Source organism: Euprymna scolopes, chromosome 37 (genome assembly GCF_053919585.1).
Source record: "Euprymna scolopes isolate OS-2025 chromosome 37, ASM5391958v1, whole genome shotgun sequence".
NCBI lineage: Eukaryota > Metazoa > Mollusca > Cephalopoda > Sepiida > Sepiolidae > Euprymna > Euprymna scolopes.
Genome location: NC_136518.1, coordinates 84,355,843 through 84,500,021, shown reverse-complemented (window position 1 = coordinate 84,500,021; position 144,179 = coordinate 84,355,843). Strand labels below are relative to the sequence as shown.

Below are 144,179 nucleotides of genomic sequence, written 5' to 3'. Positions count from 1 at the left end.
ATCAGAGAATTATCGTTAGTTATTTAGACGAGACATACACATTTAAATCATGATTTTCTCTAGTCCAGATGAGTGCAGTAAATAAACTTTTAACTCGAAATGACCCCTAATGTACTAATGTATAACGTAAGACAAGACACAGAAAAGAAACATTTATAATGCGTACACAACACAGCTTTATTTTCTCATAGAAAACCACCGACCGCTTTCAATGGATTTTACCCAAAACAAATATCAACATAAACTGTAACTTTATTAAAAAAAAAAAAAAGAAAAAAAGAAGGGGGCTTCTACACTATCGGGACGAAATTTCAGAAATCGTAAAACTGAATTTCACATGAAAACCATGATATCTACGTATTCCTCGTATTTTTAAGATGATTATATCCAAAATTACGAAAATCGATAAAGGTAGAAGATTATTTATTAAAGTAGAATTTGATGAAAACGATCGTAAGACACAGGAAAGCTCAAAGGGGAGGTAATTTTCTGTTTTGATTTAAATAAGATGGCGGCAATCTTTTACCTGTTAACACGATTAAAGTTATTTTATTATTATTATTATTTTTTTAATAATTCACTAATTCAGTAATATTCAGGTAATTTCGATTGCATAATTTGGAAGCTACCATTGCATCTTATTAAAATTGACAAAAAAAAAAAAATATCGGTTGAAACCATTGATTTTATTTTTTTAAATCTGAAACTCAATTTATCGACTACAAAATCTCATCCCAATAGTGTAGAAGCGCCCCTAAAAAAACTTTGTATCACAACGCAAACAAAAATTGAAAAACTTATTTGATAGAAATTGTAGTCAAAGGGGGGATAAGCAGGATTGGCCGTACCACACAAAAAAATCCAAACCTATAGTTTATTATTAGTTAAAAACTTTCATTTACGAGATTTTATAGATATTTAAGATTCGTGGTGAAGATAAAAACAAGAACAATATGCTTCTTTTAATTACGTCCTCTTAATCTGCGCTTTTAATGATGAAAAATTAAAAGTAACAAATCGATGCGCCTATGCTAGCAACATTCTGTTACAAAAGGGAGATAACTGTAGATCAATTTAAACAATGTTCCAATTTATTTGCCTTTACACGAGAATATCACGGTTGTTGCTGCAGCAGCAGCAGCAACAATCTCCTTTTTTAAAGAATGGTATCAGTGTAGCATCAATCCTGTCTTGGGACAGTATCTCAGTCTCCGAGACTCGGTTGATAATGTGTTGCATGGCAGGCATTGTGTTTGAAGCTTTATCTCACTGCTGATGCAATTCTCTATCTATATAAAAGCCAAATACGTCCAAGGATGGAATACTGTTGCCATATCTGGGCAGGAGCTGCTAAAAACAGCCTATCCTGCATTGACAGAGTACAAAATAGACTTCGTGGTTTAGTGGGGGATGCCCTTTTCTCTACCCTGCAACCTCTCTCCCACAGAAGAGATGTTTCGAGCCTGTCCTTGTTTTATTGTTATTTCCATAGCAGATGCTCGTCTGAACTCCAATCTCTGGTCCCCCCTCGCCAATCTTTCACGAAAAACACCCGTCTAGCTGAATCCACTGTGAAAAATTTCCCCCACTCTATATCTGTGCCTAAATCAAAACGCGGATTCCATGAACAAAGCTTCTTTCTTAGAACTGCACACCTGTGGAACTCTGTTCCGTCAGCTTGCTTCCCTCCGGACTACAACTTAGATGTCTTCAAGTCCAATGTTAACAAATTCCTAATGAACCGCCCCCTTAAGTAAACACTTCAGCAAATCTCCACACTAACGTAATGTACTTGCAATAACCCTTATCCCTGAGTGGCTTCCGGGCCTTGATAAGTGGTGATCACTGTGTAAAAAAAAAAAAAAAAATCTTCACCTGCAACCTAATAATAATTTTGTTAGTCTAGAAATAGTAACAATTGAAAATGTTTTTTGTGATCCTTGTTTTAAAATGAAAACACACAACGTTTTCCGACTTCCATGATATTTTGTGTTGTCAATTTGAAAATGATAAAACTAGTTTTATGATCTTGAAAAAAATCAAAATTAAAATGCATACTTATAAAAAACAATGGTCTGGTGGGCCGTGTTGTGGTCCGCAGGCCGCCTGTTGCACACCCCTGTTCTAGACTTTTGATAACAGAAACAACCTCTTCAAATGTGGGAGGAGTTGTTTGGCAGTCAGAAGGAGTTGGATCAGAGCTATTTATAGGAGCAGTAGACAGAGGTCGTTCGTCATGGTTTAGCAGATTGGCAAAGTGATCTCTCCAGCCGATGAGGTGTTCATTAATGTTGGTGATTAGTTTCCCACTCTGGTTAAAGATGATTCCTTTACTATTCCAGCCTGCCTTTATACTCACATGTACTTGTTTTAGCATTGACCCTGGAGTGATTGGGCCGATCCCAAACAAATGCTGACCACAGTTCACGGCAAAAGCAGATACAAACATGTAGCAATCAAAAATGATATTTTTTCTCTTGTGTTTCAACGTCACGCTCTCCGCTGAGTGATTCGGCCACACATTGATTCATGTGTCCCCTAAGGAACTTCTTTAGCCCTTTTTGTTAATAACGAAGACAACAAAAAGGAAGCCTTGTTTTAACATTTAATAAACAACTTTTTTTGTCATCTTCGTTAGTAACGTTAGTAGAAGAGAGAAACGGGTTAGTAGGTGAAAGTGTTCTTGTGTAAAGATGGAATTAATATCATGCCGGCTGTTTTTTTTTTTTTTTTTTTTACAAAGGAGTCACCACTTATCAAGGCACAGAGGCCACTCGAGGATAAGGGTTAATAAGCATTAAAAAAATGTCCACAGAGAAATATGGGACTTGTGTTGCCAGGATACGTGTTAGAAGCATGTGCAATGTGCTGGGATGCACATATTTGGCTCACATCACATAGAATTAATGTATATATATATATATTAATATATATACTTAAGTTAGACTGGAGAACAGTCCGAGTTAGTCCAGTAGAGAGTTAGCCGAAACTCCTTAGGAATCGGAAGAGTCATGGCGCCAAAATGTAGCAACTTAGCCAGGCATGAAGTTCCAATCATCAGCTGAAAAAATAAATGTCTTATATTTAATTAACTGCCCAGGTGTTTGGAGGTGTATGTTGAGCAAAACCAAAAAAGTGGTAGTAGGCAGGCAGGCCCGAACCCACACCGCAAAAGAAGGAACTTTGAATAAGAGAATAGTTCAGTTTTTTTTTGTTTTTTTTTACACAGTGATCACCACTTATCAAGGCCCGGAAGCCACTCAGGGATAAGGGTTATTGCAAGTACATTACGTTAGTGTGGAGATTTGATGAAGTGTTTACTTAAGGGGGCGGTTCATTAGGAATTTGTTAACATTGGACTTGAAGACATCCAAGTTGTAGTCCGGAGGGAAGCAGGCAGACGGAACAGAGTTCCACAGGTGTGCAGTTCTAAGAAGGAAGCTTTGTTCATGGAATCCGCGTTTTGATTTAGGCACAGATATAGAGTGGGGGAAATTTTTCACAGTGGATTCAGCTAGACGGGTGTTTTTCGTGAAAGATTGGCGAGGGGGAACCAGAGATTGGAGTTCAGATGAGCACCTGCCATGGAAATAACGATAAAACAAGGATAGGCTCGCAACGTCTCTTCTGTGGGAGAGAGGTTGCAGGGTAGAAAAAAGGGCATCCCCCACTAAGCCACGAAGTCTATTTTGTACTCTGTCAAGGCAGGATAGGCTGTTTTTAGCAGCTGGCAACAGTATTCCATCCTTGTTCCGTTTGCAGCTGGCAACAGTATTCCATCCTTGTTCCGTTTGCAGCTGGCAACAGTATTCCATCCTTGTTCCGTTTACACGTGTTTATAGGTAGTAACCGTCGGTACAAAGGAAGCCGGTTAAAAGAGAAAAAAAAGCAAAGACTTCAGTGTTTACATATGTAGGAGTGTGCGTCCGATAGTAGAGACAGGCAAAGGGTTAGTGTCTCGTGGCAAGAAAGAGTAGGTGTGTGTGTGTGTTCTTTAGCATGAGAAATAATCTTCATTTGGGTACTGCATGTGGAAATAAAATGGAAGACAGAAGAGAGCCATTGTTAGCTTGTACTCACGCTTGGCCGGGGGTGGGGGGGGGCAAAGCTCCTGGTGATGTGCGCTGCTGGGTAATGCATCGAGAAAGAGAATTAATGGTGTCAGATTTCGCCTTTTATATACTCTGTCATGTGATTTAGAGCTGGCTTGTAATTGGACAAGCCAGAGAGAAAATGGATTTCAAATCTCGAGTCATGAGAAGTAGCTCCTGCCTGTGTTTGTAGTGAGTGTTGGCTGCTACATAGTCGGCAAGCAAAAAGCACCCGATTAGCAGCAAAGGAAGACATCTTTATTTCTCTCGCATCCCTGTCTACTGGACATTCCAGCATCAACAGTTTCATTGAAAATAACTGCTGCCAACCTGGGACTACACAAAGAACCGACAAATCCAAAAGAACCTTCTATTCCTTCTTTCTCAATTCCAGCGGCAAACTCCATAAAGATGAAGACCCACAATCAGCTCGGCATCCTGATTCCCTGTCCTGAGCTACATCTTCAGCTGGTCTCTGCATCATTTTTTTTTTTTAATGCTCTGATAGAGGAAGCTATAAAGTTTGTGAGAGTTTCCTTCAGTTAAGGTCCATTCCATGTGTTCTGATATCGTGGTGAGTTTAATAGTGGGATGTCTGTTCACATTATATTTAAACTTCTGCAGATTAGTACGAGTCAGGGAAGCAGTAAACAGGAAACTGGGAGGAATTCCAAAGTCTAGCAATCCGAGGGAAGAAACTGATTAAAAGGCTTTCTGGCATCTACAACAATGACAACAGTGAAGAGGTGGGATTTTGCTGCTTTTCAGGTTGTGTACATCGAGGAGGTACAAGTGCTGTGAGTTTATCAGAGCACATTCCATTAAAGTACTTGTAAAACGGACACATGGATTCAGCATTGCAGTGATGAGACAAGGGCTGGAGCTTGACTCATAGTGCACGAGCGTCGGGTTAGGTTTGAGACTATTTTTAACTGTGTCTAAGAGTTTTCTTGACTCGTGGCAGATGCATCATCCCAGATGTAACAACAATACTTTATGCGAATTGTGGTTTTGTAAAGATATAAGATACTCTCTGGTGTGAGTAATTTTCTAGCATGTTAAAGGGAGCCCACCTTCTTTGCAGCAGCCTAGCCAATGTCCTCAATGTATTTGTTCCAATTCATGTTGCCTGTGAATGTTGGGCCAAAGAGTTTGAAAGATCTGCTCTCAGATAGAGTTTTATTTGTTGTGGTAATCATTGGCTGAGAAGGTTTTTTACAATTTCCTAATAAATTCATGTTGATCGGCGCAAGCAAAACAGAAAACTTCATAGCGTAGTTGTTTGAAGGTTTTGGATTTGTTGCAATGAGCTTTTCAGCAATTTCAATTATTTGGCCTAAAATCCAATTTTTGTCTTTTTGCTTGGTTGACCCGAACATCTCAGACATCATGAATTGTTGCATTTAACAGTTTGTCAAAACTCATCTTGTTTTAAAAAAATTTTTTATTCAAATTTTCACCCCAAACAAGGCACAGTGCCACATTGAAGTAGGGGGCTACTATCGGGGACATAAGTTGCAGGGAAATTATGAAGGGAGATGAGTAGAAAGATGTTTGTTCACATTGCACTTGAACTTCTGCATGTCAGTACAGTTGGGAAAGCAGAATCCCGGAAGGGAATTCCAAAGTCTAGCTGTTCTGGGGAAGAAACTATTTGAGTAGAAGGTTTTCTTACACCTAGGGATCTCTACTGTGAAGGGGTGGGATTTAGCTGCTTGTTGAGTTTGTCAAGAGGTAGTCACGTCGAGGAGGTGCAAGTGCTTGTAGTTCGTCAGAGCATTTACCATTAAAGTACTTGTAGAACAGGCAGAGGGATGCAACATTTCATCGATGGGACAGAAGTTGAAGCCTAGATGACAGTTCAGGACCTATCAGGTTGGTGATTCTCTTTTGAACCCTGTCCAGGAGGGAGAGACAAATAGCAGATGCACCAGCCCAAATGTGACAACAGTGCTCCATACATGGGCGAATGGTGGCATTATAGAGGTAGAGGATACGAGGTAATATCTTCAAATTGGTGTACTTCAAGATTGTTAAACCGTATCATTGGTTTGTTTCAGTTTCGAAATGTTGTACCTGAGAAGGTTAGCATGCGATTTAACACCTTTGAGATGAAGATGTAGTTTCGCGTGTGTCAAGACATGATCAATAACAAATTCGTTACCGATTTCTGCACCTTCGACAATCTTCACTTGATGGCCAGCAACGTTTAAGAAGAAAATGATCGATTTGGTTAACTACAGCAAAACTGGATTTTACCAAATACTTTATTCACTATGCTATGGGTCCTTGTGCAAAATTTCAATAGGAATTTTAGGAGCATTAAACATAGTGATATATAATGATAAAAAAATTGTACATCTAGAAAGCAAAGATAGGTTTTAGACGCTTAAAATTCAGACTAGAATTTTCTGCAAAGACCCGTGGCATAGTGGATAATGTATTTGGTAACATTTACTTGTGAAGTTACACTCGTCTAGAGGTTGTAGGTTCAATCCTCAGTGCTGTTGGCTCTCAAAATACAACTGTAAATTACTTATGACTTCTAACCAGTAATGGCTGACAGAACAAGAGCATGCTACCCCCGTGAATTAAATAAAAGGTTCTGTTTAAAATTCTGTGCAGATTCCTGAGTTCAATATAAGACGATAAAGACAATGTTGGGATTGGTGATGTTGCTGTAACATGTGTTCTCGCATCCTTACCGAAATGCTTCTCTAGAATTGGTCTCAGGATATATACAACAGCAGTCGTATTTTGCCAGGCATGAAACCAAACTGCATTTTATGCTAATCTGACTTTTTATTTGCTGCCGAATTATTCTCTCAATCTAATCCAACAATTTTAAGACTGTGATTACTACTCTATAATTATTTATTATTATAGAGCCAATTTTCTTTTGATTATTATATTGTACCCAATATGTAGCAGTGATTAGTGTGCTATAGAGAAGTGCGTGAACCTGGAACCTTTCCAATGTTAAAATAATACAAATAGGCAAATTTAGCTGCCGTTTGGAGTCCGAGGTGGCAGTATAAGAAGACGTGTTTCATTTGAGACAAGTCTTTTATTTTTGGACGTTTCCTCATTCGCGTATGGGTTTATCGGCAGTGGGGAGAGAAAAAAAAAAAAAAGAAAAGGACTGCTGCTGTTGTTGTTGCTTTGGTGAATAAATGAACATTTCGTCATGAAAGAAAAAAAGACAAAATAATCCACCTCGAAGGTGCGTTTTGTTTCTCAACTTGAAAGAATTTATGTAACTGAAATAGTGATTCCCTAAAAATATCGTTCCATCACAAAAAAAAAAAAAGATAAAACGGTGGTTTATGATTAATTTAATCTCGATAAAAAAAAAAAAAACAAAAAAAACCCAACCCAACTTTACCCATAAAAAAAAAAAAAAAAATGAATTGTTTCAAATTCATTTTATTCTGGTGATTAAAACGATACATATTTAAGTAAATATATTATCCATCAATTTCGACGAATGAGCGTCTCAAGAAAACTAATTGCAGTTTCAGTATTTTTGTTTCCCCTGGGACTTGAGCCCCGCCAGTGACTAGCAGATGTAACCACAAGCCATGCACGAAAATGTTTTTTAATGAGGTGTCATTTGGCAGCCAATTCTTTTCTATTTTCTCTTGATTCTCTGAGTTGTTATACCCTTCCTTATTCAAAAACCTTTAAGGCATTGTAACATGTCAGTCTCCATTGTTTCCTGTCAGAAGCAGTTTGTTCAAAAGTTGTCTGTGAGATGTTAGTTGTTGTCAGATTGTGCTTGAACTGATCTTTGTACCTCAACATGCCTTTTACTTGTCTGAAGCTGACTGTACAAAAGTTCCTTAGGCATTCTATCATCACTCATTCTGACTAATATATATATATATATATATATATATATATATATATATATATATATATATATATATATATACTAGCATTTCAGCCCGGCGTTGCCTGGGTGTTTGGATGTGTATGTTGTTGAGCAGAAAAAAAAAAAAGTGGTAGTAGGAAGGCAGGCTCGAACCCATACCGCGTAAGAGGAAAAGAATGTGAAAAAACCCTGACGTCTTTGCTGTTACGACTAATGCCGAACCGGAAGTGACATAGGTTTAAATTAAGGCTAAACAATAGAAAAGAGAGGATGACTTTCAAAAATATTAACGAAAAAAGCGACCCCCCCTTGTAGAAAAGTGCCCAGTTGAAGGTGAAGATATTACTGTTTATAGCCAATTTTTCGATATTTGTCATCTGAAAGGTCGAACTTCAAAACGATACCGATCTTATTAAAATCCGTCGCCTCTGTCGAAAATTTTAGGCAGACATGCAAACAAACATACATACATACATTTATATATTGGTAACTAAAAATTTTCGACCCAAACCGATTAAAAAGCTTGCCCTATCTCTGAATACCCTTTATGTCAAATTTCAAATGTTTAGACCAGAAATTGTCTGACTAATTTGGTAGAGACCGCAGAGGTCAATTTTTTTAAAAACTTTGACCCTTATTATGACCCCTGAACATTTATTGTTTTGGGCTCAAATCAAGTTATTAAGTTAGATCCATGTCCAAGGTACCTATATCTAAAATTTCAATTGCTATACCCAAAATTGGCGGAGGAGTTTCGTAGAGTGCTCAAAAGTCAAATTGTTGAACTTTGGCCCCTTAACAGCCAAATTTCTGGCCGAAAACCGATTACAAAGATTTTTCCCAAATTTCAATACCCTGTATATCAAATTTTGAGTTTGTAGACTGAAAATTGACAGAGTTATTGCGTAGGGAAATGTACAAAGACGCACAGACACATTCACTTTTATATATATATATATATATATATATATATATATATATATATATATATATATATATAAAGCTGAATGTGTGTGTGTGTGTCTGGTCACGAATAGGCTCCTATATGGTTGACTATTTTAAAAAACTGATTACATATAGTGATAGAAGATGTATCGAGACACAGGAATGGGTATGTTTGATCTTGCAGAACGGTGGTTCATTAAAATTGTGGGGTCTGCGTTCGTGCCTGGTCCACAAAGTATGGAAATAAAAAATTTAAAACTAAAAAAAAAACGTTTACAAGTGTTTTTGATATAGATGTACATAAGAATACTTTGATAAGTATGTTTTAACTTAAATAGGGATGGTATAATAAAATTGTGGAGTCTGCGTTCGCCCCTGACCTCCATGGAATGGAAATAGACACAAACTTTAATAAAGACTTTTCATATCTATCTGCGTATGTATATTTTGATAATTATATTTCAGTTTGAAGAAATATGGTATAATAAAATTATGGGGTGTTCGTTCGCACCTGACCTATATAGAATGGAAATATGTCACAAAGTTTAACAAGGTTTTTTAATATAGATCCACAGAATATTGTGATAAGTATTTCAGTGTGAACAGGTATGGTATAATAAATTATGGGGGTTATCTATTTTATTTTTACTTTCATCATATTTTGCTTTGGTTTTGATACCCCCAAATTCGAAGCTATCTCATTACAACCCTTCCTTTTCATAACCTATCATACTTTCATAAATCAGAGTCCATTTTGTGTAGACTGTTTTTGAACCCAGTCAACGACGGGTACTTTTACTAGTATATATATATATATATATATATATATATATATATATATATATATATATATATATTAGCATGGAGACCTGATGTTGTCCGGTATTGAATTGCGATCATGAATGTTCCGCACTTCCAATACATTTATTGTCACCAAAATCAGTGAAATTGCCCATTTTTCAATCAAATCGCTTGATTGCCTGCTCTAGTTGAGAATCCACTACAATGAACTGCGAGGAAGCTTCACATGCCTCCTGGAAGTGACATAGTTCTCAAAAAAAAAAAAATAAAATAACCAAACATATCAAAATTTAAAACTAATTAGTCTTTTCATAAAAATCTGCGTATTTAAATGTACTTTCACCGATGATTGGCGGCGGACACGGATAGAATAACAAATCAAGCAATGATGATCTGCCTTTTCTGATGTTCTTCACATCGTTTGTTGCAAAGAACATCATGAGACAAAAGTCCTTACATTGCCTCCCCACAAGAACAGGGTAAGGCACAAGGTCGATCTTTAATGTGAGGATAATATAGCTTCTAAAAAGGGTCACTTCAGATTGGGATAAAAATAGAAATTTCTTAAATAGTAGAACAGATAATACATCTTGATCCGAGCCAAAAGTCAAAGGTGAAATGGTCAGAAACCCAATATGGCCATCCTGGGTTGTGTTTAGTGGTTACACCCCAATTTGGAATCTTTGGGGAGTCACCTCTTAGTTATCACTAGGGTTAGGACAACAGCATATTCTTTTTATTGTTTTGACTCTCGAGTGTGTATCCATTGATATCTTATATGCTTTTATATAGAGTGATGTGGTTCTCGGTTGATTAACTGTGTCTAACTGTGTCAGATGTATACTCATGAGTGAAAAGGGTGATGAGAATATTCTGTTGTCCCAGCCCTAGCTATCACTCTGCTCTCATGTCCACTCTCAGCCGAAGAAGTGGTAGTACCTGTCAGGTTTCCAATCTGTTGGTTAACTAGAAATTATCATTCATAGAGTTTTTGTTTATACATGATATATGCATTTACAAAACAAATTGATATACGGACCAATCGTATTTAAACAACAACAACGATGACGGCGACGGCGGCGGCAGCAGCAGCACCTCCCCACCCCCACTATCATCATCCTCTTTGTTATTCGTTATATATGCTGGCATGTGTTGGATGGCTTTCAGAAATTGACTTCCAAACTAACCTATCACTGGCCAAGTATCAACAAATATGTGATGATAAGAACCTAAAGGAAAAAAATTTCTTACCAAAATTTAAAATAATTTCCAAAAATGTTGATATAAATAAATAATGAGAAAAATTGAAATTAAATAATTCCCAAAAAATTTGATATAAAAAATAATTCCAAAATAAATTTGATATAAAAAATAATTCAAAAAATATTGATATAAAAAATAATTCCAAAAAAATTTGATATAAAAAATAATTCCAAAAAAATTTGATATAAAAAATAATTAAAAAAAAAATTGATATAAAAAATAATTCCAAAAAAATTGATATAAAAAATAATTCCAAAAAAATTGATATAAAAAATAATTCCAAAAGATGTTGATTTAAAAATAATTCCAAAAAAATTGATATAAAAAATAATTCCAAAAAATTTGATATAAAAAATAATTCCAAAAAAATTGATATATAAAAAATAATTCCCAAAAAGTTGATATAAAAAATAATTACAAAAAAAATTGATATAAAAAATAATTCCAAAAAAATTCGATATAAAAATAATTACAAAAAAAGTTGATATAAAAAATAATTCCAAAAAAGTTTATATAAAAAATAATTCCAAAAAAGTTGATATAAAAAAAATAATTACAAAAAAAAATTGATATAAAAAATAATTCCCAAAAAATTTGATATAAAAAATAATTCCAAAAAAAGTTGATATAAAAATAATTCCAAAAAAAAGTTGATATAAAAATAATTCCAAAAAAAGTTGATATAAAAAATAATTCCAAAAAAATTGATATAAAAAATAATTCCAAAAAAAGTTGATATAAAAAATAATTCCAAAAAAAGTTGATATAAAAAAATAATTCCAAAAAATTGATATAAAAAATAATTCCAAAAAAAGTTGATATAAAAAATAATTCCAAAAAAAGTTGATATAAAAAAATAATTCCAAAAAATTGATATAAAAAATAATTCCCAAAAAAGTTGATATAAAAAATAATTCCAAAAAAATTTGATATAAAAATAATTCCAAAAAAAGTTGATATAAAAATAATTCCAAAAAATTGATATAAAAAATAATTCCAAAAAAAGTTGATATAAAAAATAATTCCAAAAAATTTGATATAAAAATAATTCCAAAAAAAGTTGATATAAAAAATAATTCCAAAAAAATTGATATAAAAAATAATTCCAAAAAAAGTTGATATAAAAAATAATTCCAAAAAAATTGATATAAAAAATAAATCCAAAAAAAGTTGATATAAAAAATAATTCCAAAAACAGTTGATATAAAAAATAATTCCAAAAAAAGTTGATATAAAAAATAATTCCAAAAAAAGTTGATATAAAAAATAATTCCAAAAAAAGTTGATATAAAAATAATTCCCAAAAAATTGATATAAAAAATAATTCCAAAGAAATTGATATAAAAAATAATTCCAAAAAAAGTTGATATAAAAATAATTCCAAAAAAATTGATATAAAAAATAATTCCAAAAAAAGTTGATATAAAAAATAATTCCAAAAAATTTGATATAAAAATAATTCCAAAAAAATTGATATAAAAAATAATTCCAAAAAAAGTTGATATAAAAAATAATTCCAAAAAAAGTTGATATAAAAAATAATTCCAAAAAAAGTTGATATAAAAAATAATTCCAAAAAAAGTTGATATAAAAAATAATTCCAAAAAAAGTTGATATAAAAAATAATTCCAAAAAAATTGATATAAAAAATAATTCCAAAAAAAGTTGATATAAAAATAATTCCAAAAAAATTGATATAAAAAATAATTCCAAAAAAAGTTGATATAAAAAATAATTCCAAAAAATTTGATATAAAAATAATTCAAAAAAAAGTTGATATAAAAAATAATTCCAAAAAAAGTTGATATAAAAAATAATTCCAAAAAAAGTTGATATAAAAAATAATTCCAAAAAAAATTGATATAAAAAGTAATTCCAAAAAAAGTTGATATAAAAAATAATTCCAAAAAAAATTGATATAAAAAATAATTCCAAAAAAAGTTGATATAAAAAATAATTCCCCAAAAAGTTGATATAAAAAATAATTCCAAAAAAATTGATATAAAAAATAATTCCAAAAAAAGTTGATATAAAAAATAATTCCCCAAAAAGTTGATATAAAAAATAATTCCAAAAAATTGATATAAAAAAAATAATTCTAAAAAAGTTGATACAAAAAAATCAAAAAAGTTAATATAAAAAATCCAAAAAAGTTAATATAAAATAATCCCCAAAAATTTGATTCATATAAAAAATAATTTCAATAAATGATATAAAAAACAAACAAACAAACAAAAGAAAAACAGCACATTAAAATTAAGGATTAATGTCACAATACATAATGAGTTTTTACATAAAAAAAGTGAAAGGGTTGATTATTCTATTTGGATTCTTCGGTCCGCAAGATTAAATAAAAGGTTCCGTTCAAAATTCCGTGCGGATTTCTTAATTTGATAGAAAAATTCCCAAGTTTAACACAAAAATTCCTGAGTTAGTCAAGATTTATCTGAAGAAGGTATCGGGCGAAACGTTGTGAAAATAACACTCGAGATGAGAATAGTAGTCCGAAGAATCCAAATAATACACATAACCAATCATCATCTCAAAAATTCAGAAAACCAATAGTTTTTTTTTTGTTATGTTATCCGAAGGAAAAAGATTTTTTGTTGTAAATGAATATTGAAAGACGTACAAGTTTGTAATGAATATAAGGAATATTCTGGCTGCATTTGTACTCCTTACAGCTAGCACCATCATCATTACTATAACACTTAAGAAAGGACGTATCAGTACTTTTTTTCTATAACAAGAAGCTATACCGGCTTCCTGCAAAGGAGGAAGCTTACAGGGAATATCAAATTCACAAGCGATCCCCCACCCCCAGTCGCATGTATATCCCGGTCACGGGAAGATGACATGCAGTGCCTAGAATTCCCAAATGGTCACTCATCTGGTACTTGCCAGACTACATGTTGCTTAACTTGTGTTATCTAACGAGAACTGGTATTTTAATACGATTATGGCATACCAAGTGGCACCCACTAGCAATTAAACTACCTATCTTACGCTTCCTGAAATGCATTTTTGGTGCTTGTTAAGATAAAATCGACTGATCGATTTTTTTTAAAAATGTGGTTTTAAGCAAAAAGCAACGGTACTTACTTAACTGACATGTCGAAAATAGTAATATATCCAAAAATTACGAAAATTCATCGAGTAGAATGTTATAGTTAAAAGTAACTTTTACAGAAAATTGGGGGAAATTGTATTATCCCTAGATATGAACACCTTGAAGATTGCGAATATAGCGAACATACTTACCTCCCTTTTCACTACTATAATGGCTGATGTAGTGTTTCATACCGTAGCGATAGACATTTTTTTTTTAAATTAAAATTGTCATGAGTAAGCTGCTGGAATCCATATTAAATAGAGAAGTAGTCAACCACCTCAGCAGAAATAACCTTCTTGGTGACATACAATATGGTTTCCGTTCTGCCAGATCTACTGCAGATGTGCTAACGGTTATATCTCATAGGATTAGCGAATCTCTTGACAAAGGCTTCCTCTCTAGGACAATTGCTCTTGACATATCAAAGGCCTTTGATAAGGTACGGCATAAGAGCCTACTTCACAAGATTTCCAGCTACGGTATAACTAGAAATGTTTCCTCAGTCATTAAATCATTTCTCTTCAATAGGCTCATAAGAGTAGTGGTTGATGGGCAGAAATCAGAGGCGCTCAATATTAATGCTGGAGTCCCTCAGGGGTCCATTCTAGGCCCAACTCTCTTCCTGATCTACATCAATGATCTCCAAAACACATACTTAAATCATTCGTTGACATCTATGCTGATGACACGACCATACATCAAAGGCCGTAAATGACAAAGTTCTCTCTAATTCTCTCTCCTCTGATCTTGAGCGCGTGGTACAGTGGAGAAAGAGGTGGCTGGTTACCTTTAATGCATCTAAAACCAAGATCCTATCTTTACATCATCAACGCTCTGATCCCCATCTGGCATCAATTGATATGGGTGGCACTCGTCTAGGGGAACCTCCGTGTTTTGACAAGCTTCTTGGCTTGATCTTTACTCCTGACCTGAAATGGAACACATACATAAAGTCAGTTGCCAAGGTCGCTGGAAAAATGGTAGGATCCTTCTACGGCTCCAAAAGATATCTCACCCCTGATGCAATCTTCTATCTGTATAAAAGCCAAGTACATCCAAGGATGGAGTACTGCTGCCACATCTAGGCAGGAGCTGCTAAAAACAGCCTATCCTGCCTTGACAGAGTACAAAACAGACTTTGTGGCCTAGTGGGTAATGCCCTTTTCTCTTCTCTGCAACCTCTCTCCCATAGGAGAGACGTTGCGAGTATGTCTTTATTTTATCGTTACTACCATGGCAGGGGCTCGTCTGAACTCCAATCTCTGGTCCCCCCTTGCCAATCTTTCACGATAAACACCCGTCTAGCTGAAACCACTGTCAAAAATTTTCCCCACTCCTTATTTTTGCCAAAATCAAAACGTAGATTCCATGAACAAAGCTTCTTTCTTAGAAATGCACGCCTGTGGAACTCTGTTCCGGTTGCCTGTTTCCCACCTGACTACAACCTGGATGTCTTCAAGTCCAACGTAAACAAAGTGCTGATTATGATGGTCATGATGATGATGATGGTGGTGGTGGTGGCGGCGGTGGTGGTGGTGGTGATGCTGATGATGGTAATGAAGATGATGCTGATGATGATGATGATGATGATGATAGTGGTAGGCATGCTTTTTAAGAAAAAAAAATTAAAAGCAAAAAAGAAGGAAATAACATTTTTATAAATATTATTTTTTGTAAATGTAAGCATGATATTCCTGAAGCCCCTACGGACCGCACTTGATCTGTTGGTTACAATTGGCTCATGATTAAGAGGATTATGACATTCATCGGTTATCTATGTTGCGCTACCGAGCACCATCGTCCCGTTAAATGTTATCATTGATTTACATTTGAGAACAACAATATTATGATTGATTTTCTTTTTTTCCTTTGCTGATCAATAATTTCCCACCTACTATGGCGCTCGAATTAAGGTCAGTTGTTGATGACCTTGCAGGAAAAAAGCAACAAAAGACAAGGAAATTTGGATCGAATTCAATTGCATACGGAGCCAAAAGATGATAGAAATTTCTTTTTTTAAAACTTTTTGTTTACTCTGTAAACGAGGCATATTGCCACTTGACCGAAACAGGAGCTACTATTTGTCTACATTAGCATTATATATTATATATTATATAATATATATTATATAATATATATTATATAATATATTATATAATATATATTATATAATATATAATATATAATATATTATATATTATATAATATATATTATATAATATATATTATATAATATATAATATATAATATATATTATATATTATATAATATATATTATATAATATATTATATAATATATATTATATAATATATAATATATATTATATATTATATACTATATATTATATATTATATATTATATAATATATATTATATATTATATAATATATATTATATATTATATAATATATAATATATGTTATATATTATATAATATATATAGGAAGGTGATCAATGAGGTATATGTTAATATCGCATTTAAATTTCTCCATGTTAGTAGAGTGAGGGAAGCAGGAAACAGTGAGGGAATTCCAAATCTAGCAGGAAACAGGGGAGAAACTATTAGAGTAGAAAGCTTTCCGGCATCTAGAGATCTCAAAATTAAATGAAAAATTAGGCAATGAAAAATTAGGCAATGAAAAATAGGCAATGAGAAAATTAGGCAATGAAAAATTAGGCAATGAGAAAATTAGGGAATGAGAAAATTAGGGAATGAAAAATTAGGGAATGAAAATTTAGGCAATGAAAATTAGGCAATGGAAAAATTAGGCAATGAGAAAATTAGGCAATGAGAAAATTAGGGAATGAAAAATTAGGCAATGAAAAATTGGGCAATTAAAAATCAGGCAATAAAAAATTAGGCAATTAAAAATTAGGCAATGAAAAATTAGGCAATGAAAAATTGAGCAATGAAAAATTAGGCAATGATAAAATTAGGCAATGAAAAATTAGGCAATGGAAAATCAGGCAATGAAAAGTAGGAATTATCAATTGAAAACAGATTTTAGGACGAGTCTTGATAGTTTTTAAAAGTTTGATTCATTGATTTAATTGCTGGTGCTCATGATGCCTAAAAATATATTTAACTGAAACTTGTTTCGATTACTTTTTTCTTTCATATTAATCAATGCATCATTTTATCTTGTAAACCGAAATGAATTATGATGGATATAATCTTGTGATAAGATTTCAATTTACTACTTTTTTTAGCTAAGATATTAATTTGAAAAAAAAAAGCATACACGAATTCTTAGAACACAATTTAGAAACATCGACTTGATTTGGTTTAAAACAATAGTAAATACATTTAAATATATTATTTTAATACTTTAAAATAGATTATTTTAATACTTTTAAAAATATTATTTTAATACTTTTAAAAATATTATTTTAATACTTTTAAAAATATTATTTTAATACTTTTAAATATATTATTTTAATACTTTTAAATATATTATTTTAATACTTTTCAATATATTATTTTAATACTTTTAAATATATTATTTTAATACTTTTAAATATATTATTTTAATGCTTTTAAAAATATTATTTTAATACTTTTAAAAATATTATTTTAATACTTTTAAAATATTATTTTAATACTTTTAAAATATTATTTTAATACTTTTAAATATATTATTTTAATACTTTTAAAATATTATTTTAATACTTTTAAATATATTATTTTAATACTTTTAAAATATTATTTTAATACTTTTAAATATATTATTTTAATACTTTTAAAAATATTATTTTAATATTTTAAATATATTATTTTAATACTTTTAAAAATATTATTTTAATACTTTAAAAATATTATTTTAATACTTTTAAAAATATTATTTTAATGCTTTTAAAAATATTATTTTAATACTTTTAAAAGTATTATTTTAATACTTTTTAAAATATTATTTTAATACTTTTAAATATATTATTTTAATACTTTATAAATATTATTTTAATACCTTTAAAAATATTATTTTAATACTTTTAAATATATTATTTTAATACTTTTAAGTATATTATTTTAATACTTTTAAATATATTATTTTAATACTTTATAAATATTATTTTAATACTTTTAAAAATATTATTTTAATACTTTTAAATATATTATTTTAATACTTTTAAATATATTATTTTAATACCTTTAAAAATATTATTTTAATACTTTTAAATATATTATTTTAATACTTTTAAAAATATTATTTTAATACTTTTAAAAATATTATTTTAATACCCTGTAAAAAATCTGGTTTGGAATCCCGATATTATTTAATATTATTTAATATTATTTAATATTATTTAATATTATTTTAATATTATTTAATATTATTTTAATATTATTTAATATTATTTAATATTATTTTAATATTATTTAATATTATTTAATATTATTTTAATATTATTTAATATTATTTAATATTATTTTAATACTCTGTCAAAAATCCCGATAGGCAGATGGTGAAGCACTGCAATATCTTTTCACCAACTCCTGCAGCTGCATTGGCTCTTATCATATTTTCATTTGATTTTCTCTGCAACGCCGAGAGAATGGCCCTGGTAACTGGGCAAACTTAGGTCTCCTTCCCAAGCCTGCATCCGGAGAGCCAATTCTAGCTTTGAACTTTATAACCACAGCAGATGCTGCAGTGCACTAGACTAGATGCAAAATGCCATTGTCTTATTAGACAGAAGATTGCAATCATATATATTTTAATATAAACTTTTTGGAGGTAGGTGTTTTAGACTCTTTCAAGAACTCGATAGTTGCCTAATTTTCCAGCCAGCAGAATGTTGACTCTTTCAGTAAATGAGTTAAGTTTGGGGTTGAAGTTACAGAAACAAGAACAAAACAAAAAAAAAAGCATGGTAAAAAATAAAAAAATAAAAAAATAAATGAATAAAAAAATAAAAAAATAAATAAATAAAAAAATAAATAAATAAAAAATACACCGAAAGAAAGCAAAGAAAGATGAACTTTTTATTTATTTTTTATTTGCACTTTTTTTTTTTAAAGCTATTTTTTTTCAACATGATTCTTTTCAGGTTTCTACTTATGAGATGAAAGGGAATTTAGGATCTGGACTGCCACCCCAGACTTAGGGTTATTATTGAGTTTAATGAAAGGAATATTTTCATCTTCATCATCGTCAATTAATTTTCTGAGAATGGTCAATAGGTAAAAATTGAAAAGTGGTAAAAGATATCAAAACATCTAAATAATGGAGGGAAAGGATCTGAGAAGGATACGCTAGATATTAAAAATGCGAGTCTTAAATATGATGACCTCCGAAGAAAATAAATTTGGACAGTATAAGCATATGCATGCCGAACAGGAGACTTTGTTGGTTTGGTCACATTGAAAGAATAGATGCAACTACCTGAATTAGCACATGTAGGACAGTTAACAAGGTAACAAGGCCCATAAAAACCCTTTACTATCTCATTGATTACTGTACACGCAATAACCCTTATCCCTGAGTGGCCTTCAGGCCTTGATAAGTGTTGACCCCCCATGTAAAAAAAAACAAAAACATGAACGGAAATGATAAGGATAGATTTAAGAGAAAGAGGAATAAACACGGTTCATACAGATTTTCAATGTCCATTTTCAAGGACTTGTCAGAATTTTTGAAGGCCTTCTCACGACAAAATTCAAAATTTCATATATAAACAATCATATAATAAACTAAAAAAAAAAACTTAATAATTGACAGCAGGAAAATCATTTTCATTTATCTCTTTATTTCATGAAGTAGCTTTAAAGGTCACAGTTATTTACATGAAGTTGTCTAACGGGTAACAAAACTGGGCAACTATTTACAGCTTTTGTTTGCTTTGTGTTTAGTGCCAGCCATCTTCAATTTCAAGCCACTTTCACCCATTTTTCTCAAAGCAAATGTATTTTTGCATACACAATAATATGCCTGTCAACAATCATATTTACATTCTCTGACCCACTTATATTTGGCCAACCAACCACAATTGAATGTTATTTCCCCCATTATAAATTAGTCTATGCTGTGTTCGTTTTACTTAAAAATTTTTAATCTCCAGTATTGTGGATACAAGAGGATGTTATTATATGGAAAACATCAGGTAGTTTTATGATAAAGGGATGTAACTCTTGTATCCACAATAATACGATGCAATTTCAGGACAATGTATTTCGATTTTATTTGCAATGTTTAACAAATATTTTAATGGTATTTTTTATTAATACTTAAAACATAATTTAATATTATTTATTTCGATTTTATTTTTGATATTGTAGAGTTGAATGTAATAATTAAAGAAGAAAGCACCCGCTTGTGTGTGTGTATTATGCGGTTATACAACTTACCTTCGGATGGGATCTGAGAGAAAGAGAAATTAAAGATGGAAGCCATGGATTTATAAGGTGTAGTCTCGTGGAATCTCATCTTCCACTGCACACGTATGCAAATGGAATGGGGGTCAGTTTTCTAATAAAATGCCTGTTGGCAGAGGTGGTGGGGAGAACAGTGCTGGAAGTTGAGAGAGAGTAGTCGTCAACCTAATAGGTCCTGAACTGTCATCTAAACTTCAGCCTCTGTCCCATCGACATAATGTAGCATTCCTCTGCCTGTTCTACAAGTATTTCAATGGTGAATGCTCTGACGAACTGCTAACACTTGTGCCCCCTTGACGTAAGTACCCCCGACAAACCCGACAAGCAGCTAAATCCCACCCCTTTACAGTTGAGATCCCTAGATGTAAGAGAACCTTCTACTCCAGTAGTTTCTTCCCCAGAACCGCTGAACTTTGGAATTCCCTTCAGAGTTCCTGCTTCCCCAACTGTACTGACATGCAGAAGTTCAAGTGTAACACGAACCGAAATCTTGCTGCCCAACTCCCCACATAGTACCCCTGTAGCTTATGTCCCTGATAGTAGCCCCCTACAGCAAAGTGGCAATGTGCCTTGTTTGGGGTGTAATTGCAATAAAAAAAAAAAAAGAAAAAAAAAAGAAAGTTGACAGTGATGAATTCTAGCTGAACTTTTGCTGACTGTATTTATTTTATTTTGTTTTGCTGTTTACCAGCCCATTTAACTGCAAATATTTCAACACAAATTTTTACTGGATAAAGAATACAATTTTCTGAATAAATAAAGATCCGGCTAGAGATATATCAGATGACTGATTGATTTGAAAGTCCAGGAACATACGTGATCATGATATCTCAATTTAATGAAATATTACCTGCATTTGAAACGTTGCAATTGAAAATAAGAATTACGTATATAAATAAATATGTTTGGAAATCATACTGTTATCAAGACCCATGGACTAACAATCTCACTTGCAGAATTATACCATGCGGACCAGGAAAAAGAAGAAAAAACCAGACTTTTCATTGACAAGGATGTATAGCATCGAAATATATTTGATTCAAACAAATAAATTTGTTTTCATCAACAAAAAAGAAGAAAATACGCATTGTTTTTTAGCTTTCCAAATCTATTCATTTATAGACGTAATTCTTAACTTCTCAACTGTTTTTTTCACATTTTTTCTGCATCCTTTCACCATTCCTCCTAGACATAGATTTTTTATGCATATGATCTATTTGTGCATAAAGTTATTTTCTTAAATTTGTATCAAGTTGATTTTTATACAAGAAAATGGCCAATGTTTGAAGTAATTCAGATAGATATTCTGTTTCAGAGAAAAATCTCTCATTATTTAGAATTCGATGTAATTAAAACCACAAGTACAGAAAATACAAACAACAAAAGCCAGTCATGACCGAGATCTTTCTGATTCTCTCTCTCCTGATCTTGAGAACGTGGTGCAATGGGGAAAAAGGTGTCTGGTTAATTTTAATGCATCGAAAACCAAGCTTCTCTCCTTTCATCATAATCACTCTGACCCCATCTCGCCCCAACCGAAATGAATGGCGCTCGTTTTGGAGGAAGCTCTATGCATGTCTTGACAAGCTTCTGGGACTGACGTTCACTCCTGAGCTGAAATGGAAACATACATCAAATTTGTTGCCAATATTGTTGGAAAAATGATTGAATCACTCTACTGCTCCAGTAAGGACCTCACTGCCGGTGCAGTCTTTTATCTGTATAAGGTACGGCCTAAAATGGAGCACTGTTGCGATATCTGGGCAGGAGCTGCTCAGCACATTCTATTCAACCTTTATAGAGTTCAAAATAGGCTTTGAAATCTAGTAGTTGATGCACTTTTTTCTTCCCTGCAACCTCTTTCCCACAAAAGAGACATTGCGAGCCTGCCTCTGCTCTATTGTTATTTTTATGGCAAGTGCTCATCTGGGTTCCAATCTATCGTTTCCCCTTGCCAAACTTTCACAAAAAACACTTGACTAGCTAGCTACAGCAAGAACAATATGCATCACTTCTAGATCTGTTTCTGACCACAGTTCCCGATGACTGTGTAACGAATGCCCACAGCCCTCTTGAGAACGCCGATCATGCAGTGGTAATGGTTGAAATCGCCCTAAACTCTAGAGCCGAAACTGAAGAGCCATTACTCAAAACAACGAGATATTATAAAAAGGCTGACTGGGAAGCCATCAGGCCTTATCAGGGATGCTCCATGGCAAAATGTCTTTTCACTTCCTGCTGAACATTGCGCAAATGAGACCACTGAATGATCAAAGTGGCAATTGAAGCACATGTTCCCACGTGCAAATTCTATAGCAAACTGCACTCTCCTCAATGGTTCACTTCAACTTGTGCAGCTGCCAGAGTGCAAATGCAGCATGCGTACTGCAAATTTAACCGACATAAGTCCAATTCAAACAGACAGAAGTACATAGAAGCCAGAAATAACTGTAAAAAAGAAATAACGACAGCTCAGAGAGAATTTACTGAAACTACCCAAAAACGCATCGAAGCACAGAAATTAGGAACCCGAGACTTCTGGAAAATCTACAACAGTGTAGTAAATAATAGGCAATCAACAATTCCCCACTATCCAACAATCATGAGGTTGTTTGCTCAGCAACTGAGAAGGCTAACATGCTTGCCAGACGGTTTGCCTCCAACTCCACACTAGACTCTGCTAACCACCCCCTCCCTGACTTCTGTTTGCAGACAGACCCCACACTAGATGATCTGAAAATCAGGCCTGCTCAGGTGCATGCTATCATAAGAAATCTTGACACTGCAAAAGCATGTGGACCTGATCTCATCCCGGCTGTGCTATTAAAAAAGTGCACCGCCGAAGTAGCTCCAGTTCTCTCCAAACTTTACAACAAATGCCTTAATGAATCTTGCTTTCCTGCCTGCTGGAAAACTGCTTCTGTAGAGCCAGTTTTTAAGAATTCTGGCGAAAGAACTGACCCAGTAAATTATCGCCCCATTAGCCTCCTCCCACTTTTTGCCAAAATATTTGAGACCATAATTAACCAAGCTCTAGTCCATCACCTTACAGATGCTAAACTTCTGACTGACCAACAATATAGATTTAGGCAAGCCCATTCCACAGCAGACATCCTAACTGTAATCTCAGAATGTATATACCAGTCACTGGACAAAGCGGGGGAGGGTAGAGCGGTAGCTCTAGATATATCTAAGGCTTTTGACAGGGTATGGCATGAGGGTCTTCTCAAGAAAATCAGATCATACAGCATCACTGGAAGAATACATAACATAATTAGATCCTTCTTAGATAAGAGAAAAATCCAGGTTGTCCTTGATGGTCGTACATCTAAACAATATGATATAAATGCGGGAGTGCCTCAGGGGTCTATCCTTGGACCTCTGTTATTCCTAATATTTATAAATGACCTCCCTGACAAAATTTTCTGTGAGATGGGTATGTGATGCTGACGACACCACACTCTATAACAGACATGACAGGAAAACAAATGAACACATATCTAAAGAAATGGCAGAAACACTGGAGGAAGACCTCCGATCCATAGTGGAATGGGGACAAAAATGGATGGTCACCTTCAATGCTGCCAAGACTAAACTTGTTTCCTTCAATAATTACAAGAAACCTTCCCTATCGCCAATGAGGTGGAACAATTACATTGAAAACATTGCCAGGACCGCTGCAAAGAGGGTGGGTTCTCTCTACCATGCTAGAAAGCTATTAATGCTTGAAAGTATCCTATACCTCTATAAGGCCACCATTCGCCCACGTAGGGAGTATTATTGTCATATTTGGGCTGGTGCATCTGCCACTAGTCTCTTGCTCGTAGACAAGGTTCAAAAGAGAGTCGCCAATCTGATAGGTCCTGAACTGTCAGCTAAACTTCAGCCTCTGTCACATCGACGAAATGTTGCATCCCTCTGCCTTTTCTACAATTACTTTAACGGAGAATGCTCTGACGAACTGCAAGCACTTGTACCCCTTCAATGTAAATACCCCGACAAACTCGACAAGCAGCAAAATCCCACCCCTTCAAAGTAGAGATCCCTAGATGCAAGAGAGTCTTCTACTCCAGTAGTTTCTTCCCCAGAACAGCTAGACTTTGGAACCCCCTTCCGGGACCCTACTTCCCCGACTGTACTGACATGCAGAAGTTCAAGTGCAACGTGAGCCGACATCTTGCTGCCCAACTTCCTACACAGTACCCCTGTAGCTTATGTCCCTGATAGTAGCCCCCTACAACAAAGTGCCTTGTTTGGGGTGAAAATGTAAAAAAAAAAAATCACTATATACGATTCACCCCACTCTCTAACTGTGCCTAAAGCTAAACGCAGATTGGATGAACAAAGCTTATTTCTCAGAACTGCCCGCTTGTAGAACACTGTTCCACTAGCCTGCTTCCTAGTTAAATACAACATGATAACCTTCAAATCCAATGTAAACAAGTCCATGTTGAGCCGTCCCCATAAATAATCAAATTCTATACCAATTTACACAATTAATGATCACTACAGTACACTACCACCTTACATTCACTAAACCTTATCCTCAAGTAGCCTTCAGGCCTTGATAAGTGGTGACTCCCAAGTAAAAAAAAAAAAAAAACTATTCCAAAATATTCCAAAATTCACGCAAATTGATCAATTATTTATTTTTTTAAACTAAAAACAAATCAAATTTTATGAGGAAGTAAGACAGGAACAGAAGGGAAGGGCCGCCATATTGTTTTAGAATGTTTTAAATTCAAGGGCGACAACCCAATTCGACTCCCGAGATTTTGTTTGTATTCAAAACAATTAAAACTTTTTAATTGTTAAAAATCGTAAATTTTGATTTTCTTAGTTATAAAAACTACTTGAGTAATTCATGTGATTTTTGGAATATGACGTTTGTTATGACAGGCATGTACAGTATAAAGATTTTCTTTTTTTTTTTTATTTTTAATTAATTGGAATTCTAAAAGAGAAACAACGTCTGTTACTTAATTGCCCAACTTGGCAATTAAAATCACCACTTATAAATTATATAAACTCGCCCCCCCCCCCTGCGGGGCTGGCCACAAAAGTTCAAGCAAAAACCATTGCTATTGTGGCAATCAATTATTGGTCAATGTAGGGGAAACCCTTCATACCAATTGTCACTATCCAGCTCCCCTACTCCCCGGGGAGCTGGTCCGCCATTTCCCCTTCACTCTCCACATTAAAAAACGGCCTTGTACCTAATTTGCTCAGTGGGGAAGGGGAAGCAAATAAATCCGACCACTTATAAATTATAGGATTGCTTTTTGAAGACTTTACCCATATTAGTTTTATTTGATCGTATATTTGGGTTTGTATTACAATCCGCAGATGTACGAAAAAAATGGATAAACAAAAAACAAAAAAACAAAAATCAAAAAAACAAATAAATATTATCAAAGGCAATATAAGTTACTCTTCTCTTCTACCTATCTGGATTTTTTAGTGGTTTTATACACTTTGAAACGTTTAATCGGTTCATACAATGTTTATCGCTTTGTGCGAACAAGGAAAATGGTGGTGACGCTGACTGACGCTGACGCTGACGCTGATCTCTAAATATTGAAGTTTGAAAATGAGTTAAAACTAAAAAAATCGTATAAAATACTGTTAGAAACCCAGCTAATATATGTTGCCGTGACATATATTGGGCGGGTTTGTAATAATATTTTGTATAATTTTTTAGTTGTAACTCATTTTCAAAACTTTGAATTTTAGGAGCCAAGTCGCGGCCATTTTCCTTGTTATCCTGTAATGCTCGACACTATATGTTTTTCAAACCGATCAAGCGTTTTAAAGTGAGTAAAACTACGAAGATCTTTTCCAGATAGGTAGAAGAGTAACTTATCTTGCCTTTGATAACGTTTATTTGTTATATATTTGTTTTTTGACAACTTTTTCGTATCTCTGTGGATTGTAAAACAAACCCATATATTCCCATAACTTCTACGATAAGATGTTTAATCATTGTAGAAATATTAGTTTTGTGTTTATTTATTTGACGTCCATATTCGTCAATTACTGCCTGCGATGCGATTTCGTTTCCTCTTCTATTTTTTTACAAGGGAGATAATCGATGTTTTTTTCTTTCTGTTATATTACTGTACATGAGTGACTTCCCTTGACGTGAAGGTGAGTCTTCTCACTGAAGGGCGAGTGACGTCAGAGACAAAAGATGGAGCGCTACTGCTCCTTCTCCTCCGCCATGTGGACAGGTGCTTGTCGCTGACACAGAGGTCATCTTCACCTTTTTAAATCCACCCAACTGGAAATAGGGACGGAAATGTAACTAGGAGAATTCTCAGTATTTTCATTTCGGAGTTTATAATCCTTCAACTCCGTGAGGACATTTTTATCAATTCAGCACCGCGTTAAAAAAAAAAAAAAAAAAGCTAAGTTTCCGTTTTCTTTTTACACATAAAAAGAAAGTAAATATTTAAAATGAAATTATTAAGATTACCGAAGTAGTAAGTACAAACAAAACAAACCGATATTATTTCGCATAAAAGTTTGTTTATTTTTTTCTCCCTAAAAACGGAAACACTCCAAGTTAGCCCAAACAGTCAAAACAAAGGAAAACAATTATATGACGTAAAAAAACAAAACAACAAAAACAAACAAACAACATAAAGGAGTTTACTTTTTTTTTTTTTTTTTAAATGTCTCAAATTTGTTTTTATATTTTAACTTCACCCGACCAATAAACTCTTTATCGACACAAACAAACATATCTATATATATATATTGACTATGATGCAGTCCGTTACGTTATATGGACGGCTTTTAGCCAGAGCGATCGTGACGGGTTTCCACAACGAATTTCAAATAAAACCCAGAGAAAAACCAAAAGAATTGCATCTAGTGACTGGAACCTCCGGTTTCTCGAAATCTGCGATGCCAAAATCAGAATTATTACGAAAATGGACTTTTGGCGACGATGCTTATTTTATAGCCAGGAACAGTTTAGCAGATGTCATAGGTAAGTATTAAATGCTTCATAAACATATTCCCCACCCCCACTTATCAATTTCGTCACTTATTAGTTAATTTGTACCTTGTACAATCTCTTGGACTTGTGTCAGATTGGTCCAGTTTGGTCATCTCCCAAGGAATTATTTCATCCGTCATAAAAGTAGATTAGTTTATTGACGATCGTCCGCACAATCCGGTCCTGGATATGACCTTAAACTATATCCAGTGGTGAAGCCCCAGCTTGCGAGCTTTGGGGAGTGTGGAGCCACCCTTTAATTACCATTGCTCCGAGGTCCACTCTGACCCGAGTGGTGGTACCTGTTAGGGTCCCAACTATGGGTTAAATAGAAACCGAATTGAAAACAACAAATATATTCTATTAAAAAATCTTTCTTCAGAATCTTTGGATTCGGCACTAAATAACCCGAAAAGGGTTGATATGCCGTAAAACAAAAACAACCAACCAACCAACCAACCATCCGCACAATCCTTACTGGAAAATGCCGACGAGTTTGATCGCAGTAAATTTTGGACCCATCCAGAGTGTCCCTTCTTTTTGGGTAGGAGCTAGATTTCCTCGCTATAAACTGACCTTTTGTGTCTAACTTTGCTATAATAGGAGACATTTTTTTTTTTTTTTTAAATTTTAATATATTTTCACATCACAAATAATCGATCACCATTTCGGAAGTAAAGAAGGAATTTTGGTACTTATGCACTTTTGTTACCGTGCTAAAATAATAACGTTATTATTCAGAAAGCCATTCTTAACATGGGAAGGGTGTTTTCTAACTATTTCCTACTTTCATTTAACAATTTAATATAAAAAAGATATCGTAAAACTTGAATTTAACTTGAAAATACTATTTAAAAAAAAAAAGAAAATTGCGCGGTAACAAAAGTGCATACGCACCGAAATTGTAACGGTGCTCATGCAAAGAAGGTACCGTGTTGGAATAACGTTATTATTTAGAAACCCATTCTTAACACGGGGATGGGAGGGTGCTACTATTCTAAACCTTACAATTTAATAAGCAAAAGTTACCGTAAAATTTAATTTGAAAGTACTATATAAAAATAGCATGGTATCTTCTCTGCATAAGTGCCATTTTAACTGTTACGTGGGGGTGGCAAGGGGGCTATACCACGATGAGACGAATCAAAGAGCGGTAGTATGTTATTTAATAAGTATAGTGTGAATGTGGTATTATGGCGATTGAAAAATGAATGTGATTTTAGTTGTTGCAAAGGAATAGTTAAGCATAGGAATATTTTTTTTTACAAAGGAATCCTCACTTATCAAGGCCCGAAGGCCACTCGAGGATCAGGATTAATGATTGTACAGTAGTTTGTGGGACAATATCGTAGTAATCGTTAGTAGCAGAAATTTGGGTGCTTATGTACTTTCTGAACCGTGCTGAAATAATAACGTTATTATTTAGAAAACCATTCTTAACATGAGGAAAGTGTTTTGAACCTGTTTAATAAAAAAGATATTGTAAAACTTTAATTTAACTTGAAAATACTATTTAAAAATAGCGCGGTCAAAAAGTGCACAAGCACCAAAATTTGATTACTTAAGGGAACGGCTCAACAAGAACTCGTTTATGTTGGACTCAAAGACTGCCATGTTGTAGTCAACTGGAAAACAGACCAGAGGAACAGAGTCCCACAAGCGGGGAGTTCTAGGAAAAAAAGCTTTTTTCAAGGAATCTGTATTCAGATTTAGGCACAGACAGAGTAGAGGAAATTATTGATAGTCATTTCAGCTAGAGAAGTTTTTTTTTTTTGTGAAAGTTTGGCAAGAGGGTGGGGTACCATAGCTTGGAGCTCAGATGAGCACTTGCTATGAAAATAACGATAGAGCAGAGACAGGCTCGCAACGTCTCTTCTGTTGGAAAGACCTTGCAGATAAGAGAAAAGAGCATCTCCTACAAGGTTACGGATTCGGTTTTGGACTCTTCCAAGGCAGGATAGAGTACTTTAAGCAACTCCTCGCTAGATGTGACAACAGTACTCCATCCTAGGACGTTGCTAGCTCTCATTCAGATAGCAGATTGCATTGGCAGTGGAGATATCTACTAGAGCAGTAGAATGATCCAACTATTTTCCCACTAATCTTGGCAATGGATTTGATGTATGTGCTCCATTTCAGCTCAGGGGTGAAGGTCAGACCCAGAAGCTTGTCAAAACATGAAGCGTCCCCAAGTCAAGAGCCATTCATTTCAATTGGGGACATTAACCATGAGAGTCGGGAGGAGGGGGGGATCTGTTAGTATTTCACTGATTTATATTCTTAATTCGATCCATTTCCGACACATGTTATTGACATTACCAACATGTTCGATTATCCACCGTATTCATACTTGTAAGCACCAAAATACCACATTTACTCTGCGGCTATCCTACTTAAAACGTACCTCAGCTTTGAATCGTTTATTGACTTATAACTAGCAGAAAAACCTGACATTACCCGGGATTAAATTAGGATCAACGAATGTTCGACACTTCCAATACTTCTATTCTCATCAAAATAAGTGAAATTGCCCAGTTTTCAATCAAATTGATTGATTGCCTGCTCTAATCCGGGACCCACAAGCGATACATGGGAAGGAAGTTCACATGCCTCTCTGCAGTACTTAGTCCACAATACATTGCACTGTAGAGAACCTGTGGTTGATTTTATAAAATTATTTTTGAATTAAAGTTTAAAATGCAGTTCAATTGTACTCTAACCAGAAACATTCATTTCGAATGTGTCCCTGTCTTATAAAAGAGCCTACTGTTGATTTTGTATGCTGGGCCCTTCTGTTTATGTGATGATAAAACTTCTAAAATGTACTCGTGATGTTAAGCTGTAATCAGTGTTAACTTTAGTCAAAATCTGTGCCTTTTCTAATCAGTGTTAACTTTAGTCAAAATCTGTGCCTTTTCTAATCAGTGTTAACTTTAGTCAAAATCTGTGCCTTTTCTAATCAGTGTTAACTTTAGTCAAAATCTGTGCCTTTTCTAATCAGTGTTAACTTTAGTCAAAATCTGTGCCTTTTCTAATCAGTGTTAACTTTAGTCAAAATCTGTGCCTTTTCTAATCAGTGTTAACTTTAGTCAAAATCTGTGCCTTTTCTAATTAGACTGCTTTTGGACCATCTTGCATGAATCGAGCATCAGTTCTTGAGTTGTATAAGAGATTCAAAGAATGCAGGGAGTCTGTGAGGGATGATGAGAGGTGTGGGAGGAGTAAGGAAGTAAAAAAACCCAGAGTTGATTGGCCAAATAAAGAGTTTCATGGATAAGGACTGTCGTGTAGATAATGATAGATAGAAACAAGTGCAGAGTTTGGGGAACTGTGCACACAATTATTCACGAGAAACTGAAGATGCAGAAGATATGTACGAGGGTATTCAGAGAATATCAGAAAGATGTTGTCATGACAACAAGATGGGCATCAACACAGTTCCTCACTATAATCTGGATCTTGCTTCCTGTGACTTTTGGTTATTCCCTAAGCTCAAAAAAAAAAAAAAAAAGAATCTTAAGAGGCTGTCGTTATGAGACAATTAAGGAGATGAAAGCGGCTGTGACGAGGGTCATTGACATGTTTACACTAGAGGACTTCCATGGGAGCCTTCCAGAAGTTGTTGGAACAATACAAGTGCATTGCAGCTGGAGGGGATAACTTTGAAAGGGGACTAGAGTTTCATGTGTGTGCTATCAGTAAAAGTGTCTATGTGAAAAAAGTCTGGAAACTTATTGAATGCACCGTGGAAGTAGAGATTTCACTGGAGTGTTATAAATGTATGGATGATGGTAGAAAATGCTGAATGCCTTCAATGCATTTTGTCTGGTTTAAGAATGAAAAAGTCAGTGAAAGACTAGCAGAACTCGCCACTCCCTCAAATTTTGTGGCATTGTACCTTATTGTAATTTTTTTTTTGCAATAAATACCTCCAATGATAAAGCAACCAGATAACCGATAAATTTATCATACATTTGAAATTCTATGTTTTAGGTGATTACATGTGAACACCCTAAAAAATCTGTCTGAAAGAAGAAAAAAATAAAACAACAAAATTAGCGATTAATAAGAAATCGGTAGCATTACAAGGTTGATCTCGCAAGTTTGAATTATCTAGACTTAACTGCCCTTTTATTTTTTCAAGATGACGACACGAGACACTAATTGATCACTTTACGTGATTTTGGAATTTGACGTCTTCGTTTTGTCATGGGTTCGTACACCATCTGTATTTAAAAAATTTTTTTAATTAGGTTGACTTCTAAATAAGAAGCTTAAATTTACTTTTATATATATTTTTTTTTTATCAAAATTTCTTCTCTTGCACTTATTAATCTGCAGTGTCTGCTGCAAAAGTTCATTTGCTTGATTTGAAAGTGGTGTGCCTAGCAATGGCATAGAAAATGACGCCTCCATATCAATCACTACTCCTTTATTTGTAGTGATGCCTCAGACACAGGGGTGCTTATTCAGAATTGCACTTCCACTTAATTAAACACATTTGTAGCAACCCCCCCCTAATGAACTATACTCTCTGGCGGATCAATGCTTCCCTGTAAGTTCTTCGGCCATAGACTGGCCAATCGACAGGCAGGGCGCATTGATCCTACTGTCCCCAAAAAGAGTGCAGGGGACATCCAACAGTCAGCACAGAGCCGCGAGCGGAGACACACCTTCCTCTCCTCCTCGCCCAGCACCGACAGTCCGACTTGGACCTGACTCAAGAACTTCGAGCTCCACCACTATTATCCCGTTGAATAAAGACTTGCAAATGTTTAATGTTAAAAGGAGTTTGTCGTTTTTATCGAGGGTTCTAAAAGATAAATAATTAGCTGGGGTACAACTAAAAGATAAATAATTAGCTGGGGTACAACTACCCCACTAAAAATTTACCTAATTTCCATTACTAAAGATTACTATACTGTCCAATCGACTACTGTACGCTCTTTAACCCTTATCCTCGAGTGGCCTCCCGGCCTTGATCAGTGGTGATGCCTATGTAAAAAAAAAAAAAAAAAGATTTAAAAAAAACTTATGGTGGAGATTAAAAGTAAAAAAAATAAAGAAAAGTTATTAACGTCAGTAATGGAACCAAGAAAAAATATTCCAAAAATCAAGTAATTTGATCAGGTAGTTGTTTTTTTAAAAAAATTTTTTATTTAAGAAAATCAAATTTTATTCGGTTTCGATGAGAGAAAAATTAGCGGCCATAGGAGAATGAAAGCAAAGCTAGACAAGGGCAGACAACCAACAAGGGTGGACAATTCTACTCTTTCATTTTTTTTGTCACGTTTAAGTAGTTAGAGGGGATTGAGGGACGTTATGCAGGTTGGTTTTCCTTTGATGTTAGGATACCCGGGGTGTTTACAATGAAAAAAGATTCATCTAGATTACTTCTTAGTCAACAGAGTTGTTGTTATTAATATTATCATTATTATAATAATCTACATATCTATAAAAGTGAGAATGCGTGCGTGTTTGTGTGTGTGAGGATATTTCTCAACCTATATACTCAACGAATTTTTGATCTACAGATTTGAAATTTGGTATATAAGTATTCAAACGTGTGGAAAACTTTTTAATCGTTTATTATCTGAAAAAAAAAAGGGGGCTGCTAAGGGGTAAAAATTGAAAACTTGGTACGTGAGGATCATCCGATTTTTATCTATTTGTCAGCTATTTTGCGACTACGCATGTGCGGTTGTGAAACGTGACAACTTATGTTAAGTATAAGTAGGTTTGAAAACACTGTCAAGCTAGTCTAATGGTTATCGTACTTGAAACATTTTCTTTAGGTTTGGATTTCGATCTCGGCTTGAGTATTTTTTTTTTTTTTTTTACTTACAAATGAACTGTTTACAAAAAGACATACTTGCATGGACATGGCTCAGTAAATTTCCATTTTTTTTTTTAACTTTAAGAAATTTAATGTAACATTTAATACCTTCGGTATTTCTGTTGATAATAAATAAAAATTCTGCATTAATTAAAATATAATATTTATGCGTATTTTATGACCGGGCAATGCCAGGCAGCATGCTAGTAAATAAATAAATAAAAAGAAGTACGAAAGCATAGAAAGTAATAATACTAATGGTTTGTAGTTAAGATTATTTTCTGCTTTTTTTTACTATCCATTTGGTTGGATAATTAGATATATATATATATATATATATATATATATATATATATATATATATATATATATATATCTTTTTTTTTTTTTTTTTTACTAAATATTAATAATTTTTTAATACAGTAGACAGACACAAGTGTTTCATGTTTACGTATTCCTCAGTGCAGGTTGCGGGACTCGAACCCAGTTAACAAAGTCAACCATGATTTTACAGTCTAGCTCTCTTTTTCTCTGCTGTCAGGAATGAACCCTTAAATGGAAGTGAATTAAGATGATTATGCTTGGTGCAAGTTCAGCCAGATATCTATCTATCTATATATCTATAAAAGTGAACGTGTCTGTGTGTGTGTGTACATTTCCCTACACAATAACTCTGTCAATTTTAAGTCTACAGACTCGAAATTTTATATACAAAGTACTAAGATTTGGGAAAATCGATGTGATCAGTTTTCAGCCAGAAATTTGTCTGTTAAGGGGTCAAAGTTCAACGATTTGACCATTGAGAATTCTACCAAATTCCTCCGACAATTTTGGGTCCAAACACTTGAAATTTTAGATATAGGTTCCTTGGACATGGATCTAACTTAATAACTTGATTTGAACCCAAAACAATAAATGTTAAGGGGTCATAATAGGGATCAAAGTTTAAAAAATTGACCGTTTTTTTTTTTTTTTTGCTCAGTATACACCTCCAAACACCCGGGCAACGCCGGACCGAAATGCTAGTATATCTATAAAAGTGAAATTGTCTGAATGTGTGTCTGTGTGTGTATATTTTCCTACCAAACTACTCTGTCAATTTTCAGTTTATAGGCTCGAGATCTGACATAAGGAGTATTGAGATTTGAAAAAATCTTTTTAATCGGTTTTTGGACAGAAATTTGCTTGTCAATGGGTCAAAGTTCAACGATTTGACCATTGAAAACTCTATCAAACTCCTCTACCAATTTTGGGTTTAAATACTTGAAATTTTAGATATAGGTTACTTGGACATGGATCAAACTTTTTAATTCGATTTGAGCCCAAAACAATAAATGTAAAGGAGTCAAAATTGGGGTCAAGGTTAAAAAAAATTTGACCTCTGCGGTCTCTACGAAATTACTTAGCCAATTTTTGGTCTAAACATTTGAAATTTTACATAAAATGTATTCAGACATAGGGCAAGCTTTTGTAATCGATTTTTGGCCGAAAACTTGGCTGCTAATGGGTCAAAGTCCAAAAGATTTTACCTTTGCAGTCTCTAGCAAACTATTCAGCCAATTTTGGGTCTCAACATTTTAGATTTTACATAAAGGGTATTCAGACATGCAGCAAGCTTTTTAATCAGTTTTGGGGCGAGAATTTGGCTGTTAAGAGGTCAAAGTTGAAAGAGTTGACCTTTGCAGACTCTATCAAACTCCTCCGCCAATTTTGGGTCTAAACACTTGGAATTTTAGATATACGTTACCTGGATATGTGTCAAACTTTTTAATATATATACATATGCACATAAAGTTATGAACAGTACATAGGGCCCGAGCAAAGCCGGGCTAAACTGCTAGTATATATATATATATGTATATAAGGGCAAATAGTTAATAAAACAATTTAAAAAACACTTTGAAAAAGAGTTAAAAACATATTTAATTTGAAAAGGAAACACTTAATAAGTGGAGAGTCCTTAATCCGCGGAGTTTCAAAGAAATACTTTCCTTCTCATCAGAGGGGAGGAATTAGCAAGATGTGGGATCGGATTTTGCATGCAAAAGTATTTGATGAAACTGCAAGTAAGTCAAAGATCTTACTTGATACCAAAAAGTGAAGCATAGGGAATAGGGTGAAGAAAAAGGTGATTTTATTTTATTTTATTTTATTTTATATTATATATATATATATATATATATATATATATATATATATATAACAAAAACACATTTGAAATAATCCACCCTTCCGGGCTTTTCGTCTGCACATTTTTCGGTAAGTTGTTCTCACGTGATCAGATCATTAAGTTCAACTTAATCTATTATCTAAAGAGAAATAAATAAAAAATGAAAAAGCAAGGGGAGATACAGACTTATTTATTAAAAAATGGATGTCCGAATAACACTAAAAGTCATTCACTTTTTTTTTTATGATAAAAGAACATTTTATGCATTTATTTTTTTAAAACTCAATTAGCGGAGCTGTGTTGTGTTGTGGTATTAATTAAATTGTCTACCATTAACGTAATTTACTGCAGCATTTTATATCTTTATAATAATCAAAATGTTGTTCCTGTTGGGCTTCCGTAGTTTCTCGTGTTTTGTTTACGATGTTTTTTTTTTGTTTTTTTGTTTTACTGATTATTGCGTAAAAAAATATATTGAAAGAAAAATGGTCAGTGTCAAGATGCTTTCCAACTCCAAAAGATCTTTTACAATGACGACTTTTAAAAGTTTTTGGGGTGTACTGGAAACAAATATAACAATTACAAGTGGCGATATGAAGAAATTACTTTTTTCCAAAAATTGGGATCACTTTTCTACATAAATTTAACATAAAATGAGCACCCATTTTCTGGCCACCTAGTGATATTTTTTTTTTGGGGGGGGGGGCTGCTTGAAAAGCTTTTTTTTTTTGTAAATTTTTTTTTTCTTATTTTCCACCTTAACAATCACCTTTAAAATGACGAGTTTTAAAGGTTTTCGGGTATGCTGAAAACGAATATCGCATTTAAATTTGGCGCAAACAATTAGTTTTCTGCATCAAAAATATGTGCTCGCTTGTGCGTACTGAAATGGTCACCAGTACCACTGATAACATAAGGAATTACATTGCTTAATTACTGGAACACTACTTGTTTGCGGTAAATTGCGATATTCATCTTCCTTTTCAAATTACCATAAGAACCCCATATATTATTTGCATATATTTTTGCAACCATAGACTAAACACTTTTGGAGTGATCGATAAATTATAATTTTATAGGCAGTTTAAAATCAATAGATATTTAACATTTAATTTGTTGTACCAACAATGGAAAATCAATTTTTAAACAAAATAAAACCAAAAAAATAAACAATAAAATAATCGTTTTTGGCATCGAAAGAAATAGGCACTAATTTATCTCATTCTGATATCCTAAAATATTCCGATTTTTTTTTTCCCGGTTACTGATTCCGATTAATTGTCTCAACAGTAATATATAGATATTGGTGTCATTTGGGATAAATCACGCATCTACATATTTAATAATCATGGGCAGTTTATCTATGGGCATAAAAAAAAAACACGAGGGATGTTGGATATGGGGGGACATTAATTTTTCTAAGACATGTTTATGAAAATTAAAATCAAGGTATAATGCTGCTAAACTTTGTCTAGATTTTTTATTCTAATTTTAATCAAAATTCATTACTTGATTTTAATTTTAGAAAATGTTGGAAGTTTCGAGCTTTTCTTAATGACCTTTTAAGAAGAAATTGAAATTCAAGAAATCTTATTTAATTCGTATCTAATGATTATCGATCAGATTTGATGCCAATTTGAAGCATTTAAATTTTCAAATGGGAGTCTGTGCCTCTATTATGCTCTGTGATTAAAAATTAGTACAAACCTGATTTCATACAGCATGCAGTGTTCACGTGAGACAAGAAGAATAAATAAAGAAAAAAAAATGGCTGCTGCGTTTACTGAAAGGCAGACGATTTCAATAAAAAAACCTGTTGCTCAGAGAAGGGCATTCCTTTGGCAGAAGTGAGTTTTGTCAAATGTTTATTGAATTTTTTTAAGGAGAAGAATTAACTGTGTCTTGAAATTTTTATTCCAAGAATTGTAAAGGAAGAGAAGAATAGTTAACATAAATTGTTGGGAGTGCAGCATATTTTACAGCATGCTCTTCTAAAAACCTTTAAAATACTGCAAAGAAATTAAAACTTGGGGAATATTTATAAATTGGAATTAAATGAAAATTATTGCCATACGCTGGAGTTATCTGCATTTTCATGAAGGACTTTTACCTCTTTTTTTTCTTTTTTTTTTTCTTTTTTTTTAAGACCCCTTTTTCACATAGAACTTAGAACTGCACACCTGTGGAACTCTCTTCTGTTTCCCTGCTTTCCAGCTGACTACAATATAGTTGCCTTCAAATCCAACGCGAACAAGTTCTTGATGAGTTGTCCCCTTAAGTAATCCAATTTACCAAATTTTCATTATTAACGATTACCATGATATTGTCTCATTAACTACCGTACACTCATTAACCCTTATACTCGAGTGGGCTCTGGGCCTTAATAAGTGGTGACTCCTTTGTAAAATATATAAATAAATAAATTAAATATAACCCTCTACATATCTATTATGTTTAGCAGCTGTGTTCTAAAATTAATGATTTGTTAATTAGTTTAGGAGTGAATCCAGTACATCGAAATATATAAACATATACACATTATGTTAGGGTTTGTGTTCCTTGATAGAAGCGCTGGTTGAGTTTGAATAAAATAAAATATGCATCAGATACGTTTGAAACCAAAACAACACATTATTACAAAATAAACAGATAGCCTATTTATTTTGTTTGAAATTCATAAATATATTTCGAAGTTAAACTTCATCTTCAGTATGTCTTTCTTTCTTTCTTTTTTTTTTTTTCGTCATGTTGTTGTTGGAGCAGAGAATCAGTAGAAATCCATTTGGCGTTTCTGCAGTAGTCTTCTCAAATGTCAGAACGGTGCGTTGGTCACGCGGAATACATGTTAGGGTTTGTGTTCCTTGAATAGAAGCGCTGGTTGAGTTTGTTTTGCTTCAAACGTATCTAATGCGTATTTATTTTATTCAAACTGAACCAGCGCTTCTATTCAAGAAACACAAACCCTAACATAAATTCCACGTGACCAACGCACCGTTCTGACATTTGAAAAGACTACCATAAAAACAACAAACGGACTTCTACTGCTTCTATGCTCCAACGACAACATGACAAAAAAAAAACATACTGATGATGGAGTATATCTTCGAAATATACTTATAAATTTCAATATAAATTTCAAACAAAATAAATATCTGTTTATTTTGTAATAATGGTTGTTTTGGCTTCAATGATGTGTATTTATACATTACTTTGTGTGGATAGATTTGCAAACAAATTAATGGTAGTATTATGACGTCATCGATCTCTTTCTGACATCATCCAATGTGCATGGAGACTAGAAACATGCAATCAAAATTCACAAGAAAAAAATATATTTGGAGAGCTCTGATGCAGTCCATTACTTTATATGAACGGATTCTAGCCAGATTCCTTGATGAATTTCAAATAAAATCTAGGCAGAATCGCAAAGAATTACACTTTGTAATCGGAACTGCCGGTTTCTCGAAGTCTACGATGCCAAAATCAGAATTATTGCAAAACCGGACTTTTGGTGATGATGCCTATTTTATAGCCTGGAACAGTTTAGCAGATGTTATAGGTAAGCATATTTACCTGCTTCCCCATTGCAGTAAACACAATCAAATTGGTCTTTCATGTCTTTGGTTATGTTGAGTTCAAAACAAAAAATAGGCACCGATTTTGGCTTTAGCAATTTTATTAAAACTAGCTGGCTAACCGGCGTTGCCCGGGTGTGCAATACACTCAAACATGATATTTTAATTTATGCAGATTGCATATGTATTATTATAGAATCAGTTCTCTATTGATCATTGATATTATGAGGGATAATTTGCCTGGTGGACTAATTTACAAAAGGTATAAAATAATGATAATTTTGTTCATCAAATTCTGTCTGTATTTGTTTTACGTCAGCTGATATTTGGGCTTGAGGATGAATACTCTGGAAAAGTCACTGCTGATTAATGCTTAGTTTTAAAATATGCAAAGAAACGATTTGCCGCAATTTTAAATGATATTTTTTCTTTTATTGTAAATTGAACTCATTAATTAGAAAGAATTAAAATAAAATGGCGAGGTATACCCTGGCTTGAACAGAGGTCATTCAATCTGTAGTCGAATGCTCTACCACTGAGCTATATCTCTAGATGACAATAAATCTGTTTTTTTTCTTTTTTATTCTTTTTTTTTATTTAAGAATAAATTATTAGCTGAGATTTTATTATTTCCCTTGGCTGGTATAATGTAAAATATGTCCTTGTAAACATTCTTCGTTTTTATCTGTAAGAGAGAAAAGACTATTTTTAAGATCAGATTTTTTTGATGTTCGATATTCATCGAATAAATTTCTGTACAAAACATATCTAAGAACACTGTCAGACATATAAATCAGCTTTGTGTAAAATTTGCAAAAGATAGGCTCGACCGTTACGGAACCTATAAGGAAAGAACTCTCTCTCTCTCTCTCTCTCTCACTCACTCACTCACTCACTCACTCACTCACTCACTCACTCACTCACTCACACACACACACACACACACACACACACACAAAGGGACTTTTATATGTAAGAGTGTAGATGTAGATTACATGATTATCGGCCGATGAGTGTGAAGCATATTCAGGGTCACATCTCCAAATTAATTTCCCTGAATGGAACAGTTTTAGACTTTCATGTTTTCTTGCAAAGATTAAAATGAAGTATAGTGTCTAGAATCCTTTTTCTAATTTTCATCAAAATCCATTACATGATTTTAATTCTTCCAAAATTTCTCAAATTCAACATTTAAACTGAAGCTTCTTAAACTAGAATTCATGAAATATTGTTTAATTGGTGTCGAGGAACACAGAACAAATTTAATGCAAATCTGGGTACTTCTGCATTTACCGACCCCACGGTTTCCTCAAAGTTTCTCTGGTGTGTTTGGCCACTGACGGGAATGGCTGCAAGCAGCCGATCATAAAATGCTAAACTGCTACAAGAAAATTGTAATAATATACGCGAAAAATATGAAAATACAGTTAAAAAAAAAAAAAAAGATTACAAACATGTATCTAACCCAACCCTAACCCAAACTTGTACTATTAAAATTAATTTTTTATTTCTTCCAATTTATAAAAAGAAATTTACATAGGTAAGGGCCTAAAACTACACCGTTTGCTCATTTTCACCAGGATTTGACGTCCTCTGGGGGCTTTTGGGGCTAAATGGGGGAGGGGGGCAAATGCTGAACTTAGTCATTTTTTTTATGCCTCGTTCACTGTGCGCTTACGGGGGACCATGCATGCTTCACTTGTTTTTTTTTCGATGTTACCAGACGGTGTGGGTGTTCGAGAGAGGTTTGAACTATAACGAACACGGTCCGAGCTTAATGTCCACGTTACTAGGGGACTGATTTTTTGCACTTTACCACTTTTTGGTGAACACCTTCTTATTTCAAAGTGGAGATTCTCAGGTGTTATACCACATTTTCTTTGATAAACGCGTAGACTAAATTGTCGCATAAGACTATCCGTTCTCGTTTTGCAATGTCTATATTTAAACTGGATTCATTCCCTTTCTTGTTTGAACGTGTTACTTATAAATTGACCCGTTTCGTTTCTGTCGTCCCAGCGGTCAAGAATGATATTTCACATCTCTCTGTCCTTGTAACAATGCTTTCGTATCATATGTTGACCAAAGCAGTTTGTTTCTTTAGACACATTCAAACTAAAATAACCCCACAATTCTATAAAGTTCAAAGAATGTGTTGTTAATTACTCCGGATTAAATTTTAATTTAGAACCAAGTCAAATATTCCAATTCAAAAAACAAAATATTTAATAATATCGCCCTTTCATCTTTTCATATATAAATATATCTAATATATAAAGTCAAAAGAGAGTCGCCAACCTGATAGGTCCTGAACTGTCATCTAAGCTTCAGCCTCTGTCCCATCGATGAAATGTTGCATCCCTCTGTCTGTTCTACAAGTACTTTATTGGTGAATGCTCTGACGAACTACAAGCACTTGTACCCCCTCGACGTGAATACCCCTGAAAACCCGACAAGCAACTAAATCCCACCCCTTCACAATAGAGATCTCTAGGTGTAAGAAAGCATTCTACTTCAATAGTTTCTTCCCCAGAACTGATAGACTTTGGAACTCCCTTCTAGGATTCTGCTTTCCCAACTGTACTGATATGCAGAAGTTCAAGAGTAATGTAAACAGGCATCTTGCTACTCGTCTCCCCTCATAATACCCCTGCAACTTACATCCCCGATAGTAGCCCCCTACTTCAAAGTGGCACTGTGCCTTGTTTGGGGTGAAAATTAAATTAAATTAAAAAAAAAAAAGAAAAAAAGAAGTAAAATCAATCTTATAAATTTTTTTTATTGAAATGATTAATTTGTAGATGTATTTATTTATTTGCGGACTGTTATTCTCATTTTCATAATTGTTGTTTCACCACGTTTTGGCCAATTATCCCTCCGGCCTTCTTCAGATGGTTAACTGTGACGGGATAGGAATGCTGAGTCTCTAAACTTTGTGGCGCAGTTGATAGAGGCATTGAAGCTAAGCTCTACAGTTCCAGGTAAGCATTGTCTGAAGATAGCGGTTTCAATCCTACCCAAAGCAGGCCAGAGAATTAGTTGGTGAAAACATAATTAGACAACAACTATGGAAGGCAGTAATTACTGAGGATACAGTTAAGAGACTCTGCATTCCTGTCCATTTTTATTTCCGCACACAATTGGATTTAATTGTGACAGGATAAAGATTTTGGAGAATAGAAAATGAAGCTTGGACTTGCATTTGGCAGTGTTGTAACTCTCGCTTCTCTTATTCTCTCCTTTAGTCCTTACATTCCATGGACGATGTTTCTGACAAAGGGGGAAGAAAAGTATTTTCTGTGTTGTAATCTATCCATTTAACGCTTATTGATTAAATTTATGTCTTGAAGTAGTACTTTTTTTTTTTTTTTTAGCTGTTTACACTATAAAAAAAAACAAAAAAAAACATGGGAATTCGTTTTTAATTTTATGCACTAAACATTAATCCCCTACATAATATAATGCCTTTGGCTTTTCCTCTGCTTCTTTAATAAGAAAATAACCGAACAGAAATCCAAAACAAATGTTTCACAATCATCCCTTACAGCACTTTCTAAAGTTTCGATAAACAATGCGTACATTTCATCCCCTGTTTAAAAGGAAGCTGCTTCTCTCAAATACGTAGTACCACAAAAAAAAAAAAGGAAGCAAGAGTTCCACTCTCTATCAATTAAGTCCTCTCACTTCTCTCATATCACTGTGTTACTTCCTTAATATGAGGGTTATTCTAAAAGTAAGGCCTCCTATACTTTAACTCAAAAACTAAAATGTCGAAGAGCTTTGAAAACGAGAGTGATAACATTAAAATGAGTGACCTTTTGTGCCTCAGAATTTATTTTTCTCCAAAGTCACCACTATTCTCAATGCACCTTTGCGAGTAATGAACAATGCCTTGATCGTAAAAGTATGGAGCATGCTTTATCACTCACATCTCTGTCGCCATTTTGAAATCGATGGACTCATCTCCTAACTATACTGGTCTTGGATATGACCTTAAACTATATCCGATGGTGAGGTCTCAGCTTGTGGGCTTTGGGGAGTGTGGAGCCACCCTTTAATTGCCATTGCTCCCAGGTCCACTCTGACCCGGAGTGGTAATACCTGTTAGGGTCCCAACTATGGGTTGAATAGAAACCGACTTGAAGAAAAAAACAAATATATTCTATTAAAAAAAATTTTCTTCAAGATCACAGTATTTGGCATTAAATAACCTGAAAAGGGTTGATATGCCATAAAACAAAAACAACCAACCTAACTATACTAACATGAACTGCATCGACTTTGTAAACGTTCAACAAGTACCGTTGAATTTTGATTGGTTCAATATTTTCTGCATGGACGAATTCAGTGACACATATCTGTTTCTGACATACATCCATGACAGGAGTTGGTTTCTTAGAGTTTCACAAACTCAATATTTGCAAGAGAGAGATAAAACGTTTCAGGTCATGAATGCATAAGTTTAGTCATAATAAACAGTGCAATTTGCAATCACCTCGTATCCATTCGGGCGGAATAAAAAAGAATAGGAGTCATTATTTTTGGAACGTCCCTCGTAAGTATGCATATTTTTACACCACTGTTTATTATTTCATACTAATTCCGACTTTAAAAATTAATAAACCCTCCCTCACACTTTCACTAAAATCTATTCAAAGAATAAGTGAATACTGGAATGCTTGGTTTTCAGGACCGCTCTTTGCCTACTAATAATACTTTTAGGCATTCCTTAGAATGCTTGAATAAATTAGTGAACACTTCAGATCATATTCAAAATGGCGTCTTCGCCTGACTGCTATGATCAGCATAAGTAACTTTCTTAAACATTTCGTATGTTTTGCATTTTTAGTTGCTATGTATCGATTTATTTAAAATAAATTAAATGTAGCTCACATTACGACCACTTACACCATGTAGCCGTGTTAAAAAAATTGTCATCATTAGTTAATCAGTTTAGGCATGAACTCTGTACATCTTTCTCTTCTAAAAGGCAAAATGTATGTGTGTTTGTGTGTCTCGCAAAAACTTTTGACACGCGCGACGGATCCTCACGAGATCGGTATCGTTTTGAAGCTCGATGTCTTGGACAGCAAATATAAAAAAAATTGACCGACTGATTGACTGAGCAGTTTTGTACAAGGAGGGGTCACTTTTTCACCAACATTTTTGCAAAGTCATCATACGCACTTGCAATGATTTGCAATGACTTGAACCGCAGCAAGGTCGTATATCATGGTGGTCGTGGGAGGGGGAGTTAAACGGTTTACTTTTTTTTTCACCTTCTTTTCCTCCTCTTTTTTACAGGTTCGAGCCTGCCTGCTCCTTTTTTTTTTTCTTATATCAAGGCTTATGTAATGGGATTTTTTTTCGCTTAAACTTTTTTTTTATACCTCTCTCCACCCAGTCAGCACCTTTTTTGTTTTTCATACCTCTCTCTATCCAGTCAGCATCTATTTTTTTTTTTTTTTTTTCTGGTTGTATTAACTCCTAACTACTCCACCTCTCCACATCTGGGCAACAGCTGGTACCCCCGCTAGTAATAAATAAAATTGATAAAGATACAATCTTTCAGCAAATAAACCTAACAAGATGTTGTGCATTTTGTTCTAGTTCTTATCAAACTGTGCATTATCTGTGTGTTATCTAACTGGTTATCTAACGGACTATTGTCCTCAGATTCCTTAATGTCTATTTACTTAACGGCTATGACTCGTCTAGTGGTCGTGGGTGCATGTGTGTGTAAAACATAATGCGCATACACATGACAACATACCTATCTGCTGCTGGTCGCTTCTGTCTTTTGGCCGCTACCTTGGGATTCACCAATGTCTTTGGGAGCTGGGTTCTGCTGTAACAAGCATGCATGCAAGACGCACAAGACGATATATGTTAATAGATATATTGGTTCATTTCACTCCCAGACATCTCCTCTTCTGCAGCATCGAGTGAAATCGATGATCTTGGACTTGTGGCGTTTCTCGCCATCCATTTGGAGACCGTCGTTTCCTTATGGGGAGACGTGCTTAACCCATCTTGCTTCCTCCGCTTCTCTAACTCAACTCATTAAACTTACTCAAATTGGAAAACCTGACATGTCACGTCCGGTCCCCGCTCACATAGTTCTGGTGCGACTTAACCGGTCAACCAAGTTTGATACATGTCACAACGTGCTCCTTTGACCCTTTCTGCACCTGCATGCTCACTCAACTTATTGTTTCACACGTTTCAATCTGTTGTTTACTCTGCTAGACAGCAAGACAAGCAGATAACTAAATAAATGCTTTCTACACTGCATTGCCCGGCTAATACCTTACAAAGATAGAAGAAGCTCTATGCAGTTAAGTGGAGCGATTAATATAAGAAGTAAGATACAAGAGTTTTGAGTTGAATAAACAAAGTATAAGCATTCACCGAGATAAAAATGATTATATTAGTGACTTGTTAATTTCAAGATGGCGGCTTGAGAATCTGTTCACATTGTGTTGGATTTGTTTTTTTTTTTTTGGGTGGGGTGAGGGGGGGATTGTTACTGATTATCATATTTACAGTTAGTTTTTTGTATTTTTGGCTTGTAGTTCTTAGTTTTCCGGTTCAGCTTTCTTCCTCTTATTTTGAGATGCTGTGCTTGTTATTTATTAATAAATGATTATCCCTGAAAAGCAGTCTATTAAACCAACGACTATATTTTTTTTGCCACAGATTGCGAAACGTGCGTAAAACTGAAAGAAAAAGTGTAATCATTCACTGAAATAAAGATTACGCTTGTGAACAGATTTTTTTTTTTTTTTTGTTCTGGTAGAACTTATAGATAAACTTATAAGTAATAAATAAAACTAATAAAGATACAAATAATCTTTTAGCAAATAAACCTATCAAGATAAAAGAAGCTCTACACGGACAAGTGGAGCAATTAATATAAGTGAGAGATGAGAGTTCAAAGTTGAATAAAAAAAACTTTCAACTCATCAGATCAATGAGGAACACAAAAAAGAAAGCTTTTTAGGATATGTCATTTCGAAGCTAAGTTATTTTTTATACTTTAACGGCAACTAAGCATTCACAGTTAAATTGATAACTTTTATAGGTTTTCAAGTATGCTGAAAACGAATATCTCTTCAGAAGAGAAGAGGAGCCAGAATTAGAAATCTAGAAACAAACTGGCTTTATGGCATCAGCTTAGGAAGGATAACTGCATATGGCAACAAGATGTAGAAAGTGTAGGTAGAGATATAAGATGGGAGAAATGGGGAGAAATGGGGAGAATATGGGATAAATAGGGAAGGGAGAGAAGAGAAATATAAAAATGACGTATACTATAATAAGCAAAGAAAATATATACAAGTCCAAATATGAGAGGATTAGTCAAATAGTTAGTGAGAAAAATACTCCAGAGTAATAAGAGCTGATGGTGAAAAGTCCAATGCTAAGGAATCCAAATTGGAAATCGGAAATTGCTATCCATAGCAAAACATTTTGCGGATCAGTATCTGAGCGATTAAAGATGAATGCATGCGTTCACATCAGTGTGTACATATATAAATATATATACAAAGCTAACGTTATGTAAATATATATACATAAATACATTTATATAAATATATGTACATAGCTAACTTATACGAATATATACACATAACTAACTTCATATAAATATATACACATAAATAACTTTATGTAAGTATGTACACATAACTAACTCTATGTAAGTATGTATACATAGCTAACTTTATGTAAGTATGTATACATAGCTAACTTTATGTAAGTATGTATACATAGCTAACTTTATGTAAGTATGTATGCATAGCTAACTTTATGTAAATATGTATGCATAGCTAACTTTATGTAAATATATATACATAAATACATTTATATAAATTTATGTACATAGCTAACTTTCGAATATATACACATAGCTAACTTCATATAAATATATATACATAAATAACTTTATGTAAATATGTACACATAGCTAACTTTATGTAAATATGTACGCATAGGTAACTTTATGTAAATATGTACGCATAGCTAACTTTATGTAAATATGTACGCATAGCTAACTTTATGTAAATATGTACACATAGCTGACTTTATGTAAATATGTATGCATAGCTAACTTTATGTAAATATGTACGCATAGCTAACTTTATGTAAATATGTACGCATAGCTAACTTTATGTAAATATGTACGCATAGCTAACTTTATGTAAATATGTACGCATAGCTAACTTTATGTAAATATGTACGCATAGCTAACTTTATGTAAATATGTACGCATAGCTAACTTTATGTAAATATGTACGCATAGCTAACTTTATGTAAATATGTACACATAACTAACTTTATGTAAATATATATTTCTCTCAACTTCCCTTGAGCTATGTTCATGTTCCGTTCATTCTCCTCTAGGATCCTCCGACCACTCCGTCGTATCAGTTAAGATAAAAACGAAATTTAAGAAGTCCCCCAGATGTACCCCTCCACCGTACTGTATGCCGATACTCTATGGCTGACTGGGATAGCTTCCGTACATTCAAATCTGATTTACCTCTGCACTCCATGTTTAAAAAGGAAGTGTCCTCTATAGTATCAGATCTGACCGAATGGTTAATTGTAGGCATAGACCAATTCATACCATCTAAAAAATTCCAACAAAAACCTAACAACCAGCCATGGTTCTCCCCAGAATGTGCTGCTGCTATCGCGCACAGAAATCACTTTTTCCATAGCTACCAACGTAATAGATGCACTGAGACTAAAGCTGCTTTCAGGACTGCCAGCAACCACTGTAAAAGAGTAATAAAAAATGCTAGAGAGCTATATGCCCAGTCTGTTAAATCCAAGGTAGCTGATCAGCGGCTTGGTTCCCACCAGTTTTGGCAAATAACAAATAGGATCCTGAACAGAAATGTGCGTTCTATCCCAACCATTATCAATGGACCAGAGGTCATCGCGTCAGCGTCAGACAAGGCCAAACTATTTGCAAAGAACTTTGCAGCTAATTCTACCCTATGCGACGAAGGCCATCAACTCCCCATATTTCCTCCTATAACACAGAACAAGCTAGGTAACATACAAATATCCATGTATGAGGTCGCCAAGCTAATCAAGAACCTAGATTCCAGTAAAGCAACTGGCCCTGATGGCATCCCAATTATAGTGTTAAAAAAGCTTCAACCAGAACTTGCTCCCATACTTACGAAACTATTTAAGCGCTGCCTTAAGGAGAAGTGCTTTCCGACTCCCTGGAAGACCTCATCAGTTTGCCCTGTATTTAAGAATTCAGGTGATAAGTCATCTCCCTCTCAGTACAGACCAATAAGTCTCCTCTGGGTTATGAGTAAGTTGCTGGAATCCATATTAAATAGAGAAATAGTCAACCACCTCAGCAGGAACAACCTTCTTAGTGACACACAATATGGTTTCCGCTCTGCAAGATCTACCGCAGATGTGCTGACGGTTGTATCCCACAGGATTAGTGAATCTCTTGACAAAGGCTTCCTTTCTAGGGCAATTGCTCTTGACATATGAAAGGCCTTCGACAAGGTATGGCATAAGGGTCTACTTCACAAGATTTCCAGCTACGGTATAACTGGAAATGTTTTCTCAATCATTAAATCATTTCTCTCCGATAGGCTCATAAGAGTAGTGGTAAATGGACAAAAATCGGAGGCCAGCAATATAAATGCTGGAGTCCCTCAGGGGTCAATCCTGGGCCCAACTCTCTTCCTGATCTACATCAATGACCTCCCTAAACACATACTTAAATCATTCGTTGACATCTATGCTGATGACATGACCATCTACGGCAACACATCAAAGGCTGTAAATGACAAAGTTCTCTCTGATTCTCTCTCCTCTGATCTCGAGCGCGTGGTTCAGTGGGGGAAGACATGGCTGGTTACCTTTAATGCATCCAAAACCAAACTCCTATCCTTACATCAGCAACCCTCTGATCCCCATCTGGCATCAATTGTGATGGATGGCTCTCGTCTGGGTGAGGCCCCGTGTTTTGACAAGCTCCTGGGTTTGACCTTTACTCCTGATCTGAAATGGAACACGTACATCAAGTCTATTGCCAAGGTCGCTGGAAAGATGGTGGGATCCTTCTACCGCTCGTGAAGATATCTCACTACTGATGCAATTCTCTATCTATATAAAAGCCAAGTACGTCCAAGGATGGAATACTGTTGCCATATCTGGGCAGGAGCTGCTAAAAAACAGCCTATCCTGTCTTGACAGAGTACAAAATAGACTTCGTGGCTTAGTGGGGGATGCCCTTTTCTCTACCCTGCAACCTCTCTCCCACAGAAGAGACATTGCGAGCCTATCCTTGTTTTATCGTTATTTCCATGGCAGGTGGTCGTCTGAACTCCAATCTCTGGCCCCCCCTCGCCAATCTTTCACGAAAAACACCCGTCTAGCTGAATCCACTGTGAAAAATTTCCCCCACTCTATATCTGTGCCTAAATCAAAACGTGGATTCCATAAACAAAGCTTCTTTCTTAGAACTGCACGCCTGTGGAACTCTGTTCCGTCTGCCTGCTTCCCACCTGACTACAACTTGGATGTCTTCAAGTCCAACGTAAACAAATTCCTAATGAACCACCCCCTTAAGTAAACACTTCAAATCAAATCTCCACACTAACGTAATTTACTTGCAATAACCCTTATCCCTGAGTGGCTTCCGGGCCTTGATAAGTGGTGATCACTGTGTAAAAAAAAAAAAAATAGCTAACGTTATGTAAATATATACACATTAATAAATTTATATAAATATACACACATAAATAACTTTATGTAAATATATACACATAGCTAACTTTATGTAAATATGTACACATAGCTAACTTTATGTAAATATGTACACATAGCTAAAAAAAAAAGAAAAAAATGAAATTTGCTTCATTCGAAACCTTAACCCTGATCTAATAATTATTTTTTAAAAAACAAACATTTTCACCTGGTCAAAATGATAAGACCACTGATAATTTATCTAACAAAAGGCAATTATAAATTACTAAAAAGGGTCTCAGTATTTAGTATAGCCTCCATTATTACGAATTACTTAAAAAATTCTCTTTGGCATGCTTGCGACTAAGTTTTTTATCAGTTGCGAAGGAATTTTATCCCATTTACTGAAAACTGAATCAGAAATTTCCTTATCGAATCATACTGGGTTCCATCCTTGAACACTTCTTTTACCATCCATCCCCAAAGATTTTCAATGGGATTGAGGTCCGGAGAACATGCTGGATGATCTAACAATTCTATATTATTTGAAGAAAAGTATTCTCGGGCTTGTCGAGAAGTGTGTATCACAGCGTTGTCTTGCTGGAAAATCCAATTTCTTCCACACAGACATGGACCTTCAGTCCTGATAGAAGCATTTTCAAGCATTGAAATGTACTTCAATGATGTTTGCTGGCCTTTCACTACTTGCAGCTTTAGGGTCCCAGCTGACAAGAAAGCACCCCAGATCATTAAAGACCCTCCTCCACTATACCGAAGTGAAAAAGTCTCTTTGGCAAATTTTTATCATGCCAATAGTGTTGAAATCCATCTGGATAATCTAGATTAAACATTTTCTCATCGTAGAAAATTACAATTTCCCACTTCTCTTCATCCCAAGTCTGGTATTTGGCAGCATATTTAAGTCGGTTAGTTTTGTGCTGTTCAAGAAGACGTGGTTTCTGCAGTCGCTTTAAATGATTCAAACCCTTCATTTTCAGATGCCTTCTGATGGTTTTAGGACTACATTCTGCTGCTGTTTGGCTTTTCAATCGACTTGAGCTCATACTGGAGTTTTTCTAACTTCTTCTGATATGGCGATCCAGTGATCACGTTATTTATTTATTTTTTTTTTTTTGTCGACCTGGACTTTTTTTGTACCCATATTGATCTGGATTTCTTAAAAAATTTGTGGTGACCGTTTTGCTACGATTCACTTCGTTTGCAATGGATCTATGGGAGAGTCCACCCCTATTAAGCTCAAAGATCCTTCCTCTCTCAAACTCTGATAATGGTTCCCTTTTGCCATTTATAATTTAGTAAGATGTTTTTTATCCACTAACAAGTTGCTTTTAGTAACATAGAAAGCTTTTCGTATTCATTTTTTCAAAACTAGCCGATTTTATTAAAATGGTCTTATCATTTTGACCAGGTGAAATGTAAAAAAATGATTATTAGATCAGGGTTAAGGTTTCGAATGAAGCAGATTTCATTTTTTTTCCATCATATTTTCCCTTTTGGCAATGGTTTCAACTATTTGTTTGATTAAAAATTCGATTATATGCGTAAATGCTTACTTTCTTAAGTGGTGTTATGATTTTGACCAGGACTGTATATATATAAAGTTGGTATTTATTTTCATTAATTTATCTTGACGAACACGCAACGCATACCGTAACAAAACTAAGAGAAATGTAATATACATTTTTTATTTAAAATTTTTATATAAATATTTTCGTTCTACTTGTAAGATGAATCTGCTTATGAAAGCAGTTGAAAGATTTTCTATCATTTTAGAAATGTTATTCATCTTTTTTTTTTTTTTTTTGCCTCGAGAAAAATCTAAGTGCTCTTTTGTGTTATTTGTCAAGTATTATAAAAAGAAACATTAATTAAATGAAAAAGAAAATAATGATGCAGTATCACAGAGGAGAGAGAGAGAGTGGATGACTGCATTATCAATTTGAAACTTCACGGTGCTTCTTCGTTATAATAGCAAAAATGGAAATATTGAATTTCAAGTAACCACAATGGTATCTACTTATGTCGCAGTAATAAACATAACCAAACAGTTTTCATAGACTATTAGCGAAAATGGAGTTTTACTAAAATAAATAAACAGGAGAGTTCGAATCGTAACAAGGGAGATAATTATTTTCTAAAAATCTTAGGCCAATTTAGCAAAACTCAATTTTCGCTAATTATCTTCGAAAACTGTTTTCATTAATAATTAATTTTCTACCTTATCGTTTTTCACAATTTTTGGATATGTTCATTACTGTGACTTGACAGTTAAGTACATACTATTAGTTTTATTTTTGAAATTCAATATTTCGATTTTCGAATTTCACTCTGATAACTTCACCATATGAGCTATCATTATTTTTTTACCTGTTCTTTTTCTTTGTTATATATTAAGTAATGTTGCATTATGAGGAGTATGATCCTCATTCAATCCCGGACAACATTGGGTCTCCTTGCTAGTGGATAATATAAATGATTTTTTTTTTTTTACTCTTTGTATCAGTCTCATCTATTTTGAACATATAAAGTCGTCTTGTGAAATTTTTGAAGTTGCACATAAATAGCATTTAAGCTGGTAGGTTGGTATTTGGTTTTGACTAGTCAATCGTTGTTGTTGCACCATATCTGAGCGGTTTCTTTACAAAAATAAGTATTCTGGTGCAAAATAAATTTTCAAAGACCACATTCTTCACTAATGCCTTGAAAAGAAAAACATCATTATGTCATCAAAAGAAAAAAATGTAAAAATTCACTAATTTTGCAACCTATTTTCGTTATCAGAAAAAGAAAATAATGATACAGTGTCACATTGGAGAAAGAAAGTGGCTGACTGCATTATCGGACTTAAACTGAGTTGTAAGCTAGCATCATTTTTTAACCAATCTTTTTGTTTTCTTCCTTTTTTTTTTTGTCTGTAATCATTGATATGTTTTGAAGACGATGAACAATGCAGACGTTTTTTTTTTTTCACTATAATATTAGTTAAACTTGGCCTTTTGGTCAAGATGGCCTTCGGGCCAAGATCAAAGTGTAGTATCTGTTCTTCAGATGCTGCAAGCTATGACTAGCAAAGACCAGATGTGGGGGCAACCCCACATGCCTGACCTTTAACCAGCTCCCATTTCCCACCTCTCGGGAGCTGGCCCCCTTTTTCCCTTCCCCCTCCCTTCACTCCTCACATTAAAAATTGGCCTTGTGCCTAATTTGCTCGGTGGGGGAGCAAATAAATACCATCTGTTCCGGCAGATACTGCAAGCAAAGACCATATGTGGAGGAAACCTCACATATAAGACCTTGGTCAATGTAGGAGCAACCCTTCATACCAATGGTCACTATCCAGCACCCCTACTCCCCGGGGAGTTTGTCCCCATTTCCCCTTCACTCCTCACTTTAAAAATCGGCCTTGTGCCTAATTTGCTCAGTGGGGGAGCAAATAAATACCCTTTTGGTCAAGATCAAAGTGTAGTATCTGTTCTTCAGATGCTGCACTTCCATTTCTTGTTCTCTTTCGGTGAAGGAGCAATCCTTCACGACTGAGACAGTTTTTTTTTTTTATTTTTGTACCTTTCTCCACGTTAAAAAACGACCCTGGTGTCTAACTCTGTCCCGTGGGGAGGCATTGTAAATAGGTATAATATCAGTTTCATCTTCTAACAAATACAAGTAGCGTTTGAGATTTTAAAAAGTTAGACCTGAATAGCTTTTAAATTGATGGATCGATATTTGTCTCTGACTAGCCACTCTTTTGTTTGTGTTGTCATAGCATGTTATTTGGCATAAAAATAGTTTCTTTGTTTTAGTTATTTTTTTTTTTTTTTTTTTTTTACAAAAATAAGTATTTCAGCTTGCAAAATCATGATTTTTAACATCTTTGCCTTTCTGTTTTTTTTTTGTTTTTTTTATTCTGTATTCTATTGATGAATTTTCAAGTCTATTTGTAATAAAAATAGTATTTTTTACCTTCGCCAAGGAAGTTGGTTTCAGTTGAGTTTGTCACCATGTTTGCAGCCTAGTGTCCAAATCGCTTGACTGATCATCACCAAATTTGATCCAAATATCACTCATGGTTTGACTTAAACTGATTTCATTTTGGAAGATCTAGACCAAAGATCAATCACTTTTGATTTTAACTTTCATTCTGTTCATTGTGGAGACTCTATATTAGGCCCATATTGTTGCCAATGAAGTCCCACATTTTATATGACCTGGACCTTTGACTTTGAAAAGTTCAGCCACGGACAAAATTTTTTGGTGGAATTTCAACTTCTGTTCTTCCCAAGTTTGAAGTATGGATCTTAACAATTTTAGCGTGATTAGACAAATAGTTTTGGGTTATTAACGTTTTCGTAATTTCAGAAATACTTCATACAATATAGAAAAGACTTTGGCCTATCCTTACATTGTCAGGCAGAGGTATGCAGTCTAACAACTGACTTATGTTCTTGTTTTAAAATAGTATCATCCGCATGTATGGAAGCGGTATCCCCCCCCCTGTATTTTTTTTTTTAAATTTTCGTCTGTTTTTCAATTTTTCAGTGGATTATTATCGAATGGACATGAATCTAGCAGATTATCAAAAAAAAAAAATGTCAATATTTAAATATTCGTAGGGGGTGCTCAGTTTCTAATGTAATGTTCTAGTAAATCGATCACCCATTTTAGAACCACTCGCGTTTTTTAGGCCAAATTTCACGAATTTAGTATTTTTTTTTAAAAGTAGTTTGGCCTTCAAAAATTCTTTTTGACCTTTTTTTTTTTAGAATTTGGCTTCAAATTTGTCTCATGCGCCGGTGGGAAAGGTTACAATTCAAGTTCTTATAATGGCTACTTCATCAGAAACCCTGAGCTTGGATTTATTCAAAAAACTTTTCAAGTATACAGCTTTACAATATGCTTAATCCAAAAGATTTAATTGCGCAGAAAAAGTTGTGTTTATGTGAGCATGCCATGCCCATTCAGAAATATTCAAAAGCAAAAAATGATAAACTTTGCTGGAGATGCTGTAAATGTATATAAAAAAAAAAGACTTTTAAAAAGTTGAGTTTTAGGGGTATTCGGGTCTGTATTCCATAATATTTTCACTGGTCGCCATGTTTGTTTTCACGCACGTGCATTCAGTTTTCACATGCACGAAAACAAACATGGCGACCAGTGAAAATAATACAGAATACCCCTAAAAGTCAACTTTCTAAAAGTAAGTATTTAGTTGGTACACTAGTGCACATTCATTGCCCTTAGACTGTAAACGTCGGGTGGCACAACTTGAAGAATACGTATTTAAAAGAAAAAAAAAGTCGTCTGGGCAAAACGGTCAAATATTATAAATTAAATTTTATATAAAAGTCACTTTGTGTGTGTGTGTGTGTGTGTGTGTGTGTGTGTGTGTGTGAGTGTGAGTGAGTGTGAGTGAATGTTCCTTTCTTATAGGTTCCGAAACGGCCGAGCCTATCTTTTGCAAATTTCACACAAGGGCAATTTATATGTCTGGCAGTGTTCTTAGATATGCTTTGTACAGAAATTCATCTGATAAGTATCGAAAATCGAAAAAATCTAATCTTAAAAATAGTCTTTCTTTTATAGATAAAAAAAAGAACTTTTACAGGGGGAATATTTTGCATTACACCAGCCGGTATTACGTAAAATATTCCTCTGTAAAAATTCTTCTTTTTTTATTTATAACAGAAGAAAGACTATGTTTAAGATCGTCAAGCCCAAATATCAGCTGACATGATTTTATAAACAAACACAGACGGAATTTGATGAACGACATTATTATTATTTTTTTTTTATTTAAAATTTTTTTTTTTGCGCATTAATTATTTGGCGCGAAAATGATTCCTCGTAATATATAATAATCAATAGGAGATAGATTCTATAATAATACATACGCAAGTCATTACGTAAAAATAATTTCATAAAATTAGCAGTTGGTTCTTTGATATGATAGGGGCGCGTTCGAAATGAATGTTTCTTTTTGAAGCACAATTGAACCATGATACTCAAATTTGAAAATTTAATTCAAGCCATTATACAAAATTTTTATAAAATCAATAGTAGATTCTCTACAGTACAATGTAGACTACAATGTATTGTAGATTAAGTCACCGTGGGTAGGCATATGAAGCTTCCTCCTGGTACACTGAGGGCGTTGGGTGGGGGTCCTCAAAAATGAGTTATTTCACTGATTTCGACGAGTATGAAAGGGTGGAACATTTGTTGATCCTCCTTCAATCCCGGACAACGTTGGATATCCCTGCTAGTATATATATATATATATATGAAAGAGAAATTTAATTTTTAAGATTCATTACTAAACTAATGATCACATCACTATAAATTATGAAATTCTAGGCAATATGAGTAATAAAAACACTTTTTTTTTTATATATTAAAATTTACCATTTAGTGCCCACCCCAACCCCCAAAAAAGTTAATAAAAGCGAAATAAAAAAAATTAATGCAAAAAAAATTGTTTTGCATCAAATTTATAGTTCTATTATGATTTAAAATTTTTAACAGATCCATATACGTGAGCGTGAATAATGTATGTGTCAGGTTACTTTTCTCACGTGCCCCTGCTGTATCAAAGAACAACAAAAATCATTTTACGTTTCTAAATTTTTCAGATGAAGATTAATTATTTTGACTACTGTTTTCATCTTGAGCGTATTTTATTTCTTTGTACAACGTTTCGATCAATGTAACCTCCCATCTTCTTCAGGTGTATCTTGCCGAACTTGTGAATCTTTCTGTCGAACTCTGGGAATCTTTCTGTCGGACTCTGGGAATCTTTCTGTCGGACTCTGGGAACTTTCTGTCGTACTCTGGGAACTTTCTGTCGTACTCTGGGAACTTTCTGTCGTACTCTGGGAATTTTTCTGTCGTACTCTGGGAATCATTCTGTCAAACTCGGGAATCTTTCTGTCAAACTCGGGAATTTTTCTATCAAACTCGGGAATCCTGTCAAACTTGGGAATTTGCACGGAATTTCGAAGGAACCCTTTATTTAATCCACAGGGGTAGCATGCTCTCATTCCGTCAGCCATTAGGTAGAAGTTCTAAGTAATTAGCAATTGTATAATTGCGAATTACTTAGAACATCTACTCAGTCATGACTGAAGAAGTGCGGAGATTACATGGACTGAAACGTTGTGAAAACACTCAAAATGAGCACCGTAGTCTGAAACAGAAATCCTTCTAGACTGTGGCAATGTTAATTTTTGTCCCAGTTTAAAGGGGACGTAATAAGATTCGCTTCAGTTGAAAAAAATTAAGATGATGAAGAAGTGTAGTATTAGAACGTATACTACACTTTGCTCCTAGTCAAAAGTTTTATAGTCTATTAAAAAATATTTAAAGCAGAACAATATTTATTTAAGAAAAATCGATTTTTTTTTCAAATCGATTCGCAACACTCAGATTCCACATGCAACAATTTGAACTGTAACAGACACACAAAACAGTAATTTTCAAACGCACCCCTGTTGTATCAAAGATCCCATTGATTGATGAAGCTGTGCGTTTGATGATGATGATGATGGTAACAGTCGAGATGATGAGTGAAAACAGCATGCAGTCTCAAGACTCTCTCCTCTCCATCATTCTGCTAACACTGCTGCTAACAGTAAGTATATCACCAGGAAGCGTGTAGTGTAGGGCAATCGCGTTTTGGGGCGTGGCGAGGGTAGGGTGGAGGGTGCTGCGGGGGGGGGGAGTGAGCAAGCAGGCCATCATCTATCCCCCCCCCCCTTGTCGCCCCGTTCTATTGCCGACAGCCACTGACTTGTAATCTCTATTATTGATCTTTGTATTTAGTATCATTTGCAGCGAACTTCGCTTCGGAGGAGGAGTATGACTTATTCAGCACCACGTCTACCCTTTGTGTTAGCGTTTCTTTAAAAAGAAAGGCAGAGAGAGAAAGAGACAAAACATCCATTTTTTTTTTTTTTGGACAACAGAAAAAAAAAAAATTCCGTTCTTATTCATTCATTTATTTTCCTTTCAAAGCCAATTTTCTTTTGGACCGGTTTCAAAAACTACTTTTACTTACTGACTTGCGTTTATATAAGTAATTTCGTCGTCCTGCGATGGACTCTAAGTATTTCACCTTACGTCTGTTGTTGATATATATTTTTTCTTCTTAATTTGCACATTTTTTTCTGTGCCTAAAAGAACAACCTTTAAACTGCAGCAACAACTTTATACGATGATGGTAAATTGTACTTAAGAAAAAAAAAAAAAAAAAAAAGGTTGAACTTGAAAAAAATTTGATCTTTTGAAACTGTCAAAAAAAAAAAATTCTTCAATTATTGAATTATTTTGAAATTTTAGCATGTGATCAGCTACAGAATTTGACTTCTCTCTACAAACACCTATTGTTTTCACATCGACTATGCAAATACACTTTCTTTGTGTTCTAATGATAATATCATTTATTTACGTGTATTTTGCACAGTAAAAGTATAGTATCTGTTTTGATACTACATTTGATCTTTCGCCCTCGCCCAGTGAAGGAGAAATCCTTATAGACTGAGACAATTTAAATTGTTTGTCCCAATACAGAGTGCCCCTTTCCTTATGGAGAGCTGAATTTTTTTTCTCACATTAAGAACTGACTCTGTATCTAACTCTGCACTCGTGGGGCGGCAGTTAAATAAGAACTTTTCAGTATTTCACTTTCATCTATCTATCTATCTATCTATCTATCTATCTATCTATCTATCTATGATAACTTAAAAAAAAAAGACAAATGTCTTAATTGAACTTATATTTTGTGATATCCATGTTTAGTTTTCGACTCTTTAATATTGAACTTTTTTTTTGTTAATACCTATTTTTTTAAAAAATATTTCCAAATACACAGTTCCTGATTTAAATTATTGCATTGTTTTTATAAAAGTATTATTTTTTTAATCAGGAATAAACTCTTCAACTCTTTGACATCTATCTATAAAAACCTACTTTTTAAAACCTGCAAGTGAATATTTTGTTACCATAATTTCGATTATTACTTGACTTCATTTGAATATTCTGTTGGCGGATTGACTTTTTGCAGTATTTGATTTGCCTGCCAGCATCTACTTTTGAACATCTACCAAATACATCCTATTTCAATACCTTAAAAAAAAAGAAAGGCCGCCTTGGATCAACCGGAACTTGCCACTATGAAACTTTACACGGAAAAAAAACAAAAAGTGATCGAGTCGGGAAAAAATCAGCGCGGAAAAGGCAAACAGCATTTGGATGTGGAAAACAAGCTCCCGGATGAGCAACAGAAGCAGAAAACTCCTTCACTCCTGAGCGCCTTTTTCGATGAAGAAAATGTCTTCCAAAAATGTATTTCCAGTTGTTTTGACATCTCGACGTTCGTCCTTTTCGGTGGCGTGTGTTTCTTTGGCTGTGCCTCGTTGTTGACCTACGTTTGGCACACGTTACTGCATAGTAAGTCGGCATATTCCTTGCTGGCCCTCCATTTGGCTAGTATCCCAGAAGATAACAATACATTCGGTGCCATCGTGAGGAATACCAGTTTTTCCCTTCTTTGGGACTGAGCACAATAGAACGGAAATAAAATAGAAAAGTATGTTTGAATTGACTTGAGGTTTGTAGTACTCTGTAATTGTTATTGAATAACAATAATATATATGCGCGCGCACATACACACACACACACACACACACACTATATATATATATATATATATATATATATATATATATATATATATATATATATATATATATTTAAAGTGATGGTTGTGTAGTTCCAACGAGAGAAAAAATGTATATGGCTACACTCCTTTAAATATATATATATATATATATATATATATATATATATATATATATATATATATATATATGATTTTACAGAGGTTCAGAAAAACGTCGCTATCGTCGATTTCAAATCAAAGTTTATAGTCGAAAATATTGGATTCTCTTCAGCCTTCATTTTTTTTTTCTGAACTTCTGCAAAATTTTAAAATACATATATAAAAGTAAAAACCAAAAATGGAAGCTGAAGAGAATCCAATATTTTCGACCATAAACTGGTTCCCTTATATTAGATTTGAAACCGAATAATGTACCGATCTTTTTTTTTTCTTTCTGAACTTCTGTAAAATTTAAAAAATAAATGTTATGCTTTCATTTAAAAATAAGAATTTTTTTTTCTTTATAATCGAGCATTTTGCTGGGGTTCTTTCTCACAAGCACATTTATATATTAGGGACGTTCCAAAGTAATGCCTCTTATTAGTTTTTATTCTGTCTGAATGGATTAGAGGGGATTGCAAATTACATTGTTATAATGACTGAACTTATGCATTCATGACCACAAAGTTTCATCTCTCTATGGCAGATATTGACGGCGTGAGACTCTAAGAAAGCAACACCTGTCATGGACGTATATCAGAAGCAAAGAGTGTCATTGAATTTCTAGGAAAAGCGTATTGAGAACGGTGGTGACAATGTGGAGCACAAAATGTTGCTCGTTTTGATGGTACCACTCTCGTCTTTGTAGATCTTCAACTTTTTGAGTTAAAAATAGGAAGGCCTTACTTTTGGACCAACACACATAATATAAACATTTAAAACAGTTGACGTAAGTGTATTTATGTGGGCTGTTTTAACTATTTATATAATGTATATTTATAAAGCTCTACCCTGTATTGAGCACTTTTGAAAAAAAAATATTGGTCTTAAGTTCATTTTATGAATTCATTTGAACTTGTTGGATTAATTATTAATCGATTATAAATATTAAGTTAAAATTTATTGAACTAAACACACAATATTTTTAAAGTGCTCAATACATAAATAGAGCTGTTTTTATAAGTAAAATTATATAAACATCAGAAAAGATCATACACGGATCGATCTATCAACATAAAATATATATATATATATATATATATATATATATATATATATATATAGCAAAAATGGTAATTAGTAAAAACCCGAAGAAAGTGCTCAATACTATTGCAGAGCAAATATATATATATATATATATATATATATATATATATATATATATATATATATATATATATATATATATATTTATTACCGTTTTATCTACTAACATGTTTCGGTTACCGAATCGTATCAACTTTAACAGTTTCTGTTAAAGTCTGAAGTGACTGACTGGGTCGTTGATACGATTCGGTAACCGAAACGTGTAATCAAGCAGATAAAACAGTAATAAAAAAAAATATAGTTTAATTATTAATTGACTTACTGACAAAATAATGTTCCAATGAAAGACTTTTTTTTTTTTTTTTTTTTTTAAATAATTTTAAAGGTTTTAAAGAAACTTCCAACACATATGTAGGCGCTTCTACACTATTATGACTAAATTTCGGAAATCGTAATGCTGAATTTCACATGAAAACAATTGTATCTACGTATTCCTCATATTTTTAATATAAAAAATTACGAAAATCGATAAGGTAGGAAATTATTTATTAAAGAAAATAGAATTTGATGAAAACGATCGTAAGATACAGAAGAGTTCAAAAAGGAGGTAATTTTCCGTTTCGATTTAAACAAGATGGCCGAAAATTTTCATCTGCTAACACGATTAAAGTTGTTTTTTATTTTTTTTTTTAATAATTCAGTAATATTCAGGTAATTTCGACTGCATAATTTGGAAGCTACCATTGTAAATTATTAGAAGTGACAAAAAAATCAGTTGAAACCATTGTTTTTTATCTGAAAACTCCATTTATCGGCTACAAAATCTCGTCCCAATAGTGTACAAGCGCCTATATATATAATATGTGTGTGTGTGTGTGTTTGTGTGAAAATATATGCATGCTTTTGTATCTATTTTATATTCTTTGTATATACCGACCTTTTTAAAGTTGAAGCTCGATGATTGCTAAGATAAACAACAGAGCATATATTTTTATATTTCTGTTTGTTGCATCGCCATGTTTTTTTTTCTGATTTCTGATTGAGAACATTGTTTTTTTGATGATGTGCAGAAAGGAAAGATCCGGAATCGACATATAAATATCGGTTGTTTCCCTATGAACGAAACGGATCTGTAATTGTACTGAAGTTTTTTTTTTTTTTTTTTTTTTAAAAAGAAGAAAAAAAAAAAAACAACTGGTAAGAATTGAATAAAATCTTGAATTTCGGACTCTATCAATACTGTTTTTCATTTTTATATGTGTATGTATTTGAAACCAACGGAAGAATTTCAACCGATTTTCATATTTTGTTACTGACCAAAGCCGAAGGACAAAAGTTGTCTAAAATACATAGATCGCAAAAAAAAAAAAAAAAAAAAAAAAAATACTATTATACCTAATTCTAATTGTAGAAGAAAAAAAATGACAGATTGAAAATTTTAAAAGAAAGAGGAAAAACAGTTACAGTTTTTTTTTTTTTTCGTAGTTAATTTTATTTTTTATTTTTTATTTCTCTAAAAGCCCAATGTTTGTCTTAAAGTAAAGTGTATGTGGGATATAAAACTATATATATATATATATATATATATATATATATATAGTAGTGTAAAAATATATTATGGCAAGTAAGCTACACAAAATCATTTAGCCTGATGATTTCCTTCGGGGAATGAAAACATTTCTATGTAACTTAACATATCTTCATACTGCTAAGTTCTATTCACATACTGAACATTGTTGATGTAAATACCACACACACACACACACACACACACACACACACACACACACACACACACACACACACAGTATTTACGTCAACAGTGCTCAATATGTGAGTAATCTATATATATATATATATATATATATATATATATAATATATGCACACACACACACACACGCATAATTTGTTACCTAAGTATCTACACACACACACACACACACACACACACACACACATAATTTGTTACCTAAATATCTACACACACACACACACATATATATGGGCACTTTGACTGTTTGAGTGAGTGAGTTCCCTATGGACTCTGCAATGGCTCAGCCAGTTTTCTTTAAATTTCGCACTAATATACTTTGTGTCTGGGAGCGTCTTAGATAGGTTTTATTTAATACTATGTTTATATAATAATATCTACATGTATTTGACAAATTGAAACGATGAAAAAGAAAAGTTACCTTAAAAGTTCATCAAAAGTTCAAGCAAGGAATATTAAAAAACAACAACATGTTTTTCCTTATTGCATGGAGTTTAAAAAAATTAGACATTTCTCCTCAGAGGGAATAATTAGCAAAAGAAAAGTAAGGAATTGCTAATCTGCATAAATTTTAAAACTTTGAAAATTCTAAGTAAAAATATTTTACCATTTGTTAAAAGTAATTCATTTTTATTTTTAGTTTATTTTTTTTATTTTTATTTTTTTTTAGGAGCTTCAAAAATGTTTAGGAAAAAAATGTTTAAAAAAAATGATTTTAAAATAGCAGAGGGAAGTTTCACAATGATATACGTGAATCCAAATGTTAGCGGAATTGGCAAAATCCGTGAGCAATGAATTGATTGATTAAACTCTCGCTTCCGTTACTCTTTAATTACTATTTTTGCTTTTTAGCTCCTTTCATCTAGTAGCTTCATGTTTTGTTTGGGATTACTTCAATAAAAAATATACAGATTAGAAATACAAAGAGACGTTAAAAAAATATAAGTAATAATATAAAATAATATAAATATAAAATATAAAGATGTTAAAAAATATAGGTAATAATATAAAATATAAAATATATAGACGTTAAAAAATATAGGTAATCATATACAATAATATATATATAAAATATATAGATGTTAAAAAATATAGGTAATAATATAAAATATATATATGAAATATAAAGACGTTAAAAAGTATAGGTTATAATATAAAATAATATATATATAAAATATAAAGACGTTAAAAAAATATAAGTAATAATATAAAATAATATGAATATAAAATATAAAGACGTTAAAAATATAGGTAATCATATACAATAATATATATATAAAATATATAGATGTTAAAAATATAGGTAATCATATACAATAATATATATATAAAATATATAGATGTTAAAAAATATAGGTAATCATATACAATAATATATATATATATAAAATATAGACGTTAAAAAATATAGGTAATCATATACAATAATATATATATAAAATATATAGATGTTAAAAAATATAGGTAATCATATACAATAATATATATATAAAATATATAGATGTTAAAAAATATAGGTAATCATATACAATAATATATATATATAAATTATATAGATGTTAAAAAATATAGGTAATCATATACAATAATATATATATAAAATATATAGACGTTAAAAATATAGGTAATCATATACAATAATATAAAATATAAAATATATAGATGTTAAAAAATATAGGTAATCATATACAATAATATATATATAAAATATATAGATGTTAAAAAATATAGGTAATCATATACAATAATATAAAATATAAAATATATAGATGTTAAAAAATATAGGTAATCATATACAATAATATAAAATATAAAATATATAGATGTTAAAAAATATAGGTAATCATATACAATAATATATATATAAAATATATAGATGTTAAAAAATATAGGTAATCATATACAATAATATATATATAAAATATATAGACGTTAAAAATATAGGTAATCATATACAATAATATAAAATATAAAATATATAGATGTTAAAAAATATAGGTAATCATATACAATAATATATATATAAAATATATAGATGTTAAAAAATATAGGTAATCATATACAATAATATATATATAAAATATATAGATGTTAAAAAATATAGGTAATCATATACAATAATATATATATAAAATATATAGATGTTAAAAATATAGGTAATCATATACAATAATATATATATAAAATATATAGATGTTAAAAAATATAGGTAATCATATACAATAATATAAAATATAAAATATATAGATGTTAAAAAATATAGGTAATCATATACAATAATATATATATAAAATATATAGATGTTAAAAAATATAGGTAATCATATACAATAATATATATATAAAATATATAGATGTTAAAAATATAGGTAATCATATACAATAATATATATATAAAATATATAGATGTTAAAAATATAGGTAATCATATACAATAATATAAAATATAAAATATATAGATGTTAAAAAATATAGGTAATCATATACAATAATATATATATAAAATATATAGATGTTAAAAAATATAGGTAATCATATACAATAATATATATATAAAATATATAGATGTTAAAAAATATAGGTAATCATATACAATAATATATAGATGTTAAAAAATATAGGTAATCATATACAATAATATATATATATAAAATATATAGATGTTAAAAAATATAGGTAATCATATACAATAATATATATATATAAAATATATAGATGTTAAAAAATATAGGTAATCATATACAATAATATATATATATAAAATATATAGATGTTAAAAAATATAGGTAATCATATACAATAATATATATAAAATATATAGACGTTAAAAATATAGGTAATCATATACAATAATATAAAATATAAAATATATAGATGTTAAAAAATATAGGTAATCATATACAATAATATATATATAAAATATATAGATGTTAAAAAATATAGGTAATCATATGCAATAATATATATATAAAATATATAGATGTTAAAAATATAGGTAATCATATACAATAATATATATATATAAATTATATAGATGTTAAAAAATATAGGTAATCATATACAATAATATATATATAAAATATATAGATGTTAAAAAATATAGGTAATCATATGCAATAATATATATATAAAATATATAGATGTTAAAAAATATAGGTAATCATATACAATAATATATATATAAAATATATAGATGTTAAAAAATATAGGTAATCATATGCAATAATATATATATAAATTATATAGATGTTAAAAAATATAGGTAATCATATACAATAATATATATATAAAATATATAGATGTTAAAAAATATAGGTAATCATATGCAATAATATATATATAAAATATATAGATGTTAAAAAATATAGGTAATCATATGCAATAATATATATATATAAAATATATAGACGTTAAAAAATATAGGTAATCATATACAATAATATATATATAAAATATAAAGACGTTAAAAAATATAGGTAATAATATAAAATTATATATAAAATATGTAGACGTTAAAAAGTATAGGTAATAATATAAAATAATATAAAATATAAAGATGTTAAAAAAGTATAGGCAATAATATAAAATATAAAGACGTTAAAAAATATAGGTAATCATATACAATAATATATATATAAAATATATAGATGTTAAAAAATATAGGTAATCATATACAATAATATATATATAAAATATAAAGATGTTAAAAAAGTATAGGCAATAATATAAAATATAAAGACGTTAAATAATATAAGTAATAAGATAAAATAATATAAAATATAAAAACGTGAAAAAAGATATAGGTAATAATATAAAATGATATAAAATATAAAAGCAAATTCATATAATTGAGATCGATTTGTATAGGAATCAGATTTAAAATGTGAAAAAGCTAAAAATTAAAAATACTCGAAAGAGATTTCTGAATTTTTGAGATGAGGATTGATTTTTCATATTGGATTCCTTGATTTGCTGTTCTCATCATGAGTGTTATTTGCACAACATTTTGGTTAATTTATCCTTCAACTTTTTCCAGGTGTTATCTTGTCAAACGTGAGAATATTTCTCTCAAACTCAGGGAATCGAGCATCTGTTTTTGAGTGGCATAAGAGATTCAAAGAAAGCAGGGAAGAGGTGTGGGTTGAGTAAGGAAGTCAGAACACCAGATTTGATTGGCCAAATAAAGAATTTCATGGATAAAAACCGTCGTGTGTCTATAGAGACAATAAATACAGTTTGATATCAGTGGGGGGTGGGGACTTTAAACACAATTATTTGCGTGGTACAGAAGATGTGGAGGATTTGCATGAATGCATCAGTTCACGTCTCCATCCTTGTCACAGACTATTTGACCAAGATTGGCATCAAGACAGTTCCTCACCCTCCCTATAATCCAGACCTTGCTCCCTTTTGGTTATTCCCTAAGCTCAAGGAAAACCTTAGAGGCTGTCGTTATGAGACGAGGAGATGAAAGAGTCTGTGACGAGGGTCATTGACACGCTCACACGAGAGGACTTCTATGGGGCTTTACAGAAGTTGTTGGAACGGTACAAGTGCATTGCAGCCGGAGGAGATTACTTGGAAGCGGTCTAGAGTTTCATGTGTGTACTATCAATGAAAGTGCCCATACAAAAAAATGTCTGGAAATTTTTGAAGGCACTTTGTATCTTGTTGAACGTGTGAATATTTCAATCGAACTCTGGGGAATGTTTCTATCGAACTTGGGAATCTGCACGGAATTTCAAACGGGGCCTGTGGCATAGCGGATAGAGTACTTGATAAAATTCAGTTGTGAAAAAGTGGAGATTGAAGGTCCAATCTGTTCAGTGCGGGTGGTACTCGAAATACAATTGCGACTTACTTAGGACTTCTACCCAGTCATGGCTGACGGAACCAGAGCATGCTACCTCTATGGATTGAATAAAGGATTCCATTAGAAATTCCATGCATATTCCCTAGTTCGACGAGATACATCCGAAGAAGGTCGGAGGTTACATTAACCGAAACGTGGTGAAAATAACACTCAAGATGAGAACAGTAGTCCAAAGAATCCAAATAATATGAAAAATCAATAAAGCTTAATATAAAAAAAAATGATGGATTCGATTACCTATATTTGCTTTTAGCTTTTCTAAAAACAAAAGTTATTTTGTTGTAAAGACCTTCTCAAATCACCGAATGATATCAACTTGCTTTTAATATTTATACATGGTTGTATATTTTTAAGTTCTTAGATGTATGTTCACTTACACTCTCGTGTTTATCAAAAAGTGCTCGATGAATCAACGGAACGTGTTTATAGCATGTTTATTTATATAAATATTATTGGCTACATATGTGCATACATGTTTCTGTAATGTCTCTTTTTAGAGAGTCTACTTTATCTGACCAAACGTACTTCTCAAGATACAATTCAAGACTCTTGTTTTGAATTGGAACTTGAGAAATACGTATGACCTGATGAAGTAGTCTCTCTGTAATTATAATTTATAGTCTTTGTGGTTTTTTTTATGAGAAGCTCTATTTCCTATCTTGATTGTATTGGGCTTTTTTATTTGCTCGGGTTTACTATATAAAATATTAATATTTATATTCGCTTTAAGTTTACAGAAGCGTTTGGCTTGTAAGCTTAATTTTTACTTTTTGAATGAAATTATGGAAATAGTATACCGACGAAATATGTTCATCAATGTTTCGAGGAAGTTTCGCAATAAAGACGAAACGTTGATGAACACATAACTTGGTTTGTTCCTTTTTTTATCTCTCTCTCTCTCTCTCTCTCTCTCTCTCTCTCTCTCTCTCTATATATATATATATATATATATATATATATATATATGTATATATATAGTGCCAATATTGTTTTCTGTTTCCCTTTATATTAATACTAGGTGTTTGGGGGTGCGGCGTTGTTGAGCAAAAAAAAAAAAAAAAAGAAAGCGGTATTAGGCAGGCAGGTTCGAACCTGTACCGCGAATGAGGAAAAGAACGTGAAAAAAACAAAACAAAACAAAAAACGTGACGTCTTTGCTGTTGCCTCCATCGCCAAACCAGAAGTGACGAAGGTTTAAACAAAGACTAGTCAATTGAAAAGAGGGAATGACTTTCGAAAATATTGGTGAAAAAAGCGACCCCCCCCCTCCTTGTAGAAAAGAACCTAGATGAGGATGAAGGAATAAATGTTTTAGCCAATTTTTTGTTATCTGTCGTCCGAAGGGTCGAGCTTTAAACGATACCGATTTCGTGAAAATCCGTCGCCTCTGTCAAAAGTTTTAGACATACATACATACATGATGATTGCAACGTCTTGTCAGACGAGTGCCACTCCCTCAGACATTTAAAATCCATGAGCCCAAATGTCTGAGGGAGTATCTATACAAATATGATGTTACAGAGTCTTAGCTTTGTACGACAGCTAAGTCTCTCTCTCGGTTCAAAATGTTGAGATCCAGCAACAAGCAAGAGCAAGATAACCAGCAACAAATTAAACTGCAGACCAGCTTAATGCAGGTAATGGTCTTCCGCTTTATGGTTTTTTGAATCAGAGATTTGCTTCCCCTAGAAAGGTTGCCTTCGCCACGGCTTACGGGAGCCCTCTCCACCCCAATACACATATACACACACACACAAATATACACGGTGCTAGTTGGCCGTTGACCCAGAAAAGAGTTCATTCGCCCTTTGGAAGGTCTTGTTTTTTATTCTTCAGGGAGACTAGCCGCCCTCCTCACCAAACAAGTCTGGTGGGGGAATCAGTTTAGTCGCCGGTGACCCGACCATGAGGCAGGTAGTACTGGGTTACATGGTACCAGTAGCACATGACATGACCTGACACATACATACACACATACATACATACATACATACATTTAAACAGACAGGTGAGATTTATATATTAAATATGAACAATCTCGTTTTGATTCCAGTTTGATTTGTCAGATACTGTTATTGATTGTTTATTCACCAATGTAAATTGATTTTAATATCAAACCGCAATCTTTACACCCCCCCCCCAACCGTCTAAAAAAAAAAAAATAATTGGAATATTTTCTGGCATATATTGATTTTCTTTTTCTTTTACAAGATGAAACTTACCGCCTATTTTTGTAATGATTTCTTTTTAAATGCGTCCTCACGTCTGTCTGTCGGTCGGTCGATCTGTCACACTCAGATTTGAAATAGAATTTTAAAATGCGTCTATGCATTTCCATGCGAGGCTTTGTCTGTCAGTTCTTTTATTTTTTTTTGTCCAAATTCAGTTTGTAATGGCATTTTTATTGTTAAGCTTGATGAAGATGCCGATGTCAATCACCTAGGAGAGCATGAAAAATACAAATACGTTGGTATAGAAGAGAATGATTCAGTTTACCATGCCAAGATGAGTAAAAAAAAGAAAAGAAAGGAAATGGCAGTGAATATATACACCGTGTAAGGAAAATCTGCAAAATAAAACTCACAAACGAAAACAAGGTAACTGCCATTAACCAACTTGTCATGGCTGTGAGAACATACAACTTTGCCATTGTTGACTGACCACTAAAAAGAAAAAAAAAAATCTAGACACTAAAACAAGGAAAGTGAAGTCACTGTGCAAAATAACATACAGAAACCATATTGAATTACAATAGAAAAATGCGTTTATGAAAAGTAATATGGTTAAGCTTAAACATGGAAAAGTAAAGGACTAGTTGTTAAAACTGGAAAAGAAAAGAACAAGATATTTTAGTAAAAAATATAATAAATTTCTAACTTAAAATATTGCAACATTAAGAGTTGATTATTATTATTGATTGAATTAAAAAAAAATTCTTAATGCTGCAATATTTTAAGTTATAAAGTTATTATATTTTTTTACTATAATATCTTGTCCTTTTCTTTTCCAGTTTTAACAACTAGTCCTTTACTTTTCCATGTTTAAGCTTAACCATATTACTTTTCATGCTCACATTGTTCTATTGTAATCCATGATTTTTTCAGGCTTCCAATAAATTCATTTGTTCTTTGGTTAATTTCAATCTTATTCTTTGCCCCATAAACATAACATACACATATGTAATAACAATGTACAGCACTCATCTGCTTTAATAAAATCCCCCCAATTATCTCCCTTTCATTCTTTCATTCTCTCTGTTTCACTTGTTACTTCTCTTTTCACGACAGCAGTGAATTAGTAGCAACACTAGTCGCTGAAGCGACGTGGTTACTATGGAAACCAATAATAAAAATCGTCGCGCACGTCCTTACGTTTTTTTTTTTCGATTTTGAACACACTAAATTCATCATAGCTTTTGTTTTACTGAACGAAAACTGAAATTGTTTTTTTTCACAATATAGTTGAGAAGGTGATCTATAAACTGTAATAATTGTTTGAAATTTAGTTGAAAAATGAGTGAGCGGTGAAGCTTTAAAACAGTTCTAAATGAATAAAACTGTCAATTAACCACATGTTTAAACACTACCCTGTTTGAATGATACACACATAAGAATATTTGGCTTTCGTTAAGAGTCGCACTTCTTTGTTTACAAAGCCATTCGACGGAAGTGACGTCAGACAAATTTTAAGCTACGGATGACCAACACTGTATATAATATAGATTTTTTTAAAGCAAATATAAAAAAGTTTTATTCAGTTTTTATTTCAACTTTTATAACAAAAGTATAACCTTTATAATAAATTTTTTTTTTTTCTTTTTAAATAAAACATTAGGTTTTGGTAATTTTTTTTTCTTTTTTAAATCCAACATTAGGTGTTGGTAATTTTTTTTTTTCTTTTTTAAATCAAACATTAGGTGTTGGTAATTTTTTTTTTCTTTTTTAAATCAAACATTAGGTGTTGGTAATTTTTTTTTTTCTTTTTTAAATCAAACATTAGGTGTTAGTAATTTTTTTTTTCTTTTTTAAATCAAACATTAGGTGTTGGTAATTTTTTTTTTCTTTTTAAATCAAACATTAGGTGTTGGTAATTTTTTTTTTTTTTTAAATCAAACATTAGGTGTTGGTAATTTTTTTTTTCTTTTTAAATCAAACATTAGGTGTTGGTAATTTTTTTTTTTTTTTAAATCAAACATTAGGTGTTGGTAATTTTTTTTTTCTTTTTAAATCAAACATTAGGTGTTGGTAATTTTTTTTTTTTTTTAAATCAAACATTAGGTGTTGGTAATTTTTTTTTCTTTTTAAATCAAACATTAGGTGTTGGTAATTTTTTTTTTTTTTTAAATCAAACATTAGGTGTTGGTAATTTTTTTTTTTTTTAAATCAAACATTAGGTGTTGGTAATTTTTTTTTTTTTTAAATCAAACATTAGGTGTTGGTAATTTTTTTTTTTTTTAAATCCAACATTAGGTGTTGGTAATTTTCTTTTTCTTTTTAAATCAAACATTAGGTGTTGGTAATTTTTTTTTTTTTAAATAAAACATTAGGTGTTGGTAATTTTTTTTTTTTTTTAAATCAAACATTAGGTGTTGGTAATTTTTTTTTTTTTTTAAATCAAACATTAGGTGTTGGTAATTTTTTTTTTTTTTAAATCAAACATTAGGTGTTGGTAATTTTTTTTTTCTTTTTAAATCAAACATTAGGTGTTGGTAATTTTTTTTTTCTTTTTAAATCAAACATTAGGTGTTGGTAATTTTTTTTTTCTTTTTAAATCAAACATTAGGTGTTGGTAATTTTTTTTTTCTTTTTAAATCAAACATTAGGTGTTGGTAATTTTTTTTTTTTTTTAAATCAAACATTAGGTGTTGGTAATTTTTTTTTTCTTTTTAAATCAAACATTAGGTGTTGGTAATTTTTTTTTTCTTTTTAAATCAAACATTAGGTGTTGGTAATTTTTTTTTTCTTTTTAAATCAAACATTAGGTGTTGGTAATTTTTTTTTTTTTTTAAATCAAACATTAGGTGTTGGTAATTTTTTTTTTTTTTTAAATCAAACATTAGGTGTTGGTAATTTTTTTTTTCTTTTTAAATCAAACATTAGGTGTTGGTAATTTTTTTTTCTTTTTTAAATCCAACATTAGGTGTTGGTAATTTTTTTTTTCTTTTTTAAATCAAACATTAGGTGTTGGTAATTTTTTTTTTTTTTTTTTTAAATCCAACATTAGGTGTTGGTAATTTTTTTTTTCTTTTTTAAATCAAACATTAGGTGTTGGTAATTTTTTTTTTTTTTTAAATCAAACATTAGGTGTTGGTAATTTTTTTTTTCTTTTTTAAATCCAACATTAGGTGTTGGTAATTTTTTTTTTCTTTTTTAAATCAAACATTAGGTGTTGGTAATTTTTTTTTTCTTTTTAAATCAAACATTAGGTGTTGGTAATTTTTTTTTTCTTTTTAAATCAAACATTAGGTGTTGGTAATTTTTTTTTTCTTTTTAAATCAAACATTAGGTGTTGGTAATTTTTTTTTTCTTTTTAAATCAAACATTAGGTGTTGGTAATTTTTTTTTTCTTTTTTAAATCCAACATTAGGTGTTGGTAATTTTTTTTTTTTTTTAAATCAAACATTAGGTGTTGGTAATTTTTTTTTTTTTTTAAATCAAACATTAGGTGTTGGTAATTTTTTTTTTTCATGTCAAACATAAAAATAGAACTGTTATAAAAAAGTATTTATGAACTTTTTTTTTTTTTTAATCAAACAACAACAAAAAACAGTTCATAAATATTTTTTTAATCAAACAACAACAAAAAACAGTTCATAAATATTTTTTAAACAAAATCTCATTGGTAAAAAAAATCAATTCATAAATATTTTTATAACAGTTATATTTTTGTGTTTGATGTAAAAAAAAAAATTACCAACATCTGATGTTTGATTAAAACAAAAAATAGTTCATAACCATATTTTTATTATAAATGTTATAATTTTGTTATATGTTGTGGGGGTACAAATCACCCCTATTTGAGAACTAAGTGGAATCAACCAGTCCTATGAATACCACTGGTTTCAGAGACTAAATGGAGACATTCATACCATGTTTAACCGCATGCTACGAACACGTTCCTCTCATACCACTTTAGTGGCTCCTGTATTCTTTATGATAAATACATATTATATTTTATACACTTTACACTACTTGTGGTTTCTTTCATTTTAACTACTAGCACTGGTCTACAACAACAGCAACAACAACAACAACACCACCAACAAATAATAATAATAATAAAAATAATAATAATGATAATAAATAAATAACGATAATAATAAAAACAATAATAGTAATAACAATAATAATAACAATAATAATAAACACATAATAAATACACTTTACACTACTTGTGGTTTCTTTCATTTGTGACCCCTAGCACGGGTCTACCAACACCTTCCTCTCATACCTTTTCTTTCATTTGTGACCCCTAGCACGGGTCTACAACATTATAAAAGTTCAAATAAAAATTGTTTGAATAAAACTTGTATTTTTATATATGATTAAAAAAAAAAAATCTACATTATATACAGCGTTGGTCATCCGTACCTTAACATTTGTCTGACGTCACTTCTGCCGAATGTCTTTGTAGACAAAGAAGTGCGACTCTTAATGAAAGCTGAGTATTTATATAAACAATCAACAAATCCAAAGCTAGTGCAAACATTGATTAATATATCTAACTTGCAGTTGCAGCATATGTCCACTGCGGATCTGACTCTTTAACTTTACAGCCGCCATTATCATTATTTGATACAAAATTCAAATTGAACAGAATAGTGACACCTGACATAGGGCATGTTTTCTCGAAATATTGTGATGTATTAGCTCTCTAATTTATAGCTGCGGTGAGCAAAGTGACACTGAAAGCAAATAAAATTTATGAAATGGCAAACTCAAAGATTAAATGCATGCATCATAAGAAAAAATTAATTTCCAGTTTCTGCAGAATTTGCTCATTTTACAATAACCCCAGTATACATGCCTGAAAGTTGAACGCATGCCTGATGAAGGGATATTTTCCCGAAATATAACAATATAGATACTCATCTTAACCATCTGACACAAGTAAAAATACTGTACATGTTAAGTGTTATATATATGTGTGTGTGTGTGTGTGTATTTGAATTCGAATATCTGTATCTCGTATAGCAATCAAGTGTTAACCCCTAGGAAGGGGCTCCTTATTTTTGAGAACTTCAACTGAAGTAAAACGAAACAAGGAGAAAATAAATTGCACGAATAAAGGTAAATCAGCATCGCTTATTCCATCATTAAATTTTAATTTGTTTCAGTTTGTGTTGATCCGTTACACCATTGCATTGTATTGCCTTCTGTAAATTTATATTTCCTTTATATACGTCCAAGGATGGAGTATTGCTGTCACATCTGGGTAGGAGCTGCTAGAAATACCTTATCCTGCCTTGACAGAGTTCAGAATAGACTTCGTAGCCTAATGGAGGGATGCCCTTTTCTCTTCCTTGCAACCTCTTTCTCACAGAAGAGACGTTGCAAGCCTATCTCTGTTTTATCATTATTTTCATGGCAAGTGCTCGTCTGAGCTCCAATCTATGCCTCCCCTTGCCAAACATTCATGAGAAACACTTGTTTGGCTGTAAACATTATCAATAATTTCCCCCACTCTTTATCTGTGTCTAAACCTAAACGTAGATTCCATTGACAAAGCTTATTTCTTAGAACTGCACACCTGTGGAACTCTCTTCCGTTTACCTGCTTTCCAGCTGACTACAATACGGCCATCTTCAAGTCCAACGTAAACAAGTTCTTGATGAACCGTTCCCTTCAAGTAATCCAATTTATCAAATTTACACTTCTAACGATTACTATATTGTCCTTTTGGCCAATGTACATTCTTTAACCTTTATCCTCGAGTGGCCTCTGGGCCTTGATAAGTGGTGATTCCTTTGTAAAATATACAAATAGAAGACGTTAATGTAGTTCGCTTGAAGCATTGTTTAGAGCATGTATATATATATATATATATATATATATATATATATATATACACACACTAAACAATGCTTCAAGCGAATTACATTAACGTCTTCTATTTGTATAAACTATCAAGAAATCCAAACTGAATGGACACATTATTAATTGGCTCACACCTGCTATTTCCTATTCTGCCACTTTTCTCATCTGTCATGTTCAAATTCAGGAAGGAATTACATTCGAGGGCGGAGTAAGGCCTTCAGCTTCTTGGATCTGGTTTAATTTTAATCCGTCTCACACCTTCCATTCCTCATTCCGCCTTCTTTCCCCATCTGCGATAAAACATCCAGTATTGACTCTCTCAATCACCGATTGTACATATAGATGTGGTGATTATAATATTTTAAGTTAAAAATTGGGGATATTTATAGCATAACCAGCAGGGAGACCCTGTGTTGCCAGGGAATTAACGAGGACTAACGAATGTTTCACCTCCCCATATTTTCAATCCTCCCAGCAGTTACTTAGTTCAGAATGCATTGTAGTCTACATTGCACTGTAGAGAACCTACTGTTGATTTTATAAAATTATTCTAATATAATGGCTTGAATTAAAGTTTAAAATTCAAAAGTCAATTATCATGGTTCAGTTGTACTCTAAACAGAAACATTCATTTCGAACACGCCTCTGTCATATCAAAGAACCTACCATTGCTGGGCCTTTCTTCTTGTCCAGTAATAAAACTTCTCAAATGCACTTGTGATGTTAGGCTGTATAAGGTGTTGACTTTAGTCAAAATCGCCTGTTCCTTCTTCTATCGGATTCTTTCAATTATTGATACTTATCAGAGACATTCTGATACAAAACCTATCTAAAAACACTGCCAAGCACATAAAAGTACATTTGTGTGAAATTTAAAAAAAATCGATTCGTAGAGAACAACCCCATCCTTCCCCATACACACACAAAGTTCGTTTTATATAATAGTAGAGATAGAGATACTATTTAAGGAAAAACTGACTAAAGCATTTAAGCCCTAAGTTATATGCTGTGAGCAATTAACTCGGATAATATGTCATACTACCTGGTACTATATATGGATATATGCATATACGAATGTATACACTATTATGTTTTATACATAACAAAAAAGTATAATAAATCCAACTCCGATCTCTCATGATATATATATATATATCTATAATATAAAGCTGTGTGTGTCTGGTCACGAATAGGCTCCTATATGGTTGACTATTTTAAAAAATCTGATCACATATGATGATAGAAGATGTATCGAGACACAGGAATGGGTATGTTTGATCTGGCAGAACGGTGGTTCATTAAAATTGTGGGCTCTGCGTGCGTGCCTGGTCCACAAAGTATGGAAATAAAAAAATTTAAAAATTAAAAAAAAAAAAACGTTTACAAGTGTTTTTGATATAGATGTACATAAGAATACTTTGATAAGTATGTTTTAACTTAAATACGGATGGTATGATAAAATTGTGGGGTCTGCGTTCGCGCCTAGCCTCCATAGAATGGAAATAGGCACAAACTTTAATAAAGACTTTTCATATCTGTCTGCGTAAGTATACTTTGATAATTATGTTTCAGTTTGAAGAAATATGGTATGATAAAATTATGGAGTGTTCGTTCACGCCTGACCTCCATAGAATGGAAATATGTCACAAAGTTTAACAAGGTTTTTTTAATATAGATCCACAGAATATTGTGATAAGTGTTTCAACAGGTATGGTATAATAAATTATGGGGTTTATCTATTTTATTTTTACTTTCATCATATTTTGCTTTGGTTTTGATACCCTCAAATTCGAAGCTATCTCTTTACAATCCTTCCTTTTCATAACTTATCATACTTTCATAAATCAGAGTCCATTTTCTGTAGGCTGTTTTTGAACCCAGTCAACGACGGGTACTTTTGCTAGTATATATAATATGTATATATATAATTTAAATAGACACATAATTCCATATGCTTGTTATCAAAGCATCATAAGATAAGCTGCTGTTCTAGCTACAGCGGCCTTGACTGTGGCTTTGAAAAATAAAGAAATACTTGCCAGGTTGAAAAAAAAAACAAAAAAAACAAACATAAAAAAAGATTAAAAAAAAATGTAATAACATTTCAAAAATAGATGCGATGCGTTTCTAAGCTGCTTAGCATCAACATTATAACCATCCTTCAGTCTACAGATAAACTCGTTTTTAACTGTCAGCAACTGAGATTTTAAAATAACTTTTTCTTAACTTTAAAAAATCAATATAACACTATTCAGAACTCTTTACTTTTATTTTTGCCCCCCCTCCTAGTTTTTAAACTGTTTTTTTTTTGCTATGACGTCATCATACTTGACATCATCATATATGGCGTCATTACATATGACAATGCATATATATATATATATATATATATATACACATTAGTGATGGGACGATTTCAATATTTTTCTCGATTCCGATACAATTACCGATTCCGATTCTTTATAAATTTCTAAATATTTTACTATAAAAACGCATCTTGAATTTGCCTATATTTTCTCAAACGTAAAACACACATTTGTGAAGGCGTGATCAAGAGATTTTAGTCTTACTGGAAGTTTAAATCAATAAATATTTATTATTTTATTATTACTACAAGCAGTGGAAGGTGTTTCTTAAACCAAAATCAAATAAAAACAAAAAGATAATTTAAGGAATCAGTTTTGGCATTGGAAAGTAGGCTCAAATTTTCAGATACCGATTCCGATCCCCAAAAAATCCGATTTTTCTGTAGCAGATGATGATGATGATATGTACATCGTGTAAAGCTGTCCATCGCATTCTAAGCCCAAACCAAATCTCCACGATTCAGCTAACTTGATCACGTGACTCACACGCAATCCAATCAGTTGATCCTGACTTCCAGTCAACGTGTCTCAATATAATTTACATACCTCCCTCTCGATCCATTCTCTAACATTAGCAGGGAAACCGGACATTGCCCAGGATTGAATGATGATCACTGAATGTTTTACACTATCATATAGTGTGAAATATTTGGCTATAGGCTCAAACCCGTACCGCGAAGGAGGAAAAGAACGTGAAAAAAAAACAAAAAAAATATGTAATCTTTGCTGTTGCGGCCATTGCCAAACCAGAAGTGACAAAGGGTTAAATTAAGGCTAGTCAATCAAAAAGAGGGGATGACTTTCGAAAATATCATCGAAAAAAGCCACCCTCTTCCTGTTGAAAAGTGCCCAGTTGAGGGTGAAGGAATTAATGTTTTTAGCCAATTTTTCGATATTTGTTGTCCAAAGGGTTGAGCTTCAAAACGATACTGATCTCATGAAAATCCGGCGCCTCTGTGGAAAATTTTAGGCAGATATACAAACATACATAAAAGGCTTCCTTAAGTCTTGACAGACTATGGATACCCACTGTAAGGGTGACTGCGCGTGAAATTTTTGTGGCAAGAGTTGCGCAATATCTAACCACACCTCTCCTGAGTCGACATTGTTCAATACCAAAGGCAAGTGGAGGTTCAGGACGACTGGAAACAATGCCGAGATAAGCGGAAAGCACATACAGCACCCAGAATTCCCAAATGGTCACCCATCTGATACTAGCCAGGTTCAATTTTGCTTAACTTTGGTGATTTGGCGAGAACCGAAGTGTCAAGGTGATTATGCCGTACATAACAAACATACATACATACATTTAAACAGACAGGTGAGATTTATATTCTAGAAGATGGCTTGAATTAAAGTTAAAAATGCAAAAAGTCGAATATCATGGTTCAATTGCACTCTAAACAGAAATGTTCATTTTGAACACGCCCATGTCTTATCAAAGAACCTACTGTTGATTTTGAATGCCGGGCCCTTAGAAAGATCAAGGGCTTGTTTAAACAATGTCATACTTGTCTCGAAGTGGATGAGCAGCAAATGTGCTGTGGCATATACAAATAACAAATCAATTTGCGTGACTTCATGTAGATAAAAAGAAACAAGAGTAGTGTTTAGTTTCGACTTGATTGTTAAGTGCATAGGAACAATGGAATCTCTTTTCGTTGCATATCTAACATTTTTTTTTTTTTTTTTGGTTAATTTTGGTATTTAATACAACGGACTATGACCTTTTTCCGTTTTACACAGACTAAAATGTTTAATGTAATGCTAGCAGGAGCTGTGGAAATTCAACAGCGAACTCTTTCCTATGTAATATATTGGTGTTGGAATTCTGTGGATGTTCAGCGTAAATGGAGATGCTCTGATATTATTGTAGCACTTTTGTTAAAACTGCAAAAGTATTTATCTAAGCTAGCAGGGACACCCCGTGTAGCCCGGTTGTAAAATATGCTTAAATATGTTTTAATATATGCAGATTTCATATATATTGTTATTATAGAGCCAATTTTCTATTGTTGTTATAGAGCCAATTTTCTACTATTATTATAGAGCCAATTTTCTATTGTTGTTATAGAGCCAATTTTCTATTGTTATTATAGAGCTAATTTTCTATTGTTATTATAGAGCCAATTTTCTATTGTTATTATAGATCCAATTTTCTATTGTTGTTATAGAGCCAATTTTCTATTGTTATTATAGAGCCAATTTTCTATTGTTATTATAGAGCCAATTTTCTACTATTATTATAGAGCCAATTTTCTATTGTTATTATAGAGCCAATTTTCTATTGTTATTATAGAGCCAATTTTCTATTGTTATTATAGAGCCAATTTTCTATTGTTATTATAGATCCAATTTTCTATTGTTGTTATAGAGCCAATTTTCTATTGTTATTATAGAGCCAATTTTCTATTGTTATTATAGAGCCAATTTTCTATTGTTATTATAGATCCAATTTTCTATTGTTGTTATAGAGCCAATTTTCTACTATTATTATAGAGCCAATTTTCTATTGTTATTATAGAGCCAATTTTCTACTATTATTATAGAGCCAATTTTCTATTGTTGTTATAGAGCCAATTTTCTATTGTTGTTATAGAGCCAATTTTCTACTATTATTATAGAGCCAATTTTCTATTGTTGTTATAGAGCCAATTTTCTACTATTATTATAGAGCCAATTTTCTATTGTTGTTATAGAGCCAATTTTCTATTGTTATTATAGAGCCAATTTTCTATTGTTATTATAGAGCCAATTTTCTACTATTATTATAGAGCCAATTTTCTATTGTTATTATAGAGCCAATTTTCTATTGTTATTATAGAGCCAATTTTCTATTGTTGTTATAGAGCCAATTTTCTATTGTTATTATAGAGCCAATTTTCTATTGTTATTATAGAGCCAATTTTCTACTGTTATTATAGAGCCAATTTTCTATTGTTATTATAGAGCCAATTTTCTACTATTATTATAGAGCCAATTTTCTATTGTTGTTATAGAGCCAATTTTCTATTGTTATTATAGAGCCAATTTTCTATTGTTATTATAGAGCCAATTTTCTATTGTTATTATAGAGCCAATTTTCTATTGTTATTATAGAGCCAATTTTCTATTGTTATTATAGAGCCAATTTTCTATTGTTATTATAGAGCCAATTTTCTATTGTTATTATAGAGCCAATTTTCTATTGTTGTTATAGAGCCAATTTTCTATTGTTGTTATAGAGCCAATTTTCTATTGTTATTATAGAGCCAATTTTCTACTATTATTATAGAGCCAATTTTCTATTGTTATTATAGAGCCAATTTTTTCTACTATTATTATAGAGCCAATTTTCTACTATTATTATAGAGCCAATTTTCTATTGTTGTTATAGAGCCAATTTTCTATTGTTGTTATAGAGCCAATTTTCTACTATTATTATAGAGCCAATTTTCTATTGTTATTATAGAGCCAATTTTCTATTGTTATTATAGAGCCAATTTTCTATTGTTATTATAGAGCCAATTTTCTATTGTTGTTATAGAGCCAATTTTCTATTGTTATTATAGAGCCAATTTTCTATTGTTATTATAGAGCCAATTTTCTACTATTATTATAGAGCCAATTTTCTATTGTTATTATAGAACCAATTTTCTATTGTTATTATAGAGCCAATTTTCTATTGTTGTTATAGAGCCAATTTTCTATTGTTGTTATAGAGCCAATTTTCTATTGTTATTATAGAGCCAATTTTCTATTGTTATTATAGAGCCAATTTTCTATTGTTGTTATAGAGCCAATTTTCTATTGTTATTATAGAGCCAATTTTCTATTGTTATTATAGAGCCAATTTTCTACTATTATTATAGAGCCAATTTTCTATTGTTGTTATAGAGCCAATTTTCTACTATTATTATAGAGCCAATTTTCTATTGTTATTATAGAGCCAATTTTCTACTATTATTATAGAGCCAATTTTCTATTGTTGTTATAGAGCCAATTTTCTATTGTTATTATAGAGCCAATTTTCTATTGTTGTTATAGAGCCAATCTTCTATTGTTGTTATAGAGCCAATTTTCTACTATTATTATAGAGCCAATTTTCTATTGTTATTATAGAGCCAATTTTCTACTATTATTATAGAGCCAATTTTCTATTGTTATTATAGAGCCAATTTTCTATTGTTATTATAGAGCCAATTTTCTACTATTATTATAGAGCCAATTTTCTATTGTTATTATAGAGCCAATTTTCTATTGTTATTATAGAGCCAATTTTCTATTGTTATTATAGAGCCAATTTTCTATTGTTATTATAGATCCAATTTTCTATTGTTGTTATAGAGCCAATTTTCTATTGTTATTATAGAGCCAATTTTCTATTGTTATTATAGAGCCAATTTTCTATTGTTATTATAGAGCCAATTTTCTATTGTTATTATAGAGCCAATTTTCTATTGTTGTTATAGAGCCAATTTTCTATTGTTATTATAGAGCCAATTTTCTATTGTTGTTATAGAGCCAATTTTCTATTGTTATTATAGAGCCAATTTTCTACTATTATTATAGAGCCAATTTTCTATTGTTATTATAGAGCCAATTTTCTATTGTTATTATAGAGCCAATTTTCTATTGTTATTATAGAGCCAATTTTCTATTGTTATTATAGAGCCAATTTTCTATTGTTATTATAGAGCCAATTTTCTATTGTTATTATAGAGCCAATTTTCTATTGTTATTATAGAGCCAATTTTCTATTGTTATTATAGAGCCAATTTTCTATTGTTGTTATAGAGCCAATTTTCTATTGTTGTTATAGAGCCAATTTTCTATTGTTGTTATAGAGCCAATTTTCTATTGTTATTATAGAGCCAATTTTCTACTATTATTATAGAGCCAATTTTCTATTGTTGTTATAGAGCCAATTTTCTACTATTATTATAGAGCCAATTTTCTATTGTTATTATAGAGCCAATTTTCTATTGTTGTTATAGAGCCAATTTTCTACTATTATTATAGAGCCAATTTTCTATTGTTATTATAGAGCCAATTTTCTATTGTTATTATAGAGCCAATTTTCTACTATTATTATAGAGCCAATTTTCTATTGTTGTTATAGAGCCAATTTTCTACTATTATTATAGAGCCAATTTTCTATTGTTATTATAGAGCCAATTTTCTACTATTATTATAGAGCCAATTTTCTATTGTTGTTATAGAGCCAATTTTCTATTGTTATTATAGAGCCAATTTTCTATTGTTATTATAGAGCCAATTTTCTATTGTTATTATAGATCCAATTTTCTATTGTTGTTCTAGACCCAATTTTCTATTGTTATTATAGAGCCAATTTTCTATTGTTATTATAGAGCCAATTTTCTATTGTTATTATAGAGCCAATTTTCTATTGTTATTATAGAGCCAATTTTCTATTGTTGTTATAGAGCCAATTTTCTATTGTTATTATAGAGCCAATTTTCTATTGTTATTATAGAGCCAATTTTCTATTGTTATTATAGAGCCAATTTTCTATTGTTGTTATAGAGCCAATTTTCTACTATTATTATAGAGCCAATTTTCTATTGTTGTTATAGAGCCAATTTTCTATTGTTATTATAGAGCCAATTTTCTACTATTATTATAGAGCCAATTTTCTACTATTATTATAGAGCCAATTTTCTATTGTTGTTATAGAGCCAATTTTCTACTATTATTATAGAGCCAATTTTCTACTATTATTATAGAGCCAATTTTCTATTGTTGTTATAGAGCCAATTTTCTACTATTATTATAGAGCCAATTTTCTACTATTATTATAGAGCCAATTTTCTATTGTTATTATAGAGCCAATTTTCTATTGTTATTATAGAGCCAATTTTCTACTATTATTATAGAGCCAATTTTCTATTGTTGTTATAGAGCCAATTTTCTATTGTTGTTATAGAGCCAATTTTCTATTGTTATTATAGAGCCAATTTTCTCTTGTTATTATAGATCCAATTTTCTATTGTTGTTATAGAGCCAATTTTCTATTGTTATTATAGAGCCAATTTTCTATTGTTATTATAGAGCCAATTTTCTACTATTATTATAGAGCCAATTTTCTTTTATTGACTCTATATTTTCTATTATTATTATAGAGCCAATTTTCTATTGTTATAGAGCCAATTTTCTATTGTTATAGAGCCAATTTTTTATTGTTATTATAGAGCCAATTTTCTATTGATTCCTGTATATTAAAAAGTTGTGATTTCAAAAACGAAACAATATATCTATATGACTTGCACCAGCTTAAATCTGAACAAAAACTTATGAAGAAAAAAAAAATGTATATATAATTTGAGTTCCGGCAGCTATAATCGAAACTAAAACTTATGAAGATTTCTTGGTAAAATTATTTATTACAAGAAATCTGTCATAACAATTAAATGACAGTCACTCGGAAGAAAAAAGATGTAAGCGTGACACACAACGCACACAAAATATCGTATTAATATATAGATTAGTATTTAATACATCAGGCTATAACTTTTTCCCGTTTTACACAGGCGAAAAAGTTTAATGTATCCAGCCATATATATCTTTCAGTAAGACAAAATGTGCTTTTCTCATAGTCAGTTATGTTCCTTTGAAAACAAGGATCAGAGCATTGGTGGTGAGAAAAGTAGAAACCTGATTTTAGAGATGTTGAAAGTAACAAGCCACATTAAAAAAAAAAAAAAAGGGAACTTGTGTCTAACTATACCTAAAGTTCTGAATTTTTTAGATGAGGCCTAATTGTTTATATTACTTGTATTGATTGGACTATTGTTCTCATCTTGAGTGTTATTTATGCAAGGTTTCAGTCGGATTGGCCTTCGACTGTCCTCAGGCATGTTGGTTGTTACATGCCTGAAGATGGTCGAAGGCCAATCCGACTGAAACGTTGCCCAAATAACATTCAATTTGAGAACAATAGTCCAATCAATACAAGTAATATAAACCCTCCTAGTTAGGCAAGTAAATAGGGACCCCCCAAAATATTAGGTTTTTTTTTTTTACCAAATCATGGCCATATTCATTTTATTTACTATTTTAAGCTGTATTTATTGCAGACGATGATATCATGAGACTAAAAGACCAAAAAAAGATGAAAATTTGAAGACTTTAAAGAATTTGTGTTTTCTCACAGCAGAACTGATGAAATTTGTCTGGATCATCGTTTATTAAAATTAACTATTAATGCCTCATCATTAATCTTTTTAAATGATACAAGTCTGGTAATTTCTGCTACCTGGCAAACATACCCGGTGAACAAAGTGCAAGAGAGATTCAAACAATTGCACTTTAAGGGACGATTAGATTTTTATAATGATCTCTCTGTTGAAATGTATAAGATAGTAGGTAAATGTTTGGCATCCCCAGCTGGAACAAAATGAGGAAATTATAAATTAACAAAAAGCAACCGAACATAAATACGAATTTTAAAAACTACCTGGCAAATAATAAAAAAAAAACAACACTTATGTTACATAAGGTGATGACAACAGTAGATTTATTGATTGTATCGTGATTGTTATTAGGAGAGTCAGACTTCTGCAAAGAGCTCACAGATATCGTGCCTCAGGATCTTCTGATCTGAATAAAGTCCTCCTTGCTGGTCGTGGCTATTTGCAGGAATGCAGATCTCCAACAGCGAGAAGAGCAAAGGTCAGTGGGTTGCATGCAAATCAATCTTTCACAAAAAACACCCGTCTAGCTGAATCCACTGTGAAAAATTTCCCCCACTCTATATCTGTGCCTAAATCAAAACGCGGATTCCATGAACAAAGCTTCTTTCTTAGAACTGCACGCCTGTGGAACTCTGTTCCGTCTGCCTGCTTCCCTCCGGACTACAACTTGGATGTCTTCAAGTCCAATGTTAACAAATTCCTAATGAACCGCCCCCTTAAGTAAACACTTCAGCAAATCTCCTCACTAACTTAATGTACTTGCAATAACCCTTATCCCTGAGTGGCTTCCGGGCCTTGATAAGTGGTGATCACTGTGTAAAAAAAAAAAAAAAAAAAAAAAAAAAAAAAAAGGCTGGTTTTGCCCAGAAAACACAAAGAAAAGCGCAGAAGCAACTTTCACTCTGTTGCTTGCTATGATCAAAGGCAGAGATGACCAGAAGATGACAGATCCTGATGCTGACGCCTCCTATATTTTCAACAGAGCTTCGTTAGTTCTGACACTAACTACCATGCTGTCTCTGCATCTACCACGGTGATGAAGTGTTCGACTTTAGATGGATGTTGTTGTTGTTGAGGATGAAAATAAAACAAAACGATTACTCCAAACACCGAACAGTTTGTTTATGAATGTTTTGTAAAAAGAGACATGATTAATGTCGGCTTCTCTTAAAGGTCAACAGAGAAGTTTTCCAATGTGACCTTTAGAAGATGGGGGGGGGACAAGTTAATAATGTTAAGTTTTGCAAGTCATTTGTGGATATTTACAACTTGTTAATTTATCTTTTTTTTTCTTTGTTTTCTCCTCTTTCTCTCTTTCTTCTCTCTTCTCTCCCCCCTTATCTCTCTTCTCTCTATTTCTTCCCACTCTCTCTTCTCCCTCTTTTCTCCTCTTCTTTCTCTCTCTCTTTTTCCCTTTCATTCTCTTTCTTCTCCCATTCTCTCTCTCTTCTCTCTCTCCTCTCTCTCTTGTCCCCTTCTCCCTCTTTCTTTCTTTTCTGCCCCTCCTTCTCCTTCCCCTCTTTCTCTCTTCTCCCCTTCTTTCTCTCTCTTCTCCCCATCCCTCTTTCCTCTTTACTACTTTCTCTCTTCCCCCTCTTCCACACTGCACATACAGATCAAATGTTTTGTTAAACAGCTTCCTCAAAACTATCATTGATCCTTTTGCTGTGTGTTTTGGCAGTGGCTCAAATCATATTAAAATCATAAATTATATAAATATATGAATAAATAAGCAAATACCGAAATATTAGCTACAAAAATTGTGTGCATATGGGAGTGGGGAGGGGAGAAGGTCAGGTGATAAAATATTTATCACATTTTTTGAGAAAAATTTCAGCTATTCACCACCCCAAAATGTAAGTATCATATAACTTAGTGGAGATCGGATTTTTCACCCTTATAACTTGATCGTGTGTTTTTTTTTTTTCAACTTGACCTTTTTTTTTACAAATGTATAAACTATCACAAGGTTTTATTTGAAAAAAAAAAAAAAAAAAATTAAGCACCCACTTTATAACCACCTTTTTTTGGGGGGGATGTCTGTTATTTTTTTTAGAGGTGGTGTTTATTTGGTAATTGTGACCTGGTAGACCAACACAAAACCTACTTTAAAAAAACTTGTTTTCGATAAGTTTTCAGGTGTGCTGAAAACGAATATCGCATATAAATTTTCCGCAAATTAGTATTTTTCCACGTATTAAGCAATGTAATTCTTTATGTTATACGTGGTAGCCATTGTACACGATAGCGCATGCATATTTTTGTTTAATACCCCCCAAAATACATATTTGCTGAAAATTTAAATGCGATATTCGTTTTCAGCACACCCGAAAACCTAAAGAAAATAAGTCTTTTAAGGTAGGTTTTGTGTTGATTTACCAGGCCACAATAAACACCACCCCCAAAAGTGTGGCCATGAAGTAGGTGCTCATTTCACATTAAATTAATATAGAAAAGTGATCCTTCACTTTTTAAAATAATAATGTGCGACCTTAAGAGCAAATTTCACATAGCGCACTACACAATTCAGGTCATTAGCTTTCCAACGAGCCTTCATTTGTTAAATTCTGATCAGTAGTTGCCGAGATTTCGAACTTATAAAATTTCAAAAAAAAGGTGGTACATCTATCTATCTATCTATCTATCTATCTATCTATCTATCCGTAGCCAAATTGAATATTGAAATGTTAATATCTTGGTTTCTATGGGACAAAACTACATGAAATTTTGCAGGCTTTTTGAAGATTATAATACTATTCTATGGTTATAATTTTATGACAATTGGTAAAAAAAGAACCTATATTTTAAAACCAATAAAATATGCCCAAATTTGCCTACATTTGTATATATAGTGTCCTAGCAGGCCAGCTTTAGTTTTGCTATTTTGGGATGAAATTTGCTTAGGCTTTTTTTTTGCTTGGTTGTCTCCCCTGTGGCCTTGCCAGGCCACTAATATGGAGATATCTATACTCGTAGCCAAATTGAATAATGAAATGCTCATATCTTTGGTTGTTTGTGACGAAACTACATGAAAATTTGCAGGCCTTTTGAATTCTATGGTTAAAATTTTATGACAATTAGTAAAAAAGAATCTTTAGTTTCAAACCAATAAAATATGACCAAATTTGCCTACATTTGTATATATAGTGTCCTGGCAGACAGCTTCAGTTTTGCTGTTTGGTTGTCTCCCCTGTGGCTTTGCCAGGGTACTAATTTATCGAGAGCCATTATTATAAAGTGGGTGTTTATATATATTTAAAGAGAAAGAGACTGAAAATATTAGACTAAGACAATACAGCTGAAATAAACCTGTGGTTGATATATATACTTCCTTCACCAAAGTTGAAAGAAAAATTTATATTTTTTTTTTTCATTTTATTTTTTTTTTTTTTAAACTTTTTAATTCATTTATTTTATGCTGTTGGGCTTTTACCATTTTTTTTTTTTTTTTTTTTTTTGTTGGATTTTGTCTGCTGGCATTTGTAAATCTTATAAAAAATGGCCAGTATTTATTTACGTAAAATATGAACTTCAAAGTAAAATAATAGGAAAACTTATGGATATATTTATTTACCAGTTGAAAATGTTAGTATACACCAAAAATTATGGAAAATTATCGAGTAAAATTTTAATAAAAAATAAAATTAATTTATTATTCCATGAACATGCTTGTCGTTTTTATATTAGAAAAAGGGACATACTCCTCTGCAACAAGTTGATTTAATGCTAATATCATTTGGAGTTTGTAGAGTTCGAATAACAAATTAATCATTTTTTTAAATTAAAATTCTAATCGATAATTTCCCATAATTTTTGATGTACATGAATGCCTTCAACTGATAAATAAATGTATCCCAAAGCTAATCCAATATGAAGTATGGCAAATAAAAATAAAATAACAGGAAAACTTGGTGATATACTTACTCCTCAGTTGAAAATATTAGCATACCCCAAAAATTATGGAAAATTATCGAATAAAACTTTTATAAAAAAATAAAATTAATTTACTATTTAGAATCCACAAACTCTTAACAAGCTCGCATGTCATTTTCATATTAATAAAAGGGAGACAATCTTCTACAAGTTGGTTTAATGTGAATGTTCCTTTTTACTTGCCTCCCCACGAGGGCAGAGTTAGACACAAGGTCGTTTTTTAATGTGGGGAAAATTCAGCTCCCCAAAAGTAGGCACTCTGGATAGGAAAAAAAATAAAAATTGTCTCAGTCATAAAGGATTTCTCCTCCACTAACCGAGGACAGAAAAGGTGAAGTATATTTCACTGTGATCTACAGATACTACACTGTGATCTTGGCCTGAAGACCAAAAATGTGAATGTTGTTCAGAGACTATGGAGTCCAAATAGTAAATTTTTTTTTTTTTTTTTTTTTTTTTAAATTAAAATTTTACTGGATAATTTTCCATAATTTTTTGTATACACTATTATTTTTAATTAATAAGTAAGTATATCCACGAGTTTTGCTGTTATTTTACGATGAAATTCACATTTCACTTGAGTCTCCATGTAAATGAACACCAATTTTTTTAACGCTTTTTTTGTCGTTTTCTTAAAAGAAGAATGTCTCAATTATTCCGTTTCTAAAACTTTTTCTAGGTGTTGCCGATGGTGTAGGAGGTTGGCGAAGTTATGGTGTGGATCCTTCCACATTCCCACGCACCCTTATGGCCACATGTGAGCGCATGGTCAAGGAAAACAAATTCCGTCCACAGGCACCTGCTAGTATTATTGCAGACAGCTACTATGAGCTGCTCGAACAAAAACAGCCTTTAGTTGGTAAGTCTTCTTGCATTCAGAATTGACTGGAACAGAATGTAAATTCTGACTCCAAAGTCAGTTTAAAAACATCTGACTGATAAAAAAAAAAAAATGGTCAATTTTCCATCTTTGGAATATATTACCATGAAACTGTTTCCCTGCAGGCTACAACATGCTTGTCTTCAAATCGAATATCAACTGTCCTCATAAAATATTGTTCATGCCATTTATTAACTTTGATCCATTCTTCATCATTTCAACTGACAATCTATCCATATCTTTTGTAATTTCCTCCTTGTTGTACCAGCATTTATAATTTTAAATGTAATATGAACAAACATCTTGTTGCACAACTCTCCTGTGATAGTTTTCTGGTGATTGAAGGTTCAATCCTTAATACAGGTGATGCAAAGAAGATAAAGAGGAAGATGCTAGTAGTTGGTGCAGCTGCCCAGATGTTGCAACAATACTCTATGCATAGGCGGATGCTGGCTTTATGGAGATGTATTATACTGACGGTAGAAAAAAATTATGATCCTAAAATTTTCTAGAATCAATGTCTAGTACTTCCATAGTGTTACTCATTTTTCAGCTAAGCATTATTTCACATTTCTATTTCATTAACTTTTATTTGCAAATAGCTCTTAGCCTCGACAAATGGTGATCCCCCACCCCCAATATAGATATACAGGGTGAGTCACGGTAAACGGATCTTAAGTAGGTTTAAAGAGTACCTTCTTCACTCCCTATCCTTTACTCAAGGAGAGCAAGGAACATTCTAAAAACATCCGTTTCCTGTGACTCAGCTGCGTGTATATATACATATATATATACACACACATATATATATATATATATATATATATATATATATATATATGTATGTTTTATTTTTTTATTACCGTTTTATCTGTTTGGTTACATATGTTTCGGATGTTGGACCATGTTTACGATCCAACAGCCTTGTCAGACCTTACTGTAAGGTCTGATGAGGCTGTTGGATTGTAAACATGGTCCAACATCTGAAACATATGTAACCAAACAGATAAAACGGTAATAAAAAAAATAAAACACATATTTGCTCTGCAATAGTATTGAGCACTCTCTTCAGGTTTTTACTAATTATCAGTTTTACTAAATATATATATATATATATATATATATATATATGGCACCTTAAACATTCTCCCCTGAAACATCCCAATTATATCTTGAATAAGTGTTTTTGAACCAGATGACTTCTAACGATTTCCATTTATTTTCACCAGCTTTCATCCTCTTTAATCCAGAAAAAAATAAAAAAAAAAGAATCTCAAACGGTTTGGTTTTTCCAAAGAAAATATAAACTGTCTCTGATGAGTTGTTTGGTGTTTGTTATGGAAATGTAGGATACTGTCGCTAGACAAAATTTCGATCCTAAAATTTTTCACAAACAATGTATAGTACTTCCATAGTGTTCCTCATTTTTTAGCTGAGAATCATTTCACATTTTGTTTCATTAACTTTTATCCTCAAATGGCTCTTGGTCTTGACAACTGATGACTCATTATTAAAACAACAAAAAAACAAACTTTCTGACACTGACTTTTCATCTGCTTCCATTAGAAAATGAGATAATTTTTTGTTTTTTTTTTACGTTAGCAAACTTGATCAAAAGATTAAATGGGGTCCCCCCCCCATATCCTGAATCTTTGATTTTAAAAACAGTTAGGAGAAATTAAAAAAAAAAAAAAAAAATAGAAAGCATTGGTCATTGTTTGGTTACCAGCTCCTCCTCCTCCTATTACTACTACTACCTGGCCTCATTCTATTCTGACTTTGGTATTTAAGATACTGGGAGTGTCCTGAACTCTGGGTTGAGCATCACCAAGCAATGTCTCATGACTGCTCTATGTGCAGTTTGATCTAAAAGGTTGATATCAGTCATGCTGTGTGCAGTCAAATCACTTCTTACGCACACAAGCCAGGTCTTCCTTGGACTACCACACTCTCTTGTGCCCAGCATATTCGTTATGGTGTTGATGAAAGAAGTGGCATACTGCATATGGCCAAACCATCTCAGATGACGCAGAGTGTTTAAGCGATCCCAAATCCCGCAAAAATCCCGTTTCTGATGACGTACGATTGTAAGGATTTTTTCCCATTTGCTGCCACACATCCATCCATTGCAGATTAGTCATGCTTATAACAGCCCGGGTTATAGTCAGCTAATGTACTTCCTAAATTCCGGTGTGGCTGCTACCGGAAGTGGTGACAAAGCAAATCAGTTCCTTCGCTTTTTTCTCTCATGCCTAATTTGTTATTTTGATTTCAATAATTTCATTTTTATACTTTCATAAACATATTTATTATATAAATTCAAATAAAAAACTTTTATCTTTAAAATTAAAAAAAAAAAACAACAACTTTTATTTTTATAATTTCATAAATATATATTTCTTATAAAATCTAAAATAAAATAAAAAATTTTATTTCTTTAATTTTGTTATTAAAAGTGGAAAAAAAAATTAAATTGTATTATTTTTATCTGTATAATTTTGTTAATTTTTATTGTATACTTTTTTTTATTTTAATAAAATCATTTCACAATAGAAATACTGAAGAACAATAAAAGTGAAGGAACTGATTTGCCTTGTCACCACTTCCGGTTGCACTATGCCAGAAGTCAGGAAGTATGTTAGCTGGCTTTAGAGCCCATGTCTCACTGCCATCTCACATGACAGTGAGTCAACCTTTTGTATGATATTTTGATTTTTTTATAATATTTCTATTCCTTTAAAATTAGAATGTGAAATAGTGGTAATTAGATTGCTTCTGTAGACAAATACAACCTATAAAAGTATTCACCAAAAATATACATGAATATCTTTTTAGAATAATTTAATAATATATATTTTTAGAAGTGCAGTGAGGTTCAATATCTTCTCTGAATTATCTTATTGTACTAATGATTATTCTGAAATATCCTATTCTTTTTCTATAACTAACTTATGTTTAATAACAAGAAAACCATTGTGTACAGTGCCAGAGGTGCACTTCAACTCATTTATAGTTCATAGGATCTTAATTTTTATAAAGTAAAATTTTGAACATTTTTTTTTTAAATTTTAAAGTACAAATTTTTAATATTTTTTAAAAATAACATTTTTTAACTTAAATTTTGAACATCAAAAAATGTAAGGCCCAAATTTTGATGCTTAAAAAAATGGGTGCAGAGTCCAGAGTGCAACCTAATTAAAAAAAAACAAAATAAAGAAAGAAAATTTGATGTATGTAACAGTCATGAAACAAAGATGTGATATTCCAAAAATCACATAAATTTAGCAAGTAGTTTTTTTAACTAAAAAAATCAAATTTTATTAGTAAGTAAAAAGGGGCCATCTCCGGTTGCTAGAATTTAAACGAATTAAAAATCAAAAATATAAAAACATCTTTGATTTATGTTTCCTTTATGTAAAGAAAATGTCATATTCCAAAAATGGCATAAATAGATCAAGTATTTCTTCTAACTAAGAAAATCAAATTTTATGAGAAAGCAAGATGTTGTCTTGATCCGTCATGTTTAATAAATAAAGGGAGACAATTCAATTTGAACTACTGAGATGAAAATCAGTCTTGTAATGGCTACGATTTGCTATAAAAAATCACTAAAAATCGTAAAAAAGTTATATATATATATATATATATATAATGTAAAGAAACTACTTGCTCAATTTATATAATTTTTGGAATATAACATTTTCATTCCATGATGGATACATGCACCATACAAATTTTTTTATGTTTTTCATTTTTTTTTATTTAGGTTGAACTTTGGACTTGTACCAAAAAATGTTAAAGCTTAAATTTTGAACATTTAAAATTTTTTTTAACATATTGTTTACATAAAGTCACATATTAAAGATTTTTTAATATTAATTTTTTTTTCTGCAATATTTAAACTCCATTTAAACTTCATCCCAGCTCGTTTGAGGACTAATAACTTAAAGTTTTCTTAAAATTCCTTTTCAAAATACAGGTAGCAGTACAGCATGCATAGTAGCTCTTCACCGACAAGAACGAACCATATATACAGCAAACCTGGGAGACAGTGGCTTTTTAGTCATCCGCCATGATGAAATTGTGCACAGATCACAAGAACAGCAGCATTACTTCAATACTCCATTCCAATTATCAGTTGCACCCCCACCACAGCAGGGACATGTTATTAACGACAGGTAAGTTAATTCTGAAGCAGCTATTTGGTTGCCTTACATAAAATGGCTGCTTAGAAAGGGGGGAAAAGGAACAAGAACTGATATTAAGATGCATTCAGTCAATCCACACGTTTAGCAATAAAAATAACATTTCAAACTTAAGCATGGCTGATAGAGGATGGGGGTGACGATAGCTAAGTGGTTAACGACACGGACTGGTTGTGCCAAGTTCAAATCCAGTCTGATTCACAGAAACACATTCATCAAACTTTTATATTTTTTACTCTTATTCATTCTAAATAAGGTACTATGCCACTTGGATGTAAGGGGCTACTATTTGGGACCATATTTAAAGGGACATTACATAATGAGTAGAGCAGCGAGATGGCAACAAAAAGAAAATTAACACGTAAGCATGTTTTTCGTTTAACACACAGACACGAAGAGACGTCTGCTTTTATTTACATTCTGAGACGAAGAGAGAGAAAATACATGTAATCACAGCTTTATACAGTAACGAGAAAAAGTAAGGGAAGTAACTCTAAGTTAAAGTCATTATGTCACTGAAAAATAAGAATAAAGCTGAAGCCGTCAAAGGGAGACAACTTTTACAGTATTAAACCATGATCTCAGTTAAAATCTCTGTCAGCATTGATAATTCAAACAAGATGTCTATTCACATTACATTTAAACTTCTGCATATCAGTACAGTCAAGGAAACAGGGAACCGGGAGGGAATTCCAAAGTCTAGCAGTTTGAGGTTAGAAACTATTGGAGTAGATATTCTGGCATCTAGGGGTCTCTACAGTGTAGGGGTGGGATTTTGCTATTTATTGGATTATTTAGGGTATTTACATAAAAGGGGTACAAGGCCTTCCAATTCGTCAGAGCACATTCTGTAAAAATACTTGTAAACCAGATACAAGGATGCAACATAGCAATGATGGGACAGGGGTTGGATTTTGGTTGATCGTGTGGGACTGATTGGGTTGACGATTCTTTTCTGAATCCTCTCTGAGAGACGAGTGGCAGATGCACCAGCAATACTCCATGCGTTGGTAAATGGTGGCTTTGTAAAGATATAGGATACTCTCAAGTACGAGTAATTTTCTAGCATGGTAGAGGGAGCCCACTTTTTCATAATAACCTTGACCTTGTGTCTAACCTAGAGTGTAAATAAAATGACTGACAGATAAAAATGCCATTTCAGAGTTAACAATAAATATTTTTCACTCAAGAAGGGGAACCCCGCATGCTTGGTTTGTTATTGTTTTAATTTGGTTTTCTGAAAAAAATCCTAATTATGTATTATTTTTTTATTTTGTTTTGTCTTAACAGTCCATTCTTTTCTGCAATTAAAAAAATTTCCAATCTAACACAAAATTATCAAAAGTGTGACGTTAACCTTTTTCATAACCTTGACCTTTCCTTAAATCAGTTCTAAGTTAAGTAACGATTTGTCAAGTGATGTGGATGCTAGGCTATGCACAGACAAACTTGATAGCAAACATAACTTTTTTTGATGAAGGAAATTAAAAAAGTAAACAAATAAAAAAAAAAAATGTATATTTTATTCTATCCTTTTTTTTTTTTTTTTTTTTTAAATTTATTATAAACAGTCCTGACATGGCAGAGAGTTCTTCTTTTGGAGTCGAAGAAGGGGACATAATCCTTTTAGGAACCGATGGTTTATTCGACAACATGAATGAAGACATGCTACTAGATTATGTTTCTAAATTAAAGGTGAGATTTCTATTTAATCAACATTTTTGTCCATTAAAAATTATCAATTTTGGAACATATACTTACGGCAACCCGGCAAATAAAATGAGCACATTATTTATTTATTTTTTATTTCTAAACTTTACTATTTAAGGGGTGCAATCATCCAAACTTGCATCTGTCCTAAAAAAAAAAATAACAACAACAAAAAAAAACGCTTTAAAATAAGTTAAATACAAAGAATTTAATAATAATAATAAAAAACATTGTGTGTTAAATTTTGAATTATACTGAGTGACACATTTCATAAAAGGAATGTATGCAAGCATCAATAATGTTTGTAATTAGTACAGTATTAAACTATTGAACTTATGAATCATGGAATATTTATTTTAGGTAACAGGGTGAGTAACGTAGCGACATTATTTATTTACTTTTATAAACTTTACCATTATCATACCCATGAAAGAAAGAAGAAAACATTAAAATTAAAAACTAATAGTATTGCTTATACGGGTATTCCACTAGTGTTTATATTACAAAGAAAAAATATTAATATTTAAAATTAATATTATTACTTATACCTGTTCTCTTAGAAGTTAGTGTCCTCAATGATGCTGCGTTAAGCATGGGGTTAAAAGTCTATCTATTAGTTAGTTAGATGGAAAAGCTAAAAACAATACCAAGATTTTATGTACATGAAAAGAAATTGAAATCTTAGGAACTGAACTCATGGAAAAAAATTTCAAAAACTACCTGGAAAATATACGCAGTGAACCAAGTGCTAGAGAGATTCAGACAATGGCACTTAAAGGGACAGTCAGAATCTTAAAAAGATCTTTCGATCAAAATGTATGAGATAGCAGGCGAATGTTCTGAATAAAATCAAGATATAGTGATACTAAACTTTACGTTTCAGTTTTTATTTCAAGTTTGATCAAAATCCATTACATGATTTTGACTCTAGAAAATGCCTGCTATTTAAGGCTTAAGGGGTCTTAAGAAGTTGAAATTCAGGGAATCTTATTAAATTAGTGTCTAATGACAATCAAATTCAAAGTAAATCTGAGATTTTTGAATTTTCAAATGGAAATTCTGCTCATATTCTGCCTCCTAAAAAATAAAACTTTAAAAATACTCCAAAGAGATCGAAATTGGGTGAATATTTATTATTTGATTTCTTTAAAATTTCTAAAAAAAATTCGGAGGTATCTAAATTTTCACAATGGCCTTTGTAATCCTTTGCATAAAATCAAATTAAACTATAGTCCATATTACGATCTCCTTATTAGAAATAAAAATAAAATAAAATAAAATAATCTCAAAATATTTCTGTTTAAAGGGACATAACTCTTTTTGTACCTTGAAATTATCTGTCTTATACATTATCTGCCATTGGTAAAAAATAAGATAAGGTTATCTGCCTTTGTGAAACACAGAATGAAATTCAAGATGGATTCTACCGATCTCGGTCTTTCGGGTCAAGATCAAAGTGTAGTATCTGTTCTTCAGATGCTGCATTTCAATTTCTTGTTCTCTTCAGTGGAGGAGAAATCCTTCACGACTGAGACAATTTTTATTTTTGTTCCTTTTCCCCACGTTAAAAAACGACCCTGGTGTTTAACTCTGCCCCGTGGGGAGGCATTGTAAATACTAACAATATAACATTTCGGCGCTTCTACACTATCAGAACAAAATTTCGAAATCGTAATACTGAATTTCACATGAAAACGATAGTATCTATGTATAACTCGTATTGTTAAGATGATTATATTAAAAAATTACGAAAATCGATAAGGTAGAAAATTATTTATTAAAGAAAATAGAATTTGAAGAAAACAATCCTCATATTTGCTTATGTAAGAGACAGGAGAGTTCAAAAGGGAGATAATTTCTTCCCGATTACTCTTTGAAAACTCAGGAAAAGTTTTTTGAATGTGTATATATGTTATTTTTACATTATTTAATTTTTAGGCGAACAGTTATCTTTATATTAAACAATTATGAAAAAATCTTAAATGAAAACCAGACTCAAAAACATTGTATATATGTTTATTTTGTTATTTGTTTGCGTCACATTAAATTTAGAGTTACTTCCCTTGTTTGTTTTCGTTTCAATTTATTTTATAAAAACAAGATGGCCACAATTTGTCACCTGCTAACACAATTAAAGTTTTTTTTTTTTTTTTTAATAATTCAGGTAATTTCGACTGCATAATTTGGAAGCTAACATTGTAATTTATTAGAATTGACAAAAAAATCAGTTGAAACCATATTTTTTTTTTATCTAAAAACTTCATTTATCGACAACAAAATTTTGTTTTGATAGTGTAGAAGCGCCAACATTTCTATTACACTCAAACCGTGTTGTTAAATTTCAACCACAGTTATTTCTGTCAGCTGCCGAGCAAGCCTGAGCCAAATTTGTGGAAATCATAGGTCAATAAATGCAGAAGCACCAAATTTGAATAAACTTTTTACCCCCCCCTTTTTTTTGAAAATTAATTTATTTATTGTTTTTGCAGGACCACAAACAAGACAATGTACAAAACACAGCCAGTAAAATAGCCGAAGAAGCACATCAATTAGCCTTTGACCCAGATTATCTTTCACCATTTGCTCTTACTGCCATCGATGCCGGAATAGAACTCCGTGGTAAGTTATTGGTTTGATTTGAATTCTTATCTAACGGCTATATATCTTTTTTTTTTTTTTTTTTTTTTTTTTTTTTAAGAAGAGAAAGGGCTGTATTTATGAGCTTCTGTTTTCTTCATCTGGTACTGGTCAAGCTTAACATTGCTTAATTGTTCAATGCGCATGATAAATTATAGATTTCACAATTCTAAGAATTGGCTTTTAACCGATGCTTAGCAGTTTGTTGAATCATTTTGAAATTTTCAGACAGCTTCATAACAAATTACAAAATTGTTATTTCGGTACTTGTACAGTTTAATCAAGACATTAAAAAATGAAAATGTTGAAAAAAAGTTATATTGTACGTATCTCTTATGGAATGAAGTTCTCTGAAAAAAAAATTTCACTTAATTTGATCAAGTTTTTTTTTTTTTTTTACATTGAAAAAACAATTTGTTATGATACTGATCGAAAGGTTGCCATGTTTCGATTTTTAAAAAGAAAAACTATTATTGAAGATGGGGAGGTGGGTGTTGGCGCTTTAGATGGAGTTAACTCCACGTGGCATGTTCTAAAAATCCAAACATGGCTACTGTCAGCTTGCTGTCATAAAAACGTGTTTTTTCTCTGTGAAGAAAAAAAACAAACTACTCAATCAAACTAAGTGAATTTTTTTTCCCGGAGAACTTCAGTCCAACACGAATATGTACAATATAACTTTTTTTTCGATATTTTAATTTTTTACTACCTTGATAAACTGTACAAGTACTGTTATTTCTTATGTCCGCATGAAATCATTGTCACAAAATCCATTTACAAAAGTCACTGAACACATTCTAAGAACTCGGCGGCCATTTTCTTTCTAGGCTGCTGTGTCTGCATATTACTAAAATAAAAATCCAGCCCTGAAAATTAGTGATGGAACAATTCTAATATTTTTCCCGATTCTAATACAATTACCGATTCCATACTGAATTCCAGATTCTGATGCAATTTCTGATTCTGATTTCAATTATTTATAAATCTCTAAATATTTAACTATAGAGTTATTTTTTTTTATGATTACCATAAAAATACATGTTAAATGTGCAAATATTTTCTTAAACGTAAAAATACATGTGGAGGATAGTCTATAGATTTTAGTTTTACTGGTCGTTTAAAATCAATCAATATTTATTTTTTATTATTACCAGCAGCAGCAGAAGATGTTGTTTTAAACAGAATCACATAAAAAAGGACAATTAAAAGAATAGTTTTTGGCATCGGAAAATATGCACAAATTTTTTCTGATTCTGATACCCTAAAAGGTTCTGATTCTTCCGATTCCGATTAATCGTACTGAAAATGGTTTTGGCTAATCTTGGCCAATACCAAATTGGTGATTATTTCAGAATACTAGGTGCTGTATGTAGGAGGATGGCAGAGCCTCACATTCACATTTGGGTGCCAGGGTAAAGAGAAGGTGCCCTTTTTTCTTTTCCCTGCAACCTCTTTTCCATAGAGACGTTGTGAGCCTGTCTCTGTTCTATCGTTATTTTCATGGCAAGTGCTCGACTTGGACTCCAATCTATGGTTCCTCCTTTGCCAAACTTTCACAAAAAAAAAAACACTCGACTAGTTACAACCACTATACACGATTTCCCCCACTTTCTATCCGTGCTTAAATCTAAACGCAGATTCCATAAACAAAGCTTCTTTCCCAGAACTGCCCACCCGTGGAACACTGTTCTGCTGGTTTGCTTCCCAGTTGAATACAACATGTTAGTCTTCAAGTCCAATGTAAACAAGTTCTTGTTGAGCCGTCCTCTTAAATAATCAAATTCTACCCAATATACTCATCTCACATTACCACCTTACATTCATTAATCCTTATCCTCGAGTGCTCCTTGGGCCTTGATAAGTGGTGACTCCAAAGTAGAAAAAAAAAGTGTTTTCGAGTAATACAATCTAGTAAATTTGTTCGTTTGCTTAAAGATTACGCTTTCAGTTTATCTTTCAACGTCTCTCCCAGGCTGCTATACTCATCCGTATTCATGGTTTATACCAGCCAATCATATTCTTGTGTGGAGGAACCCGGATGTATTCGTATTCCATATATGAGAGGATTACGATAAAGTACAAAAACCTAGATGTAATAAACTCAGCTAATCATATCCTTGTGTGGAGGAACTCAATTGTATTTGTACTCATTGCATGACAAAATAATCTGAAAATGTATGCTTGTGTAAAATTTAGCTGGGAAGACAATGGAAGTGGTCCCGAATCTCTAAGTGCATTCATATGAGGGTTCTGAGGGCATAACATCCTTAAAAACTCAGATATTTTTATGAAATTTAAATCACATTTATACAATTTACTATGGAAGACAATGGAAGCAGTCACGGATCTCTAGGTGTATCCTTTAGGGATTATGAGGTCTTAAACCCAATTTTTAGTTGTAGTTGGTCATATTTTTTTTTTTTTTTTTACATAATCATCACCACTTATCAAGGCCCAAGGACCACTCGAGGATAAGAGTTAAAGAGTGTACAGTAGTCCATTGGACAATATAGTAATTGTCAGTAATGGAAATTCAGTAAATTTGGTAACTTAAGGAGAACGGCTTATCAAGAACTTGTTTACATTGGACTTGAAGACAACCCGACATTTCTCTCGGGCACCTATATCCATCTGTATTTATGGCTTAACACAACTAATCATTCTTGCATGGAGGAACCAACTTGTATTCATATTCATTATATCAACAAAAAACATTTTTTTAAAAAAAATTAAATTTGTTTATATTTTTCAGGTGGAAAGCCAGATGACATCACAGTGGTTGTCGCTCGTGTCTCAAGTCTCACAGATAACGAACAAGAAGGACTTGTATAACGTCAGTGAAAAGGGGACACGTGGTGTCTCCATAAAGGACAGCACTATATGATGTGCCCTTTTAGTAGACTGTTGTGGGGGGGGGCACTATTTTATGTGAACAGTAAACAAATGATACCACAAATAAAGAGAAAAGATAAAATACAGAATTGGATATGAATTTAGAGAAATCTAAGTTCTTACAGCGACGTGCGATAAACGTCTTGCTACGCAAAACGATCACATTTGTGTACGTATTACCCAACTTGCAGGAGAAAAGGTTTGCTTGAAGTAGTATTGAAGAGAAAAGATGACCAAATAAGTATTTAAGTTTAACTACTTTGCTAATCCATTTATTAGGTCGACAAGAAAGTTCTTGCGGTTTCTAACTTTTAGATTTAGATGAACGTATCTCGGCTCAAACAAAAATTTATTGATCGAAATAAGCACCATCAGAATCAACATATTTATGCCAGTAATGCAAAAATCTTGCGTTCTGGTGGTGATAAATTTTTGATATCGCTTAAATTTTTTTAAGCATTTCTCATGCAGAAAGTTGTTGAGATGTTTGAAATGTGGTAGTCGGTAGGTGAGAGGTCTGAAGAGTATGGTGGATGAGGCAGAGTTTTGTAGCCCAATGCATTCAACTTCTTAAGGGTTGGTTTAGCAATGTGCAGTTGGGCATTGTCGTGGAGGAGAAGTGGGCCTTTTCTGTTGACTAATGCTGGGCGTTGTTGTCGAAGTTTCTGATGCATTTCATCCATTTGTTGATTATATTTTCCTGCTGTAATTGTTTTGCCTGCATTAAAAAAAACTAATGGATGAGACCGGTTGCATACCATCAAATAGTTAGCATGAGCTTCTTTTGGTGCAACTGTGGCTTCAGGAAGTGTTGTGGAGCTTCATCGGTGTCTAACCACTGAGCTGAGTGTCGCCGGTTGTCGTAAAGAACCCACTTTTCATCGCAAGTCACAACCCAATCGAAAAATAGGTTGTTCTTGTTGTATAAAAGAAGAGATGTTTCTTTTGGTTGTCATTGAATTCATGAGGAACATATTTATCAAGTTTTCTTGTCTTTCCAATCTATCTCAAGTGGTTGGAAATTGTTGTATACATTACGTCTAATTCAGAAGCAAGTTCTCAAACAGTTGTGCGTGGATTGGTTTCAACTAAAGCTCTTAATTGATCATTGTCAACATCCGATGGCCAACCACTACACTCATCATCTTCAAACTTTCATCGCCAGCACAAAATTTCTTAAACCACCATCATACTGTGAATTCAGTAGTGGTTCCTAGGCCAAACATTTCATTGATATCGGGAGCTGTTTCAGCAGTTTTTTTGGCCTAGCTTGAATTGAAATAAGAAAATTGTGCGAATTTGCTTTTTCCCTATCTTGTATTCAACATTCTAAACAGAAGACATAATTGTTTTAAAACGATTGTAATTTAAACGATTAGATCGAGCGAAAGACACTCTTTAAAATGATATATAAAGTAAAGGTATTATAATGAAAATTCATTTAAAAATACATCATTTGAAATCAAAATTAAAATTTTACAAGAACCTTCCTGTCGACCTAATATATATATATATATATATATATATATATATATATAATCGAGATAAGACACTAATTAGAAATCAGATGAAAGATCCTGATAGATATTACTTGAAGTAATACTTTCAGGGTGATCCTAGCCAAAAAGGAGAAGCTCAATATTTAAGAATAGAGCAATATATAAGTTTAGTGGTTATATAATTATATATAACCACTAAACTTATATATATTATTTCTGAAGCTAGGGTTTAAGATGAATTTCACCACGGAATTTACAGATTACCCTTGCTCGAGAGGGAGGAGAGGAAGGGTGATGAAGAAATGGTTTCAACAGCAGCACTCTGGAGGCTTCCTTAGTTTTATTTTTTATTTATTTATTTTTATCCCTTACTTAACATGGTAACAAAAAAATAAATACCAGAAACAAAGTGTAGTATCTGTTCTGATAGTACATTTTATCTTTTCTGCCCTCAGTTAGTTGAAAATCCTTCTAGACTGAGGCAATTTCTTATATTTGTCCCGTTTTAGAGTGCTTTATTTTTTTTTGGGGGGGGGTAGATTTTTCTCCACATTAAAGACAGACATGTTGTCTAGCACTGTTCCCATGTAAATAGGGTACACTTACATTATAAAATAATGTATCACACACACACACACACACACACACACATTTTTTTCAGCATTTAATTCAACAGTGCTTGATCCATGAAAAAACTTTCATAGTAGTATGTGTGTGTATAGCAAATTAGTTACACAGAAACGTTTGTGTTTTATTCCTAAGTGAAATCATCAGGCAGTTAACCTGAGAAAAATATTTTATCTATATAAATAAAATAAATGTTATGCGTGTGTGTGTATTTTACCAATAAACTCTTGAACTACTAGTCACATAACCCTGTAATTAGCAGAAAATATTAATCATACACTAACGGTGGTTTATAATTAGTAAAACTTTGTTTGGATGGATGAATACTGCATACCTAGATTGCCAAGTTGAAATGCAAACTGCTCATTTCAACATGCCAGCATATTTTGGCTTCTTTTGTAGCCCAAATTCAATACATTTCTTCAGGTCGTTTAATATTAAATTTTTCTTACCTATCTCGTGATAGCTACATTTGTTGAAGATGTGACTGGAGCGCTAAATGATTTGGTTTTGATTGTAACTAATAGCACCAAAGTCTTTTTTTAAAAAAAACACTTTTGAAATCACTATTTATTAGGTACAATATAATAATCAATAGAAAATTGTCTGTAATAATAAATACAAAATCTGCATTAATCAAAATATATTTAAGCTTATTTTACGACCCAGTAAGCCCCCCCCCCGCCTGCCTGCCCACCAGATCTTTCAATAAATTTTGAAAGGGAATTATCTCCCTTTATTTTCGAATGACAGGATCCAATATTTAGATTGTGTTTCATTTCCTTTTGGAATAAAACACAAACGTTTCTATGTAGATGACTTGCCATAAATATGCTTGGTTTTGTTTTATATAAAAAGTATACGATTCTCCCTATATTAAAAAAAACAAAAATAAAGAACAATCTGTATGATGTACCCGCAACAAATTGAAAATATCATATTCCAAAAATTGTGCAAATTGATCAAATAGTTTCGTTTTCAAATAAGAAAACCAAATTTTATGAGCAACTAAAGAGACTGTCTTATTTACTATTTTAAGAACAATCTAAAAAAAAAACACCATCAAAGGGAGATAACACAATAATAATTCAAACTTGAGATATTTATGTTTTAATGCTTATGCATTCCAATTAATCGCTTAAAAATGATTTTCTTTATAAAAATAAAATTACTTGATTAATTTATGTGATTTTTTGGAATATGATATTTTCGTTTTGTCACAGGTATGTATATAATGCAGAGTTTTCTTTATTTTTGTTTTTTAATTTAGGGAAAATTCTGGACAAAAATCGTATATTTTTGTACTAAAAAAACAAACTGTGGTATTAAATCACAGATACAAGGACACGCGTTATGAGTGTCGAACTGATGCATGTGTTGGGCGTTTAGACAACAAAACAGTAAAGTTGTCAAAACAAATATATAACAAATAAATGTTACCAAAGGCAGGATAAGTTACTCTTCTGGACAAGTTTAACCCTTATCTTCAAGTGGCCTCCGGGTCTTGATAAATAGTGATTCCTTTTTTAAAAAAAAAAATATTTTTTTTTTTGTTTTAACTTATTTTAAAGCGTTTATTTACTTCAAAACACAAGTAGTGCTAGAAGTACTGTTAGACAAGAACAAAATGGCTGACATTAGATGATCATCGATAGTTTCGGTAATCACTCAATAATAATAAAAAAAATGAAACAAAATACTGATAGGAATCCACCTCTTGGTGTCGGATTAGCTCAACAGAATGGACTCTATTGAGATCGCGGCTATATGTGAAATTGTTGAAAGAATGAATATAAAAGCTGAACTTTTTCTCCAAAAAAATAAATAAAGGGTCTCTCTTTTGTACATTATACAGATTTTTCTTTATTTTTGTTTTTTAATATAGGGAAAATTCTGGATAAGAATTATATATTTTTGTACTAAAAAAAAACAAAAAAACTAAATAAATAGTCGCTTTTAAGAGTAAAAAAACTATTAAAAACAAAAAACAAGGCTAAACGTTATTGCTAATCTGCCTTAATCTTATCCAAACTTAAATTCTGTAAAAGTTTTACTCATTTGAAAATCACTATGACGATGCAAAATGTGAAAATTTTATTTAATAAATTGTGATTACAAAAGAATAACACTTTGGATTTACTAAGGATCACGTACCCCAAATGTACTCCAGATGTACAGCATATTCACATTGACACACCGGTTCCCATTCGATCATCAAAGTTAAGCAACGTTGAGTCTGATCAGTACTAAAATGGGTGACCATTTGGTAATACCAGGTGTTGTATGTGCTCTCCGCTTATCTCTGCAGTTTTTCTAATCATCTAGTACTTTTCCTTGCCACTGAACTCGAGCAGGAGAAGTGTGGGTGGGATTGTGTACCATTTGCCTCACAAGTAAACATGCAGCTATCCTTACAGGGGGTATCCATTGTCTCTTGAAACAATGGATACCCACTGATAGATTAGCATGATAGCAAAATTAAATAGCTGTAAAATTCCCATCTCACCTGGCACGCGTTTTTCTTTCTGCTCTACTGCATGCTGGCCGTAGACAACCATTTCTCGTCTTTGACTTTACACGTCCATCTTTTTTGACTGCATCTTTTCTCCATATGGTGTCCGTTTTTTCTTTTTTTTCTCATGCACACTTCCTAATTTGTATATGTGCTTTTCTTCGGCTACTGCTGCTAATATCTTTGCAAGCCAGCTATCTTACAGCTGCTGATATTTTTTTCCCATGTGCTCATACGCGCTCTGTTACAATTGCTTCCCTCACAAAGCTGATCCTAGTGTGAATCTTCCCTGAAACGAGGCACTTATTTATTTATTTTTTTTATTTATTTTATTTTATTTTTTTTAAACAAAAGGAATATCTGTTGGGTGGTCTGACTCTGGCCAGAGATATTTCCAGCTCTCTGCCCTCCCCTCCTCTTCTTCCTCTGCCCAACCATCCAACGACTGCGACATCAAAACGTGTTGCACAAATACATGTCTACGATTTGACTTCTAACTACAAATCATAAACTTTGTAATGATGTTTGTATTTGCCAGCTTCTTATCTCTTCGCAAAGCTTGCTGTTTAAAATACTTGAAACAAAAATTTAAAAAATAATAAACATTTCTTCCATAAATTTGTCGTAAATATGAAACAAAAACGTTCTCATTTATTTGTAAAACGTTAACATTTTTGGTAATTTTGATACATACTTATCTATCTTTTAAATAAGATTGTAAAAAAATGAAAAGAAAGAAGAAATAAATTCACCTGAGCAATTGTGTGTGTGTGTGTGTGTGTGTGTGTGTGTGTGTGTGTGTGTCACAGCTATTCTCTCTCTCTTTAATTTTGTTTTTAACTTATAATTTAGAAATGGGCGGTAACTTGTTGAAAATCAAGTCAGTCTCCTTTAAAGAAAAGTCCAGAAAGGAACATCTGAATACAATTGTGAAACGTTTGTCTACAAAACAATCATTGAATTTAAAAAAAATAAATAAAAATAAAATTAACACTGCTAATGGCAAGGAAAGGGATGGGTGCTGCCAGGTTATTCTTGCGCATGAAATAATGCAGTGCCCCCACAACCCTGGAGAGTTAAAGGACTCATCCAATGGCAAGCAAAGAGCAAAAGAGAGTGTCAGAGAGTCGATCAGTCACCTTCCCGCCCTCTCTCTATTACCGTTGTTTAATTATGTCTTTATTTCCAGCCAGGTGTTTTAGTTTTCATTTAAATTATTTCCCTTGAAAATTAATGATAAATATTTTTGATTTTGTTAATTTATCCTTTTTTCTATTAAATCACTTTAATTAATTAATGCTGAAAATTAACTCAACTATTGCAGCTATCTCTCTCTCTCTCTCTCTCTCTCTCTCTATATATATATATATATATATATATATATATATATATATATAAAATAAAACAAGAAAATTACAAATGAACAACACGAAACATTAATTTATTGTTAATTTTCATTTAAATTATCTCCCTTGAAAATTAATGAACAAATATTTTAAGGGTTTTAGTAATTTATCCTTATTTTTTAAAATTAAATTATTTGAATTAATTACTGTTAAAAAATCAATAAAACTATTCCATATATATATATATATATATATATATATATATATATATATATATATATGAAAAATAAGACGGTAACATTACAAATGAATAACACCAAACTTTAATTTATCCTGAATTGTTTAAAAATAGTAATGCAAATATGTTTGGTTGGTATAGCTGCAGTATTTCAAGACGGTGTTGTATTAATGAGTTAAGAATGAACCGTTTTTATGGTAATATATTTGTGATGAATGAAAACAATTTTCATATTCATTTCAATATATATTTGGTTCATGTGGTATGAAATGAAAGCTACAAGTACACACTTTGAGTGTGGTTCTATATCTATCCATTCATCTAATCAGGCTCCTTGCCCAGAACAATATGACTCTCTCTCTCTCTCTCTCCAGATTTCCCTGTCTTCCATCAGCTGTCTCAGATTTTCAGAATCACAGTTGGCATTATGTGCAATTTGCTGGGTGTACGTGGATCTAGGTTGTCCTACGCTCATGCGCCCGTGTCATGAAGTCCACAGCAATACATTTCTCGCCAGCTCTTGTTTGCTTCTCTAGCAGTGACCAGCAAATCATAGATGTCGTTTCCTGATGGATATGGCAAATCGGTTGCTATAAAATTGCTGCTTCATGGGATGATCTTGCCAAGATATATTTAATACTGCATTCGGGTGTATGTGCTGTCTAGCTTTTTTTTCCAATCTTTTGGTAAGTGTCCAGGTTGTAGCACCGTAAACAAGGACAGACTCCACCACTGCTCTGAAGAACTGCCTTTTCAGTTTGTCAGTTAGCCTTGAAGTCCATACTGACCGCAGTAGTGTAGTACTGATGAATGTGTATATGCGTGTGTTTGGCGTTTTGTAGTATAAACAAAAACAGTAAAGTTTTTTTTTTGTGTGATCTAACTTATTTTAAAGCATTTATTTACTTTGAAACACAAATAATGCCGAGTGTTAAGTTAAAAGAAGATTGGCTGACATTAGACGGTCATTGGTAGAGGTTCAATAATTGCTCAAAAAAAAAAAAAAAAAAATTAAACAAAATACTGGTAGAAATCCAACCCTTGGTTTCAGATTGGCTCAACAGAATGGACTCTAGTAAAGTTGCGGCTATTTGTGAAATTGTTAGAAGAATGGATATAAAAGCTGAACTTTTATCACAAAAAAGAAATAAAGGGTCTCTCTCCTGTCTCTCCTCGCCCTTGAAAGAAATCCACGGATGTAAACTTTAATTATTCAGTTTTATCTGGAGATTCTGTTAAAAGGCAGACGAAATAAATTATTACATATAACTGATTTGAGTTTATTTATTTATTTTTTTTAATGTATCATTATCATAAAGCTGAGCAAATCAATGTTTTACTAATATTTCTTTTTTCCTGTATGTGTGTATATATATATATATATTTTTTTTATTTATATAAGAGTCACCACTTATCAAGGCCCAGAGGCCAATCGAGGATAAGGGTTATTGCGTGTACAGTAATCAATGGGATACTAATGGGTAGTAATCGTTAGTAATGCAGATTTGATAAATTGGATTACTTAAGGGGGGGGGGTTATAGGAATTTATTTATGTTGGACTTGAAGATACCCAAGTTATAGTCAGGTGGGAAACAGGCAAACGGAACAGAGTTCCACTGGTGTGTACTTCTAAGAAAGAAGCTTTGTTCATGGAATCTACGTTTTGATTTAAGCACAGATAAAGAGTAGGAAAAATTATTGACAGCGGTTTCAGCTAGATGGGTGTTTTTCGTGAAAGATTGGCAAAGGGAGACCAGAGATTGGAGCTCAGACGATTACTTGCCATGGAAATAACGATAAAACAAAGACAGGCTCGCAAGTCTCTTCTGTGGGAGAGAGGTTGCAGGGAAGAGAAAAGGGCATCCCCCACTAAGCCACGAAGACTATTTTGTACTCTGTCAAGGCAGGATAAGCTGTTTTTAGCAGCTCCTGCCCAGATGTGGTAGCAGTATTCCATCCTTGGATGTACCTGGCTTTTATATAGATAGAGAATTGCATCAACAGTGAGATATCTACTCTAGCGGTAGAAGGATCCCACCATTTTTCCAGCGACCTTGGCAACAGATTTGATGCACATGTTCCATTTCAGATCAGGAGTACAGGTCAAACTCAGAAGCTTGTCAAAACATGGAGCCTCACCAAGACGAGAGCCATTCATTTCAATTGATGCCAGATGGGGATCAGAACGTTGATGATGTAAAGATAGGAGCTTGGTTTTAGATGCATAAAAATTAACCAGCCACCTCTTCCCCCACTGTACCGTGCGCTCAAGATCAGAGGAGAGAGAATAAGAGAGAACTTTGTTATTTGATGTATTGCTGTAGATGGTCGTGTCATTAGCATAGATGTCAACGAATGATTTAAGTACGTGTTTTGGGAGATCATTGATGTAGATCAGGAAGAGAATTGGGCCCAGGATAAATCCCTGACGAACTCCAGCATTAATACTGTAGGCTTCTGATTTCTGCCCATCAACTACTACTCTTATGAGCCTATCAGCGAAAAATGATTTAATAATTGAGAAAACATTTCCAGTTATACTGTAGCTAGAAATCTTGTGAAGTAGGCCTTTATGCCATACCTTATCGAAGGCCTTTGATATGTCAAGAGCAATTGCCCTAGAAAGGAAGCCTTTGCCAAGAGATTCACTAATCCTATGAGATATAACTATAAGCACATCTGCTGTAGATATAGCAGAGCGGAAACCATATTGCATGTCACTAAGAAGGTTATTTCTTTATTTAATTTTTAGCAACTTACACATGACGCACAGGATACATATTCGTCTGTACTGAGAGGGAGACGACCTATCACCTGAATTCTTAAATACAGGGCATACTGATGAGGTTTTCCAGGGTGTTGGGAAGCAATTCTCCTTAAGACAACGCTTAAACAGTTATGTAAGTATGGGAGCAAGTTCTGATTGAAGCTTTTTCAACACTATAATGTGAATGCCGTCAGGAACAGTTGCTTTACTGGAATCAAAGTTCTTGATTAGCTTGGCGACATCATGCACAGATATTTGTATGTTGCAGAGCGTGTTGTCTGTTATAGGAGGAAATACGGAAGATCCCAGAGGAGAAGAACGGAACATATACATATATATATTTTAATTCCATTTTCAACCCAAATAAGGCACAGTGCAACTTTGATGTAGGGGGCTACTATCGGGGACATAAGTTGCAGGGATACTATGTAGGGAGTCGAGCAGCAAGATGTCGGTTCACATTACACTTGAACTTTTACATATCAATACAGTTGGAAAAACAGGAACCCGGAAGGGAGTTCCAGAATCTAGCAGTTCTGAGGAAGAAACTATTAGAGTAGAAGGCCTTCTTACATCTAGGGATCTCTATTGTTTTCGGCCAGAAATTTGGCTGTTAAGGGGTCAAAGTTCAACGATTTGACCTTTGAGAACTCTACCAAACTCCTCCGACAATTTTGGGTCTAAACACTTGAAATTTTAGATATAGGTTCCTTGGACATGGATCTAACTTAATAACTTGATTTGAGCCGAAAACAATAAATGTTAAGGGGTTATAATAGGGGTCAAAGTTAAAAAAATTGATCGCTCTTTTTTTTTTTGCTCAACATACACCACCAAATACCCGGGCAACGCCGGGCACCCATGCTAGTATATTTATAAAAGTGAACATGCCTGTGTGTCTGTCTGTGTGTCTGTCTGCGTACATTTCCCTATGCAATAACTCTGTCAATTTTTAGCCTACAGACTCAAAATTTGACATACAGGTTACTGAGATTTAGGAAAATCTATGTGATCGATTTCGGCCAGAAATTTGGCTGTTAAGGGGTCAAAGTTCAACGATTTGACCTTTGAGAACTCTACCAAACTCCTCCGACAATTTTGGTCTAATAACTTGAAATTTTAGATATAGGTTCCTTGGACATGGATCTAACTTAATAACTTGATTTGAGCCGAAAACAATAAATGTTAAGGGGTCATAATAGGGGTCAAAGTTAAAAAAATTGATCGCTCTTTTTTTTTTTGCTCAACATACACCACCAAATACCCGGGCAACGCCGGGCACCCATGCTAGTATATTTATAAAAGTGAACATGCCTGTGTGTCTGTCTGTGTGTCTGTCTGCGTACATTTCCCTATGCAATAACTCTGTCAATTTTTAGCCTACAGACTCAAAATTTGACATACAGGTTACTGAGATTTAGGAAAATCTATGTGATCGATTTCGGCCAGAAATTTGGCTGTTAAGGGGTCAAAGTTCAACGATTTGACCTTTGAGAACTCTACCAAACTCCTCCGACAATTTTGGTCTAATAACTTGAAATTTTAGATATAGGTTCCTTGGACATGGATCTAACTTAATAACTTGATTTGAGCCCAAAACAATAAATGATAAGGTCATAATAGGGGTCAAAGTTAAAAAAATTGACCGCTTTATATGTGAACAGGTATTTATATATCTATCTATAATCTCCTCTTAATGTCTAATATCTATATCTATCTATCTATCTATCTATCTATCTATCTATCTATCTATCTATCTCTCTCTCTCTCTCTCTCTCTCTCTATATATATATATATATATATATATATATACACACACACTAAACTTTTATAATGTTAAAAATGGACAAAAGTTAGAGGTCATTGACTAATAATTATATTCATAGGATTATGCCAAATTTGTGATCATTTTTGCATTAAATACTAATCCCTATAAATCCCTATAAATCCTTATTAAACCCTAACTGTCATCATCAACCAGCAACAAAGCCCCTCCATCTCCACTTCTCCTGAGCCAGTGTAGTCAGTGACCTCCAAGAATGCTGCAGAGCTTTCCTCTCCCTTTCCATCGTTCTTCTCCAAGTTTCCATCTGGGGTCCAGTGCAGTGAATAGACCAACTCCAGTTCAGCTAAATGGAAAGGACTTGCACCAGGCAGACAGCTTCATCTACTTGGGTTACAAAGGTGGTATAAGGGAGGACATACAAAACAGGCTGAGCAAGGCAAAGAGCGTGTTTAGGGGAATGAGCAACATCTGGAGATCTGCGCAATACAACACCAACACCAAGCTCAAACTCTATCAGAGCTGCGTAGTATCAACACTCCTATATAGATCGGAATGCTGGAGAATGATGGAATCATTAGAAAATGGCGATGGAGGTGGATTGGGCAAGACCCACAATCAATCGCAAAAACCCTAACTATACATCAAACGAATACCAGAAGTTTCTGAGAAAACTTCTAGATTAAATATGGTCTTGTGATGACTAATCCCTATTAATCTCAAACTCTGCATTGAATAGATAATGTAATACTTAGTTTGCTGCACCTTATCATCACAAAGGTCCAGACAAAATTTCAGCCAGATTAACCCAGTGGTTTCTGAGAAAAAGTGGAACAGACAATCAAAGTGAAATATAACATTTGTTGTATAGTCAAATTCACGTGATTAAAGCTCAATGCATTTTCCACTTTTTTGATTCCAGAGCAATTATAAATTAATTCTAGTTCTCACAATGTCCCATCACCACTACTATCACTACTATATCAAGTAAAGTGGTTTATGAGGTGCCTTCAATGAGTTTCTAGATTTTTTTGTACAAGCATTTAAATTGAAAATTCAGTATGTTATTGCTATACATCTTATGAAATAGCTAATCAATTTTTATTATTTCAGGTTCAAATGAACAGCTACAGCAGGAATTGGAATACGTCCTACTTAAGTCTGATTGTCACAGCTGGTGAATTTCAGAAATGCAATCTGGACGTGAGGATACTTTTAAAAAAATAATATGCAATAAAATTCTGCTTTTAAACTGGGAAAAAATGTCGCAGAAATGTATGGAATGCTTCAGACTACTTTTGGACTATCTTGCATGAATCAAGCATCAGTTTTGGAGTGGCATAAGAGATCCAAGGAAGGCAGGGAGTGTGTGAGGGATGATGAGAGTCATTGACATGCTCACACAAGAGGACTTCCACGGGGCCTTCCAGAAGTGGTTGAAACAGTACAACAAGTGCATTGCAACCTGAGGAGATTACTTTGAAGGGGTCTAGAGTTTTATGCGTATACTATCAATAAAAGTGCCCAAACCAAAAAAAGTCTGGAAACTTATTGAAGGCACCTTGTATTTTTAATCCTATATTATATTTCTCATGAGTTTGTATGCTAGCATGTATTTTTACAAAGTAAAAACTATTCTCCAGGGATGCAAAATTTGTCGAGGATGGAGAGGGGCGGGATAAAAGTAGTATAACTACATGCATAAAACACAAATAGGTTTAAGGCTCTTAAAATTCATACTAAAATTCATGTCAGTGAAGAAAAATATTTTCAAATATAAGTAATAATCGGTTCTGGAGCTTGAAGGTTCAATCCTCAGGAGAGGTAATACAAAAGAATACAATACCAAACTTCTTTTTTTCTACCTTGTCATGGCTGACGGAACGAGAGTAAGCTACTCTCTACACAAAATTCTCGGGAAATTTCAGAGTTCAACGAGACACAACTGAAGAAGGTGAGAGGTAACATCGTCTGAAACATTATGAGATTAACGTCTGCCAATAATACAGGATTTGATTCTATTTATATTCTTACTCTTTTTCTTTGACATTCTGTTGGATTTTATTCAAACATCTATATCATATTTCTCGTAGTCTGTCAGTCCATTCTATTTTTTCTCACTTAAAGGTCATCCCCTTACCTCACACTTTTTTTTAACCAAGTAAGATCTGTGACTTACTTGTGGTTTCATTAAATACTTTTACATGCAAAATCCTATCCCGCATTTTACTAATTCCTGCCCCCTGATGAGAAGGAGAGTATTTCTTCGAAACTCCGTGGATTAAGGACTATCCACTTATCTTGTGTTTCCTTTTTAAAATTAAATATGTTTTTAACTCTTTTTCAAGATGTTTTTTAACATGTTTTATTAATCATTTGTTCATATTATAAGCTCTATTTCCTTTTCGGTTTTATTGAGCTTTTGATGTTTTATTAATCATTTGTTCATATATATATATATATGCACGTTTCATTAAATGATAGCACAGGCAACTGTTGCTTGTTTTTCTTGTAATCTTCCATTTCTATTTGTCGGACCATTTTCCAAACGTTTTTTTCGAGTGAAAAAAGAAATTTCCCATAATCGCGAACCTTTTCGACCTCCATTGGTCATCCTCAGGCGAGTAGTAAAGACTAAAAAAATAAAAATTGAAATTGAAAAATGAAAATAGCGCGATGAAACTGTCTCATATTGTGAGGTGTGCCTCCCAATCTTTGAGGCATTGTTAATCCACATTAATAAACCAACAATTAACCAGACTCAAAATGAAATGGAGGGCACGCTCAAGTGTTTTTGAGTATTTTAGTGATTTTAAGCGATTTTAATCGTCTTTTAATCGTCTTTTAATCGTCTATTCATTTCATCTCGCTACTTTCATTTTTCAATTTCATGTTTATCTTTTTATTTTTTACTGCTCACCATAGGATGACCAATGGAGGTCGAAAACGTTCGCGATTATGGGAAATTTTTTTTACACTCAAAAAAAAAAAAAACGTTCCGGAAATGGTCCGACAAAGAGAAAAGGAGGATGACAAGGAAAACAAGCAAGAGTTGTCTGTGCTATTTAATGAAACTGCATAAAAGAAAAAATGCTGCCTAAATATACTAATATATATATATATATATATAAATATATATATATATTTATATATATATATATATATAAATATATATATTTATATATATATATATATAAATATATATATATTTATATATATATATATTTATATATGTATATATAAATATATATATTTATATATATATATAAATATATATATAAATATATATATTTATATATATATATATAAATATATATAAATTTATATATATATATAAATATATATATAAATATATATATTTATATATATATATATAAATATATATAAATATATATATATATATATCTACATATATATATATATATAAATATATATATATATTTATATATATATATATTTATAAATAAATATATATATATATTTATATATATGTTGTTGTTCCTTCTTATGAAACGGATTTTTAATTTAATTAAAATTTGATTTTTAAATTTTAAATTATCAATCACATTACTTAATATTGAATTAGCTCTAGGACATTTAACTATCGAGCTTATTATATATCTAAATTACAACGAGCACTTTCTATTTCCTGTATTTTAATTAAACTAGTAATTTCACTGTTATATTAAAATACACTCAGCTCTTTAGACTGTTGTTCTAATCTCCTTTAAATTATATTTATATATATATATATATAAATATATATATATATATATATTTATATATATATATATATATATAAATATATATATATATAAATATATATATATATATATATATATATATATATATATATATATATCTGCATAACGAAAAATCTCATATGCAAGAATATTTTACGACTGGACCACGTAAGGCAACATGCTAATATATTTATATATATATATATATATATTTATATATATATATATTTATATATATATATATATATTTATATATATATATATATTTATATATATATATAAATATATATATATTTATATATATATAAATATATATATATATATATATATATATATATATAGATATAATGTAAGGCTCTAATCTTTGCTAAAAGAAATTCTGACTTAACTCATTTGGAAATTAAATTAATTCTCCTAGCCAGAAAATCCCTTATACAATTTAACAATAAGTTTTGGACTAGAAAAGATACCCCCAATAATTTTGACATCTTAATGGGTGCTTCTGACTCTGCTGAGGTTACAGATTTAGTGGGACTCCTCTTACTGAAAGAACTTAAATACCACTTTAAACATATCCAAGGGGGCCTTTATAGAGACGATGCTCTATTTACAACAACAGCCAGGCCAAGAGAGTACAATAATACAATTAAAAAAATACATAACTTTTTAAATAATTTTAGCCGTTCTATAATTATTGAACCAAATAAAAAAACTTCAGATTTTCTAGACATTACACTTAATCTTAATACTGAAACTTATAGCCCCTATCATAAACCCAACCTTACGCTTTTATACGTCCATAAATCTTCTAACCACCCCAATTCAATTATAAAATCTATTGTGCCATCCGTCTCTAGAAGAATTTCTACGCTCTCAGCCGATAAAAAACCTTTAATCAAAATGCTACTTTGTTTAATAATGCCTTAAGAAATTCAGGATACAATGAAAAGATTCAATATAACCATTATGCTCCACCTGTATGCCGTCTTAAATCTGTAATCACACACAATATGACTCGCAAGAAACTCAAATAACAAGATCTGCTGCTATCAATAGCAATGGTCCACTCCACAAACATAATCTGAACCAACATGCTAATCATAATACTTCTAACCCACCCTGTCGCACCAGGAGAAAGAAAAAGATTTGGTTTAATCCTCCATTTAGCATAAATGTTAAAACCAATATACCTAAAGAATTCTTCAATATTGTAGAAAACTCTTTCAAATACCCACACAGATATAGTTCAATTTTTAATAAAAACTCAATAAGAATTTCTTATTCTACTATGCCTAATTTAGCATAAACAATCTTAGCATCTAATAACAAAAAAATTAAATCAGCCCAAAAAATCCCTTTCCCAATCCAACCAAAAAGCAACTGCAATTATATTAACAAACATCTTTGCCCACTCAATAATGATTGCATCCATAAAGATGTAATATATTCATGCACAATTACAGAGCTCCCACGCAATTCTCCCATAATAGACAATAACATTTTGCCACCAAATTATTCTTCCTCCGACCCTCCCTCTGATATAATTATTAATCCAACAAACGAATCAACCAGCCCCTCTATTTTCAATCATACAACCAGCTATAATAATAATAATAATAATAATAATAATAATAATAATAATAATAATACTTTTCATAGCAGCCATCCTAATACTTACAACATTAATTATCCCCTCCAAACCAACCCTGCTACAATCATTGTCCTACCCTCTGTTCATCAAAATGAACAAAATTTAAATTCTCTTCCCAGTATAAATCAACAAATTAATATTAATTCTCGACCCCGAGCTATTAATAAAACATATACATATATTGGTGCTACTTCAACTTTAATAAAGAAAAGAATTTCAAACCACACTTCTTCTTTCAATAACCAAAATTCAAATAATAACCAGGGAACTTCTCTAACTACACTGGTTAAAAAGCTTAATTCTGCCAATACCCACTTTTCAATTAAATGGACCATCCTAAAAAGTTAAGTCTTATACTCCATGATCTAAGTCTTGTCACCTCTGTACATCTGAAGCTATAACTATTATCACCTCCCCTCAAAGTAGTAATATAATAAACTCTAAAAACGAACTGATCTCCTATTGCAAACATATGTCCAAATTTAAATATGGTAAATTTGAAATTACATAGCTATTAAGTTAACCCTTCAAATATATATCTTTTCCCATAATTTTTTTTTATCTTACCTTCTAAGCTTTTTATATTTTTAATTTTATTTGTTTTTCATTATTTCTTTGGCCGGTTTCCCATCTGCTGTCTCCGTTTTATGGTATAAGTATACCTACTAATTAAATATATACATCAGCCTACTCATTTTTATTCTATGTATTTGTTTACTTATATTTTACTATATGCATTTACATACACATTTATTTGCCTTATTCCGGAGTTTGTAGATACCGGCCATTCCCTCCCCTTAAATTGTATGTAAGTATATATGTATGTATGTATGTATGTATATGTTTAAGTTGTATATGTTTTTGGATATGTGTATATATTTATGCATGCGTGTGTGTGTGTTTGTATGTATATATATGTGTGTGTGTTATTGTATATGTATACATATATGTATATATATGTATATGCGTGTGTGTATGTATGTACTTGTATGTGTGCATTTGTGTGTCTGTATGTGTATGTGTATATACATATATATATATGTATGTATGTGTGTGTATATATGTATATATAGGTTTTTTTAATTTTTTTCAACTTTTTTTTTTTTTTAATATAATAGACACTCCATTTCATAAACTTAACCATTTATTTTATAATAATACTTTGATAAGTATGTTTTAACTTAAATAGGGATGGTATAATAAAATTGTGGGGTCTGCGTTTGTGCCTGGCCTCCATAGAATGGAAATAGGCACAAACTTTAATGAAGACTTTTCATATCTATCTGCGTAAGTATACTTTGATAATTATGTTTCAGTTTGAAGAAATATGGTATAATAAAATTATGGGGTGTTCATTCACGCCTGACCTCCATAGAATGGAAATACGTCACAAAGTTTAACAAGGTTTTTTAATATAGATCCACAGAATATTGTGATAAGTGTTTCAGTGTGAACAGTTATGGTATAATAAATTATGGGGTTTATCTATTTCTCTCTGATTCTCTCTCCTCTAATCTTGAGCAAGTGGTACAATGGGGAAAGAGGTGGCTTGTTACTTTTAATGCATCTAAAACCAAGCTTTTATCTTTTCATCGTCAACGCTCTGATCCCCATCTGGCATCAATTGAAATGAATGGCTTTCGTCTTGAGGAGGCCTCATGTTTTGACAAGCTTCTGGGCATGACCTTTACTCCTGATCTTAAATGGAACACATGCATTAAATCTGTTGCCAAGGCCACTGGAAAAATTGTGGGATCCTTCTATCGATCCAGTAGATATCTCACTGCTGATGCAATTCTCTATCTATATAAGAGCCAGGTACGTCCAAGGATGGAGTACTGTTGCCACATCTGGGCAGGAGCTGCTAGAAAGGACTTATCCTGTCTTGATAGAGTTCAAAATAGACTTTGTGGCTTAGTGGGGGATGTCCTTTTCTCTTCTCTGCAACATCTTTCTCACAGAAGAAATGTTGCGAGTTTATCTCTGCTTTATCGTTATAGTTGCATACATATTTCATTCATCTTCTCTTGAGCGATTCGTAACATAATGGCCACGTCAGCCATTGCACCCCCTCTGCTCCTTACGCCATGTCAGAGGGCATTTTATTTGCTCTCTGAAGTTGATTACAACTAGATCCGCTCACGCTGGACAGATTATATTCCGTTTACTGCTATGTCAGAAAAAACTTTTTTTTTTTTTCCAAAGTCGGTAAGCGCAACCTGCCTTGAAGACACATAGCTTCACGGAAAACATCGGATTTCCACACATGAAGTACTCAAACTTGCTCCATGTTGATTCTACTCGAAATCAACAGAAATCACGATAAAAAAAATAAAATTCGAATCATTTCCCGAGAATAATGAAATTAATGACTACCCATGTAATTCAACACCTCTCCAAAATTCTAACATGCTTGCCACAGAAATTAAATTCCATTCACGCCCCACTTTTTTCTTTCATTTCTTCATATAGTTTATTTAACCCTATATTTATCCTTTTTTTTCTACCTTACTTATGTGGTCAAAACGTCACTCATGTCGAATAGAACATTTATTCTACTTTTCGAAAATTAAAATTAATACTAACTGAACCTTTGACTCTTCCGAAACTTTTTATTATTATTATTATTATTATTATTATTATTATTATTATTATTATTATTATTATTATTTATTACACTGTTTAAATCTTATTTCTTTCTCTTTTTCCCAATTTTATTATTATTATTATGATTATTAATTAATTAATTAACAACACGTTCTTTCTTTTATTAATCATTCTTTCAATAGACCCCACAAGCAAAGATTCCACCTCACCATGCTGCGAAAATAAAATACATGTCAAAGAACAAGAAAATTCTGCCAATACCGTTTGACAACACATCAATTACATAAAATAAATTAAAAAATACAAAAATATCCTATAAGCAATCACAAAGTCCCATCTTAGCAATAACAAAAATCCAAACAACAAAATTTTGTCCACGTCAGCAAAAAAAAATCCTGGTCACGGCACCAAATTGAATATGTTATATATTCGTTCTTCATTGAGGTTATCCTTGAGGGGTACCAAATTGAGCTTTCGTTACATTTGAATATGTTATATAGAGTTCTTCATTTAGGGGCACATTTTACGTTTTCTATATAACATAAGAAAGATTCCGTGTGATTGTCTCTAATATAAATGGTTGTGTGTTTGATTATCATAAAGGGAATCGTGTGTGTGACATGTAATTTCTGAACCTACCTCTGTTTCTCGCTGTTGAACCATCTGGCAATTTCTCATCCTGGAGGGAGACTTGATACCTGTTTGACGAAGATTTATCACTCCAAGACGATGAAATGGTTTTATAGTTTTTATTTCACTTTCCCCAGAGGTCCTGCAGCAGGTGTAAAGTGAAATCTGCTTGTGTGGTTCTTCTTCACACACGTCAGCGTTCGTCTCCCCCCTCCCCAGTTAAGAGGGGGGAGACCACGGAAAACGTCCGTCTTCTTCAAAGCTCAAATCAAATCTCTCAGATCTAGCCAACCACGTCACACATACGTAATTTGGTCAGCTGACCTTTGGTTCTGGTAAACGTGTCTACCTCCACGTTTACTCACCTCTCTCTCTCTCTCTCTCTCTCTCTCTCTCCCTCTCTCCTTCTCTATTCTCTTATAGAGACACACAGAGAGAAAATAGAAAGAGTAAGAAAGCCAGAGAGGGGGGGAGATGCTCGTTAACAGACTTATCCTGTCTTGATAGAGTTCAAAATAGACTTTGTGGCTTAGTGGGGGATGTCCTTTTCTCTTCCCTGCAACCTCTTTCTCACAGAAGAAATGTTGCGAGTTTATCTCTGCTTTATCGTTATTTTCATGGCAAGTGCTCGGCTGAGCTCCAATCTATGGTCCCCCCCTCACCAAACTTTCACAAGAAACACTTGTCTAGAAGAAATCACTATCAATAACATAGATTCCATGAGCAAAGCTTCCGTCTTTGAACTGCACGCCTATGGAATTCTCTTCCGTTTTTCTGCTTTCCAGCTGACTACAATATGGTTGTCTTCAAGTCTAACGTAAACAAGTTTTTGATGAGCCGTTCCATATAAGTTAACAAATTTACCGAATCTCCATTACTAACGGTTACAATATTGTCCAATTTCTGCTGTACAGTCTTTAACTCTTATCCTCGAGTGACCTCTTGGCCTTGATAAGTGGTGATGCCTATGTAAAAGAAAAAAAAAAAAGAAAAAACTTTCATCATATTTTGCTTTGGTTTTGAATATATATGGCGAATATATACTGAATATTCCGCGTTTCATCCACTCTAGGGCTCTTCAGGCTTACGCGCCTAAGCCTGAAGAGTCCTAGAGTGGATGAAACGCGGAATATTTAGTGTAGCTTAATCGCCATATATATTTTATAACTTACTATATATATATATATATATATATACACCCCGTGCCAGAATTTCATGCAAATCGATAATTTGTTCCAACTCCGATAGTTTTCAATGAAAATTTGTGAAATTTAGCACGTTATACGGCAACACTAACACAAGTACAGATCTAAAATTTTAAGTTAATCTGCACAGTAAAAACAACTGGCAGCCATTTTGGTGATTTGCATTTTTTTTCATGCCAACTTTATATGCAAACCAATGCTAAAATATGGTGAAGTGCTAAAAGATCATCGAAAGATTGATTATTCTAGGAATTTGTCAATTGAGGACAACAATAATAAAGAACAAACAACTTTCATAGTACAATCAATATCTTACATAATTGCCATTTTTATTGACAAGAGCAAAAAGCATTTGGTCCATTGAAGATGTCAAACTTTTGATTTCATCTGATGAAATGTCTTTGGCAGCAGTCAGAATAGCATTCCAGATGTCATCCTTGGAGTTGTACTACCTTCCTCCGGAGTAAATATTTTGTTTCAAGATGCTCCACAGATTTTTCGATGGAATTTAAATCTGATGAACAGGCTGGTTATCGCATTATTTTCCCATGTCTGGCAAAAACTCTCTCCAAATATTCAGTGGGTATGCTTGCAGAATGAGACGGAGCATTATCATGCATGAATACCATTTTTTTCCGGAATGCAAAATTCTTCTTGTGCCAGGGTTCCAAGAGTTCCTTAATGAAGTCAATGTAGAGTTTGGCGGTAATTTTCACTCCATCTGCGACTCTGAATGAGCCTACCAGCTCATTGGCAATGATCGCAGCCCAGAACATCACACCACCACCTCCTTGTTGACACCTGATCCTTTGGGGACGTAGACCCTCATTATGGTACCATCCCCCCCCACCGATCGGGTCCATCAAAGGATCGACCTCTAAGGTACACCCACGTTTATATCATATTGTTTTACTTATATATATATATATATATATATATATATATATATATATATATATATATATATATATATATATATATATGTGTGTGTGTGTGTGTGTGTATGTGTGACATACGATTATCGAGGATAGCCTGGATTTTTCTCTTATCTAAGAAGGATTCGATCATATTAAGTATTCGTCCAGTAATACCGTGTGATTTAATTTTCATAAGAAGACCTTCATGCCAGACACTGTCAAAGGCCTTAGATATATCATGGACACCTATCCTAGTCTCCCCTGCCTTATCCAGTTCATGGTATATACGTTCAGAGATTTCGGTTAGGATATCTGCAGTAGAACAATCTTATCTAAATCCATATTGGTCTGAGGTGGTGGACTAATGCTTGATTGATTAAGGACTCAAAGATTTTTGCGAAGAGAGGAAGGGACTAATAGGGCGATAATTGAGTGGAGCAGTTCTTTCACCAGAATTCTTGAAAACTGGTATTACAGAAAAATTTTCCAGCAGTCTGGAAAGAAAAATTCGGTAAGCCATTTGTTGTAGAGTTTGGAGAGAACTACGGCAATCTCAGTGGAGCATTTTTAAAATAGTATAGCACAGATGAGATTAGGCTCACACACCTTCAAAGCGTCTGCTTTTTTTGTTTTGTTATTATATTACAAGCATGAGAAAGGGTGATTTTCAGAAACACTTGCTAATTTGCATACATGCTTTAATTTGCATATATGGCTGCTGCTGCTGCTAATATTTTCTTATACACGCTCTGTTACCACTAATCCAAAAAAGGACAAAATAAGGAAATAATCTACTCTAGTTTTAAAAAGGATCAAAAAAGGGTCAATGCTCATTTAGGCTATCCAATATTCTTTGTATAAGGTCAGCTTCATCCAAACGTCACAAACAAGAAAACTTTCACCCATCTTTCATTAAAAATTGCTGAAGAGAGTTTCACCTTCTCTAGCCTGAGATGAATTTTCAAGTGGTGTTTGATGATAATGCTTGGGAGTAGTGAAGGCCAACTTCCAATAAATTTCCTTCTGTTGCGTCAACCATATCACACTTCACAGAAAAGCTAGCGAGCAAAGAAATAGTGTTCCTTATTCTTGGCCGAAGGTCGATAAAAACTCTAGAACAAAAACTGAAGGCCAAGAACGTATGAACCATGTAGGTTTCAAACAACTCACAAAACAGGTGAATGATAGCGCAGCGAGAAGAGGTATAACAAGTATCTTCTTCCACGTCCTATTAAGAAAACTGTTTGAAGCTTTTTGCTAATCGAGAGGCCATTTATTATTGCTAGCCAAGTGAGTGAAGTCTCTTTCTAGTTGAAAGGCTTTTTTAGTATCTTTCAATGAAATAGATTATTTACCGTGAAGAAGATACCATAACATTGACAGAAACTATTTTAGTCAGGTAAATTGCTTTCAATGCAGTAAATGATTAAAAAAAATGAATAAATAAAAAATATTTTAGTCAGGTAAATTGCTTTCAATGCAGTAGATGATTAAAAAAAATGAATAAATAAAAAATATTTTAGTCAGGTAAATTGCTTTCAATGCAGTAGATGATTAAAAAAAAAAATAAATAAAAAATATTTTAGTCAGGTAAATTGCTTTCAATGCAGTAGATGATTAAAAAAAATGAATAAATAAATAAAAAATATTTTAGTCACCTGAATTGCTTTCACTTTAATAGAAAATGCCAAAACATCTATCCATAATATTTGAGTAACCTAAGTTGCTTACACTTAAAAAAATAATGCCAAAAGATTAGTACATACTGTTTTAGTTACCTAACTTGCTTTAAATGTAATAAATGATGCCAAACCATTGAAAACACTATTTTAGTCACATAAATTTCTTACACTTCAATGTCAAACCATAGATATATACTATTTTAAAAAACAAAATTGCTTACACTTCATTAGATAATGCCAAACTATTGATATATACTATTTTAGTCATCTAAATTGTCACTACATCAATAGATAATGAAAAAGCATTGGCCCAGGCTATTTTAGTCACCTTAATTGTTAACACTTCAATAGATAATGACAAACCATACATATATTCTATTTTAGTCAACTAAATTGCTAACAATTCAATAGATATTGAAAAACCAATGATACATCATACATTTTTAGTCACCTAAATTGCTTACACGTCAATAGATAAATCGCTTTCAATGCAACAGATGATGCCAAACTATTAGAAAATACCATTTTTTTCACCAAAATTGCATTTAGTGTAAGAGTTTTTGTAAAATATTCAATACATACTGGACTAGTCACTTAAATAGCTTACTACACAATGTATAATGCCAAAATATAAACTGCTTTTTCTTTAATAGATAATGCCAAACCATGTATAAATACTATTTTAGTCACCTAAATTGCTTTTACTTTAATAGATAATGCAAAACCATTGATGAATACTATTTTAGTCACCTAAATTGCTTTTACTTTAATAGATAATGCCAAACCATTGATACATACTATTTTAGTCACCTAAATTGCTTTTACTTTAATAGATAATGCCAAACCATTGATACATACTATTTTAGTCACCTAAATTGCTTTTACTTTTAGATAATGCCAAACCATTGATACATACTATTTTAGTCACCTAAATTGCTTTTACTTTAATTGATAATGCCAAACCATTGATACATACTATTTTAGTCACCTAAATTGCTTTTACTTTAATAGATAAGGCCAAACCATTGATGAATACTATTTTAGTCACCTAAATTGCTTTTACTTTAATAGATAATGCCAAACCATTGATAAATACTATTTTAGTCACCTAAATTGCTTTTACTTTAATTGATAATGCCAAACCATTGATACATACTATTTTAGTCACCTAAATTGCTTTTACTTTAATAGATAATGCAAAACCATTGATGAATACTATTTTAGTCACCTAAATTGCTTTTACTTTAATAGATAATGCCAAACCATTGATACATACTATTTTAGTCACCTAAATTGCTTTTACTTTAATAGATAATGCCAAACTATTGATACATACTATTTTAGTCACCTAAATTGCTTTTACTTTTAGATAATGCCCAACCATTGATACATACTATTTTAGTCACCTAAATTGCTTTTACTTTAATAGATAATGCCAAACCATTGATACATACTATTTTAGTCACCTAAATTGCTTTTACTTTAATAGATAATGCCAAACCATAGATAAATACTATTTTAGTCACCTAAATTGCTTTTACTTTTAGATAATGCCAAACCATTGATACATACTATTTTAGTCACCTAAATTGCTTTTACTTTAATAGATAATGCCAAACGATTGATACATACTATTTTAGTCACCTAAATTGCTTTTACTTTAACAGATAATGCCAAACCGTTTATAAATACTATTTTAGTCACCTAAATTCCTTTTACTTTAATAAATAATGTCAAACCATTGATGAATACTATTTTAGTCACCTAAATTGCTTTTACTTTAATAGATAAGGCCAAACCATTGATACATACTATTTTAGTCACCTAAATTGCTTTTACTTTAATAGATAATGCCAAACCATTGATACATACTATTTTAGTCACCTAAATTGCTTTTACTTTTAGATAATGCCAAACCATTGATACATACTATTTTAGTCACCTAAATTGCTTTTACTTTAATAGATAATGCCAAACCATTGACACATACTATTTTAGTCACCTAAATTGCTTTTACTTTTAGATAATGCCAAACCATTGATACATACTATTTTAGTCACCAAAATTGCTTTTACTTTAATAGATAATGCCAAACCATTGATACATACTATTTTAGTCACCTAAATTGCTTTTACTTTTAGATAATGCCAAACCTTGATAAATACTATTTTAGTCACCTAAATTGCTTTTACTTTAATAGATAATGCCAAACTATTGATACATACTATTTTAGTCACTTGAATTGCTTTTACTGTAATAGATAATGCCAAACCATTGATACATACTATTTTAGTCACCTAAATTGCTTTTACTTTTAGATAATGCAAAACCATTGATACATACTATTTTAGTCACCTAAATTGCTTTTACTTTAATAGATAATGCCATACTATTTTAGTCACCTAAATTGCTTTTACTTTAATAGATAATGCCATCTATTGATAAATACTATTTTAGTCACCTAAATAGCTTTTACTTTAATAGATAATGCCAAACCTTGATAAATACTATTTTAGTCACCTAAATTGCTTTTACTTTAAAAGATAATGCCAAACCATTGATACATACTATTTTAGTCACCTAAATTGCTTTTACTTTTAGATAATGCCAAACCATTGATACATACTATTTTAGTCACCTAAATTGCTTTTACTTTAATAGATAATGCCAAACCATTGATACATACTATTTTAGTCACCTAAATTGCTTTTACTTTTAGATAATGCCAAACCATTGATACATACTATTTTAGTCACCTAAATTGCTTTTACTTTAATAGATAATGCCAAACCATTGATACATACTATTTTAGTCACCTAAATTGCTTTTACTTTAATAGATAATGCCAAACCTTGATAAATACTATTTTAGTCACCTAAATTGCTTTTACTTTAATAGATAATTCCAAACAATTGATACATACTATTTTAGTCACCTAAATTGCTTTTACTTTAATAGATAATGCCAAACCATTGATACATACTATTTTAGTCACCTAAATTGCTTTTACTTTTAGATAATGCCAAACCATTGATACATACTATTTTAGTCACCTAAATTGCTTTTACTTTAATAGATAATGCCAAACCATTGATACATACTATTTTAGTCACCTAAATTGCTTTTACTTAAATAGATAATGCCAAACCATTGATAAATACTATTTTAGTCACCTAAATTGCTTTTACTTTAATAGATAATGCCAAACCATTGATAAATACTATTTTAGTCACTTGAATTGCTTTTACTTTAATAGATAATGCCAAACCATTGATACATACTATTTTAGTCACCTAAATTGCTTTTACTTTAATAGATAATGCCAAACCTTGATAAATACTATTTTAGTCACCTAAATTGCTTTTACTTTAATAGATAATGCCAAACTATTGATAAATACTATTTTAGTCACCTAAATTGCTTTTACTTTAATAGATAATGCCAAACTATTGATAAATACTATTTTAGTCACTTGAATTGCTTTTACTTTAATAGATAATGCCAAACCATTGATACATACTATTTTAGTCACCTAAATTGCTTTTACTTTAATAGATAATGCCAAACCATTGATACATACTATTTTAGTCACCTAAATTGCTTTTACTTTAATAGATAATGCCAAACCATTGATACATACTATTTTAGTCACCTAAATTGCTTTTACTTTAATAGACAATGCCAAACTATTGATAAATACTATTTTAGTCACTTGAATTGCTTTTACTTTAATAGATAATGCCAAACCATTGATAAATACTATTTTAGTCACCTAAATTGCTTTTACTTTTAGATAATGCCAAACCATTGATACATACTATTTTAGTCACCTAAATTGCTTTTACTTTTAGATAATGCCAACCCATTGATACATACTATTTTAGTCACCTAAATTGCTTTTACTTTAATAGATAATGCCAAACCATTGATACATACTATTTTAGTCACCTAAATTGCTTTTACTTTAATAGATAATGCCAAACCATTGATACATACTATTTTAGTCACCTAAATTGCTTTTACTTTTAGATAATGCCAAACCATTGATACATACTATTTTAGTCACCTAAATTGCTTTTACTTTAATAGATAATGCCAAATCATTGATACATACTATTTTAGTCACCTAAATTGCTTTTACTTTTAGATAATGCCAAACCATTGATACATACTATTTTAGTCACCTAAATTGCTTTTACTTTAATAGATAATGCCAAACCATTGATAAATACTATTTTAGTCACCTAAATTGCTTTTACTTTTAGATAATGCCAAACCTTGATAAATACTATTTTAGTCACCTAAATTGCTTTTACTTTAATAGATAATGCCAAACTATTGATAAATACTATGTTAGTCACTTGAATTGCTTTTACTTTAATAGATAATGCCAAACCATTGATACATACTATTTTAGTCACCTAAATTGCTTTTACTTTAATAGATAATGCCAAACGATTGATACATACTATTTTAGTCACCTAAATTCCTTTTACTTTAACAGATAATGCCAAACCGTTTATAAATACTATTTTATTCACCTAAATTCCTTTTACTTTAATAAATAATGTCAAACCATTGATGAATACTCACCTAAATTGCTTTTACTTTAATAGATAATGCCAAACCATTGATACATACTATTTTAGTCACCTAAATTGCTTTTACTTTAATAGATAAGGCCAAACCATTGATACATACTATTTTAGTCACCTAAATTGCTTTTACTTTAACAGATAATGCCAAACCATTGATACATACTATTTTAGTCACCTAATTGCTTTTACTTTAATAGATAATGCCAAACCATTGATACATACTATTTTAGTCACTTAAATTGCTTTTACTTTAATAGATAATGCCAAACCATTGATAAATACTATTTTAGTCACCTAATTGGTTTTACTTTAATAGATAAGGCCAAACCATTGATACATACCATTTTAGTAACCTAAATTGCTTTTTTACTTTAATAGATAATGCCAAACCATTGATACATACTATTTTAGTCACCTAATTGCTTTTACTTTAATAGATAATGCCAAACCATTGATAAATACTATTTTAGTCACCTAAATTGCTTTTACTTTAATAGATAATGCCAAACCATTGATAAATACTATTTTAGTCACTTAAATTGCTTTTACTTTAATAGATAATGCCAAACCATTGATACATACTATTTTAGTCACCTAAATTGCTTTTACTTTAATAGATAAGGCCAAACCATTGATACATACCATTTTAGTAACCTAAATTGCTTTTTTACTTTAATAGATAATGCAAAACGATTGATAAATACTATTTTAGTCACCTAATTGCTTTTACTTTAATAGATAATGCCAAACCATTGATACATACCATTTTAGTAACCTAAATTGCTTTTTTACTTTAATAGATAATGCCAAACCATTGATACATACTATTTTAGTCACCTAATTGCTTTTACTTTAATAGATAATGCCAAACAATTGATACATACTATTTTAGTCACCTAAATTGCTTTTACTTTAATAGATAATGCCAAACCATTGATACATACTATTTTAGTCACTTAAATTGCTTTTACTTTAATAGATAATGCCAAACCATTGATAAATACTATTTTAGTCACCTAAATTGCTTTTACTTTAATAGATAATGCCAAACCATTGATACATACTCTTTTAGTCACCTAAATTGCTTTTACTTTACTAGATAATGCAAAACCATTGAAACATAGTATTTTAGTCACTTAAATTGCTTTTACTTTAACAGATAATGCCAAACGATTGATATATACTATTTTAGTCACCTAAATTGCTTTTACTTTAATAGATAATTCCAAACCATTGATACATACTATTTTAGTCACCTAAATTGCTTTTACTTTTAGATAATGCCAAACTATTGATACATACTATTTTAGTCACCTAAATTGCTTTTACTTTAATAGATAATGCCAAACCATTGATACATACTATTTTAGTCACGTAAATTGCTTTTACTTTAATAGATAATGCCAAACCATTGATACATACTATTTTAGTCACCTAAATTGCTTTTACTTTTAGATAATGCCAAACCATTGATACATACTATTTTAGTCACCTAAATTGCTTTTACTTTAATAGATAATTCCAAACCATTGATACATACTAGTTTAGTCACCTAAATTGCTTTTACTTTTAGATAATGCCAAACCATTGATACATACTATTTTAGTCACCTAAATTGCTTTTACTTGAATAGATAATGCCAAACCATTGATACATACTATTTTAGTCACCTAAATTGCTTTTACTTTAATAGATAATGCCAAACCATTGATACATACTATTTTAGTCACCTAAATTGCTTTTACTTTTAGATAATGCCAAACCATTGATACATACTATTTTAGTCACCTAAATTGCTTTTACTTTAATAGATAATGCCAAACCATTGATACATACTATTTTAGTCACCTAAATTGCTTTTACTTTAATAGATAATGCCAAACCATTGATACATACTATTTTAGTCACCTAAATTGCTTTTACTTTAATAGATAATGCCAAACCATTGATACATACTATTTTAGTCACCTAAATTGCTTTTACTTTAATAGATAATGCCAAACTATTGATAAATACTATTTTAGTCACCTAAATTGCTTTTACTTTAATAGATAATGCCAAACTATTGATAAATACTATTTTAGTCACTTGAATTGCTTTTACTTTAATAGATAATGCCAAACCATTGATACATACTATTTTAGTCACCTAAATTGCTTTTACTTTTAGATAATGCCAAACCATTGATACATACTATTTTAGTCACCTAAATTGCTTTTACTTTAATAGATAATGCCAAACCATTGATACATACTATTTTAGTCACCTAAATTGCTTTTACTTTAATAGATAATGCCAAACCTTGATACATACTATTTTAGTCACCTAAATTGCTTTTACTTTAATAGATAATGCCAAACTAGTGATACATACTATTTTAGTCACCTAAATTGCTTTTACTTTTAGATAATGCCAAACCATCGATACATACTATTTTAGTCACCTAAATTGCTTTTACTTTTAGATAATGCCAAACCATTGATACATAATATTTTAGTCACCTAAATTGCTTTTACTTTAATAGATAATGCCAAACCATTGATAGATACTATTTTAGTCACCTAAATTGCTTTTACTTTAATAGATAAGTCCAAACCATTGATAAATACTATTTTAGTCACCTAAATTGCTTTTACTTTAATAGATAATGCCAAACCATTGATACATACTATTTTAGTCACCTAAATTGCTTTTACTTTTAGATAATGCCAAACCATTGATACATACTATTTTAGTCACCTAAATTGCTTTTACTTTTAGATAATGCCAAACCATTGATACATACTATTTTAGTCACCTAAATTGCTTTTACTTTAATAGATAATGCCAAACCATTGATACATACTATTTTAGTCACCTAAATTGCTTTTACTTTAATAGATAATGCAAAACCATTGATACATACTATTTTAGTCACCTAAATTGCTTTTACTTTTAGATAATGCCAAACCATTGATACATACTATTTTAGTCACCTAAATTGCTTTTACTTTAATAGAAAATGCCATACCATTGATACATACTATTTTAGTCACCTAAATTGCTTTTACTTTAATAGATAATGCCAAACCTTGATAAATACTATTTTAGTCACCTAAATTGCTTTTACTTTAATAGATAATGCCAAACTATTGATAAATACTGTTTTAGTCACTTGAATTGCTTTTACTTTAATAGATAATGCCAAACCATTGATACATACTATTTTAGTCACCTAAATTGCTTTTACTTTTAGATAATGCCAAACCATTGATACATACTATTTTAGTCACCTAAATTGCTTTTACTTTAATAGATAATGCCAAGCCATTGATACATACTATTTTAGTCACCTAAATTGCTTTTACTTTAATAGATAATGCCAAACCATTGATACATACTATTTTAGTCACCTAAATTGCTTTTACTTTTAGATAATGCCAAACCATTGATACATACTATTTTAGTCACCTAAATTGCTTTTACTTTTAGATAATGCCAAACCATTGATACATACTATTTTAGTCACCTAAATTGCTTTTACTTTAATAGATAATGCCAAACCATTGATACATACTATTTTAGTCACCTAAATTGCTTTTACTTTAATAGATAATGCCAAACCATTGATACATACTATTTTAGTCACCTAAATTGCTTTTACTTTAATAGATAATGCCAAACCTTGATAAATACTATTTTAGTCACTTGAATTGCTTTTACTTTAATAGATAATGCCAAACCATTGATAAATACTATTTTAGTCACCTAAATTGCTTTTACTTTAATAGATAATGCCAAACTATTGATAAATACTTTTTTAGTCACTTGAATTGCTTTTACTTTAATAGATAATGCCAAACCATTGATAAATACTATTTTAGTCACCTAAATTGCTTTTACTTTAATAGATAATGCCAAACTATTGATACATACTATTTTAGTCACCTAAATTGCTTTTACTTTAATAGATAATGCCAAACCATTGATACATACTATTTTAGTCACCTAAATTGCTTTTACTTTAATAGATAATACCAAACCATTGATACATACTATTTTAGACACCTAAATTGCTTTTACTTTTAGATAATGCCAAACCATTGATACATACTATTTTAGTCACCTAAATTGCTTTTACTTTAATAGATAATGCCAAACCATTGATACATACTATTTTAGTCACCTAAATTGCTTTTACTTTAATAGATAATGCCAAACCATTGATACATACTATTTTAGTCACCTAAATTGCTTTTACTTTTATATAATGCCAAACGATTGATACATACTATTTTAGTCACCTAAATTGCTTTTACTTTTAGATAATGCCAAACCATTGATACATACTATTTTAGTCACCTAAATTGCTTTTACTTTTAGATAATGCCAAACCATTGATACATACTATTTTAGTCACCTAAATTGCTTTTACTTTAATAGATTATGCCAAACCATTGATACATACTATTTTAGTCACCTAAATTGCTTTTACTTTAATAGATAATGCCAAACCTTGATACATACTATTTTAGTCACCTAAATTGCTTTTACTTTAATAGATAATGCCAAACCATTGATACATACTATTTTAGTCACCTTAATTGCTTTTACTTTTAGATAATGCCAAACCATTGATACATACTATTTTAGTCACCTAAATTGCTTTTACTTTAATAGATAATGCCAAACCATTGATAAATACTATTTTAGTCACCTAAATTGCTTTTACTTTTAGATAATGCCAAACTATTGATACATACTATTTTAGTCACTTAAATTGCTTTTACTTTTAGATAATGCCAAACTAGTGATAAATACTATTTTAGTCACCTAAATTGCTTTTACTTTTAGATAATGCCAAACCATTGATACATACTATTTTAGTCACCTAAATTGCTTTTACTTTTAGATAATGCCAAACCATTGATACATACTATTTTAGTCACCTAAATTGCTTTTACTTTTAGATAATGCAAAACTAGTGATAAATACTATTTTAGTCACTTGAATTGCTTTTACTTTAATAGATAATGCCAAACCATTGATACATACTATTTTAGTCACCTTAATTGCTTTTACTTTTAGATAATGCCAAACCATTGATACATACTATTTTAGTCACCTAAATTGCTTTTACTTTAATAGATAATGCCAAACCATTGATACATACTATTTTAGTCACCTAAATTGCTTTTACTTTTAGATAATGCCAAATCATTGATACATACTATTTTAGTCACCTAAATTGCTTTTACTTGATTAGATAATGCCAAACCATTGATACATACTATTTTAGTCACCTAAATTGCTTTTACTTTAATAGATAATGTCAAACCATTGATACATACTATTTTAGTCACCTAAATTGCTTTTACTTTTAGATAATGCCAAACCATTGATACATACTATTTTAGTCACCTAAATTGCTTTTACTTTAATAGATAATGCCAAACCATTGATACATACTATTTTAGTCACCTAAATTGCTTTTACTTTAATAGATAAGGCCAAACGATTGATAAATACTATTTTAGTCACCTAAATTGCTTTTACTTTAATAAGATAATGCCAAACCATTGATAAATACTATTTTAGTCACCTAAATTGCTTTTACTTTAATAGATAATGCCAAACCATTGATACATACTATTTTAGTCACCTAAATTGCTTTTACTTTTACATAATGACAAACCATTGATACATACTATTTTAGTCACCTAAATTGCTTTTACTTTAATAGATAATGCCAAACCATTGATACATACTATTTTAGTCACCTAAATTGCTTTTACTTTTAGATAATGCCAAACCATTGATACATACTATTTTAGTCACCTAAATTGCTTTTACTTTAATAGATAATGCCAAACTATTTATAAATACTATTTTAGTCACTTGAATTGCTTTTACTTTAATAGATAATGCCAAACCATTGATAAATACTATTTTAGTCACCTAAATTGCTTTTACTTTTAGATAATGCCAAACCATTGATACATACTATTTTAGTCACCTAAATTGCTTTTACTTTAATAGATAATGCCAAACTATTTATAAATACTATTTTAGTCACCTAAATTGCTTTTACTTTAATAGATAATGCCAAACCATTGATACATACTATTTTAGTCACCTAAATTGCTTTTACTTTTAGATAATGCCAAACCATTGATACATACTATTTTAGTCACCTAAATTGCTTTTACTTTAATAGATAATGCCAAACCATTGATACATACTATTTTAGTCACCTAAATTGCTTTTACTTTAATAGATAATGCCAAACCATTGATACATACTATTTTAGTCACCTAAATTGCTTTTACTTTAATAGATAAGGCCAAACGATTGATAAATACTATTTTAGTCACCTAAATTGCTTTTACTTTAATAGATAATGCCAAACCATTGATACATACTATTTTAGTCACCTAAATTGCTTTTACTTTTACATAATGACAAACCATTGATACATACTATTTTAGTCACCTAAATTGCTTTTACTTTAATAGATAATGCCAAACCATTGATACATACTATTTTAGTCACCTAAATTGCTTTTACTTTTAGATAATGCCAAACCATTGATACATACTATTTTAGTCACCTAAATTGCTTTTACTTTAATAGATAATGCCAAAGTATTTATAAATACTATTTTAGTCACTTGAATTGCTTTTACTTTAATAGATAATGCCAAACCATTGATAAATACTATTTTAGTCACCTAAATTGCTTTTACTTTTAGATAATGCCAAACCATTGATACATACTATTTTAGTCACCTAAATTGCTTTTACTTTAATAGATAATGCCAAACCATTGATACATACTATTTTAGTCACCTAAATTGCTTTTACTTTAATAGATAATGCCAAACTATTTATAAATACTATTTTAGTCACTTGAATTGCTTTTACTTTAATAGATAATGCCAAACCATTGATAAATACTATTTTAGTCACCTAAATTGCTTTTACTTTTAGATAATGCCAAACCATTGATACATACTATTTTAGTCACCTAAATTGCTTTTACTTTAATAGATAATGCCAAACCATTGATACATACTATTTTAGTCACCTAAATTGCTTTTACTTTAATAGATAATGCCAAACCATTGATACATACTATTTTAGTCACCTAAATTGCTTTTACTTTAATAGATAAGGCCAAACGATTGATAAATACTATTTTAGTCACCTAAATTGCTTTTACTTTCATAAGATAATGCCAAACCATTGATAAATACTATTTTAGTCACCTAAATTGCTTTTACTTTAATAGATAATGCCAAACCATTGATACATACTATTTTAGTCACCTAAATTGCTTTTACTTTTACATAATGACAAACCATTGATACATACTATTTTAGTCACCTAAATTGCTTTTACTTTAATAGATAATGCCAAACCATTGATACATACTATTTTAGTCACCTAAATTGCTTTTACTTTTAGATAATGCCAAACCATTGATACATACTATTTTAGTCACCTAAATTGCTTTTACTTTAATAGATAATGCCAAACTATTTATAAATACTATTTTAGTCACTTGAATTGCTTTTACTTTAATAGATAATGCCAAACCATTGATAAATACTATTTTAGTCACCTTAATTGCTTTTACTTTTAGATAATGCCAAACCATTGATACATACTATTTTAGTCACCTAAATTGCTTTTACTTTAATAGATAATGCCAAACCATTGATACATACTATTTTAGTCACCTAAATTGCTTTTACTTTAATAGATAATGCCAAACCATTGATACATACTATTTTAGTCACCTAAATTGCTTTTACTTTTAGATAATGCCAAACCATTGATACATACTATTTTAGTCACTTAAATTGCTTTTACTTTTAGATAATGCCAAACCATTGATACATACTATTTTAGTCACCTAAATTGCTTTTACTTTAATAGATAATGCCAAACCATTGATACATACTATTTTAGTCACCTAAATTGCTTTTACTTTAATAGATAATGCCAAACCATTGATACATACTATTTTAGTCACCTAAATTGCTTTTACTTTAATAGATAATGCCAAACCTTGATAAATACTATTTTAGTCACTTGAATTGCTTTTACTTTAATAGATAATGCCAAACCATTGATAAATACTATTTTAGTCACCTAAATTGCTTTTACTTTAATAGATAATGCCAAACTAGTGATAAATACTTTTTTAGTCACTTGAATTGCTTTTACTTTAATAGATAATGCCAAACCATTGATAAATACTATTTTAGTCACCTAAATTGCTTTTACTTTAATAGATAATGCCAAACTATTGATACATACTATTTTAGTCACCTAAATTGCTTTTACTTTAATAGATAATGCCAAACCATTGATACATACTATTTTAGTCACCTAAATTGCTTTTACTTTAATAGATAATACCAAACCATTGATACATACTATTTTAGACACCTAAATTGCTTTTACTTTTAGATAATGCCAAACCATTGATACATACTATTTTAGTCACCTAAATTGCTTTTACTTTAATAGATAATGCCAAACCATTGATACATTCTATTTTAGTCACCTAAATTGCTTTTACTTTAATAGATAATGCCAAACTATTTATAAATACTATTTTAGTCACTTGAATTGCTTTTACTTTAATAGATAATGCCAAACCATTGATAAATACTATTTTAGTCACCTAAATTGCTTTTACTTTTAGATAATGCCAAACCATTGATACATACTATTTTAGTCACCTAAATTGCTTTTACTTTAATAGATAATGCCAAACCATTGATACATACTATTTTAGTCACCTAAATTGCTTTTACTTTAATAGATAATGCCAAACCATTGATACATACTATTTTAGTCACCTAAATTGCTTTTACTTTAATAGATAAGGCCAAACGATTGATAAATACTATTTTAGTCACCTAAATTGCTTTTACTTTAATAAGATAATGCCAAACCATTGATAAATACTATTTTAGTCACCTAAATTGCTTTTACTTTAATAGATAATGCCAAACCATTGATACATACTATTTTAGTCACCTAAATTGCTTTTACTTTTACATAATGACAAACCATTGATACATACTATTTTAGTCACCTAAATTGCTTTTACTTTAATAGATAATGCCAAACCATTGATACATACTATTTTAGTCACCTAAATTGCTTTTACTTTTAGATAATGCCAAACCATTGATACATACTATTTTAGTCACCTAAATTGCTTTTACTTTAATAGATAATGCCAAACTATTTATAAATACTATTTTAGTCACTTGAATTGCTTTTACTTTAATAGATAATGCCAAACCATTGATAAATACTATTTTAGTCACCTAAATTGCTTTTACTTTTAGATAATGCCAAACCATTGATACATACTATTTTAGTCACCTAAATTGCTTTTACTTTAATAGATAATGCCAAACCATTGATACATACTATTTTAGTCACCTAAATTGCTTTTACTTTAATAGATAATGCCAAACCATTGATACATACTATTTTAGTCACCTAAATTGCTTTTACTTTTAGATAATGCCAAACCATTGATACATACTATTTTAGTCACCTAAATTGCTTTTACTTTTAGATAATGCCAAACCATTGATACATACTATTTTAGTCACCTAAATTGCTTTTACTTTAATAGATAATGCCAAACCATTGATACATACTATTTTAGTCACCTAAATTGCTTTTACTTTAATAGATAATGCCAAACCATTGATACATACTATTTTAGTCACCTAAATTGCTTTTACTTTAATAGATAATGCCAAACCTTGATAAATACTATTTTAGTCACTTGAATTGCTTTTACTTTAATAGATAATGCCAAACCATTGATAAATACTATTTTAGTCACCTAAATTGCTTTTACTTTAATAGATAATGCCAAACTATTGATAAATACTTTTTTAGTCACTTGAATTGCTTTTACTTTAATAGATAATGCCAAACCATTGATAAATACTATTTTAGTCACCTAAATTGCTTTTACTTTAATAGATAATGCCAAACTATTGATACATACTATTTTAGTCACCTAAATTGCTTTTACTTTAATAGATAATGCCAAACCATTGATACATACTATTTTAGTCACCTAAATTGCTTTTACTTTAATAGATAATACCAAACCATTGATACATACTATTTTAGACACCTAAATTGCTTTTACTTTTAGATAATGCCAAACCATTGATACATACTATTTTAGTCACCTAAATTGCTTTTACTTTAATAGATAATGCCAAACCATTGATACATTCTATTTTAGTCACCTAAATTGCTTTTACTTTAATAGATAATGCCAAACCATTGATACATACTATTTTAGTCACCTAAATTGCTTTTACTTTTATATAATGCCAAACGATTGATACATACTATTTTAGTCACCTAAATTGCTTTTACTTTTAGATAATGCCAAACCATTGATACATACTATTTTAGTCACCTAAATTGCTTTTACTTTTAGATAATGCCAAACCATTGATACATACTATTTTAGTCACCTAAATTGCTTTTACTTTAATAGATTATGCCAAACCATTGATACATACTATTTTAGTCACCTAAATTGCTTTTACTTTAATAGATAATGCCAAACCTTGATACATACTATTTTAGTCACCTAAATTGCTTTTACTTTAATAGATAATGCCAAACCATTGATACATACTATTTTAGTCACCTTAATTGCTTTTACTTTTAGATAATGCCAAACCATTGATACATACTATTTTAGTCACCTAAATTGCTTTTACTTTAATAGATAATGCCAAACCATTGATACATACTATTTTAGTCACCTAAATTGCTTTTACTTTTAGATAATGCCAAACCATTGATACATACTATTTTAGTCACTTAAATTGCTTTTACTTTTAGATAATGCCAAACTAGTGATAAATACTATTTTAGTCACCTAAATTGCTTTTACTTTTAGATAATGCCAAACCATTGATACATACTATTTTAGTCACCTAAATTGCTTTTACTTTTAGATAATGCCAAACCATTGATACATACTATTTTAGTCACCTAAATTGCTTTTACTTTTAGATAATGCCAAACTAGTGATAAATACTATTTTAGTCACTTGAATTGCTTTTACTTTAATAGATAATGCCAAACCATTGATACATACTATTTTAGTCACCTTAATTGCTTTTACTTTTAGATAATGCCAAACCATTGATACATACTATTTTAGTCACCTAAATTGCTTTTACTTTAATAGATAATGCCAAACCATTGATACATAATATTTTCGTCACCTAAATTGCTTTTACTTTTAGATAATGCCAAATCATTGATACATACTATTTTAGTCACCTAAATTGCTTTTACTTGAATAGATAATGCCAAACCATTGATACATACTATTTTAGTCACCTAAATTGCTTTTACTTTAATAGATAATGCCAAACCATTGATACATACTATTTTAGTCACCTAAATTGCTTTTACTTTTAGATAATGCCAAACCATCGATACATACTATTTTAGTCACCTAAATTGCTTTTACTTTTAGATAATGCCAAACCATTGATACATACTATTTTAGTCACCTAAATTGCTTTTACTTTAATAGATAAGGCCAAACGATTGATAAATACTATTTTAGTCACCTAAATTGCTTTTACTTTAATAAGATAATGCCAAACCATTGATAAATACTATTTTAGTAACCTAAATTGCTTTTACTTTAATAGATAATGCCAAACCATTGATACATACTATTTTAGTCACCTAAATTGCTTTTACTTTTACATAATGACAAACCATTGATACATACTATTTTAGTCACCTAAATTGCTTTTACTTTAATAGATAATGCCAAACCATTGATACATACTATTTTAGTCACCTAAATTGCTTTTACTTTAATAGATAATGCCAAACTATTTATAAATACTATTTTAGTCACTTGAATTGCTTTTACTTTAATAGATAATGCCAAACCATTGATAAATACTATTTTAGTCACCTAAATTGCTTTTACTTTTAGATAATGCCAAACCATTGATACATACTATTTTAGTCACCTAAATTGCTTTTACTTTAATAGATAATGCCAAACCATTGATACATACTATTTTAGTCACCTAAATTGCTTTTACTTTAATAGATAATGCCAAACCATTGATACATACTATTTTAGTCACCTAAATTGCTTTCACTTTTAGATAATGCCAAACCATTGATACATACTATTTTAGTCACCTAAATTGCTTTTACTTTAATAGATAATGCCAAACCATTGATACATACTATTTTAGTCACCTAAATTGCTTTTACTTTAATAGATAATGCCAAACCTTGATAAATACTATTTTAGTCACCTAAATTGCTTTTACTTTAATAGATAATGCCAAACTATTGATAAATACTATTTTAGTCACTTGAATTACTTTTAATTTAATAGATAATGCCAAACCATTGATACATACTATTTTAGTCACCTAAATTGCTTTTACTTTAATAGATAATGCCAAACCATTGATACATACTATTTTAGTCACCTAAATTGCTTTTACTTTAATAGATAATGCCAAATCTTGATAAATACTATTTTAGTCACCTAAATTGCTTTTACTTTAATAGATAATGCCAAACTATTGATAAATACTATTTTAGTCACTTGAATTGCTTTTACTTTAATAGATAATGCCAAACCATTGATACATACTATTTTAGTCACATAAATTGCTTTTACTTTTAGATACTGCAAAACCATTGATACATACTATTTTAGTCACCTAAATTGCTTTCACTTTAATAGATAATGCCAAACCTTTGATACATACTATTTTAGTCACCTAAATTGCTTTTACTTTTAGATAATGCCAAACCATTGATACATACTATTTTAGTCACCTAAATTGCTTTTACTTTAATAGATAATGCCAAACCTTGATACATACTATTTTAGTCACCTAAATTGCTTTTACTTTAATATATAATGCCAAACTAGTGATAAATACTATTTTAGTCACTTGAATTGCTTTTAATTTAATAGATAATGCCAAACCATTGATACATACTATTTTAGTCACCTAAATTGCTTTTACTTTAATAGATAATGCCAAACCATTGATACATACTATTTTAGTCACCTAAATTGCTTTTACTTTAATAGATAATGCCAAACCATTGATACATACTATTTTAGTCACCTTAATTGCTTTTACTTTTAGATAATGCCAAACGATTGATACATACTATTTTAGTCACCTAAATTGCTTTTACTTTAATAGATAATGCCAAACCATTGATACATACTATTTTAGTCACCTAAATTGCTTTTACTTTAATAGATAATGCCAAACCTTGATAAATACTATTTTAGTCACCTAAATTGCTTTTACTTTAATAGATAATGCCAAACCATTGATACATACTATTTTAGTCACCTAAATTGCTTTTACTTTAATAGATAATGCCAAACTATTGATAAATACTATTTTAGTCACTTGAATTGCTTTTACTTTAATAGATAATGCCAAACCATTGATAAATACTATTTTAGTCACCTAAATTGCTTTTACTTTAATAGATAATGCCAAACCATTGATACATACTATTTTAGTCACCTAAATTGCTTTTACTTTAATAGATAATGCCAAACCATTGATACATACTATTTTAGTCACCTAAATTGCTTTTACTTTTAGATAATGCCAAACCATTGATACATACTATTTTAGTCACCTAAATTGCTTTTACTTTAATAGATAATGCCAAACCATTGATACATACTATTTTAGTCACCTAAATTGCTTTTACTTTAATAGATAATGCCAAACCTTGATACATACTATTTTAGTCACCTAAATTGCTTTTACTTTAATAGATAATGCCAAACCATTGATAAATACTATTTTAGTCACCTAAATTGCTTTTACTTTAATAGATAATGCCAAACTATTGATAAATACTATTTAAGTCACTTGAATTGCTTTTACTTTAATAGATAATGCCAAACCATTGATAAATACTATTTTAGTCACCTAAATTGCTTTTACTTTTAGATAATGCCAAACCATTGATACATACTATTTTAATCACCTAAATTGCTTTTACTTTAATAGATAATGCCAAACCATTGATACATACTATTTTAGTCACCTAAATTGCTTTTACTTTTAGATAATGCCAAACCATTGATACATACTATTTTAGTCACCTAAATTGCTTTTACTTTAATAGATAATGCCAAACCATTGATACATACTATTTTAGTCACCTAAATTGCTTTTACTTTAATAGATAATGCCAAACCATTGATACATACTATTTTAGTCACCTTAATTGCTTTTACTTTTAGATAATGCCAAACGATTGATACATACTATTTTAGTCACCTAAATTGCTTTTACTTTAATAGATAATGCCAAACCATTGATACATACTATTTTAGTCACCTAAATTGCTTTTACTTTAATAGATAATGCCAAACCTTGATAAATACTATTTTAGTCACCTAAATTGCTTTTACTTTAATAGATAATGCCAAACCATTGATACATACTATTTTAGTCACCTAAATTGCTTTTACTTTAATAGATAATGCCAAACTATTGATAAATACTATTTTAGTCACTTGAATTGCTTTTACTTTAATAGATAATGCCAAACCATTGATAAATACTATTTTAGTCACCTAAATTGCTTTTACTTTAATAGATAATGCCAAACCATTGATACATACTATTTTAGTCACCTAAATTGCTTTTACTTTAATAGATAATGCCAAACCATTGATACATACTATTTTAGTCACCTAAATTGCTTTTACTTTTAGATAATGCCAAACCATTGATACATACTATTTTAGTCACCTAAATTGCTTTTACTTTAATAGATAATGCCAAACCATTGATACATACTATTTTAGTCACCTAAATTGCTTTTACTTTAATAGATAATGCCAAACCTTGATAAATACTATTTTAGTCACCTAAATTGCTTTTACTTTAATAGATAATGCCAAACTATTGATAAATACTATTTTAGTCACTTGAATTACTTTTAATTTAATAGATAATGCCAAACCATTGATACATACTATTTTAGTCACCTAAATTGCTTTTACTTTAATAGATAATGCCAAACCATTGATACATACTATTTTAGTCACCTAAATTGCTTTTACTTTA

The 144,179-nt window shown here is 31.6% G+C and overlaps 1 protein-coding gene across 2 annotated transcripts; it reads left to right on the top strand.

Moving 5' to 3' along the window:
• Positions 1 to 26,592: 26,592 nt before the first annotated feature.
• On the top strand, positions 26,593 to 108,705 carry LOC145261265 (protein phosphatase PTC7 homolog). 2 transcript variants are annotated; one of them, XM_080119709.1, is made up of 6 exons: positions 26,593 to 27,453; positions 89,566 to 89,745; positions 93,746 to 93,944; positions 95,543 to 95,666; positions 98,171 to 98,300; positions 101,071 to 108,705. In XM_080119709.1, exons 1-6 carry the CDS (start codon positions 27,225 to 27,227, stop codon positions 101,148 to 101,150), a joined length of 942 nt encoding a protein of 313 aa, XP_079975835.1. In that variant the 5' UTR covers positions 26,593 to 27,224; the 3' UTR covers positions 101,151 to 108,705. The 2 variants fall into 2 exon arrangements, with proteins under 2 accessions (XP_079975835.1, XP_079975834.1); XM_080119708.1 differs by lacking the exon at positions 26,593 to 27,453 and adding an exon at positions 38,796 to 39,027.
• Positions 108,706 to 144,179: the final 35,474 nt, after the last annotated feature.

Coding starts and splice junctions, on each gene's coding strand:
- LOC145261265 (XM_080119709.1), top strand. CDS start 27,225: ATGATGCAGTCCGTTACGTTATATGGACGGCTTTTAGCCAGAGCGATC. Junction 27,454..89,565: donor CAGTTTAGCAGATGTCATAG/GTAAGTATTAAA, acceptor AACTTTTTCTAG/GTGTTGCCGATGGTGTAGGA. Junction 98,301..101,070: donor TGCCGGAATAGAACTCCGTG/GTAAGTTATTGG, acceptor TATATTTTTCAG/GTGGAAAGCCAGATGACATC.